This window comes from Hordeum vulgare, chromosome 2H, assembly GCF_904849725.1.
Source record: "Hordeum vulgare subsp. vulgare chromosome 2H, MorexV3_pseudomolecules_assembly, whole genome shotgun sequence".
Lineage (NCBI taxonomy): Eukaryota > Viridiplantae > Streptophyta > Magnoliopsida > Poales > Poaceae > Hordeum > Hordeum vulgare.
Genome location: NC_058519.1, coordinates 270,039,455 through 270,183,633, shown reverse-complemented (window position 1 = coordinate 270,183,633; position 144,179 = coordinate 270,039,455). Strand labels below are relative to the sequence as shown.

At 47.9% G+C, this 144,179-nt stretch overlaps 2 protein-coding genes across 2 annotated transcripts; one reads left to right on the top strand and one right to left on the bottom strand.

Moving 5' to 3' along the window:
* Positions 1-33,244: 33,244 nt before the first annotated feature.
* On the bottom strand, positions 33,245-34,006 carry LOC123431436 (uncharacterized protein K02A2.6-like; the record flags this gene model as incomplete). Its single annotated transcript, XM_045115210.1, has 1 exon — positions 33,245-34,006. A coding segment is annotated over one exon (762 nt), but the record flags the coding sequence as incomplete, so codon positions are not given.
* A 30,713-nt stretch (positions 34,007-64,719) lies between these two features.
* On the top strand, positions 64,720-133,759 carry LOC123426062 (endoplasmic reticulum metallopeptidase 1). The gene is made up of 21 exons (XM_045109837.1): positions 64,720-65,079; positions 65,189-65,274; positions 66,300-66,401; positions 84,235-84,341; positions 84,437-84,537; positions 84,954-85,041; positions 93,321-93,409; positions 96,636-96,775; positions 96,871-97,033; positions 97,222-97,357; positions 105,419-105,515; positions 113,700-113,778; positions 114,727-114,786; positions 116,720-116,838; positions 124,347-124,471; positions 124,750-124,971; positions 131,328-131,488; positions 131,810-131,967; positions 132,072-132,154; positions 132,243-132,328; positions 133,293-133,759. Exons 1-21 carry the CDS (start codon positions 64,843-64,845, stop codon positions 133,434-133,436), a joined length of 2,583 nt encoding a protein of 860 aa, XP_044965772.1. The 5' UTR covers positions 64,720-64,842; the 3' UTR covers positions 133,437-133,759.
* Positions 133,760-144,179: the final 10,420 nt, after the last annotated feature.

The following is a 144,179-nucleotide window of genomic DNA, read 5'->3' as shown; positions in this document are numbered from 1 at the left end:
TTATTTGGGATTTCCATCCGTGTAGGACATTGTGCACCATGCCCAAGACCAAGCTCCCCGCACGTAAGAACGTTGCTGGCTCATCCTCTCGCGCCCCTCCTAGCACGGGGTCGGACTCGGATGGGCCACGTCGTCCATTCAAACGGACTGCCCGGCGTTCTCCGGCCCGGCGTTCTCCATCTTTAGAGCTCCCCTCGTCGTCTGATGGTGATGACCCCAACTTCGAGGATGAACTTGCCGTCGAGGATCTTCCTGACCAGCCCGTCGATTGGAGGTCCAAGCCAAAGCCCGGGACTCGCAGGGCGTCCTACATGTCACCACCTCCTCCTGCTCAGCCCGCAGGTGAAGCTCGTCGCATCTCGCTAGAACCCCCTGCTACTTTAGGTCGTGCAATCACGAACTTCACCACACTTGGCGCGGCTTCATATCTCACTTTCCGTCGCGACATTGATCTATACGCTGTCGTACGTGACTCTACGGACTCAAGTTTCCGCACAAACGTCCAGGCGGACATTTTTACCACAGTCATAGTTCCTAAGGGTTTATCTGTTCATCTCTATATAGATCTTGAGCATATTCGCATGGAGCCGGCGAAATACCCGGGTGCCATTGAGCTTGTTGAGGCATCGGGGCTTGCCGCCCCGTTTGCCTTTCATCGCGACTTTAACGCTGCTGCCATTCACCAGTTCTATGTCACATGCTACTTTGCTCCAAACCACACTGTCAGCTGGATCACCTCCGACGTTCGCTTCACAGCTTCTTATGATACATTTGTTGCCGCACTTGGTTTCCCCAACTCCGGCTTCAAAATACATAGGGATGATCCTAACCATGCGCCTAAGTCCATTGATGTGTGTGGGTATCTTCTCAAACCACTAAGTGAGCTTGATGCGGATGAACGCATGAAGGATCTTAATCAGGTATCCATCTGGCGCTCACCTTACTTCATCATTTTTCAGTGTCATATCCGCACCCTCTATCCCAAGATGGGTGATAAGGGCTCTTGCAGTGGCTACTGCATTGACATCATGTCTCACTTATACGAGCACCCCAGGAGCAAAATTAATGTGCCTCACTTTCTATGGCATGAGATTCGGCTTGCTAGCTTTCAATACAAGCGAGCCTTTCCTCATGCCCCCTTCATCCAGGCTCTTATTAATCATGTTGCTATTTTCTCTGTTGCTGTCACTCACACACATCGCAAGTGGGTCATTCCCGCTCACATGGCGGATACCTATGCTCCCAAGAAAGCCCCATCCTCCACATCCACTCGCCGCACTGCTGCCCGGTCAGCCTCATCTAGCTCCGCTCCTCTCGGTCGCATTGCCAAGTTCCTTGGCAAGGCACATTCTGCTATGATGAAGGCCGTCTCTTCCCAGTGTGGTCAAACCCATGATGTGGTTTCTCGCTTAGTCTCCTCCAAGAATGCCCTCAAGGCTCGTCTGAGAGCCTCAGGCACTCTTGATGTGAGTGATGATGAGGCTCCTCCTGCTGCTCCTCCTTCTGATTTTGGCTTCCCATCTGGTCCTGAGTGGGCTGATTTCCTTGGCGAGGCTGGTGGCAGTGGCTTGCCTGACGATGAGGATGATGCTGATGGTGATGCTGATGAGCTCTGAGCATGGTTGATGATGTTGGTGCCTCCCTTTTTGGTACTTGGTGCCAAAGGGGGAGTAATGTATCGCAGCTTTTAGTCTTTGGAGATTTAATGTAATGGATAAACTCATGTATGGCTATTTATGAATGATTGTGATTGCTATGGATTGCTATGATATCATCATAGACTATATGTTTTTGCTCCATTATTTCTATGATGATCTATTGTCTTTCTATGATGATTTATTATCCTTACATGTTGATCCATTATATGTTCGATACACTACATTAAATGGGAGCTCCGATATTTTATCATGCACATACTAAGGGGGAGCTCCGTACTAAATATCTCCTAGGCTATAATGTATGATAAATATTTTTGAAACCTATGTATATGTTGTCATCAAATACCAAAAAGGGGGAGATTGGAAGTGCATGATATGCCCTTAATCGACTTTTGGTGTTAATGACAACACATACATAGGAAACTAATCCTATTTGTTGAGTGTATCTCAGGATGGCAAGTACTTTAGTAGATTGAGAATTATGTGTCAAAGGTGGTCTGAGAAGATCGGGATTTATATTTCGAGAAGGCTCGGGATTAAGAAAAGATGATGTAGACTATCCTTTTGTGTTTACTGATATTGAGTATAGGGATCCGGCACTATTAAGAGGGGATCACAGGTTTTGCGATGAACTTGCTCATACCACATCTTCACTGTCATACCCAATACCACATATTCTCCACTCTATTCCTATCTCAAAACAAGTCTATTGCCTCGGACTTTCGGCTCCCTCCGGACGTCCGAGGGCCGGACGGCCGGCAGGCTTCGGAAATCCGGAGCCCTCCACCAGAAGTATTTGAGTCATATAACTCGGATTTCCGGCTCCCTCCGGACATCCGAGGGCCGGATGTCCGACCAGCCTCGGAAATCCGGAGCCCTGCACCAGAAGAACAAGAGCTCTATAACTCGGATTTCTGGCTCCCTCCGGACGACCGAGGGCCGGACGTCCGTCCCCCTTCGGAAATCCGGAACCTCCCACCAGAATAAGTTGAGTCGAATAACTCGGATTTCCGGTCCTCTCCGGACGTCCGGTCGCTGTTCAATTCACAGTATTTTCACTCATATCTACAGGCCTCGGACGACCGACCCCTGTCGGACGTCCGACCCCTCGCGGACGTCCAGTCGCTGTTCAATTCACAGTATTTTTAGTCATATCTACAGGCCTCGGACGACCGACCCCTGTCGGACGTCCGACCCCTCGCGGACGCCCGGACTTCCAGAAACTGTCGGACGACCGGACCCTGTGTGACTTAAAGTGTCCCCAACGGTTGTTTTCACTCCCCACTATATATACTCTTCTCCCACCTCGTGAGAGGGTGTTCAACACAGCTAGAATACATCCAAGAACACCTTTCTTCTCACTCACTCTTGTCTACACCAAATCCTAGATCCCAAGAGCACTTGTGAGTCCCTTTGAGTGTTGTTCCAATCAAAAGATAGATCGTCTCCCTCTCCTCCTTCCCACCAAAGTGATTTGTGATTTGAGCAAGTTTTGAGCAATCCCCGTGATCTTGTTACTCTTGGAGGTTGGAGACTCCTAGGCGGTAGGAGTCTTCGGAGAGGAATCAAACCGTTGTGATTTCCCCCGGAAAGTTTGTGAAGGTTTGGAAGCCACCTCAAGGCTTACCACTAGTGGTTGAGAAACGCCTTCGTGGAGTTATCTCAAAGGGAGAATAGGGTGAGCCTTCGTGGCGTTGGTGTGCCTTCGTGGTAATATCCGCCCCTCTAACAGTGACGTAGCTTCCCTCCAAGGAAGTGAACATCGGGATACATCCTTGTCTCTCTTGAAGTTTCGGTTATTCCTAACCCTAACTCTCTACTTGTGTTAATCCTTATTACGCACTTGTACTTGATTATTGTTTAGCGCTTGTCTACTTCACTCTAAATAGCTTACTCCTTGTCATAGCAATTATTAGGCCTACACTCATATTCCGCACTTTTGCCTATAATTGCTAAGTAATTATTAAAATTTGTTATTGTACCTATTCACCCCCCCTATAGGTCCATCTCGATCCTTTTCACTATGCTACTATGGAAAAGGAATTTTTAGCAGTCGTCTTTCCATGTGAAAAGTTTCGATCTTACATAGTTGATTCCAAAGTCACTATTCACACTGATCACGCTGCTATTAAGTACCTCATGGAAAAGAAAGACGCTAAACCTAAATTTATCAGATGGGTTCTCTTGCTACAAGAATTTTATTTGCATGTTGTTGACGGGAAGGGTGCTGAGAACCCCGTAGCAGATAACTTGTCTAGGTTGGAGAATGTTCTTGATGACCCACAACCTATTGATGATAGCTTTCCTGATGAGCAATTGAATGTCATCAATACTTCACGTAGTGCACCGTGGTATGGTGATTATGCAAATTATATCGTTGCCAAATATATACAACCTAGTTTCACATACCAGCAAAAGAAGATATTCTTCTTTGACTTGAGACATTACTTCTAGGATGATCCTCACCTTTATAAGGAAGGAGTAGATGGTGTTATTAGATGTTGTGTACCTGAACATGAACAGGGACAGATCCTACAGAAGTGTCACTCCGAGGCCTACGGAGGACACCATGCGGGAGATAGAACTGCACACAAGGTATTGCAATCAGGTTTCTATTGGCCCACTCTCTTCAAGGATGCCCATAAGTTTGTCTTGTCTTGTGACAAATGTCAAAGAATAGGTAATATCGGTAAACGTCAGGAAATGCCTATGAATTATTCACTTGTCACTGAACCATTTGATGTTTGGGGCTTTGATTATATGGGACCTTTTCCAAAATCCAACGGGTATACTCATATCCTAGTTGTTGTTGATTATGTTACTAAGTGGGTAGAATCTATCCCAACTAGTAGTGCTGATCACAACACTTCTATCAGGATGCTTAAAGAAGTTATTTTCCCTATATTTGGAGTCCCTAGATATCTAATGACCGACGGTGGTTCACATTTCATTCATGGTGCTTTCTGTAAAACGCTTGCTAAGTACGATGTCAATCATAGAATTGCTTCTCCCTATCACCCTGAGTCCAGTGGTCAAGTAGAGCTAAGCAATAGAGAGATTAAACTAATTCTGCAAAAGACTGTCAATAGGTCTAGAAAGAATTGGTCTAAGAAGCTCGATGATGCACTTTGGGCTTATAGAACTGCCTATAAGAATCCCATGGGCATGTCTCCGTACAAAATGGTTTACGGCAAAGCATGTCATTTACCTATCGAGCTAGAGCATAAGGCTTAATGGGCAATCAAAGAGCTCAACTTTGATTTCAAACTTGCTGGTGAGAACAGGTTATTTGATATTAGCTCACTTGATGAATGGAGAACTCAGGCATATGAGAATGTCAAGTTGTTCAAAGAAAAGGTTAAGAGGTGGCATGATAAAAGGATACAAAAGCGTGAGTTCAATGTAGGTGATTATGTCTTGCTATATAATTCTCGTTTAAGATTTTTTGCACGCAAGCTTCTCTCTAAATGGGAAGGTCCCTACATTGTTGAGGAAGTATATCGTTTCAGTGCCATCAAGATCAACAACACGGAAGGTAATTTTCCGAGAGTGGTAAATGGGAAAAGAATCAAGCATTATATCTCATGTACTCCCATAAATGTTGAAAGCAATATTATCAATACCATAACTCCGGAGGAGTACATAAGGGATATTTATCAGCCTGTTTCAGACTCCGAAAACAAAGAAGTATGTGATTTGGTAAGTAAACCGACTCCAAAACTTTTCCAGTAGGATTTTTCCTCCGCTTTGGAATTTTTGAAAAAATAGAAAATTTTAAAGTAGTCTGGAAAGCGCACGAGGAGGCGACAAGCCTGCCAGGTGGGGCCACCCCCCTGGCCGCGCCTGGGGGGCTAGTTACCACCTCGTGTGCCTCCCGGACTCCGTTTTCTTGCGGAGTACTCCTTCTGGTCGGAAAAAAATCATTATATATTCTCCCGAAAGGTCTGACCCTCGTATCACACAATTTTCCTCTGTTTTCGTTCCGAGCCTGTTTTCTGCCGCAGATTTAGAGCAAGGATGTCGTCTCAGGAATCTGTCGGGGAGAACAACTTCCCTCAAGTCTATAAAGAAGTAGATGCTGATATGAAAAGAGTGGAAGTCATTGAAGCCAAGGGCAAAACTAAGGAGGAGAATCAGGCGTGGGACGAAGGGCAATCTGTGTTCAACAAGGAAGAAGTTGAAGAAGTGGATTTCCTTCAACCCTACCTCCACCTATTGTCTCCATCCTTGATTGAACTCTTAAGGTTTTGTGAAACAACTCGTGTTGGCAATACTTTTCTCACCCGTGAAATTACTTTGCTGGAGAAACAAATCATAGATCTTCAAAGCATAAATCAAAGATTGGTGGCCCTCTTGGAATTAAGGGACAGGACTGCTCCACCACCATCACCTCCAAAGGAAGCCAACTAAGCATGGGTATGGGCAATCCGCTTGGCTTGTGCCAAGCTTGGGGGAGTTCCCCGGTATCGTATCACCATCACATCTTTTGCCTTTACCTTTTCTTAGTTCGTTTCTTTTTGGTTTTATCTTTCTCTAGTAGAATAAAGTTCTTAGTGTTTTAGGCTTGAGTTTTGCTTTGTGTCACACGCGATGTATTCGAGTTTGTGAGTCGTATAATAAAGAGTGTCTTAGTTAAGGGCCTTGTCTCATGCCATGATCAAGAGAATGATAAAAGAACAAAAGCATGAAAGATCATGTAATGATCTTATGGGAAGTGATGGCTTCACATATAAAAAGAATGTTGATTGAAACTTGTTGAGGGTGGACAAACGTAGACCTTGGTCATTGTAGCAATTAATAGGAAGTGATAAAGAAGGAGAGGTTCACATATAAATATATCATCTTTGACACCATCTATGATTGTAAACACTCACTAAACTATTACATGCTTAGAAGTAGATGTTGCACAAGGAAGACAACATAATGAATTGTGTTTGCTTGGTTCCGAACAATGTTATATGACTGGAGATCCCTTAGCATGTGACGATTGCTTCCACCTCATATTAGCCAAAACTCCCGCACCAAGTAGAGATACTACTTGTGCATCCATACACCTTCAACCCACTTTTGCCATGAGAGTCCACCATACCTACCTATGGATTGAATAAGATCCCTCAAGTAAGTTGTCATCGGTGCAAGCAATAAAAGTTGCTCCCTCAATATGTATGATCTATTAGTGTGTGGAAAATAAGCTTTGTACGAACCTGTGATGAGGAGGACATAAAAGCGACAGACTGCATAATAAAGTTCTTTATCACAGGAGGCAATATAAAGTGACGTTCCTCCACACTAACAGGTCGCAGATCCAAACCTCAAAAGCGCATGACAACCTCTGCTTCCCTCTTCGAAGGGCCTATCTTGTACCTTTACTTTTTTCCCTTGAAAGAGTCATGGTGATCTACACCAATTCCTTATTTCGCCTTCATCTTGGCTAACGTCATATGCTAGGGAAAGATCTATATTCATATGTCAACTTGGAGGTAAGTATTCATGAATTATTATTGTTGACATTACCCCTGAGGTAAATGGTGGGGAGGCGAAATCATAAGCCCCTATCTTTCTCTGTGTCCGACTGAAACTTTGATCTCATGAGTACCATGTGAGTTGGAGCAATTGTAGAAGACGAAAGGATGATTGAGTATGTGGATATGCTTTACAAGCTCTTACTTGACTCTTTCTGATGTTATGATAAATTGCAATTGCTTCAATGACTAAAGGCTATCGATTGTTAATTCTCGGTAAGGCTCTTGATCCATACTTTACCTTGTGAAGGAATTGTCGCTTTAGCCTAAGAGTTCATATGATGGTATTGTTGTTCTGAATATGATCATGATGCCTACATGTCCGTATCTTGTTTTGTCGACACCTCTCTCTCTAAACATGTGGGCATATTTATTGATCTCGCCTTTCGCTTGAGGACAAGCGAGGTCTAAGCTTGGGGGAGTTGATACGTACATTTTGCATCATGTTTTCATGTTGATATTTATCGCTTTATGGGCTGTTATTACACTTCACGGTACAATACTTATGCCTTTTCTCTCTTATTTTGCAAGGTTTACATGAAGAGGGAGAATGTTGGCAGTTGGAATTCTGGCCTGAAAAAGGAGCAAGTCTGAGATACCTATTCTGCGCAACTCCAAAATCCGTGAACATCAACGAGGATTTATTTTGGAATTTATAAAAAATACTGGGCCGAAGAAGTACCAGAGGGGAGCCAGCACGAGGCCACAAGCCTGCTAGGCGCGCCCCCCTGGCCGCGCCTAGGGGGCTTGTGGGCTCCCAGCTAGCCCTCTAGCCCCCCTCTTTTGCTAACAAGAAGGGTTTCGTTCCAGAAAAAATCAGGAGGAGGCTTTCGGGAGGAATCGCCGCCGCCACGAGGCGGAACTTGAGAAGAACCAATCTAGAGCTCCGGCAGGGTCATCCTGTCGGGGAAACTTCCCTCCCGAAGGGGGAAATCATCGCCATCGTCATCACCAACACTCCTTTCATCGGAGGGGACTCATCACCATCAACATCTTCATCAGCACCATCTCATCTCCAAACCCTAGTTCATCTCTTGTAACCAATCTCCGTCTCGCGACTCCGATTGGTACTTGTAAGGTTGCTAGTAGCGTTAATTACTCTTTGTAGTTGATGCTAGTTGGATTACTTGGTGGAAGATTATATGTTCGTATCCTTGATGCTATTCATTACCTCTCCGGTCATGAATATGATTATGCTTTGTGAGTAGTTACTTTTGTTCCTGAGGACATGGGATAAATCATGCTATAAGTAGTCATGTGAATTTGGTATTCGTTCGATATTTTGATGCGGTGTATGTTGTTTTTCCTCTAGTGGTGTTATGTGAACGTCGACTACATAACACTTCACCATTATTTGGGCCTAGAGGAAGGCATTGGGAAGTAGTATGTAGATGATGGGTTGGTAGAGTGACAGAAGCTTAAACCCTAGTTTATACGTTGCTTCGTAAGGGGCTGATTTGGATCCACTAGTTTAATGCTATGGTTAGACTTTGTCTTAATTCTTCTTTAATAGGTGCGGATACTTGTGAGAGGGGTTAATCATAAGTGCGATTCTTGTCCAAGTAAGGGCAGTACCCAAGCGCCGGTCCACCCACATATCAAACTATCAAAGTAGCGAACGCGAGTCATATGAACATGATGAAAACTAGCTTGACAGAAATTCCCATGTGTCCTCGGGAGCGTTTTACCTCCAATAAGAGTTTGTCCAGGCTTGTCCCTTGCTACAAAAGGGATTGGTCCACTTTGCTGCACCGTTGTTACTCTTGTTACTTTCTACTTGCTACGAATCGTCTTGTCACACAACTACTTGTTACCGATAATTTCAGTGCTTGCAGAGATTACCTTGCTGAAAACCACTTGTCAGATCCTTGTACTCCTTGTTGGGTTCGACACTCTTACTTATTGAAAGGACTACCATAGATCCCCTATACTTGTGGGTCATTGCTACGGCGACAGAAACCTTCTGTCGTCTCTTGAGCTTGCGTTGGTTTTTCCCTTGAAGAGGAAAGGGCGATGCAGCACAGGAGCACTAAGTATTTCCCTCAGTTTGAGAACCAAGGTATCAAAACAGTAGGAGAATCACGTCAAGTCCAGAGTACCTGCACAAACACAAAAGAGCTTGCACCCAACGCTATAAAGGGGTTGTCAATCCCTTCAAGATTGATTGCAAAGTGAGATCTGACGGCAGAAAGTGCAACGAAGTAAAAGTCTAAGGCTGAAAATATGGTGTGAAGTAGACTCGGGGGCCATAGTGTTCACTAGAGGCTTCTCTCAAAATAGCAAATATTACGGTGGGTGAACAAATTACCGTCGAGCAATTGATAGAACCACGCAAAGTCATGAAGATATCTAAGGCAATGATCATACATATAGGCATCACGTCCGAGACAAGTAGACCGATACTTTCTGCATCTACTGCTATTACTCCACACATTGACCGCTATCCAGCATGCATCTAGTGTATTGAGTTCATGACGAACAGAGTAACGCCTTAAGCAAGATGACATGATGTAGAGGGATAAACTCAAACCAATGATGAAAACCCCATCTTTTTACCCTTGATGGCAACAACATGATGCGTGCCTCGCTACCCCTTCTACCACTGGGTGAGATCACCGCAAGGTATGAACCCAAAACCAAGCACTTCTCCCATTGCAAGAATCATAGATCAAATTGGCCAAACAAAACCCACAACTCGAAGAGAATTACAAGGATATGAAATCATGCATATAAGAGATCAGAAGAAACTCAAATAAGATTCATAGATAATCTGATCATAAATCCACAATTCATCGGATCTCGAGAAACACACCACAAAAGATGATTACATCGGATAGATCTCCATGAATATCATGGAGAACTTTGTATTGAAGATCCAAGAGAGCGAAGAAGCCATCTAGCTACTAGATATGGACCCGTAGGTCTATGGTGAACTACTCACGCATTATCGGAGACGTCATGGTGTTGATGAAGAAGCCCTCCGTATCCGAATCCCCCTCCGGCAGGGCACCAGAACATGCCCTAGATGGGATATTGCGGAGAGAGAAGCTTGCGGCGGCGGAAAAGTATTTTCGTGGATCTCCTGATTTTTTTGGGGATTTTGGGGAATTTATAGGCGAAGGAGCAAGGGCAGGGGAGGCCCAGGGAGCCCACAAGCCTGGGAGGCGCGGGCCCCCCTGGCCGCACCATGAGTGCTTGTGGCCTCCCCTGGGACTTCCTGCCTTGGTTCCCAAGCTTTGTGCGTATCTTCTGTTCCAGAAAAAATCTTTTCGGAAGTTTTATTCCGTTTGGACTCCGTTTAAAATCCTCCTCTAAAAAGGGTCAAAAACACAGAAAAAAACTGGAACTGGCACTTGGCACTGAGTTAATAAGTTAGTCCCAAAAAAGATATAAAAGGCATACAAAACATCCAAAGTTTGACAAGATAATAGCATGAAACCATCAAAAATGATAGATACGTTGGAGACGTATCAAGCATCCCCAAGATTAACTCATGCTCGTCCTCGAGCAGGTAAGTGATAAAGACTGAATTTTTGATGTGGAATGCTACCTAGCATAGTTGTCCTTTGTAACTTCTTTCATGTGACATGAATGTTCAGATCCGTAAGATTCAAAACAATAGTTTGCTATTGACATGAAAACAATAATACTTGAAGCAAACTAGTAAGGTAATCATGAACTTTTGAAATAACAAGGCCAAAGAAAGTTATCCTTACAAAATCATATAGTCTGGCTATGCTCCATCATCCCCAGACAACTAATTTAAATCATGCACAGCCCCGGTATTGGCCAAGTAATTGTTTTTGCACTCTTAGTTTCTCAAACCTTTTACAACTATCACGCAATACATGAGCGTGAGCCATGGATATAGCACTATAGGTGGAATAGAGTGTGATGGTGGTTGTGAGACAAAAAAGGAGGAGATGTTCACATTGACTCGGCGTATCAAAGGGTTATGGAGATGCCTATTAATAGATATCAATGTGAATGAGTAGGGATTTCCATACAAAGGATGCACTACAGCTATAAGTATGTGAAAGCTCAAAAGGAGAATTAGTGGGTGTGCATCCAACTTGCTTGCTCATGAAGACCTAGGGCAATTTGAGGAAGCCCATCATTGGAATATACAAGCCAAATTATATAATAAAGATTCCCACTAGCATATGGTGGTGACGAAACGAGAGGATCTCAAAAATGAAGAACATGGTGATATTATGAAGCACAAGTGTGGAAAAATATAGTAGCATTGTCCCTTCTCTCTTTTTCTATCTCTTTTTTTTGGGCTCTTTGGCCTCTCTTTTTATGTGGGCAACTTTGGCCTCTTTTTTTTATTTCCTCACATGGGACAATGCTCTAATAATTATGATCATCACACTTTTATTTACTCACAGATCAAAGCTTAGAACGATGATGACTCTCTAAGAAATGCATCCGGCAGTGTACCGGGATGTGCAACGATCTAGCTTGGCGTATGACGTTTAAACATCACGCTAGCTATCTTACGATCATGCAATGGCAATATGAGAGTGACGACACAAGTCATGAGACGGAACGGTGGGAGTTGCATGGCAATATATCTCGGAATGGCTATGAAAATGCCATAGTAGGTAGGTATGGTGGCTATTTTGAGGAAGGCATATGGTGGGTTTGTGCACCGGCAAAAATTGCGCGGTACTAGAGAGGCTAGCAATGGTGGAAGGTGAAAGTGCATATATACCATGGACTCACATTAGTCATGAAGAACTCACTTACTTGTTGCAAAAGTTTTTATTAGTAATCAAAACAAAGTGTTGAACGCATACTCATAGGGGAAGGGTTGGTAGGTGTTAACCATCGCGCGATCCCAACCTCAACACAAAGGATGACAATCAATAGATCAATTATGCTCCGACTTCCTAACATAGCGGTTCACCATACGTGCATGTTACGGGAATCACTATCTTCGACACAAGTATTTCTAGATTCACAACACCCTACTAACATAACTCTTAATATTACCAAATCCACGTCTCAAAACTAATTGAGAGGAATCAAAACTTCTCTTTCTACTCAATGCACATGAAGATGGAGGTTTTTGTATCCTCTTTGGGTACCTATCACCTTTGGGTCTACTTTCATAGCACAAGCCAACTACCAAGTCATGCACCGCCGTGCTCTAAAAGATCTAAGTGAAGCACATAGAGCAAAATGGTCTAGCTCAAAAGATATAAGTGAAGCACGATGAGCATTCTAGCAAAATGTAATGCCCCAAGTGTGTAACCTTCCCTATTTGGAAACTTCTTATGTGGGTCCACCTTGTCATGGTCTTGAGAGCTCAATGCATGTATGATTTTATGTGATGTCACCTTGATTAACTTTTCCTTGCATGCATGCATTCCTTTTCATTCTATGTCTTGGTTTGAGTCTTGAGAATTCATGTGTTGGTTGATGTGATCTGGCATGTGTGATGGTGTGGAGGTGGATGATAGTAGGTAGTGTCATGTGTGGGTGTATAGGTTTCAAAACCATCTTCCCCCCTCTATTCCTCCTCAAGGTCAAGTATCAATTGCACCTTTTCTGTTTTAAAAATGTCCCTCGTTTAGCTCTTGTTTGTGGTGTATTTGTGATGTGAAATTGCTACTTTGAAAACATGTTTTAAAGGTGCATAGAATTACGAAACAGGTCAAACTAATGTTGTTTTGTAAATATTTATTTGCTCCTAAACTCTTGTTTCTATTTTTATTAAATAGTTCATGATTTATCATATCCAGGGATGTGCTAGTTTTATTTTTAGCACTTGTATATTTCTTTGTGCTTTTCTTTTCTATTCTGTCTTTTCTATAATTGGGAAACGCGAGGGAGTTGCTTTCCATCTATCTGTCGCCACCCTGTGGGCTCCCTCCCACAAGGCCGGCCCACTCCCTCCTCTTCGTGCACAGGAGCCCGGTAGACGTCCCTCTTCTTCCTCCTGGCGACGTCACCCTGTACAAAGAGCCCTCAGCCTCCCGATCTCCCTTACCTCGATCTTGTGGCTCCAGCTCTCTCCCCGAGGTGTTATAAGTTGCGGCTCTTCTCCTCCTGCAGCTAGGGTTCCTCCTCCCCCTCCTCTTCTCCTTCCAGCGCCGCCAGAATCCTCCTCGACGTCCCCATCGCCATGGGTAGCTTCGGGTCGAGCTCGACGCCGGTGTAGCGTCGACCTCGTCTCCTCCCCGCAGCCGCGTGAGCAAGAGGACCCAGGAGCGGTTCCATTTTTGCACGGAGCCGTAGCAGGGGCTTCCTCCTCGACGTACACGACAAATGCCATCTTCCTCGACTCCGGCAGCTTCTTCGTGTAGCGGATCGTCGACGCCTCTTCTTCCTACAACATCGTCGTCCTCTCTTCTCCTCCCCCTCGGTGAGCAGCCGTCGTCCCCTCTCTTCCCTCTCTAGCACGGCGTAGGCTCGAGCCCCTCGTCGAGGTTGCTCTGTTCGGTTGCAGAGAACAGAGTGCAGCGTAGTGGTAGTGCAGTAGGGTGTGCTCGTGGTGATGCGCCTTCGGGTGATTTGGAGGCGGGAATGGATCCCCGTGTGGATTCTACTTTGCCCTAGTAGCATGTAGCCATCGTTGGTAGCCGTGGTAGTCGCCGCCGTCCTCCTCTGGTTCGGTCGCCGGCGTAGTGTTTCGTAGCAGAGGGGTTGCTCTTCAGAGTTACCTTCCTTACCTTGTTAAGTTCCGAAGTAGTAGCGTAGTGGTAGGGAGGTTTTGGTGCTAGTAGGAGGTGGCAGGTTTGATCCCCCCTCGGCACCCTTTTGTGTTATTATTTTTCCTTCGGCACAGTGGCTAGCAGAGAGCCTTCCCTGCTCTCTTGCCTTCTCTGTCGAACCAAGTGCTCCTAGCCTAGTGGTAGACTTGCCGTGATATGTCGAGGAGGTGCAGGGATCGATTTCTGCCCCCTCCTTTTTTTCCCTGTTGCATTTTCAGCTTTAGGCCTTTGGCTTGTGTAGTGTTGTTGTGGTGTGTTTTGCACCATGGGTATTATTATCTTATTTCCCCTTCTCTCAAAACAGCATGTGGTGCTTGGTGAACTAGCTAGCTTGTAGATACTTTGGTGTATGTTTGTGTGGGTAGTCTTGCTTACATGTTAGTATGTGTTGGGTTGATGATGTGTGTGTGCACCTTGTGGCTTTGCACATACCAGAGTTGTGGTGTGTGAGCAGCTCATCCTCTTGGGGAGGAGTTGATGCACTAGTGAGGGCAATTTGGTCATGTGCAAGAGCTTGTGTAGGATTTGCTCTAGTGATTTTGCACATGTGATGTAGCACTATTCACTATATAGGATTCTATGTCGATTTTCTTCCTAGTTTGGGCCCACTTGTTCCAAGCAAGTGCATATGTTTTATATATGGTTTTGGGGTAGAAAGATCCCAGGAATCCATTGGTGAAGTCATTTTTGCCTTTGGAACATTTTCTGGAGATGACTTATTTCAGATTTGTTCCATGTTGAGAGCTTGGTTCCATGTGATGTGGTGAGCCCAAGGGTTTGTTTCTTGGGTGTGGTAGTAGATGGTGGCCCCCTCTACCACATGTTGGTTTCATTTCATGTTTTAGAATCCATGTGTGCAAGTTATGCCCATTCGAAATAGGCATGTGGCTGAAATTCCAGATTAGTGAAAATCTGAGATTTTCACCAAGTTTGAGAATCTGTTTATATTTTCTTCTCCTGTTGATGAGATTGTGCAGGTCAATGTGTTGTGATTTAGCCTTAGCTTTCAAATGTAAAGTTGAAGCTGATATGTTTGTCTAGCTCCCTGTAAATTGTCTTTCCATTTGGAGTCCTGTAGATATTGTTTTGGCTGCTGTCAAAATGCTTCAGAGCATAAACAGATAGTGAGAATCTGGAATTTTCACTAAGTTCTTGAAATCTGATATTTTTGGGCAAGTTTGCAGCTGTGTAACTTTCTGTGTTTAACTCCTTTGTGTGATATTTTTGCTTGTGCTTGTATTACTCTTGGATAGCTACATCCACATATATTATTTGGCATATTTGGTTGGCTGTAGGTGCTTTGCATGTAGCTCACAAAGTGCTATGATGCAGTTTCTGGCAAATTGTGTAGTTTTGGTATTTTAATGTTTGTGTGTGCATAGTTGATGGCGTGGTGATAACCTTTGCACCACCCCATCCATGTTGGTTTGTTTTATGTCTTGGCAACCTGGAAATACCAGAGTTGTGCCATTGGAGTGTGTGGTGATGAATTTGACATGTACGGCTTCATCTCTTGTTTCGTTGTTTCCCGTTGATCCGTAGCTCCGTTTGTAATGTTCTTTATATGCTTTTGCATCGTTTTCACGAGACGCATCTGATCATGTCATTCTCATGCATGTCAAGATAGCTTAGAATGCATTTCTGTCCAGGAACATGTATTTGCTTCTCATGCTTGTGTTAGTGATAGAAATAGTGATGCATGCTCATAGTCATCTCATGCATCATGTGCTTGTTGCATCTTAAGGTGTTGTTGTTCATTGGATGTTATTCTTATGTTGGGTAGCACCGGGATCGGAGAACGAGTACGTGGATTCGGGAGAGTACGTGCAAGACGAACAAGAACAGTTCAAAGCTGAGGATATCACAGGCAAGATGATATGACCTTGATTCCATCTCTAGACTTGTTATGCTAGATTATGTTTCCTTTCTCATATGCTCGCTGCCTACCACCGAAATACATTGCCTCCTGATATGCCATGAAATCAAACACTTATCCCTTCCTAGCAAATCTTGAATGGCTAAGTAGGCTTTGCTCAGCTACTAATGTTAGCGTTGCTAGATGCAGGTGCTTTGCCTCATGTGATAACATGAGCTTGATATCATTATCTTAATTTTGTTATTTAATTAATGCACCTATATACTTGGTAAATAACGGAAGGCCTAGCCTTTTTCGGGTGCTTTGTTCCGTTATTGCCGCCATAGTTACCGGCTACCGGTGTTTGATTCCATATTGATCGCTCCTAACACGTTTGGGGTTGTTATGGGGACCCCCTCCATAAATCGCGTAGTGTTAAGACTTGTCCGGTAGGACCCAACATTGGTGTTAATCTGCTAATCACCTAATAATATTCTGCATACGGAATGATCACCCCTAGGATCTTTAATCAACAACCCGGGCCAGTGCTCCTCATGAGTGTTGGTCCAAAATGGACAGACTGCGGGGGCCACCACAGGGAAACTTGAGGTTTGGCTCCTCTAGGCTTTTCCATCCGTCGTGTCCTGAGACTGAGATACGCGGCTCTTATCGGGGTCATCGACACGACGGGAGGTCCTGCTAGAGTTGTCTTACCTTAGCGATATATCTTGCGTATAGGAATCCCGGTGAAGCTTTGGTTCTCCCCAGAGTTGAGGTTTTCCTCAAAGGAATCAGACGAGATCACGAAATTCGTGACAGAGGATTACTTTGCGGCTCGTGTACGTTTGTGATGGACTAGTTGGAGCACCACTGCAGGGTTTAATCTTTTGGAAAGCCGTGCCCGCGGTTATGTGGCAACTTGGAAAATTTGTTAACATCCGGTAATAGATAACTTAAACATAAGCTAATAAAATTGCCAACTATGTGAGTAACCGTGATTGTCCCCTTCGAAGATCACTCTTCGATCAGGAACATGGTGGGGTTATGACTGACGTAGGTAGGTGTTCAGGATCACTTAGTGATCATCTACTATCGACCGCTAGAATAGACCACCTTCACACATGTTCTACGTAAGTTAGCCACCATATTAAGCTTAGGGTGCTGCAACCTAAACACTCCACCTTACCAACCTAATAACTTGACTTGTTCTGGCACCGAGGTCATAGATTGCTGAGTCCCCGTGGCTCACAGATTCCTTCACAACACCAACAGGTTCAGGTACCCCCGAGACAGGTGATCCCGACGACACGCATGTGGCGTGGCAGTACGATGAGGAGAACGACCGCCTGTATGTGAACTATCCAGAAAATTGAGGCATGGTCGTGATCATGGGCCAGCATGCAGGGTAGCATAGTCATTTCTCATGTTTTGTAGTCCATAGTGGAACTACATTGTTTGGATGCGTGATGTACTCTGATATATTAATGCGATGACAGTTTAATCCCTTATTGTCATTCCTCTATTATTTATGTTTGTGCTATGTTACCATGTTTGCGAAACGCTTAGATGCGCTTCTTTCCAATTCGGGGCCTCGATCCCCAGATCGGAAAGGACTGCATCTTTTTCGTTACAAGTTGGTAATCAGAGCCTTACGACCATAGGAACCTTTGTGTGATCGTACTTGGCCGAGTCGAGTCTAGTAAAATGTTTTGAGTCTTAGTTATATCAGAGAGTGGGATTCTTTTTTCTCCTCTTCCATGCTCTGGTGAGGTTCCCGACTTAGGAAATCTTAATTCTACTCCTCTTCTCGCTCAAAAAAATTAGGATCATGCGGGTATTTGTGAAATCTATATGATTTCGATGTGACAGAGTTCTGTCTTGGTGCCTCCTGTCTGCCTTGATTTCTTCTGGGGAGTTGAGCTCCAGGGGATTCTTGCGCACATCGCCATCATTCAGATTTCTGAGTATCTAAGAACGAAGGATGTTCGTTATTGCTTCAATACTAGTAGTGGCGAGATAACCCCAATGTCCCCAGTACTGGTGCAGATTGTTCGGGAGTACTGCCATACTTGGTATCATTGTGATCACGAGGGTCTGTTGTAGATGAAGGTCCGAGATGCTGGTTGTGTGTTGACGGATGTGATACAGGTGACGGTTTAGTATAGGAGTTGTGTGATATTACTCCTTGTATCCGTGTACCAGATTGCATGACCAGTTATTTCAGGAATTCATAGGTGGGATATCAAGTAGTATCTGATAGGACTATCTTCCTACAGATGCATGATTGAGGTTGGGATTCGATGTTCAGTGGGTGTGTTTGTTCACGGTCGTCTTACAGCGGTTCTCATTGTGTCTTAAAGAGTCCTTGTAGCTCGATACGACTCGGGGATACTTCGTATGTCGTGTGCACTACCTTGCACAGGATGGCTACTGTAAATTCGAGCCCGTGCGATCTTATCCACGAAGATATCACATGAAATCTCGATCATATATTTGTTCCGAGCAGTTCTAGCTCATACCTGTTTGTAGTGGTCTTAATCAGAATTTTGTCGACCGTCACTTTGAGGAAGCATTCTTACTATTTTGTTCGAGTGCAATTGCTTTATTCCTGTCCAGATATTCCTGTTATTTTGATTCAGCTATATCTTCAATATATTCTGTGGGCTAATGTGTTGTCCGTCTTCAGGATGGCTCCACCAACTCGTCAGAACCCAGGGCGTGAGGATGTGCCGCCACCACCTCCTCCTCCGGAGAATCCTCCGTCGCTGCCTCCTCCTGCAGAGGCCTGGCAAGCGGTGATGGCTGCTACTAATGGAAACACCCAGATGCTGCTACAGTTGTTGCAAGAGAGAGCTAATTAGCATCAAGGCAATTTCCAGCATGGTGGCAATCAGTTTGCTAGTCTGAGTCAGTTCCTGTCGAATCAGCCAAAGACTTTCACTTCCTGTGACCAGCCATTTGATGCCGAGGATTGGATCCGTGATATGAACAAGCATTTCGAGTGTAGCAATGTTTGTCCTAAGGATTTCATCAAATTTGCAACATTCCAGTTGAAGGGGCAGGCTTCTATTTGGTGGCAACAGTTGAAGGATTCCAGAGGCGCTAGAGTGATCACTTGGGATGAGTTCTGCCGTGACTTCAGGTCCCACTACATTCCTTCCAGCTTCATGCAGGAGATGCGTGAGAAGTTCAGGCGCTTGAAGCAGGGTGGCAATTCCGTGTACAAGTACAACGTTGAGTTCCACGAGCTAGCCCGTTACGCCTTGCAGGATATCCCTGACCAAAAGAGCAAGATTTATTAGTTTAGAGTTGGCTTGAAATAAGATTTGCAGTTAGCTCTTGCTTTGCACGATCCTGAAGAGTTCGACAAGTTCTACAACTTAGCTCTCAGGGCAGAGGCAGCCTTGCTCAGGGTGGAGAATTCTAAGAAGCGCTTCAGAGATTCCATCTCTTCCTCTACTCAGGTGGTTCAGAAGCAACAGAAGTTTTGGGTGTCTCCTCCTCCTCCTCGGCACTCGCAGCAGCTCAAGCACTCTGGTGGCCGTGGTTCTTCCCACCCACCCAACCCAGTCTTTCAGCAGAGATTCCAGCATCAGAAGCAAGGGCCTCCTCAGACTCAGTACCGGCAGCCAGCAGAGGTTACTTGTCACAAGTGTGGGCAGAAGGGTCATTATGCCAACAAGTGTACTTCTCAGCTCCGACTGCCGCCTCCTCCTCCAGGAAAACCTCCAAGTAATGCTCTTGTCAAGTTCAACCCCAGATCAGCTCGAGTCAACATGCTGAATGCAGCTGAGGCAGAAAACTCGTCAGATGTGATCATGGGTAACCTCCTCGTCAATGATATTCCTGCTAAAGTGTTATTTGATTATGGTGCTTCGCATTGCTTCGTGTCATATCCATTTGCATCCAAGCATAATCTGCATCAGGAGCAGTTGTCTAAGCCATTGGCAGTCGTTTCTCCTGCAAAGCATTTGAGTTCTAGTTTGTTCATTCCGGATGTTTCTGTCAAGATGGGCACTTTTGCTTTTCTGGCATCTCCTATTGTCTTGGGCAATTTCTACATTGACTTGATCCTTCGTATGGACTAGCTGGCCATGAACAAGGCATCGATTGATTGTGAAGCTAAATAAGTGAAGCTTACCCACTCTTCGAAGGACGTGATTATATTCACGGCGCGCGATGATACAATCTGTCTGTTCTCTTTGAATGAAAAGGGTGAGATTAATCCTATTTCTCAAGTCCTAGTGGTCTACGAATATGAAGATGTGTTTCCTCAAGAGCTTCCAGGCATGCCTCTGCACCGAGAAGTTGAATTTGTGATTGAGCTTGAGCCAGGCACCGAGCCGGTGTGCAAATGGCCGTACAAATTTGGTCCAGAAGAGTTGAAGGAACTTAAGAGGCAACTCGATGAGCAGGAGCGTTTGGGTTTGATCAGACTGAGCTCGTCTCCATGGGGCTGTGGAGTTCTGTTTTTCAAGAAGAAGGATGGCACGGACCGACTGTGTGTCGATTACCGTCCATTGAACAAGAAGACAATCAGTAACAAATATCCACTTTCGAACATTACTAAGTTGTTCGAACAGTTGAACAGTGCTAAGGTCTTCTCCAAGCTTGATCTCAGAATGGGCTATCATCAAATTTGCATTCGCGAGGAAGATATTCCGAAGACTTCCTTCAGGACTAGTTTTGGCTCGTATGAGTATACGGTCATGTCTTTTGGTCTTGCTAATGCTCCTCCGACATTCTGTCGATTGATGAACTACATATTCTCTCCGTTCAAGAATGACTTTGTCTTGCTCTATCTCGACGACATTCTGGTCTTTTCTGAAATTGAGGAAGAACATGAAGAACATCTCAGATTGGTGCTTGATAAGCTGAGAGAGTACAAATTGTATGCCAAGTTTTCCAAGTGTGAGTTCTGGCTGAAAGAAGTCGTCTATCTTGGTCACATTATCTCTGCCGAGGGCATTAAAGTTGATCCGTCCAAGGTTCAGGCCATTGTTGAATGGGAGCCTCCGCAGAATGTGAAGCAGCTTCGAAGCTTTCTCGGGCTTGCAGGCTATAGCAGAAGGTTCATTGGGAACTTCTCCAAGATCGCCAAGCCGCTCTCAAGTCTTGTTCAGAAGGGTGTTAAGTATGCTTGGTCTCCAGAGTGTCAGTTGGCCTTCGACACACTCAAAGAGAAGCTTACCTCCACTCCAGTCTTGGTCCCTCCGGATGATTCCAAGCCTTACCAGGTGTTCTGCGATGCTTCACTCCAGGGTCTTGGTGCGGTTCTGATGCAAGACAAGAAAGTGGTTGCTTATACCTCCAGGGAGTTGAAGCCAGCGGAGAAGAACTATCTTGTGCATGATCTTGAGCTAGCAGCTGTGATACACGCTCTGATGACTTTGAGACACCTCTTGTTGGAAAGAAAGGTTGAAGTTTTCACCGATCACAAGAGTCTCAAGTACATCTTCACTCGGCCTAACTTGAATCTTCGGCAAACACGATCGGTGAAAATGCTCCAACATTATAATCCGAGTGTTGAATACACGCCAGGCAAAGTAATGTCGTGGCAGATGCCTTGAGCAGAAAGGCGTACTGCAACAGTCTGATTCTGCAACCTCTCCAGCCTGGTCTTTGTGAGTCTTTCAGGAAGCTCAACCTTCAGTTAGTACCTCAGGGATTTCTTGCAAACCTTCAAATCTCTCCTACCTTGTAAGATCAGGTCCGAGCAGCACAGCTTCTTGATTCAATGGTGAAGAAAGTCAAGATTGGCGTGGCAAAGAGTCTTCCCAAGTATAAGTGCTTTAGTGTTGATGCCAGAGACACGTTGTTCTTCGAGGATCGTCCTGTCGTCCCGAAAGGTGATCTCAGAAAGGTAATCATGGAAGAAGCTCATAACTCTTTGCTCTCTATTCATCCTGGAAGCTCCAAGATGTGCCAGGACTTGAAACATACCTTTTGGTGGACTCGTATGAAGCGTGAGATTGCTCATTTCATAAATAAATGTGATGTACGTCGAAGGGTGAAAGCAGAGCATCAACGTCCAACAGGTCTTTTGCATCCATTGCCCATTCCCGAGTGGAAGTTCGATCACATTGAGATGGATTTCGTCACCGGGTTTCTGAAGTCCAAGAAGGGTAATGATGCCATCTTCGTCGTCATCGACAAGTTGAGTAAAGTGGCTCATTTTCTTCCAGTCAAGGAATCCATTTCCGCAGCTCAGCTTGCAGAGTTGTACACCTCCAGGATTGTGTCTTTGCACGGCGTGCTTATGATGATCTCTTCAGATCGCGGAAGTATCTTCACTTCCAAGTTCTCGGACTCTTTTCAGTCTGCTATGGGCACAAAGATCCTCTTTAGCATAGCGTTCCATCCTCAGACTAGTGGTCAAGTGGAGCGAGTCAATCAAGTTCTTGAGGACATGGTGAGAGCCTGTGTTATCTCTTTTGGTATGAAGTGGGAGGATTGTCTGCCTTTCGCAGAGTTCTCGTATAACAACAGTTATCAAGCTAGTTCTGGCAAGGCTCCGTTTGAAATTCTCTATGGTAGGAAGTGTCGTACCCCGCTCAACTTGTCCGAGACCAGCAAGCATCAAATCCTTGGGAATGATTTGATAGAAGAAGCTGAGGAGATGTGTTGGGTCATTCGGGACAACCTCAGAGCAGCTCAGTACCGCCAGAAGAGCTATTATGATAGCAAGCATCATGACAAGTCTTATGAGCTTGATGACTTCATCTATCTCAAGGTGTCTCCTATGAAGGGTATGCAGTGCTTTGGCATCAAAGGCAAGCTTGCGCCTCGTTTCATTGGTCTGTTCAGAGTTGGTGGCAAGAGAGGCGACCTTGCGTACCAGCTTGAGCTCCCATCAAATTTTGCAAATGTCCATGATGTGTTCCATGTTTCTCAGCTTCGGAGGTGCTTCAAGACCCCTGAGCGCACTGTTCATCTTCAAGACATCGACCTTCAGCATGACCTATCTTATAGTGAGCATCCAGTTGCGGTTCTCGAGGCGACTAAGCGCAAGACCCACAACAAGACTGTCAAATTTCTCAAAGTGCAACGGTCACACCATTCCGATAAAGAGGCTACATGGGAACGTGAGGATCACCTCCGTTCTGAATTTTCTGAGTTGTTTCAGGCGTAGATCTCGGGGCGAGATCTTTTTGTAGTGTGGGAGAGTTTGTAATGCCCCAAGTGTGTAACCTTCCCTATTTGGAACCAACCTTCTTATGTGGGTCCACCTTGTCATGGTCTTGAGAGCTCAATGCATGTATGATTTTATGTGATGTCACCTTGATTAACTTTTCCTTGCATGCATGCATTCCTTTTCATTCTATGTCTTGGTTTGAGTCTTGAGAATTCATGTGTTGGTTGATGTGATGTGGCATGTGTGATGGTGTGGAGGTGGATGATAGTAGGTCATGTGTGGGTGTATAGGTTTCAAAACCATCTTCCCCCCTCTATTCCTCCTCAAGGTCAAGTTTCACTTGCACCTTTTCTGTTTTAAAAATGTCCTTGATTTAGCTCTTGTTTGTGGTGTACTTGTGATGTGAAATTGCTACTTTGAAAACATGTTTTAAAGGTGCATAGAATTACAAAACAGATCAAGCTAATGCTGTTTTGTAAATATTTATTTGCTCCTAAACTCTTGTTTCTATTTTTATTAAATGGTTCATGATTTATCATGTCCAGGGATGTGCTAGTTTTATTTTTAGCACTTGTATATTTCTTTGTGCTTTTCTTTTCTTTTCTGTCTTTTCTATAATTGGGAAATGCGAGGGAGTTGCTTTCCATCTATCTGTCGCCACCCTGTGGGCTCCCTCCCACAAGGCCGGCCCACTCCCTCCTCTTCGTGCACAGGAGCCCGGTAGACGTCCCTCTTCTTCCTCCTGGCGACGTCACCCTGTACAAAGAGCCCTCAGCCTCCCGATCTCCCTTACCTCGATCTTGTGGCTCCAGCTCTCTCCCCGAGGTGTTATAAGTTGCGGCTCTTCTCCTCCTGCAGCTAGGGTTCCTCCTCCCCCTCCTCTTCTCCTTCCAGCGCCGCCAGAATCCTCCTCGACGTCCCCATCGCCATGGGTAGCTTCGGGTCGAGCTCGACGCCGGTGTAGCGTCGACCTCGTCTCCTCCCCGCAGTCGCGTGAGCAAGAGGACCCAGGAGCGGTTCCATTTTTGCACGGAGCCGTAGCAGGGGCTTCCTCCTCGACGTACACGACAAATGCCATCTTCCTCGACTCCGGCAGCTTCTTCGTGTAGCGGATCGTCGACGCCTCTTCTTCCTACAACATCGTCGTCCTCTCTTCTCCTCCCCCTCGGTGAGCAGCCGTCGTCCCCTCTCTTCCCTCTCTAGCACGGCGTAGGCTCGAGCCCCTCGTCGAGGTTGCTCTGTTCGGTTGCAGAGAACAGAGTGCAGCGTAGTGGTAGTGCAGTAGGGTGTGCTCGTGGTGATGCGCCTTCGGGTGATTTGGAGGCGGGAATGGATCCCCGTGTGGATTCTACTTTGCCCTAGTAGCATGTAGCCATCGTTGGTAGCCGTGGTAGTCGCCGCCGTCCTCCTCTGGTTCGGTCGCCGGCATAGTGTTTCGTAGCAGAGGGGTTGCTCTTCAGAGTTACCTTCCTTACCTTGTTAAGTTCCGAAGTAGTAGCGTAGTGGTAGGGAGGTTTTGGTGCTAGTAGGAGGTGGCGGGTTCGATCCCCCCTCGGCACCCTTTTGTGTTATTATTTTTCCTTCGGCGCAGTGGCTAGCAGAGAGCCTTCCCTGCTCTCTTGCCTTCTCTGTCGAACCAAGTGCTCCAAGCCCAGTGGTAGACTTGTTGTGATATATCCAGGAGGTGCAGTGATCGATTCCTGCCCCCTCCTTTTTTCCCCTATTGCATTTTCTGCTTTAGGCCTTTTCCTTGTGTAGTGTTGTTGTGCTGTGTTTTGCACCATGGGTATTATTATCTTATTTCCCCTTCTCTGAGAACAGCATGTGGTGCTTGATGAACTAGCTAGCTTGTAGATACTTTTGTGTAAGTTTGTGTGGGTACTCTTGCTTACATGTTAGTATGTGTTGGGTTGATGATGTGTGTGTGCACCTTGTGGCTTTGCACATACCAGAGTTGTGGTGTGTGAGCAGCTCATTGCTACTACAACAAAAGACCTTCCAACTGTGCCAGAAATAGGAGTGTTGCTTGGTACTCCTCAGCAACGGCACCAGGAATCCTTCAGCTGCGGCTATGCCTTAAGGGACTTCCTAGGCAAGTATGAAAAGGATTTCCCCCGTGGCCTTGGAGCCTTGCGTTGGTGTTCCCTCGAAGCGGAAAGGGTGATGTAGCGTAGCGGTGGTAAGTATTTCCCTCAGTTTGAGAACCAAGGTATCAATCCGGCGGAAGAGTATCTGAAGATCCTGCACAAACACAAAAGCTTGCACCCAACGCTATGAAGGGGTTGTCAATCCCTTATAGATTGTTTGCCAAGTGAGAACTGAAAGCAACAAAGTAACAAAACAAAGTAAAAGCGGAGGTGTAAACGATGGATGTGAATAGACCCGGGGGCCGTAGTGTTTACTAGTGGCTTCTCTCATGAAAGCAAGTAAACGGTGGGTGAACAAATTACTGTCGAGCAATTGATAGAACTGTGCAGAGTCGTGACGATATCTATGCAATGATTATTTCTATAGGCATCACGTCGAAACAAGTAGACCGATAATGTCTGCATCTACTACTATTACTCCACACATCGACCGCTATCCAGCATGCATCTAGTGTATTAAGTCCATAAGAACAGAGTAACGCCTTAAGCAAGATGACATGATGTAGAGCGATAATCTCAAACCAATCATAAAAACCCCATCTTTTTACCCTTGATGGCAACTGCTTGATGTGTGCCTTGCTGCCCCTACTGTCATTGGGAAAGGTCACTGATGGGGTTATAGTCCTAGGGTAGGGTCACAGGCCTGCCCTATAGGTCCTACCCAAAGACTACCCTTCATAAGGGACAAGGCCCTTAGTCAGTTCCGACTGAATTAAGGACTTCCCTTCATCCAGTCGGTGACGATTCCTCCATCATCCAGTCGGTGACGATTCCTCCATCATCCAGTCGGAAATGAGCATTCGGAGCGTATCAAACGTACCGACTGGATTCCACTCTATACATCGTAACCCCCCCCCCCCCCTGGAGGGCAACGGTCATACACTTTCATGTACCTTTATTAGCATTTAAGGCATATGTTACCTATAACGTAGACATTTAATCACCACTACTCTACCCCTGCGCACCGAACAGTTGTGAAGGGCAGCGCACTCTATATAAGCGCCCTTCCCCACTGGTGCAGGGGTTAGCAATTCATTGTAATCCATATTCCACTCGACATCAAGCTCCAAGAGCACTGAGACGTAGGGCTTTTACCTCCACCGTAGAGGGGCCTGAACTCATACAACCTCGTCGTAGCTAAGGCTCTGCCCATCCTTTCGTACCCCATACATCTACTGTCGGACTTATACCCACGACAGTTGGCGCCCACCTTGGGACAAGCGTCTAAGCGACTTTCGACGAGTTTGCGACTACATCTTTTCATCATGTCGTCCGGCGGAGGTTTGTGCATGGGTCATGAGATCCTCTTCGGCGCTCTCTCCTTCATCGTCGACGATTCGGCATGGCTTCGGGATGCTCCTCTCGGAGTCGTGGAGCTCCCCAGTCACGGGGCTACGCACTTCCGTGCCGGCGCCCGCGGCATCCTTCTTCTCCAGCAGTCGGCTCCGGTGTCGACCTTCGCCCCCGTCACGCGCCGCAACAAGCGGTCTCGCCGTCCGCGGCTCCAGCGTTGGGTGCAACACGCCCAGGCGCGCCAGAGCGCGTCTTCACAAGTGGCGGTCCTCGAGTCGGTTGTAGTTGCGCCGCCGTCCCAGCGCTCGGACTCAGTTCCGACTGAGTCTCCTTCCGAGTACGTGGGTCGCGGGCCTGCAGCCGAAGTGCACATGGCCAACTCCCATGAAAGCCCCCGCCAAACCGACCGGAACGAGCACGAGGTCGGCGAAACATCCGGCGCTCGCCGTCAGCCCCGCCGTTCTACCAGTCGGCGCACTCGTCAGAGCAACGCGGAGGTGTTCCGCACACCCGTCCTCAACCTGGCTGCCGCCGCCAAGATAGCCGATTCCCTCCAACCGACTGATTCAGAGGCTGGCAGAGGGATCGAGCAGATCCGTGCCCTGCTGCACACGGCGCAGCAGCAAAATTCGGCGGTGTCGTGGGTATAAGTCTGACAGTAGATGTGTAGGGTACGAAAGGATGGGCAGAGCCTTAGCTACGGCGAGGTTGTATGAATTCAGGCCCCTCTACGGTGGAGGTAATAGCCCTACGTATCAGTGCTCTGGGAGCTTGTTGTCGAGTGGAATATGGATTACAATGAATTGCTAACCCTTGCACCAGTGGGGGAGGGCGGCTTATATAGAGTGCGCTACCCTCCACAACGGTTCGGTGCATACGGGTGGAGTAGTGGCGAATAAATGCCTACGTTACAGGTAACGTATGTCTTAAATGCTAATAAAGGCACATGGAAACGTATGACCGTTTCCCTCCAGGGGGTTACGATGCACAGAGTGGAATCCAGTCGGTTAGTTTGATACACTCTGAATGCTCATCTCCGACTAGATGGTGGAGGATTTGTTACCGACTGGATGATGGGAAGTCCATAAGTCAGTCGGAACTGACTAAGGGTCTTATCCCTTATGAAGGGTAGTCCTTGGGTAGGACTTATAGGGCAGGCCTATGACCCTACCCTAGGACTATAACCCCATCATTAGTTCCCGAATGGATTGGGGTTGGAACGACGAAGCGATGTTTGAAGTATGGATTCGACTGGTACGGATGCGACTTTGGCGTTGCTTGCCTCGATCCATTTTGTCTTCTTTGTCCAACGATCCGAGTGGAAGTATTTGTGAAACGAACTGTCGGGAACCGAGTGCTTCCGTGGTATCTTCCGACGTGACCAGTCAACTGACAGCGGCGGATTTTCCGGGATCCTCAAATTTCGGTTGCCGCACGCTCAGCTGGGATGAGGACATCGCGCTCGAGTAGTACCTGACGCCTCGATTCCCGCACCTTCATCTTCTCCACTGATATCGCCGCGACCGGTCGGGGGATAAGATTTCGGGGCCACTTGCCAGTGACCCAGTCGGAACCTTATTTAAACCTCAGCGGCGAGGGTTTTTTCGTTAGACTCGCCGGATATCTTGCACTTGCCTGCCCCGCTTCTCTCGCCACCTCCTGCGCATCCCAAGCTCCTTCCTTCTTCTTCTCCCTCGCGGATCTGTAGCCTCCGCCATGACAAAGGGGCAGACTGGCAAGCTAGAGGCGACGAAGAAGAAGGGGAAGGCGGCGGCTCCTGCCCAGCGGCGGCAGCGAACGCTACCGGCGGGGTGGATCCAGGGGGATTTCCTCCCCTCCACGGTGACGGAGGAGAACCTGCTGGAGTTGGTGGAGCATGGGATGATTGCGCACAAGTCGTGGAGGTTGCCGGCGGAAGGCGAGACAGAGCCGGCGACCCGGGAGGGGGAGCGCGTCTTGCTGCTGAGCCATGTGTACAGAGGTTTCTCTCTGCCTCCTCACCCCTTCTTCAAAGGTATCATGAACCACTTCGGGGCGCAGCTCCACCATTTTCCTCCCAATGCCATAGCTCATCTCTCTGCCTTCATTGTGATGTGCGAGTGTTTCATCGTCTGTCCTCCCCATTGGGGGTTTTTCAAACATATCTTCTCTGCTAGATCCTAGACCATCAAACGGCTTAGCCAGTCGGATGACAAAACCCACCTTCTCCAGCTCTGCGGAGGCTTACGCTTCCAAAAGAAAAGTAAAAGTAGCTATCCTGCTCTGCAGTTGAGTGAATCTGTTAGGAACTGGCAGTCGACATGGTTCTACTGCCAGGACGTTGCCTGCCCGAATGCTACCACTGGACTCCCTCCTTTTAGCTTAGACCGACCAGCTCCTCCTAGGCAGCTCGCGCTCACGAAGGCGGAGAAAACCCAGATCCAGCCTTTGGTCGATGCGCTTGTAGAGGTCGTCCGAAGGGGAGTCACTGGCATAGATTTGCTGGAGGTTTTCCTGGGTCGGCATATCCAGCCTCTGCAAGCTCGAGACCACGCCATGTGGCATTACATAGGGCCTGAGGACTCCACTTGGACTAACGTCGAGTGCGTTATCGGGGAGATGGTGGCGTCGTGGGTCCTCAACATCACCGGCGCCTGCGAAAACCCTAGAGGAGCTCGACGAGTGAAGGCCTTCCGGGCGAACAACCCTCCTCCAAACGCAGTGAGTACAACTTGCCGAGTGCACACAACTGTCTTAGATTTATTGCTTTCTTGAATCATTGGCTGACGTCTGATGTCGTCGACTGTATCTTGTGCAGGAGTGGACTAACTGGTTTTCTCCCGTCTCGAACGGGAATCCGGCCGAGGAGGAGGAAGGCAACCAGGAGGGCAGCGTGGAGAGCGGCGAGTACGTCTCCGACAGTGGGGAGACGGAAGAGGAGTCCGCAGAAGAAGAGGCAGATGAGGAGCAGAACTTGCCACCTCCGCCGCCAGAGCCTCGGACTAAGCGTCGTCATGAACCTGTGGCTCCTTCAGCTCCTCCAGCATCCTCGAGTGCGCCGCCAGCTCCGCCAGCTGCTCCTGTGGTACCGAGTGCTTCGCCAGCCGCTCCCGTGGCTCCGAGCGTTCGGAGCACAAAGAGGACCAGGGACTCTGCTGCTGAACCTCCGGGTCAGCCCTCTAAGGTGGCTAAACCGAGTGGATCTAAGCCTCGGAAGGCTCTGCCGCGGATGAGGGTCACAGTTCCCGTCACCTCAACGTAAGTGCATGGTTCTTCTATCTTCTTTCAGTATTTGATTGAATCTCTGCTTATTGGTCGAATGAATGGCACTCGACAGAGCTGCTACCTCTGCCACCTCTCCGGCACACCAAGGGGGCGATTCCATGGACATGGACAACGTTGTCACATCCCAGCCAGGTGCGTCGTGGCGATTCCGAGAGTTTATATTACTGCATCATGAATTATGTCTTTGGTCTTGTCTTTTTCCTGTGGTCTCACGCCGTTCGGTCGGGTTTTCCTCAGAGGTGATCTATGTGGAGGAGGGCGACCAGAGGAGGTCCGAGCAAGCTGCGGTGCCTGTCCTTGAGGCTGTTCCACCGGTTACCACTCTTGTCATGCTCGTGCCGCCGACTGAGACAATGCCGTCGACTGAAATGGCGCCGATCGTTGTTGAACCGACTGGAGCAAGCCTTGGGATGCCCCAGGAGCTTCCTACAACGCCAGGCCCGCTGACTGTCGAGTACAACGTCCAGCGCCTGCCAGAAGATCAGGTGGGAGCTGCCAAGGGGGCCATGGTGCAGGCGGAGCTGATGGCTGGAGAGGCCAAGAAGGCATACGACTCCATCGCGTCCTTGTACAAGCGAAGCTTAGAACTGTGGGACGATATCCGAGTAAGTGGGCTAGTAAGTATTTACTTTCCTCTTGTAACCCACTGGGTGTGCTCTGATAGCGTATGATTTTTTGCAATGGGTTCACTCGTAGTGAACCCAGTGGGTGTAGTCCCCGAGACTTCTGTCGAGTGCTTGCACCGGCAATTGTCTTTATACACATTTTCTTTAACTTGATCAGATCAAAAATTAATCTGTTCGAATGTTAACAGTTGGGGCACTCGGAGTGCACCTACTGGATGAGTCCCCGAGAGTAATTTTACTCAGGTCGGGTAGTAGTAGCCTCATAGGCTTATTTGTTGTCATGTAGCTCAATAGGGCGGACCTGTTTGAGTTTCATGCCAGTGGGGTCACTCTTAGTGAACCCACTGGGTGTAGTCCCCGAGACCGCTGTCGACTGCTTGCGTCGGCAGGGGTCTGAAGGACTGAGAATCTTTATTGTTGTCCTTGTTGAATTTGTCTGACCGTCTCTTGGCGCTGACTTGCAGAAAACTTGCGAGATGGGTACAGCTACGAGACTCTGAGGGCTGAAAAGGTTCAGTTTGCTGGTGAACTGGATGCAGCAATGGTTGCAATGGCTGGTATGAAGGATGTTCTAGTGGAACGAGAAAAGTCCTTGGAGCAGGCCCGTGAGGCAAACAAGGCATTGACTGCTGAGGTGGAGAAAATGGGGAAACAAAGGACGGAGCTGATGGGGCAGATGAAAGTGTTGAACAGGCGGTGCATAGCACAGGAAAATTACGTCAGTGATAGGGCCCGGAAGATGATAGCGCTTCTCGGTGGTAAGTTCTGTTTTTCCGAGTGCTTGTGGACTGTGCATTTCATTCTGCGCTGACTGTTTGCTCGTCCTGTCTTTGCAGATTTTTGCATGGACGCGGAGGTTGAAGCAGCTGACGTTGAGCGGTCGATTCTTGAGAACATTCCACTCGGTGAGGACGCCAATCGAGATCTGCTCCGAGCGCACATTCGCATGTGCAAAGTTGGACCTTTCATTGGTCGACTGAGAGAAGTCGTCGGCCGAATCAACAAGGAGCTTTGGCCTGAAGATGAGTCTCGGCACGAGATGGAAGGCTTGATGACTCGGCTGGAGGAGGTTCCGAACCGAGTGCAGTCATGGAAGAAGTCTGCGGCTCGCTGTGGTGCGGACGCCGCCCTGTCTCTGGTCCGAGTGCATTGCAAGGAGGCGCGTGAAGAGAAGCTGAAGGCGTTGCAGGTCGCCAACACGAAAAAACTTCGATTCAAAGACTTCATGGAGACCTTCCTTGAGAGCGCCACCCGCATCGCCGACGGGATCGACCTCGACACGTTCGTAGAGCCTGCCAGTCCCAGCGCCAGTCCTGACAACGTTTGAGAAAACTTTTACCTCGGTATGCCAAGTGTTGGTTGTAAGAAACTTTGGCCACTGCTGTTGGCTGTCACATTCTTGGTTCGGTGTGGATAAGCTTGATCTGCACCGAGCCAACTATCCTTAGGTGAACTTTGAATTCGAATCGAATCTTTTGCTCTTCTTTTGCCAAAGAGTTGTTGATACGATTTCGCTCGTGTTTTTTGTTTGGCGTTTCTTGGTGAAGCCAATGGCAAACATGCGGAGCGTGTAATTGTCAGTTGTCTTGACATCTGCATGAGCCTCACTGAGGGTCTGCTGAGTCTCCGAGTGGATCTGTAGGATACACTCGAAGGCAATAGAGTACTTAGGCGAGTCGTGATCGCGGCTAAGTCTTCGAGTGCGACTATCAGGTTGTACTCGGAGCGAGTTGTTACTCATGTAATTGTCAGTGGTCTTGACATCCACATGAGCCTCAATGAGGTTCTGCTACTCATGTAATTGTTAGTGGCCTTGACATCTACATGAGCCTCACTGGGGGTCTGTTGAGTCCCCGAGTGTATCTGTAGGATACAGTCGAAGGCATTTGAGTACTTAGGCGATTCGTGATCGCGGCTAAGTCTTCGAGTGCGACTGTCAAGTCGTACTCGGAGCGAGTTGTTACTCATGTAATTGTCAGTGGTCTTGACATCCACATGAGCCTCAATGAGGGTCTTCTACTCATGTAATTGTCAGTGGTCTTGACATCCACATGAGCCTCAATGAGGGTCTGCTCAGCCCCCGAGTGTATTTGTAGGATACAGTCGAAGGAAGCTTTCTATTTAAGCGATTCTTGATCGCAGTTAAGTCCTCGAGTGCGACGGTTAGTGCACGCTCGAAGAAAATTTGTACTTAGGCGATTCTTGATCGCAGCTAAGTCCCCGAGCGCGGCGTAAAGTGCACACTCGGAGAAAGTTAATACTTAGGCGATTCTTGATCGCAGCTAAGTCCCCGAGTGCGACGTGAAGTGCACACTCGGAGAAAGTTAATACTTAGGCGATTCTTGATCGCAGCTAAGTCCCCGAGTGCGACGTGAAGTGCACACTCGGAGAAAGTTAATACTTAGGCGATTCTTGATCGTAGCTAAGTCCCCGAGTGCGACGTGAAGTGCACACTCGGAGAAAGTTAATACTTAGGCGATTCTTGATCGCAGCTAAGTCCCCGAGTGCGACGTGAAGTGCACACTCGGAGAAACTTAATACTTAGGCGATTCTTGATCGCAGCTAAGTCCCCGAGTGCGACGTGACGTGCACACTCGGAGAAAGTTAATACTTAGGCGATTCTTGATCGCAGCTAAGTCCCCGAGTGCGACGTGAAGTGCACACTCGGAGAAAGTTAGTACTTAGGCGATTCTTGATCCCAGCTAAGTCCCCGAGTGTGACGTGAAGTGCACACTCGGAGAAAGTTAGTACTTAGGCGATTCTTGATCGCATCTAAGTTTTTTTTTGAGACCGGAGTCTGCGACCGCGGAAGCATTTTGAATCTACAAAAACTCAATCTGCTTTGTATTATTTCACCAATACTTGTTCTTTACATTGCTTCAGTCGACGGTCACGTGTAGAAGCGCTTCACGAGATCTCCGTTCCATGCTCGCGGCTCGTCTGTTTCCCTGTCGATGTTGTAGAGTCTGTATGCTCCGTTGTTCAGCACCTTGGAGATGATGAAGGGTCCTTCCCAGGCGGGAGCCAACTTGTGAGGTCTTTGCTGATCCACTCGGAGCACCAGGTCGCCTGCTTGGAATGTACGACTCCTGACGTGTCGCGCATGAAAGCGCCGCAGATCTTGCTGATAAATGGTTGAGCGAGTCAGTGCCATCTCGCGCTCCTCCTCTAGAAGGTCCACTCCGTCTTGCCTTGCTTGTTCTGCTTCATCTTCGGAGAAGAGTTCAACTCGTGGAGCATTGTGAAGCAAGTCACTCGGAAGGACCGCTTCTGCTCCGTAAACGAGGAAGAATGGGGATCGCCCTATAGATCTATTCGGGGTTGTGCGAAGACCCCAAAGCACTGAAGGTAGCTCGTTGACCCATGCGCCAGCGGCATGTCCCACCTCTCGCAGGAGTCGGGGCTTCAAACCTTGCAGAATAAGTCCATTCGCCCGCTCTGCTTGTCCGTTTGTTTGAGGATGCGCCACAGATGCAAAATCCACTCGGATACCTTGGCTTGCACAGAAACCTTTGAATCTGTCCGAGTCAAAGTTTGTCCCGTTGTCCGTGATTATGTTGTGAGGTACCCCGAATCTGGAGATGATGTCCCTAACAAACTTGATGGCCGTTAGGGCGTCGAGCTTCTTGATGGGCTTGGCTTCAATCCATTTTGTGAACTTGTCGACTGCCACCAATAGATGTGTGTATCCCCCTTGGCCAGTCCTGAATGGACCGTCTGTATCTAATCCCCATACTGCAAACGGCCAAACAAGAGGGATTGTCTTCAACGCAGATGTTGGCTTGTGGGACTTGTTGGAGTAGAACTGACAGCCTTCACATCGGTCAACCATATCTTTAGCCATTTCGTTCGCCTGCAGCCAGAAGAAGCCAGCTCTGAATGCTTTGGCGACGATTGCTCTTGAAGAGGCGTGATGACCGCAGGTTCCCGAGTGAATTTCTTCCAGGATTAACTGTCCCTCCTCTGGGGAGATGCATCGTTGAAGAACGCCTGAAACGCTTTCCTTGTACAACTGGCCATCAATGACAGTGAACGATTTTGACCTGTGGACGATCTGCCTGGCTTGGACTTCATCTTCTGGTAATTCCTACCTCAGGATGTATGCAATGATCGGCACAGTCCAATCGGGGATGACAGCAAGAATCTCCATGATCAAATCAACCACAGCAGGTACGTCGACTTCAATCGGACCTGTCGAGCTCTTTGGTTGTACTGGTTCCTCTGTGAAAGGATCTTCTCTAACTGAGGGAAGGTGGAGGTGCTCGAGGCAGACGTCACTCGGGACTGGTCTCCGAGTGGATCCGAGTTTTGCCAACTCATCAGCTGCTTGGTTCTTCAGTCGCGGAACATGGTGGAGTTCTAGACCTTCAAACTTCTTCTCGAGCTTCCTCACTGCATTGCAATATGTGGTCATGGTGGGGTTCCTGACGTCCCACTCTTTCATCACTTGATTAACCACCAAATCCGAATCGCCATAGACCATCAGGCGACGGACTCCGAGTGCGATGGCCATGCGCAGTCCATAAAGGAGAGCTTCATACTCTGCCTCATTGTTGGAGGAATCAAAGTGTATCTGCAGCACATACTTGAGTTTGTCGCCCTTTGGCGATACGATCACAACGCCAGCGCCGGAGCCATTCAACATCTTGGACCCATCGAAGAACATTGTCCAATGGGCCGAGTAGATGTGGGTCGGTTGCTGTTGTTCTACCCATTCTGCTATGAAGTCAGCCAGAGCTTGAGACTTTACAGCTTTCTTGGCCTCGAACTTGATGTCGCAGTACAACATCTCCACTGCCCACTTCGCCACTCGGCCCGATGCGTCCCGATTGTGGAGGATTTCCGACAACGGAGCATCAGAAACGACAGACACCGAGTGGTCTTGGAAATAATGAGCCACCTTCTTCGCAGTCATGTAAATCCCGTAGATAAGTTTTTGATAGTGGGGATACCTCTCCTTGGAAGGAGTCAGGACTTCGGAGACGTAATACACTGGCCGCTGAACTTTGTATGCTTTGCCTTCTTCTTCTCGTTTGACTGTGAGAACAGTGTTGACGACTTGATTTGTAGCCGCGATGTACAGAAGAAGGGGCTCTTTACTGAGCGGAGCAGTAAGAACCGGCTGGGTGGAAAGTAGTACTTTGAGGTCGTCGAATGCAACTTGGGCTTCGTGTGTCCACTCGAAAGTATCTGATTTCTTCATGAGTCGGTACAGAGGAAGTGCTTTCTCGCCGAGTCGACTAATAAACCTGCTCAAAGCCGCTAGGCAACCTGTGAGCCGTTGAACATCGTGTATTCTGACCGGCCGCTCCATTCGGACGATGGTCCCGATCTTTTCGGGGTTGACATCGATCCCTCGTTCGGAAACGAAGAAACCGAGTAACTTTCCGCTCGGAACGCCGAATGAACACTTGGCGGGGTTGAGCTTGATATCGTACCTACGAAGGTTGGCGAATGTTTCTGCCAAGTCAGTCAGCAGGTCAGAACCTTTGCATGACTTGACTACGATATCATCCATATACGCCTCCACATTCCGACCGATCTGGTCGAGGAGGCATTTTTGGATCATGCGCATAAAGGTTGCTCCTCCATTCTTCAAACCAAATGGCATAGTGATGTAGCAGAAGCACCCAAATGGGGTGATGAAGGCTGTTTTTAATTCATCGGGGCCATAAAAACGGATCTGATGATAGCCCGAGTAGGCATCAAGAAATGACAAACGCTCGCAACCCGCACTCAAATCGACAATTTGATCATTGCGGGGGAGTGGAAAATGGTCTTTCGGGCAGACCTTGTTGAGATGCTTGAAGTCGATGCACATTCGGAGCGACTTGTCCTTCTTGGGCACCATGACAACATTGGCGAGCCACTCGGAGTGGTGTACCTCGCGGATGAAGTTGGCTGCCAAAAGCTTGGCCACTTCTTCTCCAATTGCCTTCCTCTTGTGCGCGGCGGACCGACGCTGGCGTTCTCGGACAGGCCGAGCGATGGGATCCACATGCAGTCGGTGCTCAGCCAACTCCCTGGGTACACCTGGCATGTCAGAGGGCTTCCATGCGAAGATGTCCCAGTTCTCACGGAGGAATTGGGTGAGCTCGGCTTCCTATTTAGGATCGAGGGTGGTGGAGATGTTCGTCGGGGCAGCGGTGTCGTCCGTCGGGTGGATGCTGACCTTCTTCGTCTCTCCTGCCGACTGGAATGCAGACTCCAAAGCTGGCTTCTTCGCACGCATCAAGTCAGCCGGGTCGACTGTTTTCTTGTACTCGTCAAGCTCGAGGACAGCCATCTGCTGATCGGCGATCCTTGATCCCTGCTGCAGACACTCTTCGGCCCGCTGTCGATTGCCTGTGATAGTGATCACACCTTTCAGGCCTGGCATCTTTAGCTTCAGATACACGTAACATGGACGGGCCATGAAAGGCGCATATGCCGGGCGGCCCAGAATTGCGTGATACGCGCTCTGGAAGTCCACCACCTCGAACGTCAGCTTTTCCTTGCGGAAGTTCTTGTCGGAGCCGAAAACGACGTCCAACGCGATCTGGCCGAGTGACTTGGCCTTTCGTCCAGGGACGACTCCATGGAACTGCATGCTGCTCTCGCTGAGTTTGGACATCGGAATGCCCATCCCCTTGAGAGTGTCGGCGTACATGATGTTCAAACCACTGCCGCCGTCCATGAGGACTTTGTGCAGTCGGACTCCTTCCACCACCGGGTCGACGACCAGAGCCTGTCTCCTTGGGGTGGGTACGTGTGCTGGATGATCCGACTGATCAAAGGTGATCGCAGTCTGAGGCCATTTGAGGAACTTGGGGTTGGTAGGCGTGGCCATGTTCACCTCCCTGTTCACCAGCTTCAGTCGACTCTTGCTCTCAACGTCAGCAAAAATCATCAGTGTTGCATGGACTTGGGGGAACGGATCCTCCTTATCCTCCTCATCCTGTTCATTGCCTTTTTCACTCGGTTGCCCTTCACCGAACCCCTGAATCAGGAGGCGACATTGCCGAGTGGTATGCTTCGGATATATGGCGTTGACCTCTTCATCCATCTTCCTGTGGATCGGACATGGCTGGTCCAGGATGGGGTTGTTGAACTGCTTCTTCTTGGGGGTGAACTGAGCCTTCCCTTTGCCCTTGAACTTGGCATTGGTAACAGCTACAGCTTCTGCCTGCAGAGTGGATGGAGCTTTCTGCTTCTGCTTCTGAGTCTTATTCCCATCTCCATCGGCGACTGTTTTGTGCTTGCCGCTACGGATGCGGTCTTCTTCTTCGCCATATGCATAGTGTGCCGCTATCTCTGTCATCTTGCTCATGGAGATGTCGCATGTTCGACCGAACTTCAGGTACAGATCCGTGTACCGCACGCCTGCCTTGAAGGCGCAGACTGCTTGGTGCTCTGTGGCGTTCTCCACCATGTGGTAGAGGGTCGTCCAACGCTGAATGAAATCGCGCAGGGGCTCATTCTGCTTCTGGACACAGTGCTGGAGCTCCACGAGGCTAGCAGGGCGCTTGCACGTCCCTTCGAAGGTCCTGATGAACACTCGGGCCAGATCTGCCCAGTTGTAGATGCTTGAGGGGGCCAATTGGTTCAGCCACGCTCGCCCGAGCCGTCGAGCATCAGAGGGAGGAGCTTCATGGCGACGTGGTCGTCCCCTCCTCTGATCTGGACTGCCACTCGGTAGTCATCCAGCCACGTTTCCGGCTTGGGCTCTTCTGTAAACTTGCTGATCCCCGTCGCCAATCGGAAGTTCGCAGGGATGTCAGCCGAACGGATGGCTCGACTGAAACACTCGGGACCAGAAACGATGGTCCTGCTTCCACTCGGACGGTCAATGTCGTGACCATCGCGGTGGGCTCGGCCCCTGTCGACTCTCCGCTGGGCGATATGCCCTCTCGCGTCGGGCCTTGGGTCGTAAGTGCCACCGACTGAACGTCGATCATCATGATGTCGGGGCCCGTAGGGCCCACCCCGCGGAGGGGTGCGTGAACGGCGACGATCTTCGGGATTTATGGAACGGTTGCCTCCCCTATGTCACTCATGAGAACCAGGGCTGTGAACTGACCGATGCGTGTTCGCATGAACAGAACTATTGTGGATCCTGTTGTCCGACTGGGAGACCGCCGAATTTTGCTGCTGCGCCGTGTGCAGCAGTGCGCGGATTTGCTCGATCCCCCTGCCAGCCTTTGAATCAGTCGGCTGAAGGGAATCGGCTATCTTGGCAGCGGCAGCCAAGTTGAGGATGGGAGTGCGGAACAACTCCACGTTGCTCCGCCGAGTGTGCCGACTGGCAGAACGGCGAGGTGGACGGCGAGCGCCGGATGTTTCGCCGATCTCGTGCTCGTTCCGGCCAGCTTGACGGGGACTTTCATGGGAGTTGGCCATGTGTACTTCTGTTGTAGGCCCGCGACCCAAGTACTCGGAAGGAAACTCAGTCGGAACCGAGTCCGAGCGCTGGGACGGCGGGGCAACCACAACCGACTCTAGGACCGCCACTTGTGAAGACGCGTTCTGGCGCCTGGGCGTGTTGCACCCAACGCTGGAGCCACGGACGGCGGGACCGCTTGTTGCGGCGCGTGATGGTGGTGTAGGTCGACTCTGGAGCCGACTGCTGGAGAAGAAGAATGCCGCGGGCGTCGGCACGGAAGAGCCTCGACGTTGAGAGGGGCGTCCCGAAGCCATGCCGAATCATCGACGATGAAGGAGAGAGCGCCGAAGAGGATCTCGTGACCCATGCTCGAATCTCCACCGGATGACATGATGAAAAGATGTAGTCGCAAACTCGCCGGAAGTCGCTTAGACGCCTGCCCCATGGTGGGCGCCAACTGTCGTGGGTATAAGTCTGACAGTAGATGTGTAGGGTACGAAAGGATGGGTAGAGCCTTAGCTACAGCGAGGTTGTATGAGTTCAGGCCCCTTTACGGTGGAGGTAATAGCCCTACGTCTCAGTGCTTTGGGAGCTTGTTGTCGAGTGGAATATGGATTACAATGAATTGCTAACCCTTGCACCAGTGGGGGGGCGGCTTATATAGAATGCGCTACCCTCCACAACGGTTCGGTGCACAGGGGTGGAGTAGTGGCGAATAAATGCCTACGTTACAGGTAACGTATGTCTTAAATGCTAATAAAGGCACATGGAAACGTACGACCATTTCCCTCCAGGGGGGTTACGATGCATAGAGTGGAATCCAGTCGGTTAGTTTGATACACTCCGAATGCTCATCTCCGACTGGATGGTGGAGGATTTGTTACCAACTGGATGATGGGAAGTCCATAAGTCAGTCGGAACTGACTAAGGGTCTTATCCCTTAAGAAGGGTAGTCCTTGGGTAGGACTTATAGGGCAGGCCTATGACCCTGCCCTGGGACTATAACCCCATCAGGCGGTTTCTCAGTCGCACAACAGGATCCACAATAGTTCTGTTCGCGCGAACACGCATCGGTCAGTTCACAGCCCCGGTTCTCCTCAGCGACACAGGGGAGGCAGCCGTTCCATGAATCCCAAAGATCGTCGCCGTTCATGCACTCCTCTGCGGGGTGGGCCCTTCGGGCCCCGACATCATGATGATCGGCGTTCGGTCGGTGACACTTATGATCCAAGGCCTGACGCCAGAGGATATATCGCCCAGAGGAGGATCGACAGGGGTCGTGCCCACCGCGATGGTCACGATGTAGACCGTCCGAGTGGAAGTAGGACCATCGTCTCTGGCCCCAAGTGTTTCAATTGAGCCATCCGTTCGGCGGACATCCCTCCCAACTTACGATTGGCGACGGGGATCTGCAAGTTTACAGGAGAATCCAAGCCAGAAACGTGGTTGGACGACTACCGAGTGGCAGTTCAGATCGGCGGTGGAGGCGACCAGGTCGTCAAGAAACATCTCCCCTTGATGCTCGACGGCTCGGCACGAGAGTGGCTGAACCAGTTGGCTCCTTCAAGCATCTACAGCTGGGCAGATCTGGCCCGAGTCTTCGTCGGGACCTTCGAGGGGACGTGCAAACGCCCTGCTGGTCTCGTGGAGCTCCAGCACTGTGTCCAGAAGCAGAATGAGCCCCTGTGCGATTTCATCCAGCGTTGGACAACCCTCTACCACACGGTGGAGAACGTCAGAGAGCACCAAGCAGTCTGCACATTCAAGGCAGGCGTGCGGTACAGAGATCTGTACCTGAAGTTCGGTCGAACAGGCTACATCTCCATGAGCAAGATGATGGAGATAGCAGCACTCTATGCGAATGGCGAAGAAGAGGACCGCATTCGTAGCGGCAAGCACAAAGCAGTCGCCGATGGAGATGGGAACAGCACTCGGAAGCAGAAGCAGAAAGCTCCGTCCACTCCGCACGCAAAGGCCGCAGCCGTTACCAATGCCAAGTTCAAGGGAAAGGGGAAGGCTCAGTTCACCCCCAAGAAGAAGCAGTTCAGAAACCACATCCTGGACCAGCCATGTCCAATCCAATCGAAGATGGATGAAGAGGGCAACGCCATATTCCCGAAGCATACCACTCGGCAATGTCGCCTCCTGATCCAGGGGTTCGGCGAAGCGCAACCGAGTGAAAAGGACAATGAACAGGATGAGGAGGACAAGGAGGATCCGTTCCCCCAAGTCCATGCCACGCTGATTATTTTTGCTGACGTTGAAAGCAAGAGTCGACTGAAGTTGGTGAATAGGGAGGAGAACATGGCCACCCCGACCAACCCCACATTCCTCAAATGGTCTCAGACTGCGATCACCTTTGACCAGTCGGATCATCCAGCACACGTACCCACCCCAGGGAGGTAGGCCCTGGTCGTCGAACCGGTGGTGGAAGGAGTCCGACTGCGCAAAGTCCTCATGGACGGCGGCAGCGGCTTGAACATCATGTACGCTGACACTCTCAAGGGGATGGGCATTCTGATGTCCAAACTTAGCGAGAGCAGCATGCAGTTCCATGGAGTCGTCCCTGGACGAAAGGCCAAGTCACTCGGCCAGATCGCGTTGGACGTCGTCTTCGGCTCCGCAAGAACTTCCGCAAGGAGAAACTGACGTTCTTGGTGGTGGACTTCCAGAGTGCGTACCACGCGACTCTGGGCCGCCCGGCGTATGCACGTTTCATGGCCCGTCCATGTTACGTGTACCTGAAGCTGAAGATGCCAGGCCCAAAAGGTGTGATCACTATCACAGGCAATCGGCAGTGGGCCGAGGAGTGTCTGCAGCAGGAATCGAGGATCGCCGATCAACAGATGGCTGTCCTCGAGCTCGACGAGTACAAGAAGACAGTCGACCCCGCTGACTTGATGCGTTCGAAGAAGCCAGCTTCGGAGTCCGCATTCCAGTCGGCGGGAGAGATGAAGAAGGTCAGCATCCACCCGACGGACGACACCGCTGCACCGATGAACATCTCCACCACCCTCGATCCTAAATAGGAAGCCGAGCTCATCCAATTCCTCCGTGAGAACTGGGACATTTTTGCATGGAAGCCCGCTGACATGCCAGGTGTACCCAGGGAGTTGGCTGAGCACCGACTGCATGTGGATCTTGCTGCTCGGCCTGTCCGAGAACGCCTGCGTCGGTCCGTCGCGCGCAAAAGGAAGGCAATCGGAGAAGAGGTGGCTAAGCTTTTGGTAGCCAACTTCATTTGCGAGGTACACCACTCCGAGTGGCTCGCCAATGTTGTCATGGTGCCCAAGAAGGACAAGTCTCTCCGAATGTGCATCGACTTCAAGCATCTCAATAAGGTCTGCCCGAAAGACCATTTCCCGCTCCCCTGCATCGATCAAATATTCGATTCGACCACGGGTTGTGAGCGTTTGTCATTCCTTGATGCCTCCTCGGGCTATCATCAGATCCGTCTGTATGACCCCGATGAATTAAAACAGCCTTCATCACCCCATTCGGGTGCTTCTGCTACATCACTATGCCATTTGGTTTGAAGAATGCAGGAGCGACCATTATGCGCATGATACAAAAATGCCTCCTTGACCAGATCGGTCGAAATGTGGAGGCATATATGGATGAAATCATAGTCGAGTCACGCAAAGGTTCCGACCTGCTGACTGACTTGGCAGAAACATTCGCCAACCTTCGTAGGTATGATATCAATCTCAACCCAGCCAAGTGTTCATTCGGTGTTCCCAGCGGAAAGTTACTCGGTTTCTTCGTTTCCGAACGAGGAATCAATGTCAACCCCGAAAAGATCGGGACCATCGTCCGAATGGAGCGGCCGGTCAGAATACACGATGTTCAAAGGCTCACGGGTTGCGAGAAGGCACTTCCTCTGTACCGACTCATGAAGAAATGAGATACTTTCGAGTGGACAGACGAAGCCCAAATCGCATTCGACGACCTCAAAGTCCTACTTTCCACCCAGCCGGTTCTTACTGCTCCGCTCAGTAAAGAACCCCTTCTATTGTACATCGCGGCTACAAATCAAGTCGTCAGCACTGTTCTCACAGTCGAACGCGAAGAAGAAGGCAAAGCATACAAGGTTCAGCGGCTAGTGTATTATGTCTCCGAAGTCCTGACTCCTTCCAAGCAAAGGTATCCCCACTATCAAAAACTTATCTACGGGATTTACATGACTGCGAAGAAGGTGGCTCATTATTTCCAAGACCACTTGGTGTCTGTTGTTTCTGATGCTCCGTTGTCGGAAATCCTCCACAATCGGGACGCATCGGGCCGAGTGGCGAAGTGGGCGATGGAGATGTTATACTGCGACATCAAGTTCGAGGCCAAGAAAGCTATAAAGTCTCAAGCTCTGGCTGACTTCATAGAAGAATGGGTAGAACAACAGCAACCGACCCACATCTACTCGGCTCATTGGACAATGTTCTTCGATGGGTCCAAGATGTTGAATGGCTCCGACGCTGGCGTTGTGATCATATCACCAAAAGGTGACAAACTCAAGTATGTGTTGCAGATACACTTTGATTCCTCCAACAATGAGGCAGAGTATGAGGCTCTCCTTTATGGATTGCGCATGGCCATCGCACTCGGCGTCCGTCGCCTGATGGTCGACGGCGATTCAGATTTGGTATAATCAAGTGATGAAGGAGTGGGACGTAAGGAACCCCACCATGACCACATACTGCAGTGCGGTGAGCAAGCTCGAGAAAAAGTTTGAAGGTCTAGAACTCCACCATGTTCCGTGACTGAAAAATCAAGCAGCTGATGAATTGGCGAAACTTGGATCCACTCGGAGACCAGTCCCGAGTGACGTCTGCCTCGAGCACCTTCACCTTCCCTCAGTTAAAGAAGATCCTTTCACAGAAGAACCAGTACAACCAAAGAGCTTGACAGATCCGACTGAAGTCGAAGTCCCTGCTGTGGTTGATTTGATCATGGAGATTCTTGCCATCACCCCCGATTGGACTGTGCCGTTCATTGCATACATCCTGAGGCAAGAATTACCAGAGACGAAGTCCAAGCCAGATAGATCGTCCGCAGGTCAAAGTCGTTCACTATCATTGATGGCCAGTTGTACAAGGAAAGTGTTTCAGGCGTCCTTCAACGATGCATCTCCCGTGAGGAGGGACAGTTAATCCTGGAAGAAATTCACTCGAGAACCTGCGGTCATCATGCCTCCTCAAGGGCAATCATCGCCAAAGCATTCAGAGCTGGCTTCTTCTGGTTGCAGGCGAATGAAATGGTGAAATATATGGTCGAAGAATGCGAAGGTTGTCAGTTCTACTCGAACAAATCCCACAAGCCAACGTCCGCGTTGAAGACAATCCCTCTTGTTTGGCCGTTTGCAGTGTGGGGATTAGATACAGTCGGTCCATTCAGGACAAGCCCAGGGGGATTCACACATTTGTTGGTGGCAGTCGACAAGTTCACAAAGTGGATTGAAGCCAAGCCCATCAAGAAGCTCGACGCCCTTACAGCCATCAAGTTTGTCAGGGACATCATCTCCAGATTCGGGGTGCCGCACAGCATAATCACTGACAATGGCACAAACTTTGACTCGGACAGATTCAAAGGTTTCTGTACAGGCCAAGGTATCCGAGTGGATTTTGCATCTGTAGCGCATCCCCAAACAAACGGGCAAGCAGAGCGGGCGAATGGACTTATTCTGCAAGGGTTGAAGCCTCGACTCCTGCGAGAAGTGGGACATGCTGCCGGCGCATGGGTCACCGAACTGCCTTCGGTGCTGTGGGGTCTCCGCCCAACCCCAAATAGATCTACAGGGCGATCCCCGTTCTTCCTCGTTTATGGAGCAGAGGCGGTCCTTCCGAGTGATTTGCTTCACAACGCTCCACGAGTTGAACTCTTCTCCGAGGCCGAAGCAGAGCAAGCAAGGCAAGACGGAGTGGATCTTCTAGAGGAAGAGCGCGAGATGGCACTGACTCGCTCAACCATTTATCAACAAGATCTACGGCGCTTTCATGCACGACACGTCAGGAGTCGTACATTCCAAGCACGCAACCTGGTGCTCCGAGTGGATCAGCAGAGACCTCACAAGTTGGCTCCCGCCTGGGAAGGACCCTTCATCATCTCCAAGGTGCTGAACAATGGAGCATATCGACTCTACAACCTCGACAAGGAAACGGACGAGCCGTGAGCATGGAACGGAGATCTCCTAAAGCGCTTCTATACGTGATCGTCGACTGAAGTAATACAAAGCAGATTGAATTTTTTGCACATTCTTCCGCATTCGCAGACTCCGGTCTAAAAGAAAAAAAAAACTTTCTCCGAGTGTGCACTAAACGTCGCACTCAGAGACTTAGCTGCGATCCAGAATCGCCTAAGTACAATTTTTCTCCGAGTGTGCACTAAACGTCGCACTCGGGGACTTAGCTGCGATCCAGAATCGCCTAAGTATAAATTTTCTCCGAGTGTGCACTAAACGTCGCACTCGGGGACTTAGCTGCGATCAAGAATCGCCTAAGTACGAACTTTCTCCGAGTGTGCACTAAACGTCGCACTCGGGGACTTAGTTGCGATCCAGAATCGCCTAAGTACAAACTTTCTCCGAGTGTGCACTAAACGTCGCACTCGGGGACTTAGCTGCGATCAAGAATCGCCTAAGTACAAACTTTCTCCGAGTGTGCGCTAAACGTCGCACTCGGGGACTTAGCTGCGATCCAGAATCACCTAAGTACAAACTTTCTCCGAGTGTGCCCTAAACGTCGCACTCGGGGACTTAGCTGCGATCCAGAATCGCCTAAGTACAAACTTTCTCCGAGTGTGCACTAAACGTCGCACTCAGGGACTTAGCTGCAATCAAGAATCGCCTAAGTACAAACTTTCTCCGAGTGTGCACTAAACGTCACACTCGGGGACTTAGCTGCGATCCAGAATCGCCTAAGTACAAACTTTCTCCGAGTGTGCATTAAACGTCGCACTCGGGGACTTAGCTGTGATCCAGAATCGCCTAAGTACAAACTTTCTCCGAGTGTGCACTAAACGTCGCACTCGGCGACTTAGCTGCGATCCAGAATCGCCTAAGTATAAATTTTCTCCGAGTGTGCACTAAACGTTGCACTTGGGGACTTAGCTGCGATCCAGAATCGCCTAAGTACAAATTTCCTCTGAGTCTCCACTAAACGTCGCACTCGGGGACTTAGCTGCGATCAAGAATCGCCTAAGTACAAACTTTCTCGGAGTGCGCACTAAACGTCGCACTCGGGGACTTAGCTCCGATCCAGAATCGCCTAAGTACAAACTTTCTCCGAGTGTGCACTAAACGTCGCACTCGGGGACTTAGCTGCAATCCCGAATCGCCTAAGTACAAATTTTCTCCGAGTGTGCACTAAACGTCGCACTCGGGGACTTAGCTGCGATCAAGAATCGCCTAAGTACAAACTTTCTCCGAGTGTGCACTAAACGTCGCACTCGGGGACTTAGCTGCGATTTAGAATCGCCTAAGTACAAACTTTCTCCGAGTGTGCACTAAATGTCGCACTCGGGGACTTAGCTGCGATCGAGAATCGCCTAAGTACAAATTTTCTCCGAGTGTGCACTAAACGTCGCACTCGGGGACTTAGCTGCGATCCAGAATCGCCTAAGTACAAACTTTCTCCGAGTGTGCACTAAACGTCGCACTCGGGGACTTAGCTGCAATCCAGAATCGCCTAAGTACAAATTTTCTCCGAGTGTGCACTAAACGTCGCACTCGGGGACTTAGCTGCGATCCAGAATCGCCTAAGTACAAATTTTCTCCGAGTGTGCACTAAACGTCGCACTCGGGGACTTAGCTGCGATCAAGAATCGCCTAAGTACAAACTTTCTCCGAGTGTGCACTAAAACGTCGCACTCGGGGACTTAGCTGCGATCAACGATCACCTAAGTACTCATTTTCTCCGAGCGTGCACTAAACTTCGCACTCGGGGACTTAGCCGCGATCAAGAATCACCTAAGTACAACTTTTGTCCGAGTGTGCACTAAACGTCGCACTCAGGGTCTTAGCTGTGATACCGAATCGCCTAAGTAAAGAACTCCCTTCGAGTGTGTCCTAGAGATCCACTCGGAGGCTTAGCAGACCCTCATTGAGGCTCATTTAGATGTCAAGACAACTGACAATTACATGAGTAGCAGACCCTCATTGAGACTCATGTAGATGTCAAGACAACTGACAATTACATGAGTAGCAACTCGCTCCGAGTGCGACCTTACGGTCACGCTTTAAGACTTAGCTGTGATACCGAATCGCCTAAGTAAAGAACTCCCTTCGAGTGTATCCTAGAGATCCACTCGGAGGCTTAGCACACCCTCCTTGAGGCTCATGCAGATGTCAAGACAACTGACAATTACATGCTCCGCATGTTTGCCATTGGCTTCACCAAGAAACGCCAAACAAAAACCACGAGCCAAAATCGTGTCAACAATTCTTTCGCAAAGGAAGAGAAAAATATCCGGTTCCAGTTCAAAGTTGGTTTAAAGATAGTCGGTTTGGTGTAGATCAAGCTTATCCACACCAAACCATGAATGTGACGGCCAACAGCAGTGGCCAAAGTTTGATACAAGTAACACTCGGCATACCAAGGTAAAAGTTTCCTCAAGCGTCGTCAGGAATGGCACTGGGACTGGCAGGCTCAACGAAAGTGTCGAGGTCGATCCCGTCTGCGATGAGAGTGGCGCTCTCCAGGAAGGTCTCCATGAAATCTTCGAATCGAAGCTGCTTGGTGTTGGCGACCTGCAGCGCCTTCAGTTTCTCTTTGCGAGCCTCCTTGCAGTGCACTCGGACCAGCGACAGCGCCACGTCCGCACCATAGCGAGCAGCAGACTTCTTCCACGCCTGCACTCGGTTCGGGACGTCCTCCAGCCGAGTCATCAACCCTTCCATCTCTTGTCGGGACTCGTCTTCGGGCCACAACTCCTTGTCGATTCGGCCGACGACCTCTCTCAATCGACCGATTAAAGGTCCCACTTTGCCCAGGCAAATGTGCACTCGGAGCATGTCTCGATTGGGCGTCCTCGCCGAGTGGAACGTTCGGAATAACCGACCACTCAACGTCACCTGCTTCAGCCTCAGCATCCATACAAAAATCTGCAAAGACAAGACGAGTAGAAAGTAAGCGCAGAATGAAATAAACAGTCAACAAGCACTTGGAAAAACAGAACTTACCACCGAGAAGCGCAATCATCTTCCTTGCCCAGTCACTGACGTACTTCAACTGTGATATGCACTGCCTGTTCATTACCTTCATCTGTCCCATCAGCTCGGTCCTTTGTTTCCCCATTTTCTCTATTTCGGCCACCAATGCCTTGTTTGCCTCACGGGACTCCTCCAAGGACTTCTCCCCTTCAGCCAGAGCACCCTTCACACCAGCCAAGTCATGAAGAGTTGCCTCCAGTTCCGCAGCAAGCTGAACCTTTTCAGCCTTCAGAGCGTTGTACGCTGATCCCATCTCGCAAGTCTTCTACAAATCAGAGCCAAGAGAAGATCAAACAAATTCAACAAGGAAAACAATAAAAGCTCGAAGTTCTTCAGACCCCTGCCGACGCAAGCAGTCGACAGTGGCCTCGGGGACTACACCCAGTGGGTTCACTAAGAGTGACCCCACTGCCATGAAGCTCCAACAGGTCCGCCCTATTGAGTTAAATAACAAAGACAAGCCTAAGAGGCTACTACTACCCGACCTGAGTAAAATTACTCTCGGGGACTACTTCCAGTAGGTGCACTCGGAGTGCCCCCACCGGTAACATTCGAACAGATTAGTTTTGATCTGACCAAGTTAAAGAAAATGTATATAAAGACAACTGCCGGTGCAAGCACTCAACAGAAGTCTCGGGGACTACACCCACTAGGTTCACCAAGAGTGAACCCACTGCAAAATAATCATACTGCACCCGAGTATATTGCTTAAACACCCAGTGGGTTACAAGAGGAAAGTAAATACTTACTAGCCCACTTACTCAGATATCTTCCCGGAGTTCCAAGCTTCGCTTGTACACAGATGCGATGGAGTCGTACGCTCTCTTGGCATCACCCGCCATCAACTCCGCCTGCACCATGGCCCCCATGGCAGCTCCCACCTGATCTTCCGGGAGGCGTTGGGCGTCGTATTGGACGGTCGACGGACCTGGCACCACAAGAGACTCCTTGGGCATCCCAAGTCGTGCTTCAGTCGGCTCAGCAGCGATGAGCGTCCTTTCAGTCGACAGCATCGTCTCGGCTGGCGGCGCGTCCATGGCGGGAGTAGTAGCAGATGGAACAGCCTCAAGGACAGGCACCGCGGCTTGCTCGGACCTCTTCTGGCCGTCCTCCTCCATGTGAATCACCTCTGAAGGAAGCCCGACTGAATGACGTGAGACCACAGAAAAAAGGCAAGATCAAAGACAGAATTCGCGAAACAATAATTTGGGCTCTCGGAGTCATCTCGACGTACCTTGCTGGGATATGGCAATGTTGTCCATATCCATGGGATCGTCTTCCTGGCGTGGCGGAGAAGTGGCGGAGGTAGCAGCTCTGTCAAGTAAAATCCACTCGACCAATAAACATGAGTTCAATCAATTACTGAAAGAAGATAAGAGAACAAGACACTTACGCTGAGGCAACGGGAACGGCGATCCTCATCCACGGCAAAGCCTTCCGAGGTTTGGACCCACTCGGTTTAGCCACCTTGGAAGGTTGGCCCGCAGGCTCAGCAGCAGCGTGCCTAATCCTCTTTGTGCTCCGAGCACTCGGAACCACGGGAGTAGCTGGCAAGGCGCTCGGAACCACGGGAGGAGCTGACGGGGCACTCGGGGCCGCTGGAGGAGCCGACGGAGTCACGGGAGCTGACGAGGCACTCGGGGCCGCTGGAGGAGGCGCTTAGTTCGGGGCTCTGGTGGTGGGGGTGGCGAGCTCTGCTCCTCACCTTCCCCCTCCTCTTCTTCAGACTCCTCCTCCGTCTCCCTGCTGTCTGAGACATACTCGGCGCTCTCCACGCTGCCTTCCTGGCTGCCTTCCTCTTCCTTAGCCGGATTCCCGTTCGAGACGGGGGAATACCAGTTGGTCCACGCCTACACAAGATACAGTCGACAACATCAGACGTCAGACAGTGATGCAAGAAAAAGTGGCAAATCTAAGGGAATTGTAAGCACCCGGCAAGGTATTCTCACCTCATTCGGAGGAGAGTTGTCCGTGCGGAAGGGCTTCACTCGCCGGGCTCCTCTGGGGTTATCGCATGCGCCTGTGATGTCGCGGACCCACGCCGTCACAACCTCCCTGGTCACGCACTCGGGGTGAGTCCGAGTGGAGTCCTCAGGCCCCGTGTAGTGCCACATGGCGTAGTGTCGAGCTTGCAAAGGCTGGATATGCCGACCCAGAAAAACCTCCAGCAAATCTATGCCGGTGACTCCCTTGCGGACGACATCTACCAGCGCGTCGACCAGAGGCTGAATCTCGATCTTTTCCATCTTCGTGAGCGCAAGCTGCCTAGGCGGAGCCGGTCGGCTAAGCTAAAAGGGGGCAGTCCCGTTGCAGCATTCGGACAAGCGACGTCCTGGCAATACAACCAAGTCGACTGCCAGTTCCTAATGGATTCAGACAACTGAAGAGCGGGATAGCTACTTTTGCTTTTCTTTTGGAAGCCTAAGCCTCCGCAGGCCTGCCCTATAGGTCCTAGGGTAGGGTCACAGGCCTGCCCTATAGGTCCTACCCAAAGACTACCCTTCATAAGGAACAAGGCCCTTAGTCAGTTCCGACTGAATTAAGGACTTCCCTTCATCCAGTCGGTGACGATTCCTCCATCGTCCAGTCGGTGACAATTCCTCCATCATCTAGTCGGAAATGAGCATTCGGAGCGTATCAAACGTACCGACTGGATTCCACTCTGTACATTGTAACCCCCCCTGGAGGACAACGGTCATACGCTTTCATGTACCTTTATTAGCATTTAAGGCATATGTTACCTGTAACGTAGACATTTAATCACCACTACTCTACCCCTGCGCACCGAACCGTTGTGAAGGGCAGCGCACTCTATATAAGTCGCCCTTCCCCACTGGTGCAGGGGTTAGCAATTCATTGTATTCCATATTCCACTCGACATCAAGCTCCAAGAGCACTGAGACGTAGGGCTTTTACCTCCACCGTAGAGGGGCCTGAACTCATACAACCTCGCCGTAGCTAAGGCTCTGCCCATCCTTTCGTACCCCATACATCTATTGTCAGACTTATACCCACGACTGTCACCACATGGCAGAACCCAAAACCAAGCACTTCTCCCATTGCAAGAATCATAGATCTAGTTGGCCAAACAAAACCCAAGACTCGGAGAGACTTACAAGGATATCAAATCATGCATATAAGAAATTAGCAAAGACTCAAATATGTATCATAGATAATCTGATCACAAGTCCACAATTCATCAGATCTCTACAAACACATCACCAAAGAAGATTACATCGGATAGATCTCCATGAAGATCATGGAGAACTTTGTATTGAAGATCCAAGAGAGAGAAGAAGCCATCTAGCTACTAACTACGGACCCGTAGGTCTGAAGTGAACTACTCACGAGTCATTGGAGGGGCGATGATGATGATGAAGAAGCCCTCCACCTCCAAAGTCCCCTCCGGCAGGGCGCCGGGAAGGGTCTCCAGATGAGATCTCGCGGAAACGGAAGCTTGCGGCGGCAGAAAAGTATTTTCGAGGCTCCCCTGATTTTTTGCGGAATATTTGGAATGTATAGGCGCAAAACCTAGGTCAGGAGGCGGCCAGGGAAGCCACAAGCTTGCCCATCGCCGCCTCCCCCCTAGTGGCGTGGTGTAAGCTTGTGGGCTCCCTGGGGCCCACCTGGCTTGGCCCAAAGGCTCCCTGTTCTTCTTTCGTTCGGGAAAAAATCATTTCGGGGATTTTATTCCGTTTGGACTCCCTTCCAAAATCAGATCTGAAAAGAGTCAAAAACACGGAAAAACAGGAACTGGCACTTGGCACTGAATCAATAAGTTAGTCCCCAAAAAGATAAAAAAAGGTACATAAAACATACAAAGAAGACAAGATAACAACGTGAAACCATCAAAAATTATAGATACGTTTGAGACGTATCACTCATCCTCTTGGGGAGGAGTTGATGCACTAGTGAGTGCAATTTGGTGATGTGGGGGGGGGGGGTTCCCACATACCTAGTGTGAGTGTCATATGTAGATGCTTGGGTATTGTGAGTGTGATGTTGATGGTGTGTGTGTCCACATACATGCCCAAAGCATGGAGGACCTTGTTGATCTCATGAGTATGCTTTTGTAGTAGGGGTGTGGGAACTATGGTGTCACTAGTGTGTGTGCCCTCAATATCATGTGTAGGTGTCTTTATTGAGTTGTGGTAGATTCATGTGATAGTGTGGTGATGTGCCAAGGCACATAGGCATGAGGTCTACCCCTCATGTACCCCCATTGATGTTGTGTTCATGTGCAAGAGCTTGTGTAGGATTTGCTCTAGTGATTTTGCACCTGTGATGTAGCACTATTCACTATATAGGATTCTATGTAGATTTTCTTCCTAGTTTGGGCCCACTTGTTCCAAGCAAGTGCATATGTTTTATATATGGTTTTGGGGTAGAAAGATCCCAGGAATCCATTGGTGAAGTCATTTTTGCCTTTGGAACATTTTCTGGAGATGACTTATTTCAGATTTGTTCCATGTTGAGAGCTTGGTTCCATGTGATGTGGGGAGCCCAAGGGTTTGTTTCTTGGGTGTGGTAGTAGAGGGTGACCCCCCTCTACCACATGTTGGCTTCATTTAATTTTTTAGAATGCATGTGTGCCAGTTGTTCCCATTCAAAATAGGCATGTGGCTGAAATTCCAGATTAGTGAAAATCTGAGATTTTCACTAAGTCTGAGAATCTGTTTATATTTTCTTCTCCTGTTGATTAGCCTTAGCTTTCAACTGGAAAGTTGAAGCTGATATATTTGTCTAGCTCCCTGTAAATTTTCTTTCCATTTGGAGTCCTGTAGATATTGTTTTGGCTGCTGTCAAAATGCTTCAGAGCATAAACAGATAGTGAGAATCTGGAATCTTCACCAAGTCCCTGAAATCTGATATTTTTGGGCAAGTTTGCAGCTGTGTAACTTTCTGTGTTTAACTCCTTTGTGTGGTATTTTTGCTTGTGCTTGTAGTACTCTTGGATATCTACAGCCACATATTATTTGGCATATTTGGGTGGCTGTAGGTGCTTTGCATGTAGCTCACAAAGTGCTATGATGCAGTTTATGGCAGATTGTGTAGTTTTGGTATTTTAATGTTTGTGTGTGCATAGTTGATGGTGTGGTGATAACCTTTGCACCACCCCATCCATGTTGGTTTGTTTTATGTCTTGGCAACATGGAAATACCAGAGTTGTGCCATTGGAGTGTGTGGTGAGAATTTGACACGTAGGGCTTCATATCTTGTTTCGTTGTTTCGCGTTGATCCGTAGCTCCGTTTGTAATGTTCTTTATATGCTTTTGCATCATTTTCACGAGACGCATCTGATCATGTCATTCTCATGCATGTCAAGATAGCTTAGAATGCATTTCTGTCCAGGAACATGTATTTGCTTCTCATGTTTGTGCTAGTGATAGAGATAGTGGTGCATGCTCATATTCATCTCATGCATCATGTGCTTGTTGCATCTTGAGGTGCTGTTGTTCATTGGATGTTATTCTTATGTTGGGTAGCACCGGGATCGGAGAACGAGTACGTGGATTCGGGAGAGTACGTGCAGGACGAACAAGAACAGTACAAAGCTGAGGATATCACAGGCCTTTGTCATATGATCGTTGCCTACCACTGAAATACATTGCCTCCTGATATGCCATGAAACCAAACACTTATCCCTTCCTAGCAAATCTTGAATGGCTAAGTAGGCTTTGCTCAACTACTAATGTTAGCGTTGCTAGATGCAGGTGCTTTGCCTCATGTGATAACATGAGCTTGATATCGTTATCTTAATTCTGTTATTTAATTAATGCACCTATATACTTGGTAAATAACGGAAGGCCTAGCCTTTTGCCGGGTGCTTTTTTCCATTATTACCGCCATAGTTACCGGCTGCCGGTGTTTGATTCCATATTGATCGCTCCTAACACGTTCGGGGTTTGTTATGGGGACCCCCTCGATAAATTGCGTAGTGTTAAGACTTGTCCGACAGGACCCAACATTGGTGTTAATTTGCTAATCACCTAATAATATTCTGCATAGGGAATGATCACCCCGAGGATCTTTAATCAATAACCCGGGCCAGTGCTCCTCATGAGTGTTGGTCCAAAATGGACAGACTACGGGGCCACCACAGAGAAACTTGAGGTTTGGCTCCTGTAGGCTTTTCCATCAGTCGTGTCCTGCGACTGAGATACGCGGCTCTTATCGGGGTCGTCAACACGACGGGAGGTCCTGCTAGAGTTGTCTTACCTTAGCGATATATCTTGCATATAGGAATCTCGGTGAAGCTTTGGTTCTCCCCAGAGTTGAGGTTTTCCTCTAAGGAATTCGGCGAGATCACGAGATTCGTGATAGAGGATTACTTTGCGGCCCGTGTACGTTTGTGATGGAATAGTTGGAGCACCACTGCAGGGTTTAATCTTTCGGAAAGCCGTGCCCGTGGTTATGTGGCAACTTTGAATATTTGTTAACATCCGGTAATAGATAACTTAATCACAAGCTAATAAAATTGCCAACTGTGTGAGTAACCGTGATTGTCCCCTTCGAAGATCACTCTTCGATCGGAACACGCTGGGGTTATGACTGACGTAGGTAGGTGTTCAGGATCACTTAGTGATCATCTACTATCGACCGCTAGAATAGACCAGCTTCATACATGTTCTACATAAGGTAGCCACCATATTAAGCTTAGGGGGCTGCAACCTAAACACTCCACCTTACCAACCTAATAACTTGACTAGTTCTGGCACCGAGGTCATATATTGATGAGTCCCCGTGGCTCACAGATTCCTTCACAACACCAGCAGGTTCAGGTACCCCCAAAATAGGTGATCCCGACGGCACGCAGCTGGCGTGGCAGTACGATGAGGAGAATGACCGCCTGTACGTGAACTATCCAGAAGATTGAGGCGTGGTCGTGATCATGGGCCAACATGCAGGGTAGCATAGTCATTTCTCATGTTTTGTAGTCCGTAGCGGAACTACCTTGTTTGGATGCGTGATGTACTCTGATATATTAATGAGGTGACAGTTGAATCCCTTATTGTCATTCCTCTATTATTTATGTTTGTGTTATGTTACCATGTTTGCGAAACGCTTAGATGCGCTTCTTTCCAATTCGGGGCCTCGATCCCCAGATCGGAAAGGACCGCATCTTAGTCGTTACACAAAATCACGATGAGTGCGTGTCTCTCTCAAAAGGTGTTCAGCAAGGATGATTGTGACACAACAAAAAGAAAATACTCCTACGATACAAGACGCTCCAAGCAAAACACATATCATGTGGTGAATAAAAATATAGCTCCAAGTAATGTTACCGATGGATTGAAGACGAAAGAGGGGATGCCTTCCCGGGGCATCCCCAAACTTAGGCTTTTTGGTGTCCTTGAATTTGTCTTGGGATGCCTATGGAATCCCCAAGCTTGATCTCTTTCCACTCTTTATCCCTTTGTCCATGAGAACATGACCCAAAACTTGAAAACTTCACAACACAAAACTTAAACAGAAACTCGTGATATCATTAGAACAAAAAACAAACTACCACCTCTTTATGTACTGTATCAATCTTGATTTCTATTTATATTGGTGTTAGATTACTGTATTCTCACTTTTCCATGGCTAGTACCCCCCCCCCCCCCCGATACTATCCATAGTTTCATCAAAACAAGCAACCAACTCAACAAAAACAGAATCTGTCAAAAACAGATCAGTCTGTAGAAATATGTATACTTTGTATACTTCTGGTACATCAAAAATTCTGAAACATTACGAGTGCCTAGTAAAAAGGCATATCAACCAGCAGCAAAAAGAATCAACTCAAAATCTCTTTCTGAATAAAAATGAAAAATAATCTCGTGAGCAAAATATTTCTGTCTTTTTCCACCAGGATCAAACAACCATCACCAACACTAGTCATAAAGGTTTTGCTTGGCTCAAACACAAAAAGAAACACAAAATACACTATCATAGCAAAATTATGATGGTGTGGACGCAACAAAACACAAAGAAAAAGATAAATTCATTGGGTTGCCTTCCAACAAGCGCTATTGTTTTACGCCCTTAGCTAGGTACAAAGGGATAGAATCACGTATCATCGTCTTTGGTGCTCAAACCGTAAGTAGCCCTCATCATGGATTCATAAGGCAATCTTATTTTATTTCTAGGAAAATGCTCCATGCCCTTCTTTAAAGGAAATTGAAATCTAATATTCATTTCCTTCATATCGATGATAGCACCGATAGTCCTTAGGAAAGGTCTACCAAGAATGATAGGGCATGTAGGATTGCAATCAATGTCAAGCACAATGAAATCAGCAGGTACATAGTTCCTATTTGCAATAATAAGAACATCATTGATCCTTCCCATGGGTTTCTTGATAGTAGAATCCGCAAGGTGCAAATTAAGAGAACACTCCTCAATCTCATTAAAACCCAAAACATCACATAAAGACTTTGGAATCGCGGAAACACTAGCACCCAAATCACAAAAAGCATTACATTCATAGTTTTTGATTTTGATTTTCATAGTAGGTTCCCACTCATCATGAAGCTTTCTAGGGATAGAAACTTCCAATTCAAGTTCCTCTTCAAGAGATTTTATCATAGCTTCGACGATATGATCGGTAAAGGCCTTGTTTTGGCTATAAGCATGTGGAGAGTTTAGCATGGATTGCATCAAGGAAATGCATTCAATCAAGGAGCAACTATCATAATTGAATTCCTTGAAATCCAAAGTAGTAATTTCATTACTACTCAAGGTTCTAATATCTTCTACTCCACTTTTCAATGCTTTTAGCATCAAGATAGATGGACTCCGAATTTTTGGGGCGTTTTTCTACCAAAGTGGATTCATATCCAGCCCCATCATCATTAGGTTTGTCACAAGAAAACAAAGATTCAATGGGAGTCACACCAAGCACTTTAAGATCTTCGTGATTTTCATCACGAGAACACGCCTTTTTAAGCCATTCATGTCTACCACGAATTTGGGCGGTTCTTTCTTTGCTCTCACTCATGGAAACACGCATAGCTTTCAAAGTTTCATCCATATTGATCTTGGGAGGAGCACATCTAACTTTCAAAGCATCAATACCACTAGACATTCTATCAACACTCCTAGCCAAATCGTCAATTTTGAGTAGTTTTTCCTCTATGAACGCGTTGAAAATCTTTTGTGAGTTGATAAACTCTTTGATATTACTCTCTAGATCAGAGGGTAATCTATTGTAATTTCCGTGAGTATTGTTGTAGGAGTTGCCAAAGTTATTAGAGGGGTTACTAGGAAAAGGCCTAGGAACATAGTTTCCTCTAAAAGCATTGGTGTTGCCAAAATTATTCCTACCAACAAAATTAACGTCCAAGCTAGCGTTGGTACTCTCAATCAAGGAAGACAAGGGCATGTCATTAGGATCTAAAGGAGCACTTCTACTAGCAACCAAATTCATTAAATCATCCATCTTAGCACTCAACGAGTTAATTTCTTCTATAGCGTGTACCTTTTTACTAGTAGGTGACCTTTCACTGTGCCACTAAGAGTAGTTCGTCATGATATTGTCTAGGAGTTTTGTGGCTTCTCCTAACGTGATTTCCATGAACGTTCCACCAAAGGCGGAGTCCAAGATATTTCTAGAAGCGAAATTCAAGCCAACGTAGAAGATTTGTATAATCATCCAAAGACTCAAGCCATGAGCGAGACAATTTCTAATCATCAATTTCATTCTCTCCCAAGATTGTGCAACATGTTCATGATCAAGTTGCTTAAAATTCATGATATCATTACGCAGAGAGATAATCTTAGCCGGCGGGAAATACTTGGATATATAAGCATCTTTGTACTTGTTCCAAGAATCAATACTATTTTTGGGAAAAGACGAAAACCAAGTTTTTGCTCGATCTCGCAACGAGAAAGGAAAAAGTTTGAATTTAATCACATCATTATCCACATCTTTCTTCTTTTGCATATCGCAAAGCTCAATGAAGGTATTAAGATGGGATGCGGCATCTTCACTAGGAAGGCGGAGAATTGCTCTTTCATAACAAGATTCAGCAAAGAAGCATTGATTTCGTATGATTCTGCACTAGTGGCGGGAGCAATCGGAGTACTAATAAAATAATTATTATTAGTATTCGAGAAGTCACAAAGTTTGGTGTTTTCAGTCATGGTGACTTCAGCAAACAAACAAGCACACAAGCGAACATAAAGCAAGCGAGAGAAAAGGGCGAACAAAAAAGGAAAACGAAGAAAAGGGCAAATAGTTTTGTAATTTTTTGTTTTTCAGAAGTGGGGGAGAGGAAAAACGAGAGGCAAAAAAGTAAATGCAAGAGATGAGTTTGCGACACTTACTTGGATGAGTTCTTGACTTGATCCTCCCCGGCAACGGCGCCAGAAATTCTTCTACTACGACGACAGAAACGTGCTGTCGTCTCTTGAGCTTGCGTTGGTTTTTCCCTTGAAGAGGACAGGGCGATGCAACATAGGAGCAATAAGTATTTCCCTCAGTTTGAGAACCAAGGTATCAATCTAGTAGGAGAATCGCGTCAAGTCCAGAGTACCTGCACAAACACAAAAGAGCTTGCACCCAATGCTATAAAGGGGTTGTCGATCCCTTCAAGATTGATTGCAAAGTGAGATCTGAAGGCAGAAAGTGCAACGAAGTAAAAGTGTAAGGCTGAAAATATGGTGTAAAGTAGACCCGGGGGCCATAGTGTTCACTAGAGGCTTCTCTCAAAACAGCAAATATTACGGTGGGTGAACAAATTACTGTCGAGCAATTGATAGAACCGCGCAAAGTCATGACGATATCTAAGGCAATGATCATACATATAGGCATCACGTCCGAGACAAGTAGACCGATACTTTCTGCATCTACTACTATTACTCCACACATCGACCGCTATCCAACATGCATCTAGTGTATTGACTTCATGATGAACAGAGTAACGCCTTAAGCAAGATGACATGATGTAGAGGGATAAACTCAAACCAATGATGAAAACCTCATATTTTTACCCTTGATGGCAACAACACGATGCGTGCCTCGCTACCCCTTCTGTCACTGGGTGAGATCACCGCATAGTATGAACCCAAAACCAAGCACTTCTCCCATTGCAAGAATCATAGATCAAGTTGGCCAAACAAAACCCACAACTCGAAGAGAATTACAAGGATATGAAATCATGCATATAAGAGATCAGAAGAAACTCAAATAAGATTCATAGATAATCTGATCATAAATCCACAATTCATCGGATCTCGACAAACACACCGCAAAAGAAGATTACATCGGATAGATCTCCATGAAGATGATGGAGAACTTTGTATTGAAGATCCAAGAGAGAGAAGAAGCCATCTAGCTACTAGCTATGGACCCGAAGGTCTATGGTGAACTACTCATGCATCATCGGAGAGGTCATGGTGTTGATGAAGAAGCCCTCCGTATCCGAATCCCCCCTCCGACAGGGCACCAGAACATGCCCCAGATGGGATCTTGCGGAGACAGAAGCTTGCGGCGGCGAAATAGTATTTTCGTGGATATCCTAATTTTTTTGGGATTTTAGGGAATTTATAGGCGAAGGAGCTAGGGCAGGGGAGGCCCAGGGAGCCCACAATCCTGGGAGGCGCGGGCCCCCTGGCCGCGCCATGAGGGCTTGTGTCCTCCCCCGGGACTCCCTGCCTTGGTTCCCAAGCTTTCTGCGTATCTTCTGTTCCAGAAAAAAATCTTTTCGGAAGTTTTATTCCGTTTGGACTCCGTTTAAAATCCTCCTCCGAAAAGGGTCAAAAACATGGAAAAATAGGAACTGGCACTTGGCACTAAGTTAATAAGTTAGTCCCCAAAAAGATATAAAAGGCATACAAAACATCAAAAGTTTGACAAGATAATAGCATGAAACCATCAAAAATTATAGATACGTTGGAGACGTATGAGTCATCAGGTCTCTTCGCTGTCATCGACATAGTCCTCACTCTTCGCACTATCCTCCATGCTCCCCTCATCAAGATCGAGTGTGTTGCCATTCGGGACCGGAGCATGCAAGTTCGTCCACTCCTGCAAGATACAATCCACAAGCTCAGTCGACAAGGAAATTGCAAGCACTCGGTTCGAATGCAAAAATATTCAACAAAGCATAACTAACCTTGTTTGTTGGCGGGTTTTCAGCTCTGAAGGGCACGACCCTTTTCGCCCCCATCAGATTATCACAAGGACCGGCTATTCCGCGGATCCACTTTGCTACCGTGTGTTCATTCACTTCTTGAGGATGAGACCGAGTGGAGTCCTTAGGACCGGTGTAATGCCACATAGTGTGCTCCCGAGCCTGGAGAGGTTGGATGCGTCTTCCAAGGAAGGTCTCTAATAGATCCATTCCTATCACTCTGTTGCGGACCAGACCAATCAACGCTTTGACCAAGGGATCCACGTGAGTTTTCTCCTCCTTCGTCAACACTAACCTCCTTGGAGCACTTGGTCGCTCTAGAGTAAAGGGAGGGAGTCCACTCGACATGTTCGGGCAAGCAACATCATTACAGTAGAACCAAGTGGCTTGTCAGTTGCGAACCGACTCAGTAAAGGTCATGGCAGGATAGCTACTTTTGGCTCTCTTTTGAAGCCCTAAACCCCCACACAACTGAATGACATGAGTCTTGTCATCAGTCCAATTAACTTTCTTCACCGACTAAGATCGCACGGTGAAGATAGATTTAAAGAGTCCCCAGTGAGGAGGACACCCCAAGAAACACTCACACAAGGTGATAAAGCAAGAAAGATGCGCAATGGCATTCGAAGGAAAATGATGCAACTGCGCCCCAAAGAAGTTCAAGAACCCCGAATGAAAGGATGGGGTGGCAGAGAGAAACCTCTTTCGATGTGGGTCAGGAGGAGAACCCGCTCTCCCTCCCGCGGCTCGGGCTCGATATCATCTCCAAGAATCCTCCAAGACTTGTCCTCCAACATGCCATGCTCGACGAGGTCGAGGAGGTCCTCCTTCCGCACAGTGGATCAGAGGAAATCCCCCTGGATCCAACCCGACGGCAGGGCTTGCTTCTTCGACTTGGCGGCGCCCTTCTTCTTCGCCTTCTCCAGCTTGCCGATCTGCCCTTTCGTCATAGTGGCAGGGGTGAGATTGGTTGCTTCAGTTTGCGTTGGTGGCTAAGGAGAAGGAAGAGCAGAAGAGAGGAAGAAGACGATGTCATTCCAAACCCTAGCGCCGGAGGCTTTTATAACCAGCCGACTGGGTCACTAGCAAGTGGCCCCTCGACTTATCCCGTTGCACGCCACCGCAAGATACGTGGCGGAGATAGAGGCGCAGGAATCGAGGCGACGGGATCCACTTGATGACGATGACGTCGTCACCGCGTAACGCGCGGCAACCGAAATTTTCAAATCCCAGAAAATCCGGAACTGACAGGGTGACTGGTCACATGAAAAGATCATGTCAGACGTGCCGTTTCGTTTGCTCACTTGGATCTTCAAATCCACTCAGATATTTTGTACCAAGCAGAATTGATCAAGGCGAACGACGAAGATTGCAATCGACATCCAATTCGGTGAAACTTTGAAGAGCATTCAAATTTAGTCTGCTATATCAAGATTTACAGTTACACCTTCACCACTCGAACCTCAATCCATTCAGGGGCTAATGATGGGTTTATATCCGTAGGGTAGGGTTATAGGCCTTACCTATAAGTCCTACCCAAGGGCACCTCATTATTAGCTTGAGGATCACAAGATACCTACCAACTGGATTAAGACAACCTCTGGTCCACTCGGTAGAGAACCACTCGGAGGATTATATTATACTCGACGACCGGATTCCACTCGGTGAAGACTAGAAGCCAGCCGACATGGAAGGCCAAAAGCCACTCCACGGAGGCTAACGGTCAGACGTTAGACTACTGTAGTTAATGTCATTTATGGCATACGTTACCTGTAACGTCCGCATTCAATCTCACTTATTGCACACATGAAGGCTGGACACTTATGAGGGGCAGTGCACTCTATATAAGCCACCCCTCCCCTCTGACACAAGGGTTCGCATTCTATAACACCTGTATTCCACTCGACACAAAAGCTCCAGAGCACTGAGATGTAGGGCTGATACCTCCACCGTAGAGGGGCCTGAACTCATACAACCTTGCCATAACTAGGACTGTGCCCTCTACTTTCGTACCCTACACATCTACTGTCAGGCTTATACCCACGACACCTACTGTGTTCGAGACTAGCCCTCCCATCGTGTAATGGCAATCGCACTACTCCTGCAGCCCTACGCCCGGACCGTGCCCACGTATGCTCGAGTGATCCTACCTTGTTCCGTTACATGCCTTGATCCTACCAACGACATTCCTCGACGCCGTTTCTTCCAACCTCCCCTTTCCTTCCGAGTTAAAGTTTCTAAGTCGTTGGCACACTTCCAAATTGAAATATAACCCAGGTTAGTTCTGGATGTTTTGAATTATTTATATTATAAAGAATTTAAATATGATAGCTCATAATTCACTACTCCCACTAATATAATATGCTCCTCACTTACATATATCTTCAATTATCATAGACCATAGTTGGATCTCATGAAGTGATTTTGCCGTGTGAATACTCGTACAGTAATAGAAAAGCACCACATGCATCTACTTGCTGAGCTGGACCATTAGCTTAAATACGTAGCTATCTTGCATATATTTTTTGACCAATTGATACCTCCCCTTAAGTTAGTAGATTAAATTTATGCAAGATGAGAATATCATTTGTATAGGTCTCGTCTGACTGTGTCTACATATATACCACAAATATTCAAGGATTTTATCTCAAAAGCATCTAGCAATCTTATTCTTAGGACTCAACCTGTTATTTTGATTTTAAGTTGCCCAACTCATCATATGGTATTTAAGATTGGCAGATAAAATTTCAAACATGACTTGATTTTCTTTGAATTTCTTATAAACTTTTGCTACTCACATTTACCATGCTAGCTAGGAGAGATACTAAACTATTGTATATTTCATAGTCAATATACAAAAGCCATAGTGCAGAATTAATACATAAGGAAATAATATTAGCATTGTATATCTTATAATATTACATTCTAATTATACTCATGTATATATTAATGGAGACATGTCGTCTTCGGAATTACAAGTCGGTGCAAAAAGCGGCTCGTGGATGCGGCGTGCTACACTATAATGACCAACAAACATGACCACTATCCATAACGGTGGTGAACGGACGAAGTGGCAACATGGATATTTCACTATATATGTGCACAAAATTTCATCATGCATGGGCACATTTATTAGGTGTGGAAAAATATTTCGCCCGTTGCTACGCACGAACATATTTATTTGATATGTGCAAAAAATTGTTTCACCCGTTGCAACGCACGGACACATTTACTAGTCTATACCTACTAATAAAAGAAATATGTATTTTTAGTCCATCATGCTATTTTATGGAAAACCCCAGATGTTTTTGACATTAAACTCGTAATACATTTTTTTAAAATACTCATATCTTCTAAACCGCAACTCTAAATTTAACATCTTATATATGGATTTTAGTTAGAAAAATATGAAGAATTTGAATATACATATCCAATTTTTTTAAAATACTTATATCTTCTAAACGGCAACTCTAAATTTAGCATGTTATATATGGATTTTTGATTAAAAATATGTAGAATTTGAATATAATATTATTTTATCTATTAACTTTTTGAAAAATATTATCTAGAATGCAATCTTAATCAATAATGCATTACCCGTCTTTATTTCGTACCGGTATTGATTTGAATTATGGATGAACATCTCAGCAAAATCAGGATTAAAGACAAAATTGAAGATCATTTGATCATTTCTTTCTACGTATTAAATCTACATGCAAACTTATTTAAATAGAAGACCCGTCTTTCTACGTTTTTACAGGTTAGAATCGTCTTTATTCAGGTCGTAGCTATAAAGACTTAAATTTTAGATCACTTTTTATAAATTAAGAGTGTGTGGTATTGCTTATTTTCATTTCAACGTACGAACTCTTTTCTTAGTAAAATCTCCCCTAATAATAAAGCGCGCAACGCTTCTGTCGCCCGTCGTCGGTCATTTTGCAGAAAAGCCCTCACAGTTTTAGTTAATTAACCCGCAGTCCAACTTTAAGTCAGAACGAACCGTTTTCTGTCCTTTTGCAGAAAAGTCCTCACAGTTTTAGATAATCAACCTGCGGTCCATCTTTTAGTCGATGCCGAACCGTTTTTTTGCACTTTACAGTAAACTCCTTGATGTTTCACGTAATCAACCCGTCGTCCCTATTTAAGTCAGCCGAAACGTTTTTTTGTTTTAACAAAAAAAAACCCTGACTTTTCAGTTAATCAATCCATATTTTATCTAAAACAAAATTATCCATATCTTTTAAACCGTAACTCTGATTTTAACATGTTATATATGAAATTTGATTGAAAAAATGTGTAGAATCTAAATAGGATGTTATTTTTAGCTGTTGAATACTTCTTAAATATTATTTTTTGTGCAAACTTAATCTGTAATGCACTGTCTTTTTTTTCTCTCTTTCCGACGACCATACGAATTGCAATAAATATCCATTAAATTAAAACCAAATTGAGAGGAAAGAAAACATCATTAACCACACATGCACACATTTGGAAAATCTCGTGGGGAGAAACAACATATTTCTCATCTTATTCCGAGTGATTGTACATTCAAACGCGTTTTCGTTATGTGAACACTGAGGCCATCGTCGACAACACAAATGTGCTAATATATTACGTTCAAAACGTGTGTTATTTTCTCTTCCGTTACAACGCACGGGCTTTTTTTGGCTAGTAATAAAAAAATAGGAAGAGGAGGGGTAGCCGCACACCTCCCGTGACGACGCACGGAACCTATAGAATCGCAGAAGCCGCCACCAACTCCAAAACCAGCCCCACCCACTCGGCCGCCCCACAAGGCGTCCAGATCCAGCCATCCAGTGCCGAATCAAGTAATTCTCAGCAACAACAGAAAATCCACGAACTCACGAGCCGAGCCGTGACCAAGAAGAAAAACCCTCCGTACGACAACCGCCGAGGCGCCGCCCACGGAGACACCGCCGATGGCCATCCCGCCGTCGCCCCGGCGGTCTGCCACGGGTGCTGGCGCCGCTGCGGGGGCCCTGCGCGTGCTACTCGCCCTGGTCGTGCTCTACGGCTTCATGTCCTTCCTAGTCTACCGCGTCATCCACATGCGCCACGTCGCCCCGCTAGACCGCGACGCGTCGCCCGGCGAATTCTCCGAGGGCCGCGTGCTGCAGCACCTCCGCCGCCTCGTCGTTGATATCCCTGGCCGCCAGGTCCGCCTTCTACTTGCGTTAGTAGTCTCAGTTCCGGTCATGTCGGTCTGGTCTCCGGTCCGGTCATCTCGGTCTGCCATGAGATGTGACGAGTAGAGTTCTTTTGCAGGAGGGGAGACCTGGGTTGGAGAGCGCCGCGCAGTACATCAAGGGGCAGCTTGAGGGGCTTGCTGCGCATGCTGGGCCGGAGTACAGGTGAATCTTAATCTTTCCTTTCTATTTTCCTTTCTCCATTCTCGTCCATGTCGTGTTAGTTGGAATGCTTGCTCTGATTGCGAAATATTAGGGGTGATATTAACCTAGAAGAGAATCAGTTTTGGCAGTCTTGGGTGTGGGTCCATGGGTTTTGCATGCCTTGCTTCCTCAACCACGCATTAATTGAGAACATGAGATCAATTGAAGTCTGGAGGAACAAACTGTTTGTTTCGTAGGATTCACAATGCTTCCTGATGCCTGGACTTCATTTAGTCCGTGCCTCAGCGGTCCTTCCTAGACTTTATTTACTAACAGAACAAGTACGTAAAGATGTGGTCCAAGCAAGACAATTGAGTTGGACAAGATACATTTTCTGGCCTCAGAATTATCATTGGAACATTGGCAGTGGTAGGTACGTTAGTAATCTTTTCTGATAGGCGACTGGAGAAGTGATTTTGTGGTCTTCTGCCATGTTCATAGTGACAAAGAGGGATGTGCAGGGAGCATCTAAGATGGCAGACATATGATGGGGTATACAAGATTGATTTAATTAACTTACACATAATAAATAATACCGAGATAGACTAGTACGCTATGCTAATCAACACAATTTGATGTTTGCAGGTAGCGACGCAAATGCAGACTATGCACGTTGGTTATATGATACAAATGCACGCTTTCCATGTTTTAGAGCGAATATGCTATTACTTAAGTTAAATGCTGAATTATGCCATGCCACTTTTCTACTATACTAAAAGTTCACCCTGGCTCTTCTAAACTCATGGCTATCCTGTCCCCAATGGCCATGTCACTGTAATCGACTTGACACTATTGGGTGGTATAGCCGGTGAACGTTGTATGGATTGACCATATTGGATCAAATTTAGGTAGTCAAAAGTAAGCGTTCAATATATCAGACAAATACGAGAAATGGAGCGCAAAATTTATTCATCTGAAAGAACAAGTTTTATCTAGTTTTGTTCCTTTTATGATCATTTATTGAGTCTGCATTTTCTTTCTTGCAGAGTAGAGGTTGAAGAAACAATTGTTAGTGGCTCTTTCAGCATGATTTTTTTGCGCCACAGAGTAACTCTAGGCTACAGAAATCATAAAAATATTGTTATGAGGTACTTAATATTACATGTCCTTTTTTCCTTGTCATAACATCATTTCTACTTCATCATCAGTTTTTTAGTCGCAATCTTGATCAGGTGGATATGAATCTGAGATTGCACAAAAATCATCGAATACGGTTTATCTGAATATTTTTATCCCCATGGGGCCTAATTTTCATTCTTGTCTGTTCTTATTTTTATGCTTTGATTTGCCGTTTAGTCTTCTTCAAGCATATTAACTAAAATCGAACATTACCAGTTGTTCGGAAGAAACAATGTAAAATAAAATAATGGTGTTGAATCGAGAGGGATCAGACCTTTGCTGTGTCGTCTGTGTGTGTGGCGGCGCCTCCTTCAGACACTGGCTAGCGGCTAGGTCAACCTCTTCTAGGTCATGGCCATGGGCCTGGGCCACATGGGCTTAAGTGAATATGGGCAAGGCCCATACCGGTTCAACACCCCTCCCCCTCTCAAGATGGGTGGTAGATGACAACTTACAGTCCTTTGACCCCAGTCCCTTTGTCAAGCAATCTGCTACCAAGATCAGACATGAGTAAGGTTGATGATCCCAACGTCAAGTTTCTCCTTAATAAAGAAGTGATCAATTTTCACATGTTTTGTCCTATCATGTTGAAATGGGTTATTGGCAACTTATAGTTGACTGGTTGTCACACCATACTCTGAAGGATCCAAGTTTTAACTCGTTCAGTAGGTTCTTCACCCAGAGCATCTCACTCAACCCTCGTGATAACTAGTAATTGTGTGCGTGCAATGCACACTAATATTAGGCAAAATATTAGTTGTATTGCACATTAATATTAGGAAATATATTACTTTGCTAATGTTGACGTTGATATTAAGTATGATATTAATTAGTGGAGGGTGCTAAACGTGTTTAGTGCTAAACAATTCTAACGCTAAACACCGGAGCAGCGTAGACCGTTGGATAGATGTGGTTTAATGGGCGAGATTTGTTGGTTCTCTGTAATTTGCTCTTTTTATATTGGTATAGATGCTCTCTATACTTGGCTTTTGCTGTTCATCTGAACACAACTTGTTGTTTCTTGCTTCTCCATGACATCAAATTTCCTCCCTCAAACACACAATAACCCAAAATTGAAGCAATTGAGGCAACCTAAACTCCATTTTTTGTATTGTTCTTTTTATAAACCAAACTAGTGAAATAAAGAAACTAAAAATTTCAATTGCAACATCTAAAGATCTTCAATCATCTTGACAACTAGCACAATCAGAATCACTATAGCCATCCACCTCAAGATGTCCACTCTTCTCAAACCACAAATCTTTTCCCGGAGTGCCCTTGAAGTATCTTAGGATTCTGTGCACTGTATCAAGATGCCCACTCCTTGGTTCATGCATGTACCTTCTAACCACACCCACGACATATGCAATGCCAGGCCTGGTATGACACGAGTCAATAATCTCCCAATCAGTTTATGATTTATGATAATCTTCCTTATTCACTCATCTGATTGTTCTGTCACTTGATGATTTTGTTCAATTGGAGTAGCACGACACCCCATCATGTCCATATGACTCAAGAGATCCAAGGTGTATTCAATTGGCACAAAGATACTCTCTTCTCTCTCCGGGCCACTTATGTGCAACAACAACAACAACAACAACAAAGCCTTTAGTCCCAAACAAGTCAAGGTAGGATAGATCTAAAACCCATAAGATCTCGCAACCAACTCATGGTTTTGGCCATGGACAACAAGATTGCATGCACCCCTGTCCATGGCTAGTTTTGTGGTACTCAAATTCTTCAGATCTCTCTTTACGGACCCCTCCAATGTCAAGTTCGGTCTACCCTGGCCTCCCTTGACATTATCAGCACAGTTTAGCCGTCCGCTATGCACTCGAACTTCTGGAGGCCCACGCTGAATATGCCCAAACCACCTTAGACGATGTTGAACAAGCTTCTCTTCAATTGGTGCTACCCCAACTCCATCCTGTATAACATCATTCCAGACCCGTTCCTTCCTTGTGTGGTCACACATCCATCTCAACATGCGCATCTCCGCTACACCTAACTGTTGACCATGTGAGGACACCACCTGCCCATCAAGGCTAACCTTCTCCCCCCTCGGGCCTAGTAGTACTGAAACAACACCTCATGTACTCGGTTTTAGTTCTACTAAGCCTAAAACCTTTTGATTCCAAGGTTTGTCACCATAGCTCTTGACTTCCTATTAACCCCCGTCCGACTATCATCGACCATCACCACATCATCCGCGAAGAACATACACCATAGGATATCTCCTTGTATATCCCTTGTGACCTCATCCATCACCAAAGCAAAAGGATAAGGGCTCAAAGCTGACCCCTGGTGCAATCCTATTTTAATCGAAAAGTCATCAGTGTCGTGGTCATTTGTTTGAACACTTGTCACAACATTATCGTACATGTCCTTGAGGTTAATGTACTTTGTTGGGACTTTTTGTCTCTTCCAGGCCAAAATCATTGGAATGGCTGAAATCAAGGAGTTGAACATCCAGGCCAGAATCAGGGAGTCGGTAACACTCCACTTCTTCCATTCTGGGCTCGTCTTGTCAGCCGGTGCTTCAACCGTTCCAAGAACATACTCTGTCAGACCCTTTGTCTTGAAGATCAACAAGGCTCGCCTTGACCAGCTCAGGTAGTTGCTCACGCCATTCAACTTGACAACATTTGGTAGGAGCTCAAGCTTCAACATCTGATCCGCGTGGGGCACAACGATGCCGCCACTTGGAGGAGGTAATCCCTCAACTTGTGCAGTCATGAGCTGCGCAAGTCTCTCTAGAGCAGCAGTGAGTTCAGCCCCCATGATTGTCTCCCCTCTTCTTCAATCAGCAGCAAAAAAAAAAAAAAAACTACAACAACAGCAGCAGTACAACACCAGCAGACTCTTCTTCGTCAAACAGCAGAAGTAGCAGCACTTCCAGCCAGCAGCTATTGCAGCAACGGAGAAGAACACCGGGGTAGAAACAGGGCACAACCTCCGCAGGCTTCTTCCTCGATAGCCCCCTTTGCAGTTAGCCGCTGCAGGTCACCAAGCAGCTCCTCAAGCTCAGCCGCCGTCATGGGATCGCTCACTTCAGCCACTCAGCTGTGAGAACCTGACTTACGCGCGCACTAGCACCTAGGTCAGCCGCCGCCTCACCGCCGCACGCACACGCTCCCCAGCAACCCCGCTGCCGCACACGCATGCACTCAGCCGCGTGAGCAGCCTCCTCTCTTGCCTGACCCTGCTGCCTCGCCGGCAAGGGAATACGCCACCGTCGCCATCATAACCTGGCTTGATACCATGTTGGCTGAGATAGAGAGCGTACCTGATGTAGATCTGACGTGTGGCGGTTGGGACACTTGTGTCCAATTCTTGCATATGACCACGTATGGTTGCTCTCATCTAGGTGACACACATGTACTTGGGCCCTATACCAACAGTGAGGATGGGCCAGGCCCCCATACCGGTCAACACACCATTTAGTGGAGGTCGACAATTGGCCAGGCCTAAAGTGGCAGTGCATGAGGCGGCCTAGCGGATGCATAGTTGCTATCTTTGTCATGTGAGTGAGGAGGTCAATGAATTTTGAAGACAACGCAACACCAATAGCAGTATCCATCTATGAGTAGGGCAACAACGGGGATGTGGTGCAACTTGATGAAGCGGTGGGGACATAGTGGAACTTGTTGAAAAGGTGGTGGTTAGCAAAGGAGGTGATAGTGGCGTGGTGGACTTACAATTGTGAAAACAAACTGAAACTCGAAAGTAATCGGATATGAAGGGCAACAACTTGACACGAAGACGTGGATACGATGTAATGCACTTAAAACGATGCAGACCAAAACTCAACATTGCCATGCACTGAAAAGAAAATTTGTGACGGCTTAAACTGGTTGTACGTGATGATGTAATTTTTTTTGTTTACTTTTCATGGATGATAACAAATCGAGTCTCAATCACAAAAAAACTAGAAAATCATCGAGCAACCTTGAGCTTTGATGTCACATGATGTGCACTACGGGTCCTGATCTCTTGATGAGAGCATGATATCCATTTTGGTACAATTGTTCAAACACCATGGACTTGATCACGACGAAACAATCCCTGCATACAATCAAAGAACAAGCATGAACATAGGACATGCGATCTTCTCATATAAGAGGAAGTACTTTATTATTGATAAATTGGGATTCCCTTCCTGGCACTCTTGCTTATGGTAAGAGTCACATAAACTAAACTTAATCAAACTACACCCAAAACTGAGTCGACGTTTGAAAGGATCGATATGGTTCACTAGGGGGGGGGGGGGGGTGAATAGGCAACTGCCAATTTTTAGCTTTTCTTAATAAATCAGATTTATCAACAAATAGGTTGTCTAGATATGCAACTAGGTGAGCAACCTATATGATGCTAACAACAACAAAGATACAAGCAAGCAAAGGATGCAACAAGTAAGGCTTGCACAATGTAAAGGTAAGAGATAACCACTAATGGAACCGGTGGAGACGATGATGTGCTACCAAAGTTCCTTCCCTTTGAGGAGAAGTACGTCTCCGTTGGAGTGGTGTGGAGACACAATGCTCCCCAAGAAGCCACCAGGGCCACCATATTCTCCTCACGTCCTCACATAATGCGAGATGCTGTGATTCCACTAGTGGTGCCCTTTGAAGACGACAACCGAGCCTTTATAAACAAGGTTGGGGCAATCTCCACGACTTAATTGAAGGCTCCCAACGACACCACGAAGCTTCACCACAATGAATTGTGGCTCTGAGGTGACCTCTTCCGTGTAGGGTGCTCAAACACTCAAGAGTAACAAGATCCGCAAGGGATTAGTGGGGGGAATCAAATATCTCTTGGTGGAAGTGTAGATCGAGGCCTTCTTCTCTAGAGCATCAACAAGATTTGATGTCTATGGAGGGAGATCGGATGAAAATGAGCTTAGGAGCAACAATGGAGCTTTGGTGGAAAAGAGGTGAGTCAACTTGAGGAAGAAGACTCACTTACGTAGTGGGAAGAGGAGTTTAACCATTAAGTCATTTTTCCCATGCATAAGCGGATGTACCATTGGGGTGAGCGGTACTTTTGCTTGCACGAAAGTACTTCCCAGACAGTGCAACTGACGAGGTCAGGGAGGCGGTAGTGTCCTCGGAGCGGTATTACCGCTCCCACCAACGGTACTTCCGCTTAGTGCTGCAATAGCGGAAGAACTCGCTGTAGTGAGGTGGGGTAGCATGGTAGTACTGCCTGAAGCGGTCCTACCACCCTCTACAGCCGCTCCACTTCACCACGGTACTACCGCTCTACTGGAGTGGTACTTCCGCTTTGTCCATAAGCACAGGGGGCAACTCATGCTGTAGAACCTCAGGGGCGGTACTACCACGCCCTACTACCGCCCTACTTCCGCCGGATTACCCAGGGAGCAAATTATAAGCGGAAGTGCTTGAGCACTGAACTGCGGTAGAGCGGTACTACCGCTCTGCAGCGCGGTACTACCGCTTCGTGCATTCTAGAAAGCTAATGGAGGGATAGAAGCTCCAGGTGCCGGGAAGAAGGCGGGGTGTGAAGTAATTGTGTACGCGATGATTCCACCCAAACCTTTTCGAAGCAGACCCCCTCTTGATAGTATAGATTTCCTACGACTCATCTCCACCAACACTAAATCAATAGAAAATACCCGTCTTCTCTAGAAACACCGAGGGGGAAATAAACCGTCTTGTGTCATAATCTCTGAAATCTAAATGCACACGGTTAGTCCGCAAAGGGCATTGTCATCAACCACCAAAACAACACAGGGAAAATTATGTTCTAACAACCCCCCTTTTTGGTGGGTTGATGACAACACGGGATTTCCACATAAGATACACAATAAAGTTTAGGCAAACCCAACGTCTATAAAATATAGACGGGCTCCCCCTAGATGTGTACTCTATTTTAATATGCTTTTGGAATGCAAAGAGCACACACTAGAATCAACATCCCCCCTATATTTTATAGACAAGTCAACAATCTCGCAAACCACATAATATAAGAGATAAGCATTGGGCACGAGATAGTAAGTGAGCATAAGGATAGAGCATCCGGAACACAACCTAATAATGTAGACATAAAGATACGAAGTGGAGTGGCACATGTCTTACTTCATATAGGAGGTACTCATAAGTCTTTGGAAACCTAAACCAAAGCAAGCAATGAACGAGTTCACGAGAGAGAAGACACAAAGATAAATGAGACACAACAAATCCCTAAACACTCTCTCCCCCCTTTGGCATCGAGAAACCAAAAGGGCACAAATGACTAAGATGATACTAGGTGATGGTAAGCTCCAGACAACCATCAGTCCTCGGGATGCTCATCAGACTCCTCATCAAAAGCAGCGGGCAACTCCTCGTCAGAGTCCGTCCATGGGCATTTCTTCTTGACCCAATCCTCCTCATCAATTATCTTCTCCTCAGACCCACTGGACACCTCCAGATCAAGCTTGGTCATGATCTTCTTGTCACGACTATGAGCCTTCTTTGCCTCAACATGAGCCTTATATTGACCCTGAGCCTGGAAACTGAGAAGCTTCTTCATCTTTGACTTGAGCTAGGCAGCCCATGACAGTTCGGTCTCATATGGTGGAGCATATGTGTAATCTGGCTCCTCATCATTAGCAGAATCAGTGGGGGCAATCTCAGGAACAGCCGGTGCAATGCCCTAATTCTCCATCACACGAAGCTTTGAGCACACCATGAGTCACCATGTGCTCTATGACCAGATGCTCACCAGGAAACTCAGCAGCCCAGGTATCTTCAATCAACATGAAGAGATAGGGGCCATAGATGGGCACCTTCCTGTCAAGCACAACAAAACGAAGCTCGTGCCACATAATGTGGGAGACATCCAAAGTAGACTCCCCGCCCTTTTACTTGATGAACATCAGCAACAGATTCATGAGATACGAATGTACCTGATCCTTGTTCTCAATGCGAGAGAACAAAGTGTTGCAAAAGATATGGTGCATGATATCCAGAAAGGGGATGAGCTAGCTCATCCCCTTGGCAGTCCGCACTTGTCTGGAGTGGTGAATCAGCTTGGCCTTGTGAATAGGTGCAGTGTCCGCATGAGGCCTGAGGCCAATAGGGTCATCCAGTCCTCGATCAGCATATCCCAGAGAGTTCATGAAGGTCTTCCAGTTGGACTTCAACAGCCTTCCACCAGTCATCCAAATCATGCTCCTCTTCATCAGCATGAAAGTGCACGATGGCATAGAACTAAGCCACAATCTCACAGTCAAAATCCCTGTTAAATCTTATTATGGGAAGCAAACTCCACTGCTGGCACATAGCACACGCTTCACCAAAGTAATCATTCTGAGCGGGGTTGCTCATGTGGCCCATGTCGATAGACTTGACCTCCACAAATAGGTTCTTCTTGGCCTTCAAAATGTCAACATAGATAAGTGATTGCTCCTTGGTCTAGAAGGGACGACCAGCAAAAGCATCATCCTGAGGATGGTGATACGGGTTGCGCTAACGAAAAGCAGAGAACTTATGAGCGGAGTAGCAGTCTTGGGCTTGCTGGCAGTCTTCTTTGTCACGAATATGCAACTTGTATTATTATGAGGCCAAAGCCAACATATATACACATACATGAGGATGCCAAAAGGCTACATGAGGATGCCAAGAGACTAGAATGCAAAAGGCCAAAAGGCATCACTTAACACCCCCCCTCAAACTCATGGTGGATCCACAACACTGAATTTGGAAAGGTGAAATCTATGTTGCACTCTAGTCTGAGCCTTCGTGAAGAAGTCTGCTAGCTGTAACGCAGAAGGCACATACCAAAGAGCAACAACATGATCCTGCACAACAACGCGCACATAAGAAGCATCAACACCAATATGCTTGGTAAGCTCATGCTTCACGGTATCCCGCGCAATACTGATAGCACCTGTACTGTCTGACAAGAGGGTGGTAGGTGTAGTAACAGAAACACCAAAATCCTCCAGTAACCACCGTAACCAAGTCACCTCTGCCTTCAGAAGTGACATAGTTCGCAACTCAGCCTCTACACTCGAACGGGATACTGTAGTCTGTTTCTTCGTCTTCCAGGCAATGAGAGAACCACCAAGAAAAACACAGTAAGCAGAAAATGAACGACGATCCGTAGGATCACTAGCCCACGTAGCATCCGAATAGGCCTGGAGCTGTAACGAGCTCGAGCAGGGAAAGAAGAGACGGTGAGAGATCGTGCCACGTAGATATCGTAGAACACAAAGAAGGTGACTATAATGTACCGAAGTGGGAGACGAAACAAACTGACTCAAGATATGGACAGGATAGGAGATATCTGGACGAGTGACATCGAGATAGACAAGACTCCCAACAAGATGACGATAACGTGTCGGATCAGACAAGGGCTCACCATCAGAAGCACGAAGGTGAACATTGAGCTCCATAGGAGTCTCAACAGTGCGCTCATCACTAAGAGCCGCACGGGTAAGAAGATCCCGGATATACTTCTCTTGGGAAATAAAAAAGCCATCAGAGGTGGAGGAAACCTCAATCCCAAGAAAGTAATGAAGAGGACCAAGATCGGACATAAGAAACCGCTCACTGAGACGGGCCTTGACAATGGCAATGTACTCAGGGTCATCGCAAGTGATGATCATGTCATTGACATATAGAAGAAGAGTCTGCTCACGAGTTGAAAGGTGGACAAACAACCCCGGATCATGAGCGCTCACTGAAAAACCAGCGGCGGTCACCATAGAGGAAAAACGCTCAAACCAGGCGCGAGGGGCTTGCTTAAGGCCATAAAGAGAGTGATGAAAACGGCATACCATGCCATCGGGAACAGAATACGCGGGTGGTGGCTGTATATAAACCTCCTCACACAACTCACCATTAAGAAAGGCATTCTTAACATCAAGCTGAGAAACGAACCAATTGCGAATAGAAGCCACAGTGAGAAGTGTGTGGATAGTGGTCATATGGGCCACAAGAGCAAATGTCTCATTGTAATCACGACCATGCTCCTGCTGAAAGTCACGAGCCACAAGACGAGCTTTGTAGCGCTCAAGAGAACCATTGGAGCGAGTCTTAACCTTGTAGACCCACTTACAGGTGATGGGACGAACACCGGGAGGAAGAGAAACAAGATCCCACGTGCCGGTGCGCTCAAGAGCAGCAAGCTCCTCCGCCATCGCAAACTGCCATTCAGGATGAACAACAACATCGCGATAAGAGGTAGGCTCAAGTACAACCGGAATACCATATCGACTAGGAGAGTAGCGGTCAGGGGGAGGGGGAGGCCGAGTCCGAAGACCATAAGTCGGCTGGGACGAGGAGGAGGACGCACCAGAAGTAGATGGCACGTTAGTTGATTTATCCAGAACACGTGGACGACGAGTATAATGGAAAGGAAAGGAGGGTGGAGGTGGAATCACTAGAGGTGGAGACGGGGAATGTATTGGAGATGAAGGTGGAGAAGGGGAAGGTATCGGTGATGAAGGTGGAGAATGGGAAGGTATCGGTGCTGAAGGTGGAGAGTCATGCAGTGAGGGAGGAGAAGAATCCATAGGAGAGGATGGTGTCGGATCTGCAACAACAGTACGAGGAATAGGAATATTGGGCATAGAGGGAGGAGTATCCGGAAACGCAAGAAAAGAGATGTCCTTCGCTTAAAAAGCCGAGGAGGATGGATGCATGTAGAAGGGACGAGACTCATCAAATGTCACATCCCGAGAAATAGGCATCTGGCAGCCGACAGGATCCCAACACTGATAGCCCTTATGCTCATCACTGTATCCGAGAAAGACACACTCAACAGACTGAGCAGTCAGTTTGGTGTGTTCACGAGGGGCAAGCAAAACATAGCAACGAACCAAACTAATCAGGAGGATGACCAGAAAGATGCTCAAGAGGAACACCACCCCGTAGAGCAGTAGAAGGCTTAATGTTGATGAGATAGGTGGAAGTGGTAACAACCTCAGCCCAAAAGTGAGGCGGAAGAGGCGGCGATCATCATTGCACGCGCCGTCTCAAGAAGGTGACGATGCTTGTGCTCAGCCACACCACTCTGAGCATGAGCACCAGGACAAGAGAACCGAGTAAGAGTACCCTGCTCAGCAAGAAATCCTTGTAGCGCATGATAGATATACTCACTAGCTGAATCTGTGCGAATAACATGAATAGGAGTGGAAAGCTGGGTATGAACCATGACAGCAAATTTTTTGTATATAGATAAGACCTCATTAGGAGAAGACATGAAATAGATCCAAGTGTACCAAGAAAAATTGTCTATAAATATAATATAGTAGCGTTGACCCCCTTTTGAAGGGAAGGGAGCCGGACCTCAAACATCAGAGTGAACGAGATCAAAAGGACGCTCGGACACCGACTCACTGTGAGGGTAGGGCAGCTGAATTTGCTTATCAAGTCTTCAACCCAAACAATCGAACGAAGCATTACCGGAGATAGACCCCAGAACACCGTGATGAACCAAAGACGAGAGACGAGAACCACATAAATGGCCAAGACGATGATGCCACTGCTGAAAAGAGCTGGTAGATGCAACTACAGGGGTTGCGAGACTGGCGGCGGTGGGAAGACGAAGCCAGTCAAGCTCCCAGAGACCATCAGAGCGTCGAGGGCCAGCACCAAGCAGAGTGCCCGTGTGACGATCCTGAACAGAACACAAATCAAAGTCGAGAAGGACCCTACAACTAGAGTCAACAATTTGACCACTAGATATGAGTTGCATGGTAAGTCGAGGAAAATGAGCGATATAGGGAACATGAAATGAAGAAGTGCTAAGAGTGCCTTGATTATCTACATGGAGGGGAGTGCCATCAGCCGTAAGAACACGAACTGGAGACTCGACAGGTCAAACGAAGGTCAAAGTGGAAGAATCATAAGTCATATGCAAAGACGCTCCAGTATCAAGAATTCATGGGGATGTACCTGGACGAGTAGATGGTGGTTTCTCAGTGTCAGCAGAGTCGGCCACAGAAACTGCAGAACCTGGCGGTGAAGAATCCCAAGCATCAAGCAGGCATGGCAGCTGCGCAATCTCATGCGTAGACAGGGACACGACCGAAGAGGTTGAGGTAGAAACACTTGTCGAGGATGAGCAGTCGCCACCACTCGTGAAAGCCGCGTGTAGAGTCGACCGAGAATAGCGAGCCGACGTAGAACCGTATGTGGAAGACACCGAAGTAGTCGACATAGAGCGGTCTCTGCCGCGCGCGAAAGCTGCGAGAGGAGTCAGCGTAGGGCGACAATCACCAGGTGCAGAAGTCGTGGGAAGAGTCGCTGAAGAAGGACCAACACGGGCCAGCAGAGGCGGTTCAGCTGCCGAAGAAGTCGACGTAGAGTGGCTAGCAGCACCGGCGGAAGTCGCAGAAGGTGTTGAAGTAGAGCGACAACCACCACCTCCAAGCGGGTGAGCACCAAGCACCGAGGAAAGGTGCATGTGCGATATGGGATCAATGTAAGGAACACCGTCGAAAAACATTGAGCAGCGAGGAAGAGGCGTACCTGACGAAAGCATTGTACCTTTTTTTCTCTCTTTTTTAATCGAGCAATCCAACTGAACACACCCGAAACTGGGTCCAAGAATACCATAGCGAATCAGCCTTGGCACAACGCAGAAGCCGAGGCCAAACGTGGCCCGAGTTGCCACGCTCCAACGCACGAAGTGGCCTCGAGCGAGACCCGAGCTTTACCGCTTTCACACAACACACACGACCTCTGGCGTGTAGCCGCAAAAACCAGGAGGGCGGACGGGGCGGGCGACCGGCGAAGACCGCGAACTGGAGACAGGCAGTGGTAGCCTACCCTGGAGGAGGCGGGGCGTCGGCGGCGGCGGCCTAGCCTAGGAGCCAGGGTGGCGGCGACGGCCGGGCCTGGAGGAGGTAGGGCGGCAGTGACGGCCGGGCCTGGGAGGCAGACGACAGCCCAGATGGCGGCGGAATCCGGCAAAGGCCGGCAAGATCTAGTGAGGGGCGACGGGATTCAACGGTAGATGGTGCCCGGGAGATCGATCTAGAGCAGCGGCAAGTGGATTTCGATAGGGCAGCAACGACCACAGAATGAAGATAAGCAGGTCAAGCCCATGCGTGGAGAAGAGGAAAAAAGCTTCCAGCCGAAAGGATACACGACACAAGCACGAGAGATTGGACCGGAGCTCGAGTTGCGTGTGCAAAAATAATAATCCTAGAGCTCTAATACCATGTCACGAATATGCAACTTGTATTATTAGGAGGCCAAAGCCAATATATATACACATACATGAGGATGCCAAAAGGCTACATGAGGATCCCAAGAGACTAGAATGCAAAAGGCCAAAAGGCATCACTAATATAACCCTAACATTATTGACATTCTTCTTGGGTTGAGCATTTGAGCTTGCCTTAGCTTCATCTATGGTACAAAAACGCTTGAAACCATCCGGACGGCTTGGATTCTTGCGACGAGCCTGATGTGCGGAGCTACCATCACCTAGAACCCACAAATGAGTGAGGGAAAAACAAGTGTAAATCCAATGCATAAGCCAAAAAGAATCAAACGATGAGAAAGCAGAAAATCTGGATTGCTGGGACACAAGCGGTAGTACCATGCCAGGAAGCGGTAGTACCGCCGTAGTCTAAGAGGTAGCACCGCTGCAATCGGTAGTACCGGTTTGGATCCAGTGGTAGTACCGTCCGGCCTGCGAGGAAACTTCCGCGACATGGATCCGGTAGTACCGGTGATGTAGAATTCAAAATTTTCAGTAACCATCGAATATTCTCCTATCTAACAGTCAATCCACGTCCTACTCATGCCAAGAAATAGCCAAAAACGAAGAAACCACATGCATTGCCTTAGATCCAAGATCCAAAAACTAGAATGACAAAGGAGACCAAGGGCAATACCGGCGTCCATGGCACGACGGGGAGGTGGGGAACGATCCCATTGAATTGAAACGCGGAAGACGGCCCGGAATCGAAGAGCTGGAGCCGACCTCCGGGGCAGTTCATGGCCGCCTGAGAGAGACAGAGCACGGGAGATGGAGGGGTGAATGGGTATGGGGGAGTTAGAACTCCCGGTGCGCCCATCACTTAACCCGCCCAGAGCGCTCGAAGCGGTAGTACCGTGAAGGGCGGCGGTAGTATCGCTTGCGCTGTAGTACCGGACGCTAGCTAGCGGTAGTACCGCCTGCAACCCAGAAAACTGCCAAAGGAAAAGATAGGGCTTATGCGGAAATGATAAAGATGTTTTTGAGAGATAGAAGGCTTGGGTTGAGAAAGCAAAAACCACCAAATGGGAAGGGGCACTCCAAGCTCAAAATGGCAAATAGAATGAAGAACAAGCTTGGAGTGACACAAGACTCAAACACGCTCTTAAATGCTCCCTCCATTTTATATACAAGGCCACTTTGTTTTTCTTGTCAAACTTTGACTTATAATTTTGGTCAAGAAAATATGGATTGTATGTCACAAAAAATATATTATCAGAAAGTTCTTTCAAATGTGTGCATCAAATGGCATACTTTTTATGGCATATAACTCACATTTTGTTAGGAAAATTAATGGTCAAAATTAGACATAAAAAAGTGAAGTGGCCTTGTATTAGTAGATGGAGGGAGTAGCAAATACCTCACTAGGAGGGGGCGGTGGCTGGAGCCACTTATGGTATGGCACCACGAAGATTTTAACCTTGGGCCCATGACCAAAACTCGTCTTTGAAGCACAAGTACCATAAAGAATGGCTAATGTGAAAGACTTGATCGATTTATGCATAATGGGGGGAGGGAGAGTTCATTTAGAGAACACCCCCCCTATATCCATGCCTACATCTAAACAAGACAAAATGATGAGTGTGGTGGGGTGTGCAATACTTAAAGCCACATTGCTCAAATCAATGTATTTAGCTCATGCCTTAACTCGAGAAATCTTGCTTCATCCAATGGCTTCGTGAAGATATCTTTCAGTTGCTCATGAGTGTTGTGATAATGAAGATCAATCTCCCCACGCTTGATGTGCTCCCGGATGAAGTGATGGCGAATCCCATGTGGGCAACCTATCCGATGCTAACAAGATGTGAATCTCTGTGATTTTCACTAAGTCCTTATCTGTTATATTTAGGTGAGCAACCTATATGATGCTAACAACAACAAAGATACAAGCAAGCAAAGGATGCAAGTTGCCAAAGTGTTAGGCCCAAGCCCAGCCCGGCCTAGCTCTCGGGTCTAGATCTCAGGCCCAGGCCCGGCCCGTGGGTAAGGTCGGGATGGGTCGGGTCGAGCTTTTTCGGGCCGGGTTTGGTCGGGCCGGTCGGGCTGAGTATCCTATGGCCAGGTATAGATGCAACACAAGTAAGGCTTGCACAATGTAAAGGTAAGAGATAACCACAAGTGGAACCCGTGGAGACGAGGATGTGTTATCGAAGATCCTTCCCTTTGAGGGGAAGTACGTCTCCATTGGAGCGGTGTGGAGGCACAATGCTCCCCAAGAAGCCACTAGGGCCACCGTATTCTCCTCACGCCCTCACACAATGCGAGATGCCATGATTCCACTAGTGGTGCCTTTTGAAGGCGGCGACCGAGCCTTTACAAACAAGGTTGGGGCAATTTCCACAACTTAATTGGAGACTCCCAACGACACCACGAAGCTTCACTGCAATGGATTGTGGCTTCGAGGTGACCTCTTCCGTCTAGGGTGCTCAAACACCCAAGAGTAACAAGATCCGCAAGGGATTAGTGAGGGAAATCAAATATCTCTTGGTGGAAGCGTAGATCGAGGCCTTCTCCTCTAGAGCATCAACAAGATTTGATGGCTAAGGAGGGAGATCGGGTGAAAATGAGCTTAGGAGCAACAATGGAGTTTTGGGGTAAAGAGGTGAGTCAACTTGAGGAAGAAGACTCACTTATATAATGGGAAGAAGAATCCAACTGTTAAGTCATTGTGCCCGTGCATAAGCGGTAGTACTTCCCACACAGTGCAATTGACGAGGCCAGGGAGGCGGTAGTGCCGCCAGAGCGGTACTACCGCTCCCGCTAGGGTACTTCTGCTTAGTGCTGCAACAGCGGGAAAACTGACGGGAGTGAGGTGGGGCAGCACGGTAGTAGTGCCTGAAACGGTATTACCGCCCTCTACAACCGCTCCACTTCTGCCCAGAAAAACCAGTTGTCTGGAGAGCAAAATATAAGCAGTAGTCCAGCGATAGTTCACCATGGTAGTACCGCCGGAGCGGTACTACCGCTCTGCTGGAGCGGTACTTCTGCTTAGTCCATGAGCACAGGGAGCAGGTAGGGTCGTTGAACCGCTGGGATGGTACTACCGCGCCCTACTATCGCCTTACTTCCCCTGAATTACCCAAGGAGCAAATTATAAGCGGAAGTGCCTGAGCACTGAACTGCGGCAGTACTGCTAGAGCGGTACTACCGCTTAGTGCACTCTAGAAAGCTAAAGGAGGGATAAAAGCTCTAGGTGCCGGGAAGAAGGCGGGGTGCAAAGTAACTTTGTACGTGATGATTCCACTCAAACCTTTTCGAAGCGGACCCCCTCTTGATAGTACGGATTTCCTATGACCCACGTCCACCAACACTAAATCGATAGAAAATATCGTCTTCTCTTTAAACATCGAGGGGGAAATAAACTGTCTCGTGCCACCTGATAATCTTTGAAATCTAAATGCACACGGTTAGTCCATAAAGGGCACTGTCATCAATCAACAAAACCACACAGGGAAAGTTATGGTTCGGCCAACCCGAGGGAGGGGGAATCCACCACTAGGATGGGAAAACATTATCTGGACTTATACTCTGAAAATATCTAGTCTGGCCCAAAAGTGAGGTGGCATGACACCGATACATGCTTATGGGTGAAATTATAAGGTGTTATCTTGTATATTTCGTCCATATCCTCATGTGTCATTGTGGTGGCTTCAAAGTTCTGAATTTTCAACTTGAAGCTCCACCTTCACTCTTTCTATGGTTAATGCCATCACCATGCTTGATCATACTCAGTGCGTGTCCCTCTTGTCCATGCTAAGTCCTTTATTCCCAAGTACAACAAACACTTCCGATTTAGGCAACAACTTCATATTCTCATAAGTACTAGAAAGAGTTCCTAGGAACAACACCTAATATTTGAGTTGGCGTGTGCAAGCTCTAGTTATTGGTCCTTGTTTTTCTGGAGTTGAGCTGGCGTGGCTACGAGGATCTCATCACTCTCTCTAGTCTTTTTATTGGAGGATCTTGTGGCGTTGCCTTTTAGGGAAGCATTGCAAGGCGATATGTGTCGAATGTGCCTTGGCGTCTATGTGGTGTTACAACAACAACAAAGCCTCTAGTCCCAAACAAGTTGGGGCAGGCTAGAGGTGAAACCCATAAGACCTCGCGACCAACTCATGGTTTTGGCACATGATAGCAAGCTTCCATGCACCCTTGTCCATGACTAGTTCTTTGGTGATACTCCCGTCCTTCAGATCATCCACAAAGAGCATACACCATGGGATATCTTCTTGTATATCTCTTGTGACCTCATCCACTAAAGCAAAAAGATAAGGGCTCAAAGCTGACCCTTGGTGCAGTCCTATTTCAATCAGGAAGTCATCAGTGTCACCATCGCTTGTTCAAACACTTGTTACAACATTATCGTACATGTCCTTGATGAGGGTAATATACTTTGCTGGGACTTTGTGTTTCTCCAAGGCCCACCACATGACATTCCGTGGTGTCTTATCATAGGCCTTTTCCAAGTCAATGAACACCATATCCAGGTCCTTCTTTTGCTCCCTGTATCTCTCCATAAGTTGTCGTATCAAGAAAATGGCTTCCATGATCGACCTCCCACGCATGAAACCAAATTGATTTTTGGTCACGCTTGTCATTCTTCTTAAGCGGTGTTCAATGACTCTCTCCAATAGCTTCATTGTATGGCTCATCAACTTAACTCCACGGTGTTACATCATCACGCTATTTTTTTGGCGACTCAGTGTAATCCCATCATGTCCTTAGGCAAGGTTTAGACTAGGGTCTCGAAGTGTTTTATGCTTGGCCGGCTCCCACGGGAATTCTCCGTCTGTATCGTCCCTTGGCATGCCGATGGCGATGCCTGGCCCAAGCATCTTCTCCACAGTTCACGTGGCATGGTGGTCGTTCCCATCTCAGCGTGAATGGTGATAACCTTTTATAAGCTGATGCTAGGTTATTAGAGTCTAGAAGGGGACGTCCATGCAGTGCTGCCCTCGCCGCACGTACCAATAGCCTGCCATAAAATCTCGTGAGGATGTTAGCAACTAGCTGTTTTAAAACTCTGAATAAAAGCACCAGGACTTGAAACTGACTCACACGTGTGATTTTAATTATCTGGTGACGATAGGCAACACGGGACATGTTCTGCCGATTTGATTCTTAGACAAGCTGGATACAGTCCATGGGCCTAACTATAAGGGTGCTGCCCATTGCAATAGATGATTAATATGTGCATGCATTGATCATTGTATTCGAGGGTAGATTAGCAGCCATGCATGAGCCCTGGTGCAATTTAGACTGGAGCGATCCATTTAGCAGCCACGGTTGATTTTTATAATGAACTCAATCAAGAAGAGTCCAATAATTATATGCTTAGCAGCATCTTTCACAAAAATTGTGGTACCCAGCCATCATAGAGTGCTGCTCTAGCAAGTCTAAACTTTCAATTGTGGGATTGAGCTGCCAGGAACACTCATGAGCCACTTCTACTTTCGTTGTGGTGTTACAAAGTGCCAACTGACAAGACAACCTTTGTTAATTTTGGCTATATATGTTTCCTCATGAACCATAAATTTAAACAAATTATTTCTAAGATATAACAATTAATTACAGGATTTCATCAAATGTTTCAGAAGAGGATGAACCATCCCTTTTGGTGAACGGACATTTTGACAGTCCACTTGGATCACCTGGTGCAGCAGACTGTGGCTCCTGTGTTGGTAAGTGCAACCTCTTATTTGTCTGAAAAAATGTGGTTCTTACTGTACAGACTTTCATCGGGGCATGATGTGTGTTTGTAATATTTCTTGTCCAGCATCTATGCTTGAACTATCACGACTCATCCTTGAGTCTGGGTGGGTGCCTCCTCGGCCAGTCATCTTCCTGTTCAATGGTGCTGAGGAACTTTTTCTTCTGGTATGTGACTGTCAATCATCACCAAACTGTTAGACTACATGTACAAAACTATTACATAGTGCATGAATTGAAAAGTTAGTTGTGTGGTTTTGTTCCTTCGATAAAAATGTCTTTGTGGTGACTCAGCTGAGGGCAATCTGAACTGGTCCATAGTAAGGTGCTACTAATAGTTGCAGCGTATGAGTCTAAGCTAATTTTGGTGCATTGGCAAGCTCTAACTTTTTCCCTCGTGGGGGGTTGAAACATACATAACTGCCCCAGATATTAATATCTGCTTACTGATTAGAACATGGTAAGAATATCAAGTCAAACTTAAAGTAAAAACATAAAAGAATACTCATGTCATTTTCACATATGTTGATTGTCCGTCTAACTTAATGAAGCAACTTGCGCTTATCCTTCATGCCGTTAACCAGGGTTCACATGGTTTTATGAAGACACATAAATGGAGCAGCACAGTTGGTGCTTTCATTAATATCGAAGCTTCTGGAAGTGGTGGTGCTGGTACTATTCCATACTTTATCTCTTGTTTAGTTGTTTGAAATTTTGTATTTTGAAACTCAAGTCAATTCAAGAGCTGGAAACTGTTAGGAATATGCAACTTGTATTCCCATGAGGCCATAGGCCGTTATATATACATGTACAGGTTTGGACTATATGCAGAAAACCCCTTATACAATGGGATAAATACGAAGGGGTACATGGCTATATTATATATACTGTAACACCCCCCTCAAACTCAAAGTGGATGAACAACACTGAGTTTGGAGAGATAGAAGCTATGTTGCGCTCTAGTCTGGGCCTTCGTCAGGAAATCCGTCAACTGTAACTCGGAAGGCACGTACTGAAGAGCAATAACCTGATCCTGCATGCCAGCACACACATAAAAGGCATCAACACTAATGTGCTTGGTGAGCTCATGCTTCACAGGATCGCGCGCAATGCTGATAGCACCTGTACTGTCAGATAAGAGTAGAGTAGGTGTAGTGACAGAAACACCAAAATCCTGAAGTAACCACCGTAACCAAGTCACTTCTGCTGTCAAAAGAGCCATCGCTCGCAACTCAGCCTCTGCACTCGAACGTGAAACTATGGTCTGTTTCTTCGTCTTCCAGGCAATGAGAGAACCACCAAGAAAAACACAGTAAACAGAAAGTGAACGGCGATCTGAAGAATCACTAGCTCAGGTAGCATCCGAATAGGCCTTAAGCTGTAAAGAACTGGAGCGAGGAAAAAATAGACGGTGAGAGATCGTGCCCCGAAGATATCGGAGAACACGAAGGAGGTGACTATAGTGAACCGAGGTGGGAGCGGAGACAAACTGACTCAGAATATGAACCGGATAAGAGATATCCGGACGAGTGACAGCTAGATAGACAAGACTACCAACAAGATGACGATAACGCGTCGGGTCAGGCAAGGGGTCACCATCAGTATCACGAAGGTGAACATTGAGCTCCATGGGAGTCTCAACAATGCGCTCGTCAGTAAGAGCAACACGAGCAAGAAGATTCTGGATATACTTTTCCTGGGATATAAAAAAGCCATCAGAGGTAGAAGAGACTTCAATCCCAAGAAGGTAACGAAGAGGTCCAAGATCGGACATAAGAAACTGCTCACTAAGACGGGCCTTTACAAAGGCAATATACTCGGGGTCATCACCAATGATGATCATGTCATCAACATAGAGAAGAAGAAGAGTTCGACCACGAGGAGAAAGGTGGACAAATAATGCTGGATCATGAGCACTGGCTGAAAAATCAGCAGCAGTTACCACAGAGGCAAATCGCTCAAACCAGGCGCTGGGGGCTTGCTTAAGGCCATAGAGAGAGCGACGAAGACGACAGAGCATGCCGTCAGGAACAGAATACCCAGGTGGTGGCTGCATGTACACCACCTCACGCAGCTCACCATTAAGAAAGGCATTCTTAACATCAAGCTGAGATACAGACCAGTGGCGTACAGAGGCCACGGCAAGAAGTGTATGAATAGTGGTCATATGGGCCGCAGGAGCAAAAGTCTCGTCGTAATCACGACCATGGTCCTGCTGAAAGCCACGAGCCACAAGACGAGCTTTATAACGCTCAAGAGAACCATCAGAGCGAGTCTTAACCTTGTAGACCCACTTACAAGTGATGGGACGGACACCGGGGGAAAGGGAAACAAGATCCCATGTACTAGTGCGTTCAAGAGCAACAATCTCCTCTGCCATCGCAAACTGCCATTCAGGATGAACAACAGCCTGACGATAGGAAGTCGGCTCAAGAACAACAGCACCAGCGGTGGGAAATCCAGGGCGAGAACGCAAGGCATAGGGAGGCTGAGACGAGGATGACGACACATCCGCAGAGGCATCCACATGACGTGAACGACGAGTGTAACACTGAGGAAAAGATGGAACAATGCAAGGAGGGATCGCCAAGGTTGAATCGGGGGTGAAGACGAAGAAGTCACCGGAGATGAAGGTGCAGAATCCGATGGCATGCTAGGGGAGGAAACCGTGGGAGATGGTGGTGGCAAATCGGCAAGAGGTGGAGAAGCAGAGGTAGTAGAACGAATAGACAAAGGCTCGATGGGGGTGAGAGGTGTATCGGGAAAAGTGAGGAAAGAGATATCCTCCACTGAAAAGGTCAAGGAAGATGGGCGTGAGTAGAAGGGACGAGACTCATCAAAAGTCATATCCCGAGAGATACGCATCCGACGACCGATAGGATCCCAACAACGATAGCCCTTATGCTCATCACTATAGCCTAAGAAGACACACTCAACAGACTGAGCGGTCAGTTTGGTGCGCTCGCGAGGGGCAAGAAGAACATAGCAAACACAACCAAACAAGCAAAGCATTGAATAATTAGGAGAACGATCAAAAAGACGCTCGAAAGGAACACCACCCTGTAGAGCAGCGGAAGGTTGTAGATTGATGACATAGGTGGAGGTGGAGACGACCTCAGCCCAAAAATGAGGCGGGAGAGAGGCAGCAATCATCAATGCACGAGCCGTCTCAAGAAGATGACGATACTTTCGCTCAACCACGCCATTCTGAGCGTGAGCACCAAGACAAGAGAACTGAGAAAGAGTCCCGTGCTCAGAAAGAACACCACGCAACATTTTAGAAATATACTTGCCAGCGGAGTCATCACGAAACACACGAATGGGCGAAGAGAACTGAGTGTGAACCATGGCAGCAAAACACTTATAAATAGACAACACCTCACTACGAGAAGTCATGAAATAAAGCCATGTGTAACGAGAGAAATCATCTATGAAAATAATATAGTATTTTTGACCCCCTTTCGAAACGAAGGGAGCCGGACCCCATACATCAGAATGGACTAAATCAAAAGGACGCTTAGACACTGACTCACTATGCGAATATGGTAACTGAATCTGCTTGCCAAGACGACAACCCTGATATTCTAAAGAGACATCTCCTGAGACAGACCCCTGAAGACCTCGACGAACTAAAGACGACAAACGAGAACCACAAAGATGACCAAGTCGATGATGCCAGTGATGGAAGGAACCGGTAGCAGAGGCAACCGAAGCGGAGGAACTAGCGATAATGGTGGCAGCGGAAGGAACATGAAGCCAGTCTAACTCCCAAAGACCTTGAGAATCACGGCGGCGAGGGCCAGCCCCAACCAGAGTGTGCATGTGACGGTCCTGGACAGAACAAGAGTCAACGTCAAGGATGATGCGACAACCAGGATCAGTAAGTTGACCAGCAGAAAACAGATTCATGGTATGTCAAGGAACATGAGCAACATCATGGACAGAATAAGGAGTGGTAAGATTGCCTCTACTAACGACGGAAAGAGGAGTACCATCAGCAGTGAGGACATGAATAGGAGAATCAAGCGATCGAACAGAGGACATACTGGAAGAATGAGAAGACATATGAAAAGAAGCTCCAGAGTCCAGAACCCATGGGGATGTACCTGACTGTGTAGAAGGTGGTTGCTCAGTGCGAGAAGCATCAGACACAGAACCAGCAGTACCGTCGAGGAAGAACCTGAAGCAGCGAGCAGACGCTTAAGTCTCAGAATATCCTGCTCAGTCAAAGCGGTGGCTGAAGATGTCGAGGTAGTAGACGAAGTCCCTGAAGATGATGATCGCGCCTGACGCAGGTATTTCTTTTTCCGGAAGCACTGAGACTCAACATGACCATCCAGGTTGCAGTAGCCGCAATGTGGACGGGGGCGCCCCGAGCCGCCAGGAGGAGTGGACAAGAGCGGCGGAGCACTCGAGCGAGACGAAGTCTGTGCAGCATGTGGCGTAGCAGGGGCTCGAGCAGTGAGCACAGAGGGAATCTCTAGTAAACCAGCATCACGCAAGCGAGTCTCCTCAGTACGAATCTCAGAAAGTGCCTCCATGAGAGAAATACGGCCACGAGCAAACAACGGAGCACGCCGGGGCTCAAACTCCTTACGGAGCCGGGACAAAAACTCGTAGGCACAATGAAACTCCAAATTGGCCTGTACAGCCTGGCAACATGAGCAAGTACGACAACCAACATTGTGGAGAGAATCAAGCTGGCGTCAAATAGCAGAACTCTGTGCATAGAAATCATCAACAGTGGAGTCACCCTGCTGAAGAGCATCCTCCTGACGAAACACAGAGAGGTATAAGGCATCACCAGAGGGCTCATAACGCTGATGAAGACGGGTCCACATCTCAAAGACAGTAGGAAGACCCAGAAACTCAGAGGCAAACTGGGGCAGAACACTAGCAGTGAGAACAGCTGCAGCACGAGCATCATCATCAAGCCACTGGGTGTAAACAGACAGAGCACCATGATACGCCTGAAGAGCCTCCTCATAAATCGAAACCTGCTCATCATAAGTACGAACAACGGCCTCATGAGCAAGCTTAACTGCATCCTTCGCAACCTGATTAGCATCCGCAGGAAGAACCAGTGGCGTCGGCGGAGTGGGGGCCACAGGAGGAACCGGATGTGGCGGACAACGGACCTCGTCAGAAAGAACGCCCCATAGACGGATGCCACGCATGTGAATGCGCATGAAGCCAATGAACTCGGTGTAGTTAGTGGCATCAAAAATCACCGGACAACGAGAAACAACAGCATAGCCTGATGCGGTAGACATTTTTTTTAGTCAACAACCCTTAGCAGCAGCAACCAACAGAGTCATGGGTTCTAGCTTTGACCAGGAGACCACGAGATCCGGTAGAACCCGAAGCAGGATCCAAAACAACTGCCTGAGACGAGATCTGGACGGTGGCGGCTGCGTGACGGGAGCTGACTGCCAGAACAATTGCATGACAGGATCTGGACGGCGACGACTGAGTGACAGGATCCAGAACAGCTGCGTGACGGGAGGGCGACGTGAGCAGGCCCCGACGGGAGCAGACGAGATCTGGACGAGTGTGCAGCTGGATCGGGACAGGGGTTGACTGGGCTGCGGTGCATGCAGATCCTGCGAGCGGAACCAGCGAGAGCGGAACCTCCACCATTGGCGAGTTGCGAGCGGGACGAGAAGGGAGCGGAACCTGCACCACGAGCGGAACCTCCATCAGAGATCGACGGGGCTGGCAGATCTGACGAGACCTCCACTAGAGATCGACGGGGGCAGACGGACATGCGGCGGTGTGGAAGATTAGATCGGAAGAGCACGAGTTGCGCGTGCAAAAAAGAACCTAGGCTCTAATACCATGTTAGGAATATGCAACTTGTATTCCCATGAGGCCATAGGCCGATATATATACATGTACAGGTTTAGACTATATGCAGAAAACCCCTTATACAATGGGATAAATACGAAGGGCTACATGGCTATATTATATATACTCTAACAGAAACAAGCTTCATTTTATTGATCCTGCCTTATGGAAATGATATCCACTTACTGTATTTGTTGTATATCGATCCTGCCTTGTGCTATTATGATTGTATACTTCAGTAACTTAGTTGGTAGTTCTAACACACATTAGTTTTAGTGTTCTTTCTCTCATAATAGTAGCATATTCGGATCAATACATATTGAGATTGTCATGCGCTAGTTTCTTTCTGCGTCCAAGAAGTTCAGTATTGTTGTGCAGTCCTTGTTCATTGCAACTTATAATTCTGTCGCCTCTCTGTAGATGTTTATTTTTCCCCTCGTAGGAATTATTATTCCATTTTGAGTTATTGCCTTCATGTTGCTTCTATAGAGATTGGTCCTGTGCAAATGGGGCATCAGCTTAGTCCGTTGAACGCTTGATCCTAATAATCTAGATTGTCAAGTTCAGAATGAGGAAATTCTGCATTTATGTCTAGAGAATGACTTTAATTATAGGATAGTCAGTACTCCCTCCGCACCACAATATTAATTATGGTACAGAGATTGAGATTAGTTATTGTCAAGAAGTCATAATCATATTATACGAGTAAATTGCCAAAAACCACCACAATTGGGCACAAAGCATAAAAAACATCCTTTTCATAATAGTTTTCAGATAGCACTGTTTTCCAGTAAATGTGTTGCCAAAACACTGATTGTCGATTGACCGCGTTTTGACAGCAAACCTGACACTCCGGGCCCACCTGCCAGCTTCACGTGGCAAAGGCAAGCCAGGGGTGAGGGACGTTAAGTTTTTCTTTCTTCGTTTTTTCGGTTCACCTACTTGGCCCGGCCTGGCCCACACTTGTGCTGCCACAACCCAGAAGGGGGGATTGATGACTAGGATTCTTTGGCGGTACCTAGCATGGGGTGGGCAGGCAGCCACAACATCGCCCATCTACCTGTTATTATTCCGCCACGCCATTAGGACGGGTGTCATTAAAGTTGCTGTAATTCTATCGAGCTGCCACGTGCCCCGACAAGGCCCACCTAACTGCCTGCCCGCTTGACACCTCATTAATGGCGACAATGAACCCGATGAGGTGGAGCGGTGGCAAGGTAGTGGGGTTCTTGCCGGGCGCTGTGGCTGCCGGGTTTTCTTCGCTGGCAAGGAGGCTTGTCGGTGGCTTGGCCTTGTCGCTTGCAGTTGTCTTGGACGTAATCTCTTCTGGCAATGCTTGCCGGGCCGAAGGCTGCTGTCGTTTGTGCATAAGTCAGGGTACTAAAGGACCTATTCTTTAGTATACTGACAGGAGCCTCTGGCCTGGGCCACATTGAAGTCCATGACGATGTTGGGCTAGGCCCAGAGCAGTGCACAGACACGTGGCTGAATTTCACTGCAGTTGCAATTATGGTTTTACTGCTTACCAATGACGCACATTAAATGCGGGACGTGGGAGAGGTGGAGCGAAACGACGCAAAAGGAGAGGCAATCCTTGCCAGGGAGCGCCGCCAACATGACATTTCATGGCACATTTAATGCGTCTGTCCTAATCCGTCATGGTTAGGTAGCTTCCACTGTAGCATGTCAGTAGTTTGACCACTGTTACATACACTATTTACTCTTGTATATTTACCATTTTAGCCACTGTGGTAACCCCTTTCACCTATAAAAGAAGGTCCATGGCTACCTTTACAAGGGTCGAAACCCTGCTCAATTGCATGTGTAGTAGCACTCTCGAGCTTCTTGCCGGGCAGTTGCGCTCCCTGTAACTTGAGCAATCAAATACACCACAAAACACAGGACGTAGGGTTACCCTAGCTGTGCACTGGCTGATGTTGCTCTTTGCGCCCGTCGATCCCCACAACTGAACTGCAAAGGGGCCTCATCGGTCCCATAGATTGTCGCGGCTCGTAACCTGGCCAGCCAGGCATGACAGCGGTGCAGCAGTATGCGGTAGCAGCCATGCATGGGGCGTGCACAACACTACCGCGACGAGCACGATGCCATGGCAGAGCTCGCGGTGCCGGAGCCACATGGCAGAGCATGCTGACGCGGCGTCGAAGCCGAGCACGTGGCGTGGCGACGGACGCTTTTAGGCTCGGGGGTGGCCGTCGCGCGGGTGCTTGTGATGCAGGTGCGCACAACGGATGTGGTGGCGGAGCGAGTCGATGGCGGCAACGCGGCAGCGAGACGACATGGTAGCCCGGGAGCATTGCGGTGCTCGCGTGGAGCCTGTGGAGCGCAGGGTTGACCCAGCATGGAGTCACGATTCTGTGGCCGTGTCAGGCAAAGCACTTACAACGATGGCCAGCAAGGAGGCACGGTGGCCTTTGGTGCGAATAGGTTCGACCAGCAGAGCCATGACATGAATGTGTCAGCTTGCAGCGGTGCACGCGAATGCGTGGTTGCCGTGCTTTGGCCCGGAGCTCCACCTTGCATGGTGCGCGTCCCGTTCAAACTAGCTGGCCGGGCTATGATAACGAGCGCGCAACATTTCACCACTGCCTTTGCCACCGCCGTGCTAGAACTCGCGCATGTCACCATCCTCGACCTTGTCGGCCATGGCTGGTGACGCATCTGTTGGTGGTGACACATCTTCATCTGTTGGGGGGAGGAGCCAATTGTTGTGCCCACCAAGTGCTTGTGGGAATGTCACCAAGGAGATCAGAGAGGAGGGGGAGTGAAGAACTGATGGGTGGTCCTTTCATCTTACTTAAAGCGAGAATCAAATGGTGTGAAGATTTAGTGCAATGTCATCACTTATAGTGGGCCCCACATGTCAGTTTCTCCGTCAAAACACGCTCAATTCACCATTTATTGTTTCGGCAAAAAATTACCGAAAAATGGTACTATCTGCAAACTTTTATGAAAATGGTGTTTTTTATGCATTGTACGCACTTGTGGTGGTTTTTGGCAATTTACTCCATATTACAATGATGTCTGGCTTAAATGTGTTGATTTTGCAATGAATGTGATCCTGACCATTTATCTTTCCTCACCAGATTTAGTTTGTCAATCTGGACCAGGATCTTGGCCTTCTCGTATTTATGCTCAGAATGCAAAGTATCCAATGGCAAATAGTGTTGCTCAGGTTCTTGTTTCTGAACTTCCATACAAGCTTCTAAAATGGTTTACTTAAATTTTGTTGGTCTTCACTTACTTCAGTTTATGTACTTGGTGCTGCAAAATTAGTTGCACATGAAAGGTTTGCTTGTCCTAGCTTCAGGTTATAGGCTAAGAGGTGCCTGTTTGGATTGGTGGTACTTTTGAAGAGTTTTGGTATTTAGTTCAAATTTGCAATAACTATGGCGGCTCCTAAAAAATAAACGCCTCTTATCCAAACATCTCCTAAACAACAAAGCAAAGGTCAGCATAGCAGCTTATCTGTGGTTGACAAGCTCTCTTACAATTGTAATCCCTAAATAAGCTGAGCTGTAAAAAGGTGAATCTTGGTCTTGTCACAAGAAATTGTCCTCTTTGGAGGTCTACCAGTGGCAGCTTGGTGGTGAGCATGTCAGTAAGCCAACGAGGCAGCAATTAAGAAAAATAAACTGGCGATGGCATAACTAACTTACCAGAAAATGAATGACACATTGGCAACTATCTCAATTTGTAGTGTCTAGAGTAATAGAGGTCAGTCAACTGATGTTCACTATTATCATCTTCATCGTTGACAGAGTTTGCCTGTTCTTTTGTAAGTTTCTCTCGACATGTTGCATTTCTTTTTACCTACAGATTGTATCTTTTATCAGAAACCAGGATGGTCCTGAATCCCAATTTCCTTGCTGTGGAGCATTGACAGTTTGACTATTCTGCAGTTACATAACAATGTTGGCATGTTTTTTATTGTAAATCTCATTGTTTTTAAGGCAGTAAGGCGAGGCAAGGCGCTGGGGGGAGGGGGGCTCACTGCGTAAACGATAAGGCATAAGGCAAGGCGGACGCCTTAGAGAGTTCTGAGTAGCAGAATAGAGTAGAATTTGGTTGGTAGGCAACTAGGCATACTGCCATACACACCTTGTTGTTGCTTCTGGTTGTAGAGCCAATATAGCATCCATACTCTTTGCATTTTCTCTTCTGCCCAACAATAATCTGCATCAACATGAACCAATATATTAAAACTAAATAATGTATCACTTGATGCCCAAAATGCCAGATTCCACAAATAATGAACAAAACTGTAAGTGAGGCAGTGAGCAGAAGTGGAAAACAGCTAAACAAGATAACAAGCAGGAGTGCATTCTGCATTCTGCGGTGACATATTACACAAGCAGTTCAAATGAGAAATGACACTTGTCTACATAAAAAAGGTCCACATAACAAACAACACGAACATAGCAAAAGGGGCATAAGGTTTTCCAACTCTCTCAACTCTCAAATCTCGACTCTTAATCAATAGCAACCATCATCAAACTCATCCATGGTGACATTGGTGTTGTCTCCCCCGTCTTGGTTAGCATTGATTGGATCTTGATCATCATTGCTCACATCATCGTCATCCTCAACGTAGTCTGAATCCTCCTCGTCCGCATTGGGCATACTTGAGTGTTGCTCTTCCTCCTCTTCCTCATCTTCTTCAGGAATTGTAGGTCGTATTGTTGTAGATCTCTTACGTAGTGTTGCACACGGACATTTGACTGCCCCCTATGAACTGTAGTTGCTGTCCTAGGCAGATAGCGGCCTCGAAGGTTTGAAGATGCACCAATAGCTACATCAACATCCTCCCATGTAATGTCTCCAGGACAGGCTCGAGCATCATGAGGTTGTGATAGTGATGGGTCAACACACTAATTGCCCCAATCAAAATCCTCAATGACCAAAGGGTCATAGCTATTGTCGCCCACCTTCTCATGCCTCTTTTGAAACCTATGCATATTCTCCCGGTTGTATGAAACAAAGACAAGATCATTCAACCTTTTCCATTGTAACCTGTTCCTTTTCTTTGTATGGATCTACAAAGTACAAACAACAAATAACATTAGTAAATAAGTTGCTGAAATTACTATTGAACAAACACACGTAGTGATAGTGGTTTACTAGTTGACTTACAAATTCAAATGTGCTCCAATTCCTCTCACAACCAGATGATGATGCACAAAGACTAACAATGCGCTTTGCAAACCTTTGTAGATCAATAGTACCAGAAGTTACTGCATTAAACTAATCACTAGCAACAGCATGCATTGTTCTAATCAACCAAGGAGCCCATCATGCATTATTCTAAACATCCAGGTATCCACTAACCACTATAAGAGAGGCAGTGAGTAACCAGCAAAACAACTAGCACAAAGCAGTGAGCAACCAGCAAAGAAGAAAGAGAGCAGAGGAGGGTGGGGGAGAAGGGGGAGGGAGGTATACCTTGTCACTGTTGGCTCCTTGCTGTTGCTTGTTGCTGCTGTACTGGAGAGGAGGAGGAGCTGCTGGACAGGAGGAGAATGAGGAGCTGCTGGAGAGGACGAGGGAGCTGCTGGAGAGGAGGGAGGAGCTGTTGGAGAGGAGGGGGAGGAGCTGCCGGAGAGGATTTGCTGCAGAGGAGGGAGCAGATCTGCTGGGGAGGAGCCACTGGAGAGAAGGAGGGGGAGGAGTGTGTGGATTGGGAGCTGTTTCTCTCTCTCTCTCTCCCCTCTTACCTGTTGGCGCCAGAAACCTTTCTGTTTCCCGCCAAAACTCTGTTTCCCGGCGAAAACAGCTCCTCTGTCTGCCTGGCAAGCTAAGGCGTCCAATATGGACTAAGGCACCAACCTGGACGCCTTAGAAGGCGCCTTAGACGCTCTAACGCTTAAGGCGGACGCCTTACGCAGGGACATAAGGCAGGCTGGACGCCTCGAACTCCCAGGGCGCCCTGAGGCCTAAGCGTCGCCTAGGCGACGCCTTAAAAACAATGCTAAATCTACAAATGCTCTCTTGACTTGTCTGCTGACAAGTATATTGAAGGCATATGCAAGGCAAACGTATTGCATGATTGACATGTACCTGTCAACTGCATCATTGACATCTTCATCATGGAGTACTAAGGACAAAACCTATACACATTTCTTCAAATATTAGCTATGTCAGCGCACCTGCATAATATCTCCTGTCTTTTGTAACAAAGACATCCTACCATTATGTTATGTATCGGATGTACTCCCTCCATTCACAAATATAAGATGTTCTAACTTTTTTTTAACTGAATGTATATATATATATAGGCACGTTTTAGTGTGTTTGTTTACTCATTTCAATCCGTATGTAGTCTATATTGAAATATCCAGAACATCTTATATTTTTGAATGGAGGGAGTATTTTATGAAATGGACTGTGCTTCGTACATGCAGGATATGTTTGGAATAATTCCGGGTGATACAGATTATAGGATATTTGCTGAAGACGTAGCAAAAATCCCAGGACTTGATATTATCTTTGTTCTTGGTGGTTATTTTTATCATACTTCTTATGATACACTGGAAAACCTGCTGTATGTATTATTAAACTCCTGGCCTGATGAAAATTTTAACTTTCCATATGAAATACAGTAATTATTACTATATACTTATCCTTTTTCTGTTTCAGTCCTGGAAGTATTCAAGCGCGTGGTGCTAATTTATTCAACCTCGTAAAGGCTTTCACAAATTCTCCGATGCTGCTAAAAGAGAGTGAAAGATCCAATAAAGCTGTTAATGAGGGAATCGACGATTTGAGAGCTATCTTCTTTGATTACTTGACTTGGTTCATGGTATATTGACTGTATTCTTCCAAATTGGAACGATTATGATATTATGATATCAATGTTCTGAACAAGTTCATTTCATCACTTCCCCTACATTGTAAAATGTCGCTACAATATGCATCACTAAAGGATATGTAGCATGAAATTCATTCATTTTCTTGGGACTAAACTAACATCTTTATTCTTGTGTCCAGATCTTTTATCCACGTGATGTGTCTTTGATTATTCACAGTCTTCCTGTAGCTATTTTCCTTCTTACACCATTGTTCCTGAGCTTCCCAAATATTACCATGATATCATTGTTTCGGACTTTTATGGAGTTAGCAAAAGGTATGTTGTTGAAATGTACTATGAAATGGTGTGATATCATGCTTTACCTACTGGATGTTGTGACATGTGCCTTGAAAGGGGATATAACGCTATTCATCACCCAGGGTGCATAATAAGTTATTCTGCACCAGAGCTTTTCTTATGTTGTCTCATTAAGAATTTATGTTTGATATACAAATAGTTCCGTTCATATTGGCATAAGAAGAAAAGCCCCAGGTGAAAGGATGGCTCCGCTCCGCTTCTCTGCTCCGCCCTCCGCTCCTCTGCTCCGCCCTCCGCTCCCCACCCCCTAGCCTAACCTCGCCGCCGACGAGCCCCGCCGACACCCTCCCCTTGCCATGGCCTTCTCCTGCTCTAGTGAGGCGAGCTCCTCCGGCCACTCGCGCCGCTGGCAGGTCTCCCTCGACGGCTCGTCCTCCGCGCGCTCCTACACCGAGGTCGCCGCCTCCCCGTGCTCCCCGGCTCCGACGACGCGTCAGCAGGCTGCTACGCCGCCCCGTGCCGACCCACCCGCCCCCCCGGCGGCTGGTGTGCGCCGGGTGCCGGCCACAGCTCGCCTTGGGCCACGCTCGGAGGTTCACCAGGAGAAGCGCGCTGGAGCCGCGGCCGAAGTCGACTAGGAGGGGTTCGAGCTCCCTCGACGCAAGGACCGGCGTCGCCGTCCCCGACGTGCCGCTGCGCAGGACCCTGCACCGGCTTGCCACCACAGCCCATCGGCCGAGGAGGCGGCGGGCCTCTGCTTCCGCTGCCTGGACTCGCGCCACAGGGTGCGCGACTGCACATGGGACGTCCGCTGCCTCGCTGCCTTGTGTCGGGCCATGAATCTAGGGAGTGCCCAGGCCGCCGCCGCTCCGGCACCCGCGACCACTCCCCGCGCGCGCCGGCGACAAGAACCACGCTGCCGGTGAAGCCGCGCACCGTGGCGACCCGCACATCGCACGCGCCTGCGACGGGGACCGCGCCGCCTGTGACAAGGACTGTGCCGCCGACGACGCTGCGCACCGTGGCGATCCCCACACCGCCGCCGCTGTCCCCCATGGAGACCCAGGATCGCCCCGAGACCTCGTCCGCTTCGGTGCGAGTCATCCTTGCCCGCTCCGTCGAGATGGAGGAGACGGAGGGCGTCCTGCGCCGGGCCATGGTGGCCACCATCACTGGGACGCGGCCCATCGTCTCCGCGGAAGAGGTGTCCGAGCTGCTGCACACGTCCCTCGCCCTGCACCCCGGCGACTTCTCTGTACACCTCCACCGCCCGGAAGACTTCCTCATCGTCCTCGCCTCCCGTGAGCTCAAGGATCGCCTCGCCGGCGACCACTTCATCTCCGGCCCCCGCTTCTCCCTCTCGATGCGTCCATGGTGCAAGCTCGCGCATGCCGGCTCCGGCAGGTTGGACTACCGCGTTGAGCTTGAGCTCCGCGGGATCCCCGCCCAGGCCTGGCACCTCTCCAGGGCGGAGCACATCCTGGGTAGCCATTGCTGGATCGAGAGGCTACACCCGAGCACGCGCTCCCGCGTCGATCTCGCCACGTTCCGGCTCTCTGCCCGCACCGCGGACCCGACTCGCATTCGCTGCCACGCCATCCTGGAGATCATCGAGTTGCACCCCTCGCGCCACCAGTCGGACGCCTCGGCCATCTCCACCCTCTCGTACCCGGTGTCCGTCACGCTCGCCCGTGCCGAGCTCGACACCCCAGCGCCGTGCAGCCCCGCCCCTGCGGACGACCCCAACGACGGCCAGGGCGGTGACCATGAGCGCCGCGACGATGACCCCGCCAGGCGCGCCCGCCAGCACCGCCGTGGTCGCAAGAGACGCCGCACCGGCTCCACCCCTGCTGGCCGCGCCGACGGCATGCAGATGGATGACCTCCCCTGGCCGCGTAACCCGCGCCCGCAGCGTGCTGACGACATCGCCATTGTTGCTGGTTGGGCCTCGACCTGCGTAGCTCGACGTACGGTCGCGCGGCCAGCGGCGCCCCGCCCGTTCCGCATCATCCGGCCTTGGCCTGGCCTACGCGGGGCCCGCTGTACCCGCCGCCCACACCAGCCCCCTGCAAAAGCGCAGGACAAAGCGGTCAAACCTGCGCTGCCCATGATCCCCAGGCCGACAGGATTAGAAGTTGCAGAGGTGGAGCCCACCCTCGTGACCCCCGCGGGCCAGGATCGCTCGCAGGGCACCGTCATTGGCAGGGGCCCCAGCACGGATTTGAATCAACAGCTGCCCGACGCGGTTGTGGGAGACATCAACACACCGCGTCGCGATGCACCAACTCCTCCTGCCCAGCCGGATTCGCCGCTTTTTGTGGGGTCCCTCTCTTTGCCGCTGGGCCCCGAGGCAGATCCGCTGGCCCGACAAAGTGACGCCTCCCCTGCCTCCCCTGCGTCAGCTTCTGCCAAGGCGTGGCCCACCCCTGACCAACCTACGACACCAACCGGCCCCCCGGGGGAAGAATCATGGGAAGAGGCGGAAGGATTTCAAACTGTGAATTCCGCCCCACCACACGAGGAGCTCCTGGAAGCTTCCGCTGGGAAGGACCTGCGCACGGGTAGCCCCCCATGGCCCAACCAGCGACCCAGAGCGGCCCAAGCGCCAGGCCCACAACGCCGCCTCCACTGGACGACCCACGGTCCGGCCCCACCAACGGAAGACCCACTTTGGGATCCCCTACACGTTTTGCATCACCTCCGATCACCATGCGCCGCTCCCGCCCGCGCGCCAATCACGGCATTGACACTCGGCGACTTCCTGGCTGCAGCGTCCAGGCAGCTCTGCGCAGCCCTGCCGACCCGAGGAAAGAGGCAGCGAGGCCACCCGCCAAGCTTCTACACCCCCCGACGCGGGCGCTTTGCCTCATCAGTACCATGCAAGGCAGCCGGTCCTCCCATGGCTGAGCGGCGTGCGCAAGTCCACATCCTGCGCACACTGGGAATCGTCGGGATCAACCAGAGGATCACCGACGCTGAGATGCAAACCTACGACGGGCTCTTCGCCACCCCGCTCCCCACAACCGTCCTCACCGCCATAGCCGCGCTGGTTGATTGTGAGCTCCCCTCTGATCCCACAACGGCGCCGATCACCACGGTGATCGCGGGCAGCCCGATCGAGGCGTAGCTGCAACCTGCGCCCTCCCGTCGATATCTTGTTCCATGAATTACGGCCCCAAGATCCTTGTGTAGAACGTGCGCGGGCTGAACATGCGCGCCCGTCGTCTTGCCATTAGATCACTGATTGTAACCACTAGTGCCTCGGTCGCTTGCTTTCAAGAAACAAAGATGGAATTGATCTCTTCGTCGATTGTCCTCGAGACCCTAGGCTCGGAATTCGACGACTACGTCTACCTCCCTGCGACTGGTACCCGCGGCGGCATCCTGCTGGCATGGAAAAGTCGAGAGGTGGCCATCACTGATCCCTCTTTCACCACCAATACACTATCTGCTAGGGTCTCCAATATGGCCGGAGCTAGTGTTCCCTGGTGGATCACTTTCGTCTACGGCCCACAAGACGATGCTGGCAAGATCGCCTTCCTGCAGGAACTCCGCGACGCTATGTGGCGACTTCAACCTTATCTACCGGGACGAAGACAAAAACAACGGCAACGTCAACCGCCGGATGATGGGCCGATTCCGTCGCGTGCTCAACGACCTAGCGCTCAAAGAGGTTTACCTCAATGGACGCCGCTACACATGGTCGAACGGGCAATCGCCTCCCAGGCTTGTCCATCTGGACCGGATCCTCTGCACTGCAGACTGGGAGGAGCTCCACGGCGAGTGCCACCTGCGCTGCCTCGCCTCGGTCGTCTCCGACCATAGCCCCCTCCTGCTCGACTGCTCCCCGGTTGCGCCAACCCATCGGCGATTCCGCTTTGAGGACTTCTGGACACGGCTCGACGGCTTCCAGGACATAGTTGTGGAAGCATGGGTCTCCGTCCACGACGACGATCCCTTCGGGCGCCTCATGCTCCGCATGCAGGCTACTGCACGAGCTGGAGCTCCAAGACAGTGGGCAACGTGCGCCTAAAGCTTGCAGTCTCCAAGGAGATCCTCCTCAAGCTCGACACTGCGCAGGAGAACAGGATGCTATCCCTGCATGAGGATTGGCTCCGCCGTAAGATCAAAGCATCCTCCCTCGAGCGCTCCATCGCTCGCCAGCGAGCCCGCGTCGCGTTCCTCAAAGACGGCGGCGCTAATACATCCTTTTTCCACCGCCAATGCACGTACCGGCGGCAGAAGAACATGATTCACAGCCTCACCGTGGGTGACGACGTGATCACCAACCCCAGCGACATGGCAGCTTTGGCCTTTGCACATTTTGACGACCTGCTTGGCTCCACGGTACCTCGAGAGTGCACCCTCGACCTGTCAGACCTCATCACGCCGGCCGACCTTGCCGACCTCGATGTGCCATTTGGCGCAGAGGAGATTTGGCAGGCGCCGACCTCGATGTGCCATTTGGCGCAGAGGAGATTTGGCAGGCGGTAAAGCGATTACCGGCGCGCAAGGCGCCAGGACCAGATGGCTACATCGCCGAATTCCTGCACACCTGCTGCCCCATTGTTCGACAGGACTTCCTCGACGTGTTCCAGCAGCTATACGCGCTAAGGGGACGAGGTTTCAGCTCCATGAACCAGGCACTCCTCACGCTGATCCCCAAGCGCGCGGACGCAGCCGGCCTTGCCAACTACAGGCCCATAAGCCTGATCCACCTCGTGGCCAAGGTCTTCGCGAAGGCCCTGTCGCTACGCCTCGCCCCCAAGCTCAATGACCTCGTTAGCGCGAACCAGAACGCGTTCATCCCAGGGTGCAGCCTGCACGACAACGTCGTCCTTGTCCGGCAATCTGCGCGCCTGCTACACCAACTTGGAGCCCCGCGCGTCCTCATTAAACTGGACCTAGCACGCGCCTTCGACTCGATTAGCTGGGCGTTCCTCTTCGAAGTCTTGCGCCAATACGGCTTCGGCAACCGCTTCCTGGACTGGCTGGCGATTCTCCTCTCAACAGCCAGCTCCAAGGTGCTCTTAAACGGCGCGCCTGGCCCCGCCATCTGGCACCGCCGCGGCCTGAGACAAGGCGACCCCCTGTCGCCCAGCTCCCCGTCCTCGCGGTGGACACCCTTGGGCGCCTGCTGCACCGCGCCACCGAGCTCGGCATCCTACAGCAACAACACCCCCGTCGCTCGCTTCCCGTCGTCTCGCTCTACGCCGCCGACGTGATCCTCTTCTGCCACCCCTCGCGCGGCGACATCGAGGCGGTAAAGAGCATCCTGCAACTCTTCGGGCGTGCCTCTGGACTCCAGGTTAACTTCCTGAAGAGCTCTGCCACGCTGATTCGCTGCGACCCCGTCGCAGCCGCGCCCGTTGTCGACCTGCTGGGGTGCCCCATTGTGGACCTGCCCATCACCTATCTGGGCATCCCATTGACGATCCGGTGCCCAACTGCAGCCCAGCTACAGCCCGTCGTCGACAGGACCGCCGGTATGCTCCCGTGCTGGAAGGCGCACCTCATGAACAAGGCTGGTCGCCTCGCATTCGTTAAAGCTGTCCTGAGCGTGATACCCATCCACCAACTACTCGTGCTAGCACCACCGAAAAAGACAGTCAAAGCGCTGGTGAAAATCCAGCGAGGGTTCCTCTGGGCAGGGCGCGTCGATGCCCAGGGCGGCAACTGCCATGTCAATTGGCAACGTGTTGCGCGCCCAATTACATTGGGTGGCCTCGGCGTCCGCGACCTGGAGCGCTCCGGCCTGGCGCTGCGCATGCGCTGGCTGCTGTCAGAGCATGGCGCGGCCTCGACCTGCAATTCTCGGCGGAGGAGCGCGACTTCTTCTTCGCCTCCACCACCATGCAGCTCGGCAACGGCCAGCAGGCCCTTTTCTAGGAAGACAGATGGCTTGAGGGGCGTGCCATCCGAGAAATCGCGCCCCTGCTGCATGCATGCATCCCCAAGCACCGGCGCAAGCTGCGGACTGTGGCCGACGGGTTGCAAGCTCATAAATGGGCACGAGATATCCATGGCATGCTTGGGATCCAAGAGGTTGGGCAATACCTACAGCTCTGGCACAAGATTGAACACACGACGCTCTCCGCCGAGCCTGATCGCCTGCTATGGAAGTGGACTGCTAGCGGCACTTACACCGCGCAATCAGCCTACAAAGCTACCTTCCATGGTTCCATCCCATGCGATGCCTGGAAACTCACCTGGAAGTGTTGGGCGTCGCCGCGTGTCCGCTTCTTCCACTGGCTCGCCCGGCTCGATCGCTGCTGGACAGCTGACCGGCTAGCCAGAAGAGGGTTGCAGCACCCCCCACGGTGCCCCTTATGCGACCAGGAACCAGAAACCTTGCATCACCTCCTCCTCGCCTGCCCTTTCGCCCGACAGGTCTGGCACGAGGCCCTGGCCTGGCTAAGGATACCCTGTCGCCCACCTGATGGCGAGGACTCACTAAATGCTTGGTGGACCACCGCGCGACGAACTACGCCGAAGCTAATGCGCAAAGGCCTCGCATCCATGACCCTGCTCGTGCCTTGGATGACATGGAAGCACAGAAACGGCTGCGTGTTTGACAGAGACCGCCCCTCGACCACTAGCCTGATTGCGAAGATCAAGGAGGAAGCAGCGCTTTGGGCCAGAGCCGGCGCACTAGGCCTCAAAGCCGCGATCCCGCAGACCTGGGATGTCAACTGATTTTCTTTCCTGACCCTGTAACTACCTCCTAGGAGGATTGTAACTCAAACCCCTATCTTTTCAATGAAATGAAACGCAAAAGTCTATTGCGTTTTCTCGAAAAATATTGGCATAAGAAACCAAAATATAAGTTACAGTACTTACAGAATTTACATTATGTGTGTGTGTGTGTGCATACTATTGTAAGCGTGAGTGTAGAATATACTCCTAGTAAAAAGTGCTCAAAATATAGTAATCCATGTGCAAAATATAGTACTTTTCGTAAAAATGTACTCCAGAATTACTACTTAGGTACACGATGTTGTATATAGTTTTGTTAGGGGTGTAGAATAGCAATTCTATTCTACACTCACACTTAGAATAACGTTATTTTATACTCCCTCCATTAAAAAATACTCTGTATAAGTTATATTAGTTTTTCAAAAAGTCAAACTTCTCTAACTTTGACAAAGTTTATAGAGAAAAATATCAATTCTACAATAGCAAAGTGGGTTATATGAAAATTTTCTTTTGAAACCATATATTTCATTTTATTTGCACATAAACTGCTTTTTTGTTTGTACACAATGGTGTTATTTAAACTAAGGTTCCGATAATATTTTTTTGCAAAACTTGTATTCAGGTATCTTTTAATAATTAATAATGTATATTAAAAATCATAGAGGTATAGTTAATTTGTTTGAGATGTATATTGAATAGCATGTGTAAATTGCTTATTCTACATCCCTAGTAACACTATACAAAATTTAGTAAAATAGTGTACAAATTGTAGTAGTTCCGGATTATTTTTTTACTATCCAAGTTGGTAATTTACTACATTCTTCAAAAAATTACTATATTTTGTATACCATAATACTATATTTTGTGTACTTTTTACTAGGGGGGTAGAATAAACTATTGTACACTTATACTTTGTTTAACATTCCTATATTCACATGTATGTGTCCTACTATATGTAAAATTTCAGTAATAAATATTTTTGTGCTACACAAGTTATTAATATGTGGATCTATAATGGCAAATACTAAATCTACCAATGACATCTTACATATGCATATTGAACATCTACGGGTACATGTGGATTTGTTTCGAGAATTCTTTTGAATTCCTTTGTTTTTTGGCTTGGGATGAAGCTTAGCTTGGTCAGTATATACAATCATAGTACTGACTATTTTGTAGAAATGTAGAGGATTCCAATTTGGGGCACAATATAATCAAATAACAAAGCTGATTACAGTTTCTCATTTCACGCAAATAGACACGGAATTACCATGTTTTGTTGGAAAATAACATGAGAACGTAGGATTGTTGGTAAGGATTTGTACTGTACTTCCAGAACAGTATCATGCTGGCCAACAGTAACTATCTCACATGCACTCGCAGGAATGTTGCTTCATGCATTTGGTGTCATCCTTGCAATAGTCGTGCCTGCTATGGCTGCAGGCCTTAGATTGTTGTTCGCAAAGAATGCAATGAATTGGTAACAATATGATCTTTCTGGACATAATGATGTCTGTTCATTTTTGTTGTCACTTTTATTCCAATTATCTAGCAACTATAGCATGCAATTTTTTTCCTCATACAAGTTAAGATAAAGTAGCGACCATGCGGCATGGTTTGCATGGGCTACTCCACCATAATTTGTCCTATGTATCCCACTGCTCTTCCATATTGCATTATCATCCTATGTCTCTGTTATGACCGGTACAACGTACCAACGGAGGAGGCCCAATGGGCAGGGTTAGTTACGGGCTTAGCCCAAGTTATCTTAGCTATATTAGAGTCCAAGTTATATTAGAGTCCAAGTTATATAGGGTTTAGTGGAGGCAGTCCTCCTTTATAAACACATGTACCCCTTCGATATTAAGCAGACAATAAACAGTATTCTGTTGTCGTCTCCCTCAGGAGACGGGAGCCCCAAACCCCAGCCGCCTCTCTCTCTCTCTCTCACACCGCGACGGCGCCCAACCGCCGGCGCCGGCGTCCCGAACCTCGCAGCCCGCACTTCCACCCCTACAACCTACGTCCGAGACCTGGTAGAACCCTAGCCTCTACCAATTTGGTATCAGGTAGCTTGGGTTCGATGAGTTTGTCGGACCTTCCCACCACCACCGCCGCCGCCACCACCGCCTTCCCCGCCACCTCGCAGCAGCTGCCGCTGCCGCCGGCCACCTTAGGTCCGGTCGCCTCCGCTACCGCGGCCCTGGCGGCCGAACCCGCCCCCGTCCTCTCCCCGGCGGAGATGTCCTCGGCGATCCGCGACCTCAACCTGGCGGTCTCGAACCTCCGGACTTTCCTCCAGGCTCCGTACACAACCCCGCCACCATCGCCTCCGCCGGCGGCGCCCTTCGTGCCACCGCCCCTAGCCACCGTCACGCCCCAGGGCCTGTCGATCACCCAGGTCCGGTGGCTGCCGTCGCCATCCCCGCTACCGACGCCGACCTACACGCCGACCTACACGACGGCGCCGCTACAGCCGACGGTGTTGCAGCCACCCGCCCCCACCTTCGGTGGGTTCGGCGGGTACACTGACCCGTACGCCGGGAGCTTCGTGGTGCCGCAACACTCTCCTTCCGCCACGCTGGGTCGTCACGAGGGCACCTACGCGGCCTCGCCACACGTGCAGCAGCCGCCCCGCTTCACCAAGCTGGAGTTCGCCACCAACGACGGCACCGTCGACCCCCTGAACTGGTTCAATCAGTGCGACCAGTTTTTCAGGGGGCAGCGGACCATGGCGTCCGACCGCACGTGGATCGCCTCCTACCACCTCCGTGGCGCCGCCCAGACGTGGTACTACGCCCTCGAGCAGGACGAGGGCGGGATGCCTCCGTGAGAGCGCTTTCGCGACCTGTGTCTCCTCCGGTTCGGCCCCCCCCATACGTGGGAGCCACTTGGCCGAGCTCGGTCGCCTTCCCTTCACCACCTCGGTGCAGGACTTCGCCGACCGCTTCCAGGCGTTGGCCTGCCATGCGGCTAACGTCACGGCTCGCCAACGCGCCGAGCTCTTCGTCGGCGGCCTTCCCGACCACATCCGGGTTGACGTCGAGATGCGCGACCCCCAGGACCTGCAGACGGCCATGTATTACGCACACGCGTACGAGCAGCGCGCCAACGCCCTGCAGCAGGCGTTCCCGGGCCGCGGCATGCGTCCCCCGACCCGCCCCGCCCCGGCGGCCGCCACCCCGACACGCCCCGCCCTGCCGGCCACTACTGCGGCTGCCCCCACGCCGACACGCACCTTCCGGCGCTTGACGTCGGCCGAGCAGCTCGACGCCACCACACTCTCCGAGGCCGGCGTCACGACCTACGGGCCGGTCGACGTGACCGCCTTCGTCGTCTCCCTTCATGCCATGGCTGGCATCAAGACGGCAAAGACGATGCTGCTTCCAGTGACGATCAACGGGGAGCGTCTCACCGCGCTCGTGGACACGGGTTCGATGCACAACTTCCTGTCCGGGGACGCCATGCGCCGCCTCGCACTCCAACCGGCGGGCTTGGAGAAGTTCAGCGTCACCGTCGCCAACGGGGACCGCCTTGCTTGCCAGAGGGTGGCGCGGCAGGTTCCCGTCCTCATCGGCGATGAGCCATTCTCCATCGACTGCGTCGGCATCGACCTGGGCTGCTACGTCTTCATCCTCGGCATCGACTTCCTGTCCACTCTCGGCCCCATCCTTTGGGACCTCGATGTGCTGTCCCTCATCTTCTGGCGCGAGGGCGGCCGTCGCGTTCAGTGGACAGGCATCGGCGGCTCCGGCGCCGCGACCCCGCAGCTCCAGTTGATGGCAGCCGCACTGGACGAGGCGCATCCCCTACTGGCCGACCTCCTGCAGCAGCACGGCGACATCTTCGACGAGCCACAGGGCCTCCCTCCCGCGCGGCCCTGTGACCACCGCATCCACCTGCTGCCGGACACGGCACCTGTCGTCGTGCGCCCGTACTGGTACCCTCAGCTGCAGAAAGACGAGCTCGAGCGTTAGGTGGTGGTCATGCTCGCGCAGGGCATCATTCGGATTTCGACTTCGCCGTTCTCTGCCCCGGTGCTCCTTGTGCGCGTGCCCGACGGCACATGGCGCTTCTGCATCGACTACCGCGCCCTCAACGCCGTGACATCCAAGGACAAGTTCCCCATCCCCGTCGTGGATGAGCTCTTGGACGAGCTACACGGAGCGCGCTTCTTCACCAAGCTCGACCTTCGCTTGGGCTACCATCAGGTGTGCATGCACCCTGACGACATCGAGAAGACGGCGTTCCGCACTCACCATGGCCACTTCGAGTTCCTGGTGATGCCGTTCGGCCTCTCCAACGCGCCGGCGACCTTCCAGGCCCTGATGAGCGACGTGCTCAGCCCTTACTTGCGCCGCTTTTTGCTTGTTTTCTTTGATGACATTCTTATCTACAGTTCATCTTGGGCGGAGCACTTACAACACGTGGCCATCATCTTCAACGAGCTTCGAGCGCATCGTCTTCACCTTAAGCGCTCGAAGTGCTCGTTCGGCACGACCTCCGTCGCATACCTGGGGCACGTCATCTCGGCGGACGGGGTAGCAATGGACGTGGACAAGGTTGCCGCCGTCGCGCGTGGCCGACCCCGCGGTCACCGCGGGCGCTCCGCGGCTTCTTGGACCTCACCGGCTACTACCGGAAGTACATCCGGGACTTCGGCCTCATCGCTGCGCCATTGACGCGTCTCCTTCGACGCGACGCCTTCTCCTGGGACGAGGAGGCGACTGCGTCATTCGAGGCTCTCCAGCGGGCGCTCACGACGGGACCCATCCTCCAGATGCCGGACTTTGATATGTCGTTCGTGGTGGACTGCGACGCCTCTGGCATCGGCTTCGGCGCCGTCCTCCACCAGGGCGAGGGACCGCTTGCCTTCTTCAGCCGCCCCTTCGCCGCTCGCCATCACAAGCTCGCGGCCTACGAGCGCGAGCTTATTGGGTTGGTTCAGGCGGTGCGCCACTGGCGGCCTTATCTTTTGGGCTGGTCCTTCCGTGTGCGCACGGACCGCTACAGCCTCAAGTTCTTGCTGGACCAACGCCTCTCCACAGTTCCGCAGCACCAGTGGATCAGCAAGCTCTTCGGCTTCGACTTCACCGTCGAGTACCGCCCCGGCCGTCTCAACACGGTCGCCGACGCCTTGTCCCGCCACGACACTGAGGATGTCGCGGACGACGTCGCCATGGCTGGCACTATCATGTGCATCCGCTCCGGGCCATCTTTCGCCTTCATCGACGACATTCGCCGGGCAACTTCGAAGGCCGCGGACGCGCAGGGCCACCGCCTTGACGCCGGCGAGCTGGACGCGCCCTGGCACTTGGACGAGGGGCTGCTCCTACATGGCCGCTGCATCTTCGTGCCCGACCATGGCGACCTGCGCCACCATGTCCTGAACTTGGCGCACTCTGCAGGGCACGAGGGCATGCAGAAGACCCTCCATCGTCTCCGTGCTGATTTTTACATCCCCGGTGATGGCGCGATGGTCCGCGACTGGGTGCGGTCGTGCGTGACAGTGCCAGCCGAACAAGACGGAGACACTACGACCCGCGGGTCTACTGCAGCCGCTGGACGTACCCTTCCAGGTGTGGGCGGATATTTCCATGGAATTCATCGAGGGCCTTCCCAAGGTGGGCGGCAAGTCCGTCATCCTCACGGTGGTTGACCGCTTCTCCAAGTACGCGCACTTCATCGCCCTGGGTCATCCATATACAGCCGCCTCTGTGGCGCGGGCCTTCTTCGACGACATCGTCCGCCTCCACGGTTTTCCTTCGTCCATCGTCAGCGATCGTGATCCCGTGTTCACGGGACATGTCTGGCGGGATCTCTTTCGACTCGCGGGCGTGAAGCTCCGCATGAGCACGGCGTTCCACCCTCAGACAGACGCCCAATCCGAGGTGGTCAACAAGGTGATCGCCATGTACCAGCGCTGTGTTATTGGTGATCGTTATGTACCTGCGCTGTGTTACTGGTGATCGTCATGTACCTGGCGCTGTGTTACTGGTGATCGTCCACGAGCTTGGATGGACTGGTTGGCGTGGGCGAAGTACTGCTACAACACCTCCTATCACTCCGCCCTGCGGACCACACCTTTCGAGGTGGTCTACGGGCGCCCACCTCCGGCGATGCTCCCTTACGAGCCTGGGACGGCTCGGTCCGAGACGGCGGGCGACTTACTCCGCACCCGCGACGACATTCTGGCTGAGGCGCGCCAGCGTCTTCTCCAAGCACAGCAGCTGGCTCGGAAGTACTATGATGCTCATCATCGCGAGGCGGAGTTTGCGGTGGGCGATTGGGTGTGGCTGCGCCTCCTCCACAGGACCACGCAGTCTCTGGACCCGCGCTCCAAGCGCAAATTGGGACCTTGCTACGCTGGTCCCTTTCGTGTGCTGGAGCGTGTCGACACACTCGCATACCGCTTGGAGCTGCCAGCTGGTTCTCGCCTCCACGACGTCTTCCATGTCGGCTTACTGAAGGCCTACCGCGGGGACCCTCCTGCAGCGACGCCAGCCCTTCCTCCTACTTCGGATGGCCGCCTCCTTCCAGCTTCCGCACAGGTGGCAAAGATGCTGCAGGCGTAGCAGCGTCGCGGCGTCTGGCATGTCTTGGTACAGTGGACCGGCCTGCCAGAGGAGGAAGCGACTTGGGAGAAGCTCAACGATTTCCGCCAGCAGTTTGCAGATGTTCAGCTCGAGGACGAGCTGTTTGAGAAGGCGGGGAGAGATGTTATGACCGGTACAACGTACCAACGGAGGAGGCCCAATGGGCAGGGTTAGTTACGGGCTTAGCCCAAGTTATCATAGCTATCTTAGAGTCCAAGTTATCTAGGGTTTAGTGGAGGCTGTCCTCCTTTATAAACACATGTACCCCTTCGATATTAAGCAGACAATAAACAGTATTCTGTTGTCGTCTCCCTCAGGAGACGGGAGCCCCAAACCCTAGCCGCCTCTCTCTCTCTCTCTCACGCCGCGACGGCGCCCAACCGCCGGTGCCGGCGTCCCCAACCTCGCAGCCCGCACTTCCACCCCTACAACCTACGTCCGAGACCTGGTAGAACCCTAGCCTCTACCAGCCTCCCACTGTTCTTTCATATTGCACTAGCACATATGCCCGTGCGTTGCAATGGGAAGACCCCAAGGCACAAATGAGGCTCAGAGACATCGGATCATATTCTTCTTCAAACAGCATGTTAAACACATACCTTTAGGATCATATGCATATCTTCTAGCATTGCCTGACTTTTTTTGTCGTTAAGTCACTCTGTTCCTTCTTTGTCCATACATTATTTTCGGGTCCCTGTTTAAGCTTGCCGATGCCCGTGCTTCGCAACGGAGCAAATGCAGGTTGATATGAATCCGGGGTAGCCAGGTCACGGGATATGGGTTGCTGATGACAATAACAATGGACCAATTGAGAGTAAGATTATACAGGACGCTAGTTCGGAAATGAAACATGATCCTGAGTCAATTGATCCGGGAGAATAACGCAAACTTGGGATTATTAGTGTGAAATTTAAATGTAGGACGGGAAGAAATACAATTATTTAATGTACTAATGATGCCACAACCTAAATAGATCTTGTGCTATGCAACTTGACATCGTTGGTCAACAAATATAGTAGGTGTGCTAGATACACCATCAATGACTGTTTAGGACGTTTGGATAGTCGAGATTGCTCGCATATGTTTAACTCTTGTTTTTTATATTAGTAGATATTTTAAGGAATTCACAAGCTTACTGCCGACCTACACTTCAAAAAATAATTGAACTTGTCACTACTGTATATTCTACTACTGATAGACATGTACAAAGTAACGCAAACTTTTTGTCAAGAAAAGCAGTAACACAAACCTTGCATATTTCGAAGATAGCAAATATCGTTAGCTCTAGAAACAGTTCTTAGCAGAGTCCAGATCAAAAGTTGCATTTAGAAATCAAATGTAACTTAGAATAACGTTATAATCCAATTGATATTCTTCTTCATCTGCATAAATTGGATTATCTCATTACACTGATCCCCTTTGATATTAGTGTCTGCTGTTGAACATATGTATATTCTCCGTTCTTTTCTTCTCTGAAGATGAAGAAGAATAAATTAATGGATGGCAAGAGGGATGGATATAGTGTGTGGATGCATCTGGCAACAGACGAGGACTGAAAATGACGGAAAGACAGCCACGTTTCCTCCTGATAATCGTGACACAGATAATCTACAGGTTCTGGTGGGATGCAATGCCGACTGATTGCCTCATGGCCTATTGAGATAATCCAATTCATGCAAACAAAGTGGACATGAGTGGAACCTAGCTTTTGTTTGGGTGGCTGATAGCCTGACAACTATAGTGTGAATGTGTGTACACTTACACAAAGAAGCTACTCTGTTGTCTGTACTAAACTCTTGCTACGGTTCTCCCATGGCGCAACGCAATTGCCGTCTCCTCCAGCTACATCTCAAGGGCCACCGATCAGAAGATCATCACCACCCTCGCATTGGTCGCCGACGCTCATGATGGCCAGAGTGACAGGCAGGCACAATCTTTCCTTGTGTACCCACACCACGTCGCCGAGGTCATCCAGCAGCAGACCGGAGGTTACGAGACCAGCAGCGTATGGGAGTCGGACTGCACACTGGTGCACTGCGGTGGCATGGTGTTCTCGCAGGTGGGGCTTGAGGATTGTCAGCAGGAACGGCATCATGTTGTGGGGACTGCAACCGTGCAGCTCGCAGGCACAGAACACATGAACACAGTAGCGGCGGTGGTGATGCCGGTTCAGGAAGGTGAACTGAGCATCAAAGCCTTAAGTCGGAACTCATCCGACAACTCTTGTCTGGCATCCAGAAGCCCCTGGGAAAGTCATGCAGCAATTGGGCTGGAGCTTCGGTTGAGGGAGTACATGTGTATTTATATGTGCGTACATCGGCCTCTGGAACAGCCAAAGGAGTACCTGCCGGACACCCATGGGCTTGGCGCAGGAATTAGTTTGTGTCGGAGACAGTTTGGGGCACAGGAAGGATTGGATCAAAGAAGAGAGGTAGGAAATCGGATTGGATCAAAGAAGTCTGCTGCGGAAGCGCATCGAGTTGCTGTGTGGGACGTCCTCCTGGAGAGAGGAAGGATATTGTCAAAGAAGGAGACCGTGTCTGGTGTGTAATGCATTGTGTTTTTTTTAGGGGAAGGAAGGAAGGCCCAGCCCAATTAAGGATGCAATGGACCGCCCAACAATCTTTAACGCACAGAACACAATCAATTACGTAAAAGAATGCACGGAAAACAAAAGAACGCAAAGACAACAACTAATAAATGTATGGAGGACTATGAAAGGCGCCTCCCTTTAATATTAGGTATAGATTAGGTATAGATATAGATTATCTCTCTTTTATGATGCTGTCTCACTATCATCTGCCTGCAAGGGCATACGCCCAATCTATGCTTGTTGTGCAATAGTAATGTTTCTCCTGTCCTGTTGGAAACCTGATGCATTGTTGTATCCTTCAATAACTTTATTTGACCACCTTCAGACTTAAACATGGGCCCTAAAAATCATATTTTTTCTATATGGGCTATTTTTTGAAATATTTAAAAGCGAGCATATCCTTTTAATACCACTTAGTTCATGTTATTTCCAATTGAAGTTTACATGTATATATTTGTTAATTTTGTGCATGCAGGTTTGCTCACCCTTGTTTGGCATTTTTTATGTTTGTCCCAGCATCATTGGTCGGTTTATTGCTGCCAAGGATTATATGGGTATTTTTCTTATACAGAGCATGTAGTTTGTATTATGCTTTTACCGTTTCATTTGTTTGCACTTTGCATGCTTGTATATTAAGTCATTTGGCATTGATAATGAAGAACACAAATGTTACTTGTGTATTGTGCTAGTAATTGATACTCCCTCAGATCCAAAATAAGTTTCGCAGTTTTGAACTAAGGTTAGTTGTTCAAAGCTGTGGCACTTATTATGGATCGGAGGGAGTATAAAAGAGAAAAGTTCCACTTTCCACTCGGTCTAAAAACCGTCAGAGTTGCGGTATCAAACTTCTGAAACAGTGTCCTTTTAAACCTCAGGTGGTTTCACAAGCGGGTTTGGGTGATTTGGATTTGACATGTCATTCTTTGCTCGCTTATGTCACTGGCATGAAGAAACAAACAGTGGGATTTTGTTTTTACAAAATTGATTGAAAACGTCCACAAAATTTGAATATGGAAATGCAGACTTCATCGATTTAAAATAGTAGTTTTGCTTGCATGCTACTTCTTTTTCTGTTGACCAAGCATTGCACAAACTATTTTTTCAGCTGTGTTTCTGTATATAATCTTTCAGTCAGGAGAATTAGATTTTAGTCAAGTCAACTGCTTCTGTTCTGTAGCTTGTTTGCAGAGTAAAATTAGAGTGCCTATGTTACTCTTTCTGCTGAGACAATTTGGTTTCAATGAATAATGGTACTTTTATTTCTGAGGCAGATCAGTTTTATCAGATATAAGGTTTTAAAACTTCGATAAATCTGCATAATCTATTTCATTAATAGGATTTGTACAGTTACATGTAACTTGTTGATTTGGACAGTAAAGCACATGGAAGTTAGTCATGATATTGTCTTATGGTTCAGTTCTCTTTGTTGTCATCCAGTTAAATTGCCATGTTGGTAGTAGCTTATACCTTTCAATTAAAAGAACTTGGTTCTTATATTTTAGGGGCTATCAGAGCAATCACACTTTTGGGGTGCCTTTGGTCTCTATTCTCTAGTAACTCTGGTAAGTTCTTTAGCACCTTTCATTTCCATTTACTTTGTTGTTTAATTCTCAATTTCTATCTGATTTTTCCAAGATGATTCTTAGCAATACCTTGAGAGTGGTTATTACTTGTTACGTTATCTTAGTTATCTTTTGAACTTTACTACTCCCTCCGGTCCAAATTAATTGATGCAGCTTTAGTACAACTAAAGCACCAAGTTTAAAACCTATATTCTTATGAACCAGTACTTCTGGACCAAGCAAGTCTAGTGTGCATGAGGATCAATTTAAATTGGTGATCGATTGCCAGACATAATGTTTTGGCCTAGGCATTTTGATAGCTCGTTTTATAGTTATAGGCTTAGAGGTTCCCATGAAAGGTTAAACTAGGTTTTATGTATTTGTGATTGACATAACTGTCTACATATAAACAGTTACATATGCACTGCCATATTAGCATGTGCAAAACAACAAATATGTTACTGTCCAATTGTCAAATGTTCCTTTTTAGTTTACTTTTACCACTTTATTGTAGGAGACGTGTGTTTGTGCACGCACACATGAGGTTGGGGTGGGGGTGGTCCCATCACCATCTGATTACCGCTTTATTGCTGTGGGACATATGATGTCTAAACTATGGGTCGGTTGATTGTATCGTATCCCATGAAGATAGCTACCCAACTATCGGCCTTCGTCTACCTATATAAGGACCAGGCAAAGCCCATCCAATGGGAAGGGTCACCCAGGAGCCTCATACCTATCACCTGGCTTAGGCCCAGTTCTTTTGCTAGCTTTTAGAATAAGCTGAAATAAGCTGCCCCCTGCCTAGCTTATTTTAGAAGCCCAACCAAATTTATTTATTTAGAAGCCTACTAATTAAGACTGTACTAGTAAGCTTCTAAAAATATATTTTTAGTTGAGCTTCTAGAATAAGCTGGGTAGGGGGCAGCTTATTCTAGAAGTCCAAAAAAGCTACCAAAAGAACTGGCCCTTAGTAGATAGGAAAACACCATTGCAATTCTCTTATATTGATCAATAAAGATAGCCAGACAGCTATTACCCATCTAGGGGCCTGAACCTAGGCACTGCGCCTCTCTCTACTCACTTCGACAACCATCTCTGAATCTTCAGATCGGCGATGCATTACTGGTTTTACACTGCTCAAATATCGTCATACAAATATCTGAATGTGCCACTACCCGTTTTTTGATGCATTGTTACCTAGAGAAAAATAATACTCCCTCTGTCTCAACTTTGTACTAACTTTAGTACAATGAACTGTTAAGGAAGTTTACTTCTTTCCTCCTTAAAGGAGTTACGTTCATTATTGTAAGAGCAATCTCATTAGCTTAAATACAAGCAAATTCTGCCAGCAATTTTCTTACTCCCTCGGATCCGTATTAATTGACGCTGGTTTAGTATAAAGTTGTATTCCCTCCGTTACAAAATAAGTGTCGCAACTTCAGTATAACTTTGTATTGAAGTTAGTACAAAGTTGAGACACTTATTTTGGGATGGAGGGAGTATTAAACAAGCGTCAATTAATTTGGATCGGAGGGAGTAGAATTTTAAATTTACATTTAAATTTTGAACATTTATTTGTGGATCAACATTTTTTACTGTTTTCAGTGGGCAACCTGGGACTTGACACGTGCATCCTGTATATGGCAAAATTATTTCTCATGTATAGCACTACTGTCTGTCGACAACCAGAAGCCTTGGTTGTAGAAATACTAGTTGAATCATGTTATACTATTAATTTCTTCATGCACAACATAACTATGAAACATGCATGTTGTGGAGGATAGTACCACATCATCGCAACTAAAGAGCAATTAGTTTAGTTTAATCTTCATATGGTTCCAAACTTGTTTGAATTTCTAACATATTATTGTAGAAAAATGTTTCCTTGCTTAACACTTGTTTTGGGCTGTTGCTATATCATTTGGCGCAGGCTTACATGCTAGCTGGGCTGAGTGGAGGTTTTCTAACATTTTTTATTTCGGTGTCCCTTCTTCTTGGGCGATTTATCTCTAGCGTCAGCAGGAAGCAGTTGGGCCAACAATCACCTAAGTAACCATATTCTTATACTATTTTATTTTATTGAATGTTTATCATAATAATGGCATCAACGATTTTGCTTCTTCAGTTCAATAATAAACACTTATTTTTTGTTTTGTGGCAATCCATCCCTAGAAATATCAGAAGGCCAGTTACACTGCTTTTGGATGTTGGTATTCGGGGTCAGAACCGTGAAGTGGTATTTCATACGGCCCGAATCAGCTGTGTTTGTGGCCTTGCTATTGATGGCTGGAAACACTCGCTAATACCAAGCCTCGCTCGCGCCCACATGCGTACAAGGAAAGAGACAGCCTAATAAGGACACTCCTAAACCAATACTAATACTCCTTAGCACCTCCGCACAAATGCAAAGTGTATGCAACAGCATCGCGTTTGAAGAAGTGTAGCACGAGAAAGAAATGATGGGCTGAACTATGAGCAGCACCGCACATGATTTCCCGTGTGGTGCCCTCTAGCTATGCTCTCGTGATCGAACACCTAACGCTACCTCCAGCAGTTTGTTGCCGCCTGGTGCTAATCCTAGCCAGCGCGTGCACTTGCCTAAAATCTATCCTCTATACACGCCCTTGCGATTACCCACCTCTCCCCTATCGCTGTCACCCTCCGATCATCTGCATCTTCTTCAAAGACAACAAATCTTTTTCCTACATTAGACATGAGACAAAATACCAGGGACGAACACAAAGGACGAGAAAGAGAAGCTCTGGTCGAGCACAATCAGGCAGTGGAGATTCAGATGGGAGTAGAGAAAATCTGGAAAAAACAAGAAGGCTCTGCTGGAGTAAAACGCAGTTCCCTGATTAGTGTTATCAATTGCCACATTATTTGTATCAAGTTGTCAGATTAGTTCCCAATCTTTCGTTTCCCGCTCCTGTCCTGTTCCTAGATTAGTTGTGTGAAGTTGTCAGACTAATCATTATCAGTTGACAGATTAATTTTATGAAGTGGCTAGATTAGTTGTTATTAGTTGGCATGTTAGTTAGTTATCCATAGTGGACAGATTAGTTGAATCGAGCTTGCAGATATGTTTGCCGAGCATGGCATTCTCGTGCCACCTTGTTGCCAAATATCCCAGCGGCCTAGTGTTGAACATTGATCCTAAGCCATACGAATCTAGCATGTAACACATCATATATCACTTTGCGGTCTCACGTACGGTAATTCTCATGGCTGCCACCTTACCTTGGCTGGGACCGTTTGCGAATTTTGGCTCACGTATATGAATATGTCGCTAGCAATCATATGTCAGAGAACCCAGGTTGACATGACTAGTTATAGACCCAAGTGACACAACCGTACAGGAACAGACATACGTAACTGAACAATGCAGTTGTTGGTCATCAACGTGTGTAGACAACTAATAGCAAGCTACATGGACTTTGTTACACCGTGTGACATTTCCCTGTAGGGATAGACACAATAGCAAAGAAGGATACACGCCGGTCAATCAATGTGTCCGGAGCAGTAGCAAGCTACCATGGCTCAGTGGAAGCACAAAGAGGAATTTTCCTGTAAAGAGGGCTACCAAAGGCACACAACTAGGTGTCGAATCCCACCCATACCAATGCACGTCACACGTACGCACAACATGCACGATATGCGTAGATACAACATGGCATCACAACATAACTCTATGACTCAAATATTTATTAATAACTCATGAGAGCCAACATAGTGTGATATTACAAACAGTGGTCACATGACCCAACACTCAGTCATACAAGCATCAAGCGGAAGCATAACATGTCTGGGTATAGACATCTACTAAATGTGTCTGGAGGAGTTTGAAATCTACAACAACCCTCCCAAAGGAACCAGACCTTTGTCTGGGATTTCCAAGCTATCGGGTCAACATCGAGCCCATCTTAAGAACCACTAGTGAGACTCACGTTTCCTCTGCGAAAACATACTTAAGCAACCGTGAGTACAAAGGTACTCAGCAAGACTTACATCAGAACTATTTACATATGCATCATTATGAACGAAGGGGGTTGTGGAGTTTATTGCAGCAAACTAGTTTTGACTCTTGGCCAACCTGTACTACGGCTACAAGTAGTATCTTTGAGATAAGAGAGCGCACACGAGTCCACATGTTCACCACATCAATACACCACTATGGATCCTCTCCCGTCTCCCTACGTGAAGGCCATTCATAGCACTCACACTTATCTTGCGCATTTTAGAGTATCCATCTCAAGTTGTCTATGAACCATATAAGCATTCCAAGTAGTCCATATCCGCGGACACGGCTATTTGAATAGATGAATTAACCCTACAGGGATGTACTTCTTCACACATGTTTCCACCACTTAGCGCCATGTACATGTCATGTACTCCCTCCATTCCCTTATACAAGACCACTATGGAAAATACATTTTGTATCTATATAAGGCCACTAACAGTAATCGAGGCAAACATTAATGGCGTTTCCTCGTAGTAGCAACTTATTTAATACTTGCATGCATGTAGACATAATGACACTTAGCTTCTTTCTTCTCATTCCTTCCTTGCATGCATGCGGCGTATTAATGATCTAGGTTAACAAAAAGAAAAGTTGGCTTGCAAAGCATTCATTAATTTTTGCCTTGGACCTGTAATCTTGGTTTGTGGCCTTGTATAAGGGAATGGAGGGAGTATCTCGACAACATTCAAGCGGAAGCTTGACGTGGATGTAGACCACGACCATTAACCACACAAGACTAGTCTAGGTTTATCGCCTATTTGAGACTGAACCCGCGAGAAAGTCCGGTCGAAGTTTCCTCTACGGCCCCAAATGATGTGAGCAGGGTTCCACAAGCCCACCATTCGGGTGGCACTTGGTACACAGTACCACTGTGCATCTACCGTACTAAAATCCCCCATCGAGTAACGCTAAACATGGTCGCCAACACTTGTCCTACGAACACCAGAAACTAATTTCAACTCCTGGATAGAGATCAAGGCGATTAATAAGTCGAGCGGGGTCATATTTCAGGGCCCAACGTATGATAGTAGCTGTCTTGGATCACATATACAGAACTCAGTTCTTAAGGATGTCCCAATGAGACAACCCACCATGTACTCCTACATTGCCTCTCATCGCTACCTTAACCAAATCGGATTCACACACTTCGCTCTCACACAACAGGACATGAACACATCCATTCCGATTCATCATCCAGATGGATCAGACCCTACACGACTCTAAGCATAGCAGGCACAGTAAGCAATCATGGATGAGTAGGCACAACAAGGCTCAAACAGTTGCTACTCATGTTGAGTAGTTTTAACTATTTACTGTGACAAAGATATGTCATGCAAAGGAATGGGTTTAGTTACAGAGAACATGTAACAGTTGAATCGTTGTTGTCCTAATGCAGTAAAATAGAGTAGAAGCGAGAGAGTGGGTTTATATCAGTATGCTCAAGGAGGGTTTGCTTGCCTGGCACTTCTGAAGATAGTAATTCTCTTCATTAGTGTCGTCGATCTCGATATCGAAACAACGTCTACCGAGAGGGAACAAACACCGCAAACAAAAAAGGAACAACATTTAATTCACATCATATGCAACAATATGATGCATGATCATGGCTTGGCAATATGCATTTGTTTGAGCTAATGCAACTAACAACCCCATATATGGTTATTTAAATGTCATTTATATGATTTGTCCTAAACAAAGGACATAAGTTGTTCTATCATGCATGAAAATGGTACAGATGGATTCTTTGGATTTTCCTGATCATTTTTCATATATAACCTATTTTCATCCGAGTCATAGATTATTTTCTATGAATTTTAGAAGTTCTCAACATTTTTTGAAAATAATAAATCATTTCTGATTTATTTTAATTCCAGAAAACAATTACGGTGTTAGCATTACGTCAGCATGACATCAGCTGGTCAACCGAGGCGGTCCCCGTCAAACCTGACCAATGGGGTCCTATTGGTCAGTGACACAAACAATTAACAAGGGCTAATTAACTTAATCAAATAATTAATCCAATTAACCCATGGGCTGGCCCCACCTGTTATTGACCTAGGGAGGTCAAACCGCGGTTAAATGGGGTCAAACCTATCGGCGGTTCAACGCCCACGCCGACGAGGCCTGAGACCGCGGAGGGGCTTGAAAACGTTGCTCCGACGACCAAATCGGCAGCGGAGTCAATCTACGTGGAGCTGGATCACGCGCGCATCGACTGATGCCGTTAGTTTGTGCCGGGGCGGTCCAAATTGACGGCGGCGACCACAAATGCGGTGGCCGGAGTTCGGGCCTGGATGACTGTGGGGTTGTGGGTCATGGGCAAGCTGGGTCAAGGACCCTTTAGCCTTTACGGAGCTCCAGGAGCTCGTTTTAGAGCTCGGACACGTCGGTGGTGGACCATAGCGACGGTGGCGTCAAGCTTAGCGACGGCGAGCTACGACCATGCCGGGGGAGGAGCGCCAGATGTCGGGAGAGGAAGAAATAGGGGAGTGGATGGGTAGAGATGCTCATGGCGAGTTGAACGGAGCCGACAACAAGCTTGGGGAGGTTCGATGGATGGCGAATTGATGGCGGCGGTGTTCGGCATCCCGAGGAGGAAGACGACGGTGGGGTGGCGATGCAGAGTTTCCGGCGATATCCAGCTAGGTGGAGAGGATGAGGGCGTTGGTGCGGTTCTTGTGAGCGCGGCTAGGGGTCAAGGGAAGCAGGCTGGCTACGGCAATGACGATGACAGCGCTCGGGTGGCTCTCGGCCATGGTGCAGGTAGAGCGAGGGAGAGAGCAGGGGGAAGAATGGAGAGGAGGGATCAATTCGGCAGTTGGGTCTTATCCCCGTCGTCTACGTGGTTTGGGGCACAAGCAGGCAGCCTGGTGTGTGGCACGGACGGTGTCCTACCGTGTCACGCCTCTGCCAGTAGGCAGAGGTTGAAGACGACTAGCAAGGCCAGCTGGGCTTGGGCCGGCCAGGTAAGTTCTCTCTTTTTTTTTCCATTTATTTCTGTTTTTCTATTTTCTTTTGTCTGTTTGATTTAGTAAAAATACCAAATCATTTTTATAATTCTTGAAATAATTTCTGGGCACTGTTTGGATTATTCCAAAAGCCCTCAAGAGTTTTCAGAAATTTTGGAGCACTTAAATTATTTGTAGCAATTAAATGCCCCAATTGGAATACAATATGCATCAGTTCAAAAATCCAAGATGGCTAGGAAAAATGTGCATCACCTCTGGTTTTGTTTCCAACATTATCCAAATATCATGAGCATTTTTGAAGGCCATTTTGGGTTCATTGAAAATTATTTTGGGTTGAACCTAGTTTGAATTAAATTGATGCTAGGGTTTTCTTCATCCCCATTTCAAATTCATTTAAAAATATACATGATGAATGAATGCTCATGCAACTAATTACAAGCAATTTCTAGGGCTATGACACCCAGCCCACCCAGTTGCCAAGTAGGCGAGCAAGCCTGCAACAGGAGCCGGTCACGGAGGCGGGGCAACATATGGGGGCGTCGGGGCACATGTGCGTCAAGTTGCAGGCGGCCTTTAGTTTCGAAATAGGCTTTCGCCCCGTTATATGGATATAGCAACCACCAGATACAACATCCCGAACACCGCTGGGGCGGACAACACAAGCACACCCAAAAGAAAATACAAGAGAAATTAAGAGAAAAAATGCCAACAACGCCGGATCAACGAAAGCTACGACTCCCCGCGACCGTTGTGCCCACCGAAGATAACCACCACGCTCCAAAGCCACCGAGTTGTCGTGTACCAAGCACCACCTTCAAGAAGGAATGCGACGATGTCGACGCTGTTGCCCGGACGAATCCTGGGATTTCTCCCGGTACACGGAGGGTGGTGAGGTGAGAGGGTCACCCGACGCCCTTCAAGAAGGATGGTGGCGCCTGCAAGCGTCACCGCGTTGGTGCCGGCAAGATCCGACAGGGATTTCTCCCGACCCCTCGCACCCGCCACCCAGGACCAACCTACGGCTCCACCACACCCGCTGCCCACCAACATGCAGCAACACAGTCACGAGGAAGCCGCCGTCGTCTCACCACGGCCAACGAAGCGAGGCCGGTCGGATCCAAACAAGACACCCGTAAACAAGAACCGGCAGCACCACAGCCACGAGGGAGGGAACAACCTCCACCGGCTTAGGCGTTAGCAGACCGGGCATAGCAGCAGAGGCACACCAGGTGGCCTTTAGTTGGGAGCATCGGAGTTTGATCTAGTTGGGTGGAGCGAGACGATTTTGTGTGAGGTGCAGAAGCGGCCCAGGCCTGCAGTAGGGATGGTGTCAAGCGGCCTGGAAATGGAGGGCAGACGAGGTGTGGACCTGCAACATGGAGGTCGAGCGTCGGGATGTGAGATGGCCTGCGAGGATGGCCGCGAAGTTGTCTGTTTGAGACGTGCAACGGAGTGCAGGCCCACGGGAGCGGCGATCTGTAACGGCGCCACCATGCGGGGATCTGCAGAGGCAAGGTGGGCGGCGAATACACCAACGTCGGTTGGAGAGGGAACAACTGGTATCGATGCATAGCACACTTGTGAAGAAGGCATTTTGGGCTGAAGTTGTCGATGTGATCCAAAAGCGGGTCTTGAGTCAGCATCGCCTTGGGAGGCAGGTGATGAGTTGGGCTTGGTCCACGCATAGGCCACCAACGGCGCAACGGATGGGTTTGCATGGATCCATCTATGTAGAGTCAGTAGCGGCAACTGAGTTTAGCAACCTAACAACAGTGCGATCTTGCCAGTGCATTGGTGACGGCAGGAGGATGTGGAGAGAAGACCATAATCGATCGTTTGAGAGGAGGCTGAGAGAGGAACTCGATAGGGAATACGCGTTGTGGCTTCCTGGAATCCCCCCCCCCCCCCCCCAAATATTTACTTAGCTAAGAAGCAAAAGGAAGGTAGACAGCACTTGCGTGCGTTTAGTAGCGAAGATATGTGCTAGCTGTACCTGTACTAGATGCATAGTCGGTTTAGAACTACTATATAAGGGGCAGCATCAAGTCTCAATTAGCTCAAGTAGTACTCCGTCTCGAGTGTGTGTGAGCCTTTTATAGACCGCACTACCTGCAGTTTGTTCCACCGGTTGTATAAATCAGTGTACACTCACACAGTCCTAAGGTAGATAGCTACCCTGTAGTTCGGGCTAAAATACATTGTATTTGTGCGGATGTCGAACTCGGGTGATGAGGTTGTACATCCACTGTCATACTTGTATTTTATTATGAAGCCATATGGCAGAGAAATGAAACTAAGATCTTAGACATAATGATGGCGACAATCACCACTCATCTTCTCTTTCGTTTGATGTTTATTCTGTCAAAATGCAGCCACCTCATATTCATCTAGTAATCTACATAGGGATCCTAACTTCTTTTTACCCTTGTTAATATACATGGTGTTTACACAAAACTAGTTTTTGTGAACTCTATATTTGCTTACTGAAATGTTGATCTCCATGATGCTATTGTTTTATATGCTTTCAGGATCTGTTTATGCTTGTGATATTGACAGATAATGTGCAGGTCATTGTTTGGATATGTGATACCAATGATCCCGTGTCTCCTGTATTGTCTTTACTATGGAGGGTTCCTTATCCAGTTTTTGATTGAGAAGATGGGAATGATGGGATCTCTTCCAAAACCATATGGTTAGTAATTTTATGGTTCTATCTGATTTTACTATGGAGGGTTCCTTATCTCCATGTTGTCATTCACGAAGTTTGTTGGGAATAGCTGAAAACCATATTTCCATTGATCAGCCTGTCAGCATGCCAATTAATTTTGTTTGATACAAGGGAAACTTAATCTGGTATCATAAGCTTGAAAATGCTATTATCTTTGCTATGCTGCCTGGTCGTTAACTTTAGTAGTTGTCATCTATTGATTGATATTAGGGACTACTTAATCATGATATTGTCTTTTGCAGGACATTTTGTTCCTGATATTATTGTTGGTGCCATGGTTGGATTGGTAGTGGGTTGGTGTTTTGGTCCATTAGCACCTATTGTCAGCCGTTGGTTGGCCAAAACATCCATTCTGCATGCCTTTCTGCAAATTACGGTGGTTGCTATGGCTATTTCATCCCAACTATTTCCTTACAGCACCGGAGCACCAAAACGAGTTGTGCTTCAACACACCTTTGTTACAGGTTAGTTTCTTTGTGGGCTACTGGTGTTAAAGTATTATATCTATAGCCATGTAACCTTTCGTGTTTACCCTATTGTATAAGGGGTTTCCTGCATATTCCACACACCTGTACATGTATATATACTTGTCTATGGCCTCCTAGAAATACAAGTTGCATATTTCCTAACATGGTATTAGAGCTAGGTCAATTTTTTGCACGCCGCAACTCGTGCGATTGATCCGTCGTGGCGCCACCCTTGCTTTTTTCTTCCCCATCCTAGCAGCCCGTCAACCCACCGCTCATCTCCTCCCGATCGTGTGGATCGAGTCGCCCCCGCCCACAGGATCGTCGCCGTCGGCCCCGCTTGAAGCCGCCGGCCCCCGCTCTCGAGGTCCTGCTCGACGCTGCAGCCGGTCAACGCAGGATCGAGCCGCCCCCGCCCACAGGATCGACGCTGCCACCGGCCCCGCTTGAAGCCGCCGGCCCCCGCTCTCGAGGTCCCACTTGACGCTTGAAGCCGCTGGCCCCCGCTCTCGAGGTCCCACTCGACGCTGCAGCCGGTCAACGCGACGCCGCTGGCCCCGATCTCCTCCATCGCCCTCAGGATCGACGCAATGCCGCTGGCCTTGATCTCGTGGTTCCACTCGAAGCTGCTGGTCCCGCTTTCGATCTGCTCGGTGCCCTCTGGATCGCATCTCTGACAGCATCGGCCACCGATGCCCGTCTCTCGTCCGGCCAGCTACCACTGCTATTCCCTCTGTTGCTGGTTCTCGTCGCCCCTGCCGCCTGAAGCCCTGACTGCGGTTGTCGCTGTTCTCTGTACTGCTGCTGCTGGTGACTGCAACAAAAAAATGTTTGCAACATCGGGCTATGTTGCCGTTCCTCGTTGTCCGGTGATTTTTGATGGCGCTAACTACTCTGAGTTTGTTGGCTTCATGCGCATTCATATGCGTGGCATCCGTCTATGGGGTGTTCTTTCTGGCAAGGTCCGTTGTCCGCCACGTCCGGTTCCTCCTATGGCCCCTACTCCGCCGACGCCACCGGTTCTTCCTGTGGATGCTAATCAGGCCACGAAGGATGCAGCTAAGCTTGCTGATGAGGTTGTTGTTCGTGCTTATGATGAGCAGGCTTCGGTGTATGAGGAGACCCTCCACATGTATCATGATGCTCTGTCTATTTATACTCAGTGGCTTGATGATGATGCCCGCGTCGCAGTTGTTCTCACTGCTAGTGTTTTGCCTCAGTTTGCTTCTCAGTTCTTGGGCCTGCCCATCGTATTTGAGATGTGGACCCGTCTTCATCAACGTTATGAACCCTCTGGTGATGCCTTATACCCGTCTGTGGTCCGCCAGGAGCATGCTCTTCAGTAGGGTGACTCCACTGTTGATGATTTCTATGCACAGAGTTTTGCTATCTGGCGTCAGCTTGATTCTCTCCGGAGTGCTGGTTGTCGTACTTGCCAGTGTTGCCAGGCTGTACAGGCCAATTCAGAGTTTCATCGTGTCTACGAGTTCTTGTCTCGGCTCCGTAAGGAGTTTGAGCCCTGACGTGCTCAGTTGTTTGCTCATGGCCGTATTTCTCTCATGGAGGCACTTTCTGAGATTCGCGCTGAGGAGACTCGCTTACGTGGTTTACTTAAGGTTCCCTCTGCTCGCTGCTAGAGCTTCAACTATGCCACATGCTGCACCGACTCCTTCCCGCTCGAGTGCTCCGCCGCTCTTGCCCACTCCTCATGGCGGCTCTAGCCGCCCTCGTCCCCATTGCGGCTACTGCAACCTGGATGGTCATGTCGAGTCTCGGTGCTTCCAGAAGAAGAAACACTTGCGTAAGGCGCGGTCATCATCTTCAGGGACTTCTTCTTCAACATCTTCAGCCACCGCTCTAACCGAGCAGGATATTCTGAGACTTCGGCGTCTGCTCGCCGCCTCAGGTTCTTCCTCGACACGTACTGCCGGTTCTGTGACTGATGCTTCTCGCACTGAGCAATCACCTTCTACATAGTCAGGTACATCCCCATGGGTTCTGGAATCCGGAGCTTCTTTTCATATGTCTTCTCATTCTTCCGCTTTGTCCTCTCTTAGATCGATTGATTTTCATGTTCATGTACTCACTGCTGATGTACTCCTCTTTCTGTTGCTAGTAGAGGCAATCTTACCACTCCTTATTCTGTTCCTGATGTTTCTCATGTTCCTTGACTTACCATGAATCTGTTTTCTGCTGGTCAACTTACTGATTCTGGTTGTCGCATCATCCTTTACGTTAACTCTTGTTCTATTCAGGATCGTCGCATGCACACTTTGGTTGGGGCCGGCCCTCGCCGCTGTGATTCTCAGGGTCTTTGGGAGTTAGACTGGCTTCATGTTCCTTCCGCTGCCACCACTATCGCCAGTTCATCCGCTTCGGTCGCCTCCACTACCGGTTCCTTCCAGCAGTGGCATCATCGACTTGGTCATCTTTGTGGTTCTCGTTTGTCGTCTTTAGTTCGTCGAGGTCTTTTGGGTCTGTCTCAGGAGATGTCTCTTTAGAATGTCAGGGTTGTTGACTTGGCAAACAGATTCAGTTACCATATCCAAATAGTGAGTCAGTGTCTCAGCGTCCTTTTGATTTAGTCTATTCCGATGGGGGTTCATCGATACTATATTATTTTCATAGATGACTTCTCTCGTTACACATGGCTTTATTTTATGACTTCTCACAGTGAGGTGTTGTCCATTTATAAGCGTTTTGCTGCCATGGTTCACACTCAGTTCTCTTCGCCCATTCGTTTGTTTCGTGCTCACTCTGCTGGCGAGTATATTTCTAAGATGTTGCGTGGTGTTCTTGCTGAGCAAGGGGCTCTTTCTCAGTTCTCTTGTCCTGTTGCTCATGCTTAGAATGGCGTGGCTGAGCGCAAGCTTCATCACCTTCTTGAGACGACTCGTGCATTGATGATTGCCGCCTCTGCCCCGCCTCATTTTTGGGCTGAGGCCGTCTCCACCTCCACCTATCTCATCAATCTATAGCCGTCCGCTGCTCTACAGGGTGGTATTCCTTTCGAGCGTCTTTTTGACCGTTCTCCCGATTATTTGATGCTTCGTTTGTTTGGTTGTGTGTGCTATGTTCTTCTTGCCCCTCGTGAACGCACCAAACCGACCGCTCAGTCTGTTGAGTGTGTCTCTTAGGCTATAGTAATGAGCATAAGGACTATCGTTGTTGGGATCCTATTGGTCGTCAGATGCGTATTTCTCGGGATGTGACTTTTGATGAGTCTCGTCCCTTCTACCCGCGCCCCTCTTCCTCGACCTTTTCAGTGGAGGATATCTCTTTCCTCACTTTCTCTGACACACCTATCATCCCCATCGAGCCTTTGTCTATTCGTTCTGCTACCTCTGGTTCTCCACCTCTTGCCGATTTGCCGCCACCATCTCCCACGGTTTCCTTGCCTAGCATGTCACCGGATTCTGCACCTTCATCTCCGGTGACTTCTTCGTCTCCACCCCCCGATTCTTCCATCTTTTCCTCAGTATTTCACTCGTCGTTCACGTAATGTGGATGCCTCGGCGGATGTGTCGTTCTCCTCGTCTCAGCCTACCTATGGCTTGCGTCCTCGTCCTCGTCTGCCTGTTGATCGCCTTGAATTTCCCATCGCTGGTGCTGCTGTTCTTGAGCCGACTTCTTATTGTGAGGTTGTTGTTCATCCTGAATGGCAGTTTGCGATGGCAGAGGAGATTGCTGCTCTTGAACGCACCGGTACATGGGATCTTGTTTCTCTTCCTCCAGGTGTCCGTCCCATCAAGGTTAAGACTCGCTCTGATGTCTCTTGAGTGTTACAAAGCTCGTCTTGTGGCTTGTGGCTTTCAGCAAGAGCATGGTCGTGATTATGATGAGACTTTTGCTCCTGTGGCCCATATGACCACTATTCGTACACTTCTTGCCGTGGCCTCTGCACTCCACTGGTCTGTATTTCAGCTTGATGTTAAGAATGGTTTTCTTAATGGTGAGTTGCGTGAGGTGTACATGCAGCCACCACCTAGATATTCTGTTCCTGATGGCATGGTATGTCGTTTCCATCGCTCTCTCTATGGCCTTAAGCAAGGCGCCCGCGCCTGGTTTGAGCGTTTTGCCTCTGTGGTGACTGCCGCTGGTTTTTCAGCGAGTCCTCATGATCCGGCATTGTTTATTCACCTTTCTCCTCGTGGTCGGACTATTCTTATTCTCTATGTTGATGACATGATCATTAGTGGTGACGACCCCGAGTATATTGCCTTTGTAAAGGCCCGTCTTAGTGAGCAGTTTCTTATGTACGATCTTGGACCTCTTCGCTACTTTTTTGGGATTGAAGTCTCTTCTACCTTCGATGGCTTTTTTATATCCCAGGAAAAGTATATCTAGGATCTTCTTGCTCGTGCTGCTCTTACCGACGATCGCATTGTTGAGACTCCCATGGAGCTCAATGTTCACCTCCGTGATACTGATGGTGACCCCCTGCCTGATCCGACGCGTTATCGTCATCTTGCTGGCAGTCTTGTCTATCTAGCTGTCACTCGTCCGGATATCTCTTATCCGGTTCATATTCTGAGTCGGTTTGTCTCCGCTCCCACCTCGGTTCACTATAGTCACCTCCTTCGTGTTCTCCGATATCTTCGGGGCACGATCTCTCACCATCTGTTCTTTCCTCGCTCCAGTTCTTTACAGCTTCAGGCCTATTCAGATGCTACGTGGGCTAGTGATCCCTTAGATCGCCGTTCACTTTCTGCTTACTGTGTTTTTTTTGGTGGTTCTCTCATTGCCTGGAAGACGAAGAAACATACTGCAGTTTCCCGTTCGAGTGCAGAGGCCGAGATACGAGCTATGGCTCTTTTGACGGCAGAGGTGACTTGGTTATGATGGTTACTTCAGGATTTTTGTGTTTCTGTCACTACACCTACTCTGCTATTATCTGACAGTACAGGTGCTATTAGCATTGCGCGTCATCCTCTGAAGCATGAGATCACCAAACATATTGGTGTTGATGCTTTTTATGTGCGTGCTGGTGTGCAGGGTTAGGTTATTGCTTTTCAGTATGTGCCTTCTGAGTTACAGTTGACGGATTTTCCAACAAAGGCCCAGGCTAGAGCACAACATGTCTTCTATCTTTCCAAACTCAGTGTTGTTAATCCACCATGAGTTTGAGAGGGGGGGGGGGGGGTTGGTTAGAGTATTATATCTATAACCATGTAACCTTTCGTATTTACCCTATTGTATAAGGGGTTTCCTGCATATTCCACACACCTGTATGTATATATACTGGCCTGTGGCCTCTTGGAAATACAAGTTGCATATTTCCTAACAACCGGAATCATTAGGAAAATAATCATCAATCGTTGTATAGTTTTTTGAATTGAAAACTGTGAGTGACCCGGACAGTAAAATTTAAGTAAAATGTACCGTGGGATTTACGTTCATGTATTTTTTTAAACCGCATGACGCTTCGACTTTGATTGTGGATAGATGGCAGATCGCCAACCCGCATCGGCCCTCAGAAGCCTCCCTGGGACCCTAAAAAACTCGGTTGCGGGCCTACTCGCCTGTTCTAGGCCCTTGAGGTCCATTCTTCCCTCACATCCCCTCTTCTCCTGTCTCCACAAACCCTAGCTCGCTCACCTACTCCACCGCTGCTGCTCCCACCACCTGTCGCCGCCTCTCACCCTCCGTCAGCCGCTGCCACAATTCCCTGAGCCATCACCGCCACTCCCTGCAACGTGCCTGCAGGTGTCCGTCGTGTCTCCCACCTCCCTTTTCCAGATCCAGGCCACGACCGTAACGGCTCGAGGGTGATGGATCTGTAAGCACAGAGTATATACAGAGGAAAGGGACATATGCAACAGAACAAGGGGAGACTACAAACCCTAAGCTAAGGAAGACTGTATAATACTAGTCCAGTCACTGCAAGAAGGAAGGCTTATTTCCTTTCGGAAGGCATATCTGTATTTTGTTGCTACTAGGCAATGTTTTGATTATCATTTGGTCTTCTTAAACTAAATTAAGAACTGAAAACATGCCGTGTCTCAATCATGAATTGACATCAAGTTTTTCTTTCAAGAAGTTCTAGCGATTGAGAAACTCAACTGACTTTTCAAACGTCCATGAATATTTTGCTGGGACTATAATTCTCTGCATATACGATATCTGCTACCAAAACCTTTTTGTCAGCTTGTGGATTACATGTTTTTTTGCTTTATTTTATCATAGCAAGAGTCTCCTGGTATTCTACGTCTGCACTCTTATGCTTTAACATGGATGCAAAAAGAAATGAAGAATTACCTTGGCTTATGGATATCTGTGGTCCGTCGAACAGATGTTGAACTTAGGAACTATGATAGTATTCCTTTATGCTGCATGTTTGATGACATTTTCAGATGCTAGTAACATTGTGGAGTCAAACTATGGGTTCTCTGTGGTTGATGCTAATTCGTTGGAGTTTGTTTTCAACAACGCACCCGAGGCAGCAAAATGGCTAAAAGATAACTCAGAGTTATCCTTCAAAGAAAAATATCGATCTGATAGAAGCACGTGGGTGGTAAGTAAATTTTCTCAAAAACTTTTATAATGTGACATCCAGGCAAATCCTTGCAAGTACCATCTATTGCAGAAAACTTAAGTTAGGTTAGTAAATATGCTCTGCTTTTTGTGGTGGAGCATTATCTGGACCTGCATGAGGGATACTAGTTGATGTAGAAAATTTGTGATAAACAAGACAGGATGATCATTCTTCACAAATAGGACGACCAATAAGTACTGTATAGGAGGCTGATTATATTTTCTAGAGATACATGCATAAATGAATAATTTTTGCCATCCTTTGTTATTAGTATTTGCTTGAGTTTGTCTTATTTTGCAGGCATTATATCCTGTTCCTTTCTTGTTCTCTGGAAGTTTGAAGTTTCCTGCACAGACTGAAGAGGTTAGAAAGCACCACCAGCATTTCCCCCAACTAGTTGTTCAGAAGACATCGAGTAACAATTGGAAACGACGGGTGCATCTACAGCTCTCACTTGGGTAAAAATTTAACTACCATGGTGCCAAAAATAAAACTAAAGAAAGCAACCTTTAACCATTATGTTACATTCTTTTTCCATTTTGTTATATGTTATATGTGCCAGTTCATTATCGGAGATTTGGACCACTTCACTAAATATTACTGGTCCATTATCGAATTGGTCCTTTGCTGATAACACACTTCCAGGTGCTTATATTTACTCCCTTCTATTCAGTTACTTTTTCTTCTTTTAGCTATCAAGAGGCTAATACTTCACTCTGGTTACTTTCATCAGCTCCTCAAACTGTTAGCGGTGGACCACCATCATATATCTGTCGACTTACTGGACAAAGTAATGAGAATTGGTCTTTCTGGTTGGAGGTAAATGATATATGCTTCGTCATCAAACACACACCTATACTAACAGGGTCTGCTGGTATTTTTAATTACGTGAACGAAATTCTACGCCATTGGTCTGGGTTTGTAAGCCCCCCTTGCGTTTCGAGCCTAATTATGGAAACTTAGATTTGCCCTGGTCAACTGAGCTGCATAGTACTAGGTGCTTCCTCCGCTTCATTTTACTTGTCAACCAAATTGTCCAGTTTATTTAACCTGTCCGACTGACCTGTAGTAGTAATTAACAACCCTTTTTGATCTCATAAATGAACACAATAACCGTGAAACAACAATTCCAAATAAACGTGACATATATCAAAATAAATCGAGTACTGTTTCGTTTGTGACTGATGTAAATCTTTACCTAATAATAATAAAGAGGCTATCGCTTCCGTCGGAAAACCCACCGAGGTGATTTTACAAAAAAGCCCTTACTGTTTATGACATTAAACTCGTAGTATATATTAAATGTTTTTTAAAATACTCATATCTTTTAAACTGTAACTCTAAATTTAACATATTATATATGGAATTTGATTAGAAAAATATGTAGAATTTAAATATGATATTATTTTATCTGTTAAATGTTTAATAAAAATACTATCTAGGGCGCAATCTTAATAAATAAGTCATTATTCGTCTTTCTTTCATACCGGTACTCATCCGGGTTGGGGATGAACACGTCAACAAAATCAGGATTAGAGATGAAACTGAAGGTCACTTGACTGATTCTTTGTATGTATTAAATCTATATTTTTGTAGGATAAGACCATCTTTATTTGTGTCGTAACTACAAATTCTCAGATTATAGATCATTTTTTATAAATTAAGAGCGTGTGGTATTTCTTTCTCCCGTTGCAACGCATGGGTCCTTTTGCTAGTTATACTAACACGTACAGCTTGGAGTTCATTTACATGAATACTAAGTAGCTTTCTGAAATAATTGCAGGCAAACTCTTCCGAACCACTGAGAATCGATGTGGCTGTACTAGACCAGTTTCTTGTTGATAGTACAAAAGAACTGAAGAGCCTCTTTCCAAGTTGGGCAGATATGACAGTCTTCACCACATTTTTTTCAACTTACCATTTGTAAACTCTGTATAATTGTAAATCTGTGTATTTAGGAGGGGAAATTAAATAGTCATGTTATGTTTTGGGGGCAGGATGTATTCTCCCCAGTAGGTGCCACCTTATTTGTAATATTATCATAACAATAATTTAATATATAGCGGCTTCAAAAAGGGAAAACCTGAAACAAAAACAAACTGGTATAGTGACCCCCAAACATTCACCATGTAACACGTACTCCCTCCATTCATCATTTTATAATGTGTAAACAAATTTGAAGAGTCAAGTTTGACCATCAATTTGATCAATGAAATGGGTTGTGCTACAAAAGTTACATCATTAAATTCATATTTAGAAGTTGTTATGATATACTCCCGGACTTATATAAGAGTGTTTAGATCATTAAAACAGTGATGATTTTAGTGATCTAAACGTTTTTATATTAGTTTACAAAAGTTAAATCTTGAATTTTGTGTATGCCTTATAAATTGGAATAAAGGCAGTATGTGCTACCTCCATTTTTAAATATAAGCCCTTGCAGTCTCCATTTCTAAATATAAACTCTTTTAGTGTTAGACGAGAGAGAGAGAGAGGCGTTGGTGAAATCGATGGATATTGAATTGAGCCTCACAGAATATTTCCTTTTCTTTACGATTCTTTATGAGATACAGCTAAATCTCGGTTCTCATTTTTACCACACACAATAGTATTGGAACATAGGATAAGTGTAAAGATGCTTTTATTGTAAACTATTTTCTTTCTACTAAGATCATTTCCCTTAGAAATAAAAATATGGATTTTAAACAACATGACCAAGAACATGTTGCACAAGGTTGGGAGAGTATGAAATCAACGATTAGTAACTTCCCTTTTTGAACTTGTGAATGATTATCTAATTTTTTTATGCTAGACTAAACTTTAGCTGCACGTGATACTGTCACACCCTGTTTTTACAACACTTCTTCTGTAATTTAAAAATCTGAGTTTATTAAAACTTTTTCAAACTCAATGATGTGAGTGCCATGGTTGACATTTTATGCTTATATGCTCGATTGTGTGATATCAAAAACCATATTTCATAACTTAATTATGCTCAAAAACCTTTTTCTTATTTTTGGTTAATTTAAAACCCTGCTTTGGGTTGCACTACAAGTCTTGGATGGCAAGAAGTGCCCTTACCTAATGTTGGTGTTTTTGTTCTAACACCAATTTAGTTCATCAAAATCATAAAATAATTATTTTATGAATTATTTTCCTATTTTATTTGCATGTCCATTTCTGAAACCAGAAATGATATTCTTATATGGAAAAATACTTTTCTGTCATAGAAAAATCTGAGAAAATTTGGAGATACTTAGAAGGACATATATTTTCCATACATAAGATTTTTAACCCTTATTTATATTATAAATATTTGAGTAAAACCTTCTGTCTGTTTTGACCTTTTGAAATATTTCCAAAGGAAATATTCTCAATAATTCCTAGAAAATTTCAGTGGTCTCCCTAAGCCATATTTGGTGCCCACATAAAGTTTCACCTTGATCCAAGGTGGTTAAGGTCACCAAATAATTCCAAAACCCATTCTGTCCAAAATGAAGTTAGAGCAACTCTACATACAAAAGTTTATCCAATGAAGCTGAAACTTTGCAGGAGTGCCTAATAACTCAAATGAGGCCTCCATGCCAAAAAGGGATCTGTGGGACTCGATTTGCCCACACTCCCTTTGAAAGGAGCAGATCTGGTCATTTAGGTATGTTTTCAAGTTTACAAAGCTAAACTTGCCCAATGGAGCTCAAACTTGATATAGCCCCATGTTTTAGCATCAAACCCAATCCTGTTAAGTTGCATATCCAGTGGTGGGGTGCAACCATTCCAAACCACTGTCGAGCACCTTTTGACAGTTGGGTAAAACCCCTCCTAGCCCCAGCGAAACCCAATCTCTTTCTCCCAAACTCATAGATTAGGTGGCTGACATCAGTGCCTAACTCCAATCAAGTGGCCCCTCTCTGGTTCAAAGTAGATAAACCAAAATCTTCAATTTGAGCTTCAGCCCAAGGCTGACAACACCTGTTTCCCTGTCTTCCTTTGACCAACCGAGGCTCCCACGGGACTCCAACGGCTAGGCATCTCCAAGCCAGTGCCCAGGACACGCTAGACACGTCCATGGCACCTCAGAGCGCCAGCATGCCAAAGTTGCGCTCTGGGCGCGCTACACAGAGCAACCGAGGTGGGGCGACCTCTCACGGCCAGATCAAGCCTCCCCACGGCGCCTCTCCTCTCCCCCGACAACCCCTCTGCATCAGGCAGCCCTCAGGGCCCCTCCTTTCCCGCGCTAAGAGTCGGTGCGACGCGTGCCCGTGCGCACCAGAAGCGACCAGAGGAGCGCGACCACGAATGCGCGCCACTCCTCCCTCCCTCTCTCTCGCAGTGAGTCCTGGAGGTCCAAAACCACGTCCTGAGACCGTGGTTTGAACCCCAGCCTCTCTCTGCACCCCCATGCATGCCACGGTGGATCACCGGCGCTCCCGAGTCGTCTCACCGTCACGGGCCTATATATAGCCTCTCCCCTCGCTCCAGAACCCATCACTCCACTTCATCGAGACCTCAATCATCTCCCTAGCCACCCCATTGTGCAAGAAGAGCCCCAATGCTTGAGATCAACCAAGGACCCTACGCCTCGGAGCTCCGGTCGATCTCCGGCTACACGTCGTTTCTCGCGTCCATCTGCCCACCAAAGCACTTCCCGTGACCCTAGGAAGCTTTTCCCTCTCTTCCCCGAGCGAGTCTGTGCCCGTAGCTGCCACCTTCACCTTCACCCGAAACCCTTCCGCCGTGGCAACCTCGTCGCCGATGAACCAGAGCTCCTCCATCATCGACTCGACCACCAGCAGGTAGGCGGCGACGAGCCGGACCCATTCTTGCCATTGTTAGGGCTTGAGGACGTCAGTAGCCACGCTAGCGTGTTCCTCCTCCTCTATGGCCAGAGGTAGGAGACGACCTCGACAGGTGTGCCCCACCTGTCGGTGGCCCATCTCTCTCTCCCTCGCTGCCCGCAGCCATTGGCCGTAGGGGCCCGCGCGTCAGGTTCAAACCTGACGGCGCGCGCGCCTAGGCCAGCTGGTTGGCTGGCCTCTAGGCCGACCCAGTCCGAGGCCAAGCCAGGCCGGGGCTGTAGCCCTTTTTCTTTTTATTTAAAACCTGGTTTTAAATGATTTTTGTAAAAAGATTTATCCAGTGAAAAATTATGATTCTGCCACTGATATTTTTCTAAAAATGTGTAGTATTTAACAGAACACTTGGATGAATTTTTGCAACAACTATTCTGTTTTATATTAATAAAAAGGGTTAACTTGGACTAGTTTTGCTTATGTTAAAATGATTTTAAAAATATTCTTTCACCAAAACGAGAGACAAATATTTTTAAAATAACAATGTGGATTTATCAGAATTAAACAACATTTTTAAATTGACTTTGCGAACTGTTTTGGAGTGAGCTACTTATTGCTTTTTATTTAAATTGACGATTGAAAACCCGTGTGACGAAGGAGTTGGACTTGAAGACCGTGACCATGCTTTGAGCATATGTTATATTGCATGCTAGTAGTGAAACTATTTTCGTTGCATGTGATCATAAGTATCGGTAAATCATTGAAGTGATGTTATCGATGGCTCCTCCGGAGCACTTGCATATTAGGCATGATCCTACCACCTATGAGGGTCACGCTAATATCATGTTGACAAGTAGAGGTAAGCATAGTAGTAGCATGAGCCTGATGATGGTACAAATCAAAGGTTTATGAAAACCCCGTCGGGTGCCACTAATGCCCGAGGGTGATGATGAGTTAGGTGGCCACTTTTGGTGAAGTGGTGCACCAGGTATTTGTGTGTGTATGGTTTCGGAAATGGAAATAGATTTATGATGTGTCGACCGTCCCAACCTTACATGTATGACCACGTTACCCCTTTATGGGACGGGGCCTTCTTGATTACTCTGGTCGGTGCTAGCAAAGAACCACATTACTAGTGCCGAGAGTGATGTGTGGTCACTCTTGTGATGGGGTCGTGCCAGGTAGGGCGACTATGTCGTTTTTACGTGTTCCAGGCACACCGTTGGTCCCCACATGGTTGATATTGTCCAGAGTCGATGCTCGTAAGACGTACAACATGTGGGCTGGGTACCAATCGAGTGGACCTCTTTGTCTAGTATCGTCAGGGGAAAGGCATTGATCGGGTACTTACCTCAGGTATGTTATATACCGCGAGTCGTGGATGACACGGAAGTTTCCTGGATCTCGTGGATCCAGCGTACTACCTCTGCAGAGTGTAATACTATTCGAATAGCCGTGTCCACGGTCAAGGACAGTTAGGTAATCCTGCTTAAACTACATCCAGTCGTTTCCGCATAAACCAAGTGTGTGTGACTGTGTGGTGTTAATATGAAAGTGTTGATATGACCAAGTTTGGTGACTTGGCATATAGGGTGAACCCGGAGTGTTCAGTCCTTGGCAGATATATTGATATCTGTAACCTGTTCTTCAAATCAACATCTAGTTTATGATGCATATCCGTGAACAAGTTTATTCATAGATAATATGCTATCCACCAAAGTTGCATATTACTTGTTATACTACCAATTGCATTGTTCATATCATGAGCTGTTTGCGAGTACATTCAAAAGTACTCATTGGCTTGCCATTGTTATATTATTAACCAAACATGGAAGGACCGGAGTTTGGAGAAGAGTACGTCTTCGGAGACGGCCCTGTGAACTAGGACACTTCCCAGTCAGAATGCCTGTTGGTGTAGGCTGATGGCATGAGCACCCGCTTAGCCCTAAGTTTCCGCTACTAGTTGTATCCGTGTGATTTTGCCTTATAGGCCCTACCTTGTGAACTTGACCATTCGGTCATATGATGTAATAATTCGGTACTTGGATGTAAGACTTAATATTCAGTATCTGTGTGTTCTGTGAGCATTGATCTCTGGGATCACTGAGCATGTTCATTCAGCGATGTCAACTCGTAAGTCGGGGTCCCCACAGATACCTTCATGGAGGTGACACTAGGAGAGGCCACCAAACTGCTGGACAATATCATAACAAATTAATCTCAATGACATACCGAAAGATCTCCAACATGTAAGAAGGTAAATTATGTTGGGGAAATCGCTACTTTGAGTGAAAAAGTGGATGCTTTTATGAATATGGTTTCTAGTAGAAATACAAATCTTGATCCCAATGATATTTCGCTGTCTACTTTGATTGAGAAAAATGATAATGCTACTGATGTGAATTTTATCTCGCTGGAGGTGTCGACGTCGCTGTCACTGGAACTTTCGGCGCAACACTCGAGGAGGATAGCACTCGCTCCGAAGAACTTCACGAAGAGGGTGGTGGAGCTGTCAAACCGAAGTGGAGGAGATGCCCGGGGCAAATACCCTAGGAACGAGCGAACGAATTCCACCCCCGTGTCGCGCTCCCGAGGGTGAGGTCAACCGCCGCACACATAGGTCCATTGTAGCAAACGTCTGCCCGAACAACAAGGCATGGGGTCAGCTGTCCTCCATGGCCCTGCAAAAAGATCTGGGAGTCGCAGGCAGCTCCCGTGCACCCGGGGGGGTCACCACGATGAACTCTTGCACCTCTTCCCCACATGAATCCCCGCATGGGGTTGCAGGGGAGGAGTGCCACCAAGACCTCCGCGGATCAACTGGGCCGCCCTCGCATGACCCCCGGACGCCACCCCACCACGGGAGCTGGAGTCGGACCCTGCCAGCATCACCATGATGCGCATCGGGCTCTGGGAGCTACCCCTTCCAGCACTCCTGGAGCTTTGGCCCCGTCCGCTACCCCTCGCCATCACGAAGGGGGCGTGCTGGAGGTACGACGAAGGAAGAAAAGGAAGATGCTGGCCAGTGGAGAGGATTAGGAGACATGGAGTGAGTCGCACCCTTCCTCCGGTCCTCCCCCTATTTATAGGGACGAACAAAAGGAGGAGTGCGGGATGAGGGAGGGTAATGGATCCTCACAATCCATGGCGTACGCGCATCCACACACGCACATGGCCCTATCGGCCACCCTCCTCGACCAATGGTGAAGCGCGTGTCAGCCAAGGCACAGTCAAGACAATAGGGGAGCGACGCCACTTAATGGTAGAAGGCGAGCAGGCGCCGTGTCGTTCCCCCGCTACGATCCCCATGGAAGGCCAGGGGCTGGACGCCCATGTACCGACGTGACCTTGCTATCGCTGCAGAGCATGCTGCTTGGGCTACCGCCCCTTGCTACTTCTTGAGGTTGCGTTGGTTTTCCCTTGAAGAGGAAAGGTTGATGCAGCAAAGTAGATAAGTATTTGCCTCAGTTTGTTGAGAACCAAGGTATCAATCCAGTAGGATGAACAAGCAAGGCCCCAATCTTAGCACCTGCACAAACAATCAAACACTTGCACCCAACGCTAAAAAGGGGTTGCCAATCCCTTCACATTTATTTGCAAGGATGAGATCTAATAGAGATAGATAAAAGATTGCTAAAACTAAAAGTAAAACAAAAGTAAATAAATGGCAGCAATATTTTTGGTATTTTCGGTTTATAGATCTGAAAGTATAATATGGAAAATATACCCGGGGGCCATAGGTTTCACTAGAGGCTTCTCTCACGAAGGAAAATAATACGGTGGGTGAAAAAATTACTGTCGAGCAATTGATAGAAAAGCGAATAATTATGAAGATATCAAAGGCAATGATTATGCATATAGGCATCACGTCCGTGTCAAGTTGACCGAAGCGATTCTGCATCTACTACTATTACTCCACACATCGACCGACTCCTGCCTGCATCTAGAGTATTAGGTTCATGATGAACAGAGTAACGCATTAGGTAAGATGACATGATGTAGAGGGATAAACTCAAGCAATATGATGAAAACACCATCTTTTTATCCTTGATGGCAACAATGCAATACGTGCCTCGCTACCCCTACTTTGTCACTAGGTGAGGACACCACAAGATTGAACCCAAAAGTAAGCACTTCTTCCATTGCAAGAATTACCAATCTAGTTGGCCAAACCAAACCAATAACTCAAAGAGACTTACTAAGATATGAAATCATGCATATAAGAATTCATAGAAGATTCAAATAATATTCATAGATAATCTGAACATAAACCCACAATTCATCGGATCTCGACAAACACACCGCAAACGAGTATTACATCGGATAGATCTCCGTGAAGATGATGAAGAACATGGTATTGAAGAACAGTGAGAGAGAAGAAGCCATCTAGCTACTAGATATGAACCCGTAGGTTTGTGGTGAACTACTCACGCATCATCGGAGGGGAATGGATTTGATGTAGATGCCCTCCATGATTGATTCCCTCTTCAGTAGATTACCGGAAAAGGCTCCAAGATTGGCTCTCACGGGAACAAAGGCTCCCGACAGTGGAAAATGATTTTTTTGGTCTCCTTCTGGTATTGGGGGAATATTTTGGAATTTATAGGCCAAGGATTAGGGTTAGGAGAGCTGTAGGGGCCCCACAAGCCACGGAGGCGCCCCCCTAGGGCGTGGCCTGCAGGCTTGTCGCCTCCCGGAAGGTCTCCTGCCCCCTTATCGAAGTCTGGCAGATGTCTTGTGGTCCAAGAAAAATCATTCTAGAGATTTTATTCTGTTTGGTCTCCATTTAATATTCCTTATCTGCAATACTCAAAAACATGGAAAAAATAGAAACTGGCACTAGGCTCTAGATTAATAGGTTAGTCCCAAAAATAATATAAAATAGCATATTAATGCATATAAAACATCCAAAACAAATAATATAATAGCATGAAACAATCAAAAGTTGTAGATAAGTTGGAGACATATCACCCCTCTCCACCAATGCCGTCCCTCGTAGGGCTATGCTCGGTGGGGATGGTTAGCAAAATCATCATCACCGAGAAGCGCGGCTGCGCACGCCCTTACACTATTTTGGACCTAGCCCAAGAACGTTGCGCATGCGCACGTGTGAACTATGCTTGGGGTCTACAGCCGGTGTCCTAAGAAACGGGGTCCTTAGTCCCCCTGACCGAGGCACGAGCAGTCGCGCCCCCCAGGTTGGCAACTACTTGCCGAGCTCACTTTGAGCCGCATGGCAAACCAAGACCAAGACCGAGGCAGGGTGTCAAGACTCCCATCGGCCTACGCAGGCGCCCGACAAGACCCCAGCCCATTAAGACACCACTCCACCTCACCAGGCGCCGATTGTTTACATCAGCCGAGGTGTCGACTGGGTAGGTGAGCAGGTTGAGCTGGCAGGGGAACGCAGCCGTGGCAGTGGACGCCTTCTAGCGGCAATGCCACCTGTCTCACTGCGTTGAAGCAGAATAAGAGGTAGCTAGGCAAACGACATAGAGAAATATGCGATCCTTGCTGGGAGACGTCGCCCGTGCACCACGTCATGGCACATTCAATGCGCATGTCCCAGTCCGTCAGAGTTAGATATTTCCCACTACCTATTCTGGCAAGTAGTCTCGTCCCCGCAATACACACTATACACCAAGGAAAAAGAGCGTTTTAGCCACTATGGTACCCCTTTTACCCTATAAAAGGAGGTCAGTGGCTACCGGAAGAAAGGTTGACACTCTGTTCAATCGTACGCATAGCTGCACCTCTTGAGCATCCTTGCCGGGCTGGTGCGCTCCTGTATTTGAACCCAGTTACTAACTACCACTAGAAACATGACGTAGGGTTTTACACCCCCCGAGCGGCCTGAACCTGTAAAAACCCTCGCATGTGATCTCACCAATTGATGCTCTGCGCGCGCCGAAGCCCCCCTATAGAACTGTAAAGGGGCCTCCCAGGTCCCATAGATTGTTGTTGGTCCTTTCCCCCAACAGTGATGGACACTTCCCTAGAAATAGAATCAGACCACCTTATGAACCTATCATGAGGTATACTTATGGGTGGAGTGTCAAGGATGACCAGACTTTAATAACATGCATTCTGCCTAGCTAGGGGCATAAAACAATAGCGCTACTTGGGAGGTAACCCAATAGTTATCTTAAAAATATTGTTTTTAATTTTTATTTGTGTCTGATAACATGATTATTTCCTTTGTAATGATTGTGTTTTTATGTTTTAGTTAGTGTTTGTGCCAAGTAAGGCCTTTGGGATGACTTACATGATAAGTAGAATTGATACGATGCAAAAACAGAAACTTTAGTGTCAAGTGAAGAATTTCAATGATTTTAGTGGAATGTATTTTTAATCTGAATATTTTACATAGTATTTATATATAAATTACTCAGGTTTCCCTATATTATAGGAATTTTTGGAGTTATAGAAGTATGGTACTTAATTATATCATTACAGACTATTATGTTTTAGACAGATTCTATTTTTTGCTTGCATAGTTTGCTTGTTTTGGTGATGCCATGGATTTTATCGTGGGGTATATGTAATGGAGAAGTTATAATACAGTACCTTATGCAATAGTAAAATATGAACCAATTTATGAAAGTACCCAAAGTATTTGTTATGTTTATTATATTAACGGATCCCGTGAAGTTTCTGTTGAGTTTTGTGTGGTGAAGTTTTCAAGTTTTGGGTGCCATCACGATGGGTTAAAGAATAAAAAGCGGAAATATCCTAAGCTTGGGGATGCCTATGGCACCCCAAGGTAATATTCACCCCAAGGTAATATTCTAGAAAGACTCAGTCGTCTAGGCTTGGTGATGCCCCGGAAGGCATCCCATGTGTCGGGACCCCGATCCTAAGCCATAGGAATCCAGCCCGTAACACATCGCATCCCTTTGCGGTCTCACGCACGGTTAACTCCACGACTGCAGCCTTACCTTAGCCGGGACCATTTGCGTCTTTTGACTCACGTATGCAATAGTGTCGCTAGCATTCCAATGTCAAAGAACCCGGATCGACATGTCTAGTCATAAACCAAAGTGGCAGTACCGCACAAGGACAGGCATACATGACCCAACAAAGCCGGTGTCGGTCAATAGCGAATGTAGACGAGTCTTAGCAAGCTACAAGGACTCCATTACATCGCGTGACATTTCCCCAAAGGGGACAGACACATCAGCTAAGAAGGACACATGCCGGTCAACCAATGTGTCCGGAGCAGTAGCGAACTACCAAGGCTCGTTGGATCACAAAGGGGCATTTCCTTGTAAGGAGTGCTACTAAAGTTCACGACTAGGTAATCGAACCCCATACATATCAGGTACGACACACGTACGCATGGCATACCGATATGTATAGATACATCGATGGCATCACAACATAACCATAAACATACAAGCTTTATTTAGTAGGCTCAGAAGAGCCACACACATAATATTACACATTAAGGGTCTCACGACCCATAATAGCAGTCATTCAGTTACAAGCCAGCGGAAGAGTTTAAACTGTCTGAGTACAGACAGGGCAACTAGAAGGCACATGACCTGACTATACTACAGGTCCAACGTAGGGCCAGATCGTAGCTGGGACACCAGCTACTCGTCGTCGTCGATGTCTACGAAGAACCCTCCATTAGGGTCATTAGCAACCTCTGCAACATTTATTAAGCAAACATGAGTACGAAGGTACTCAGCAAGACTTTAGGATAACTAACTACACATGCAAGGTATCAAAAGGGTATTGTGGGGTTTCATGCGGAAAGCCAGCATTTGACTCGTGGCTAGACAACTTGCATTTTTTAATAATTTTGACAACTTGATTTCTCGCACACGAGTCCACTAACACCACAACAATACACTATCGTGGAATCATTCCGTCTC

What these genes read in the sequence shown, in the direction of transcription:
- LOC123426062 (XM_045109837.1), top strand. Translation starts at nt 64,843, where the DNA reads ATGGCCATCCCGCCGTCGCCCCGGCGGTCTGCCACGGGTGCTGGCGCC. An exon ending in TGCTGATAACACACTTCCAG is followed by an intron (nt 132,155 to 132,242) that starts GTGCTTATATTT and finishes TACTTTCATCAG; the next exon opens with CTCCTCAAACTGTTAGCGGT. An exon ending in ATTGGTCTTTCTGGTTGGAG is followed by an intron (nt 132,329 to 133,292) that starts GTAAATGATATA and finishes AAATAATTGCAG; the next exon opens with GCAAACTCTTCCGAACCACT.